General features: G+C 41.1%; 4 protein-coding genes across 4 annotated transcripts; 1 reads left to right on the top strand and 3 right to left on the bottom strand.

Moving 5' to 3' along the window:
- Positions 1-9968: 9968 nt before the first annotated feature.
- SOCS1 (suppressor of cytokine signaling 1) lies at positions 9969-13476 on the bottom strand. Its single transcript, XM_059484609.1, has 2 exons — positions 13303-13476; positions 9969-11425 (listed from the first exon to the last, which is right to left on the bottom strand). Exon 2 carries the CDS (start codon positions 11349-11351, stop codon positions 10728-10730), a length of 624 nt encoding a protein of 207 aa, XP_059340592.1. The 5' UTR covers positions 11352-11425; positions 13303-13476; the 3' UTR covers positions 9969-10727.
- Positions 13477-13962: 486 nt separating this feature from the next.
- RMI2 (RecQ mediated genome instability 2) lies at positions 13963-39830 on the top strand. Its single transcript, XM_059484674.1, is given in 4 exon segments — positions 13963-13975; positions 38407-38584; positions 38586-38875; positions 39427-39830. Coding segments are annotated over 4 exon segments (630 nt in total). The 3' UTR covers positions 39576-39830.
- A 3610-nt stretch (positions 39831-43440) lies between these two features.
- Positions 43441-118031, bottom strand: LOC132081141 (uncharacterized). The gene is made up of 69 exons (XM_059484673.1): positions 117878-118031; positions 115838-115888; positions 115035-115195; positions 113997-114067; positions 111840-112005; positions 111138-111275; positions 110187-110376; positions 109044-109171; positions 103930-104033; positions 102272-102437; positions 101860-102042; positions 101012-101164; positions 99581-99725; positions 97976-98140; positions 97121-97239; positions 95803-96084; positions 94635-94790; positions 94007-94191; positions 93053-93235; positions 92827-92918; positions 92477-92646; positions 92033-92192; positions 90892-90971; positions 90167-90347; positions 88936-89091; positions 87599-87732; positions 87331-87489; positions 86580-86760; positions 85907-86118; positions 85186-85374; positions 84168-84238; positions 82651-82813; positions 82453-82539; positions 81325-81444; positions 80580-80797; positions 78731-78924; positions 77306-77608; positions 76412-76641; positions 75251-75412; positions 74297-74611; positions 73354-73710; positions 72016-72366; positions 71410-71541; positions 70590-70739; positions 70006-70122; positions 69774-69894; positions 68257-68352; positions 67074-67240; positions 64281-64418; positions 63459-63621; positions 62662-62783; positions 61150-61290; positions 60584-60697; positions 60066-60194; positions 59521-59611; positions 57806-57825; positions 56569-56734; positions 55077-55261; positions 54427-54519; positions 53952-54156; positions 52936-53123; positions 52164-52261; positions 51588-51772; positions 50332-50534; positions 49720-49909; positions 48984-49093; positions 46995-47114; positions 46483-46622; positions 43441-43513 (listed from the first exon to the last, which is right to left on the bottom strand). The coding sequence occupies exons 1-69, from the start codon at positions 118029-118031 to the stop codon at positions 43441-43443; spliced, it is 10842 nt and encodes a 3613-aa protein (XP_059340656.1).
- A 1062-nt stretch (positions 118032-119093) lies between these two features.
- Positions 119094-126274, bottom strand: LITAF (lipopolysaccharide induced TNF factor). Its single transcript, XM_059484438.1, has 4 exons — positions 126133-126274; positions 122579-122758; positions 122035-122191; positions 119094-121726 (listed from the first exon to the last, which is right to left on the bottom strand). The coding sequence occupies exons 2-4, from the start codon at positions 122754-122756 to the stop codon at positions 121618-121620; spliced, it is 444 nt and encodes a 147-aa protein (XP_059340421.1). The 5' UTR covers positions 122757-122758; positions 126133-126274; the 3' UTR covers positions 119094-121617.
- Positions 126275-144179: the final 17905 nt, after the last annotated feature.

Genomic DNA, 144179 nt, shown 5'->3' with positions numbered 1-144179 from the left:
TGTCTTAGGTGTATGGATGAGCTTGGCCTTTCACAGCATTTCACAATCCAGCATGACAGTCCTGATGTAGTAGTTGTATTTGCCAAGATTTTCCCTCAGCAGCCAAATGGATCCAGTGCCAGGAGTGGATTTGGTTTCAGTCCTTGTTGCCTCTCTCAGAGGTGAAGGTCCTGCACTCCACAGGTTTCTGTGGCAGAGGGGAGCACTGCGGCCTCTGAAGGCTGTGCAACAGGGGGGAATCCCTAGGGCATCTCTGGCTGAGCAGAAGAGAGCAGGGGAGGTCTGCAGGCTGGTGCTTCAGTTGTTCTGTGTGCCTGAGAAATCTTGTGATTTAGTCATTGCTCCAGGAATATTTCTGGATTTTATTTTTTTACTGTTAAATTCTTATTCCATCTCCTAAACACACTCCTAAACAGTTTCCAGATGCTTAATTTATTTTCCTGGACTTACTCCTGGGTTATCAGCTCTGTTTCCTAAAGTGTCTGAGCCAAAGGTCGCAAACTGGAGTATTTCCAAAGCAGGACTAGTGCTTGCTAGTCTGAGGTCCAAGTTGATCATATGAGTATATTAATTTCAGTAAAATTAATAAAACTGAACCAGATTTTGAACATTGACTAGTTCATCCTTCTCAGACCTCTTTGTATTGAACTATATAGAGTAGAAAACGTGAATTGATTCATAAAGCAGAAACTGAGTTCAGTGGAAAGATGGTTGTTCCCCTCCCCCCCAGTCCAATAACATTAGAAAGAATTGTTTGATTATGCTCTTTTCCTCCTCAGCCCTTAATTTCCCAGAGAATCATATCTGACCAGCCATTTAGATGGCTGTGACTGTGAGATATGTTCTTTAACTGTGGTGGTGCTGATATAGTTGTTTTACAGTAAATGTGTCATTTATTGTACATCCTGCATGGAATAGGGCATGCTACTGTTTGTTCTGTTTAGATTTTTAAACATTATATCTGTTTAAAATGACATTAATAGCAAAAAGGATTACCACATGCAATTTAGCTGTTAGTAGTTACCAGGAGGAGATAATATTTATGCCAGTTTTTTCATGGCAGGTCAATTATTTTGTTAGCACAGGCAACAGTATATTTGTATTGTGCAAGTCTTCCTAGGAACTGAACTGTGCTGGAGAACAGGAAATCATGGGAAGCCGGATGGACTTGAATTAAAAGGAAAGGATTTGTTTTCCTTGTGTTTGAATGCCAGTGCCTGTTGCACTAGTAATTTACTGTACAATCTTTACTTCTCATTATGCAACTTAACTAAAAGAAAAACCTGCAGAAAATTAAAGTGAGTGACCTGTGCCTACTCTTACATTGAATTTAGTTTCTTTTCTCTTAATTAGTGATGTGGCACCACATGGTCTCCACAGGTCAAGGCTCTAGATTCTCAACAAATTTTCAAGGTGCTAATTTGAAGAACTTTCTAAGCTACTTTTGGCCAGAGCCATCCTAGTACAAATGTACAAATGATCACATAACCCAACAGAACTTGGGTTATGTTTTAGAACTACTGAGACCAACCTATTTTCATAATCTGCCTGCTACTTAAACACTTTATGACTCAGACTGGAGGAGTTTCATAAATACTTTGCTAATGGTTATTTAAAAAGAAGCTTCCTTATGAAGGTGCTTAAAAGGTGTCTCTTCCTTTTCCTTTTTCCCTCTTCAATCAGCACATTATCTTAATTGTACCCTTAATGTGGATTAAGCTTCAATAAAAGGAACTGCATTCATTTCACCTCTAGCACTAGAGGCTGTTAAAACTGACTTGCAGTCAGTTCAAGTTTTAAAAATTTGGACTAACGGTAGCATAAATTGCATGGAAAATAATTGTCTACTGAATAATAAAAGTCATCAATAAAGGCTCAGGCTTTCCCTATTGTCAGTGGAAGCTGAGCAGTTTTGGACTATGCTGGATTACCTAACATGCCTGAATCTTAGAGTTAGAAGCTCTAAATTAGGTGTAGAACTGTTCTGCACCTAGGACTCCATTTTTGTAATGGAGATTAGAGCTGGTGAGAGAACTTGTGAGGACCACCTGGATCCCCTTGCAGCTGTTAGTCCCTGTGCAATTCCTTCAAAACCCAGCTCATAGTTTATCTGGCTCTCTGAAACAGCCTTCCAGAATACTTTTCTCTGGCATGCTACAGTCTTCCCATATTTCACACAGACTTTTTCTTTAGAAAGAAAAGATTTTCTTCCAAAGTTACTTTTCAGCTCAGTTCTGTTCATTTCACTAGAGATTGAGTTAAGCCCCTTTAATTAGATCCTGAAGTCCACTGGCCCTCAGTTAAACCTGGCACTTACTTCAAGCTGGCCCTGCAGTTTGTTTTTTTTTTTTTTTTTGTTCCACCAATGACCAACACTCAAGCTACAACATTCATGGAATTACACATGCACTCATAAATTCACTCAAAGCCTGTTTATACCAGCGTGGAAGGTGTATGTGGGTTGTGTTTAGCCTTTATATACAATTGCCCTTGGGCTTCAGCTGGGCTTATATTCAACATTAACAGATAATAATTGGTGTGCAGCAGTCAGCTCTTCCTCACCATGAATCAGAAGTTCATGTCTGGCAGATAAACTGTAATATTTTAAACTCCAAGGGGTCAGAAGAGATTGTTCTTCCCTGCTAGAAATGTCACTGGCACAACCTATCTATCTGAGCTTCCAGGCCCAATGTATATTTTGGAATGATGTGAAATGTGCTGCATTTTAAAATCACCCTCTTCTTAAACCTATATTGAAATTACAGAGGAAATGAAATATGTAGGAGAGCAAGGGGAAAATAAGATGGCTGAGAGAGGCAGCCCTGGACTGTGTAGTCCTCCCTTGATACTCAGTGTACAGAAATAGCTTTACCTGTACTCTTCACTTGTGTCTTTTAATGCAGATTTGGAAGGAAGCTAGTTCAGGATCAGTGATTGAAATCATCACTGTGTTTACCTTGGCAGTAGGGTTGAGTATGGTCTTGCACACAGTGCATAAATTACACTTATTGGGAAGAAAGATTACCTAGGCTTAATTAGTTCCAAAGCATAATAAAAAGATACACAGTGCAGTTCACAAGGATAATGTCTTCCTTGTTAGACACATTTGCTTTAAAGGCAGGTATAAAATAATACTTGGATAGATGAGAGAATAATCAGCAAGTATTTCTTGATACCCAGCTTGGCCTTTGTACTTCTTTTTACTTCTAGTTCCTAGAGATAAAGGCTTTTCCTAAATTCATTTGTGTATTACAGTAAGACTTCCCGGACTAGAGCATGCACTGATAAGGAAGTGAATGCATGGGGAGGTTTGTATCAAGTGACTTTTATTCTACTATCAAAAAGATGTGAAGTTTGCTGTTGTTTCAGCAGGGCAGCTGTAAAAGGACCAGAAAGAGAATAGGCCTTACTGAACTGAAAAAAAAAGCCAAACCTCTCTTTACAGAGTACGCTATTACTGAGGCACTTGTAGTGCTGTCTAAGGGTCCAAAAAAAAGATTAAAAGGTAGTACACATTCTGTTATGTGCTGTGAAAATCAGACTAAATTATCCCTTTAAAAGCTGGTGCAAGTAAAGCGGTATCATGTATAGAATAATATGCTGACAGAGTTGAAAACGAAACTCAAACTATATAATGCAAGATTCCAAAATCACAGGGCAAGAGAAAATTTCCTTGTTTGGAGTTCAGAGTCCTAAGCCTCATTTCAGTATCACTTCAGCCAAGGACTGGATTTTTCCTATTTTCTTTTCCTGTCCCAAGTACTTGTGTGCCTAACTGGATCATCCTTTGTGCTTTACAGCTTCAGTAGGCCCTGCTGATTCACATTCTTTCTCACTGCTCCTAAAAGAAAAGCTGACCTTTATTTGCATTTAGACTCCACACATAATCCCTCTGACCAGTATGCACATGGCTTCCATTCCTAACATTCAAAGCCAGAGTGGGCTACTCTTTCAATTTTGCATTTTAGACCTTACCATGTGTTCTGTGTTAAGCTGGAGTACTCAGAACTGTGTTGTCCCTGGCACAAAGTTGAAGACATTTAGTCTCACCAGTGCTTGAGACCTTTACAACTGCAACACATAAATTAGGTGAGATGTTCTTATTTAACTCCCAAGGACAAATGACACTGCAGGCTATTGAGAAATCCCTTAACAACATCCCTAAATGGCAATGTGACCTGGACCATGATAGCCATGGCCCTAAAGACAAACAAGGTGGCTGAGGTCACCCACACCACCCTGTGAGGCGCTTACTGTGTCTGACTTCTCAGGCTTTAGAGGAAGATGGAGGAATCACTGTCCCTGTGTGCAAACCCTCACCTCTGAGCATCCTTCTGTACTCTTGTTGCCTCAGTTATCCACTCCAGAAAGGAGTGAAGTGTTCAGTGAGGTGAGGAGTTACAGCAGCACATGCACATCCCAGCTGTTGGGAGTGCACCAGAGCAGTGAGTGCTCCAACACTCTGCATGAGTTTTGGGGTGCTTTAGATAGCTCTGCCCCCTGGGCCAGCAGTGATTTCCCTGCCAGGTCAAACATTTCTCTCAGTGCAGCCTTTTCTCCTTTTCTTTACAGACCAGAAACTCAGAGGAATCACTGTCAGCACAGCTGACAAATAGAACAATATTGATTGTAAATGCCATTGTACACCTAAACCTTTGTAATCAGCTCTTTAGAGAGGAAAACTAGCAAACTCAGGTTGAGCAACAGGTTGATGGTGTGGTTATCACAGCTCAGCCTGACACAGCCTCAGCTTATTCTGTGCAGCAACAGTATTGAGAAAATTTACAGTAGCCAGAAACCTGTATGAAAATCAAAATTACATTGTCAAATGTACTAGCCTGAGAATACTGGAACTGAAATATTTTTTTAAGAAAGGCACCATCTACTTTGCATGTAATTACACAAATATGGTTCATGCTGAACACATACAAGAGGTAACAGGTACGTGATACATTGCAGAGCTTGGGCTACAGGAGTGTACTTGTGCTCAGGACTACTATGCTGTTGTGATGTGAAAAAACTTCTGTTGACTGCCAGTTTTATAGACGTGGACAAGAATTTTCTCCTTTTCCTACAAAACCATAGTATTTTCTGCTTCTTCAAAACCAAAAGACCTGTATTTGCATAAGAGAGTGAATTATACATAACACATTTAGTCTTAGGCCAGGGTGGATTTACCGTTAATCACATCATTGTTGACTGACTGTGAGAGATGAGATAAAGAATATTCTGTGCTTGTAAGGGAAGATCCTATCTCAACCTGAAAAAGGCTCGAGGTTCTGAAAGGTAGTTTCAGTTTATTTTAAACAGAAAGCAGTTGTATATAACACTTGTAAAGCTTTCATGGCTCACTTCATTTTATTTTGTATAGCTGGCCTTGCTGGGAACTAGAGAGAAATGTGAGGAAGGGTTCACAGTGTCCTTTAGGCACCTAGTTGGCAGGTCCTGGCAGTTATGTAACTTTCTGAAAGCTTCTGATTTTAATCTAATTCAGCTGTTTAAATTAGCTGGTGTGAACATCTGAGCTGGTGAGAGCAAATGAGAATGTGTGACAGAAAACAAAATAACTTCTGAAACATTTGTCAAAGCTATTTCTGAGCAGATTGTGTATGTAGAATAGATGCTGGAAGTCTAGCAAAAAGGTTTGTTGTTTTTTATCTGGGCAGAGCTAAGAAAATAGCTACTAACCTTACTTGTTGGGTAGCAGATTTATCTCCCAAATTCATCCTAATGATAATGTTAGAAATAATACCTATCCTACTTCAGTTTCATGAGTCTAGGATATACCAGCTCCACTTCCAGATCTGTCTAGACAGTCTGAACAGTGATGGTACACAGGCAGGTCAAGAAATAGCCAAATGAGACTATTACATTGAGAATTACAAAATCTGTAAGCCTCAGTCAAGTCTATGTTGCAACATTTTGGGGACAATATTTTATCTTCTGTTTTCAGTGCTCAGACTGGGAACCAGAAGTTGTCCGAATCCCTGAGAGGAGACCTAAAATCTCAGCCTGAAAGTTCAATCTGACTCAAATTCCAGTAATAACTAGTTTCTGCTGTAGGGAAGTTGATTTGGGGAAAGTTTGATTTGAAAGGCAGTTTCAGTTTGAAGGGCACAGGGTTGCAAATACTCTGCAGAGCTGCAAGGAACAGAGGTAGGAAATTGCACATAACCTTATGTACACACAGCATCAAAACAGACCATTCTCAGCCTCTGAATTTGTTGAAGGTCTATCAAGTAAGAAATCTTTGTGATGCATCATAGCTCTTGCATTTAATTTTAAAAAGATACTTACTGTTATTTAATAAAACTATCTGCAGAGAAGTCGGTTATTCCCTGGTAATTGATTTTGGTGGACCTAAAATTTTGCTACAGATGTTTGGATGGTATCCTCTGTATCCCTTTAGGAGTGATGACCAGATTTACCATTCTTTTACTTGGCTGGGAGCTACAAAGAATAACTGAAATTAAGACTAACTGAGATTAAAATGACAACAGAAAGGTGATCCTACTTTGCCTTGCTAAAAAGAGAAGAATGAAAGAAACTGGGCAAATGGGGCTTATGGTGCAGCTAGTTATTTGTTTTATTCTGTTTGGCTGATATTCCATCTTCACAGTGTATCTGTACTCCTCTCATAGCTGAAGAATATAGAGAAATTGTTTTGCTATGTAGAATCATCTATCATTCTTGCCTTCAATAGCTAAATCCAAAGCATGTCACTGAGCTGCAGACAGAGGGGAAATACTTCTGGCATGTGGGTAACTCAGCTGTCAGTCAGAAGTTTATATTCTGACTCTGGCTTTTGCAGGTTTGCCCTACTTGAGCAGCGGTTTGTGTGGGAGAAGTTGGGCTTCTCTTTACACTTCCTGCTAGCCCATGTTTCTGTTATTCCATGGTGACACAAGGAGCAAATTAGACTAGGGTGTTGCAAATTTGGCTGCTGTACTGGGAAACAGCTGTGGATGAAAACTACAGAAACAGTGACAGGATCTGAGTTATGCAGAAGTACAACAAGTCAGAGGCAATGAAAATGGCACTTTGTGGCAATTGGGAGAAACTTCCTGGAAACTTAGGGCACAGGCAGTTGTTACACTTGGCACAGAAAGCCATGGAGAGTCCTAAATAACTCCCTGTTACAATGCCTTTGTCTCAAATGAGTGGAATCAATGAATGAATGCATTGCTCACAGCTGTTGGCACTGTGAATGGAGGGTGGCAGGAGAGGCAGGGCCTGAATGCCAGCCCAGCACAACCCCTGGATGTGAGGAGAAGGCTCAGGAGGGGGATGTGCTGTTCCACAGAGGATTCAGTACCAGCAGGGTGAAGAGTTGATGGTTAGATATGGGCAGAGTGTTGCCCTATGGGACACTTTTTTTCTTGTCTGTTGAAAATAGCATCAGTGCTGACTGCAGCTGAACCTCATTTCTTGTAAATGACTTCAATCATAACAGAATTAGTGTGACCACACGGGCCCTGCTTGGCGATCAAGCTCCTCCTCCTGAGCACTCAGTAACTCTCCACGGCTTAAATAAAACAGCTTTGTGAGTTTCTACAAGTCTATTAATTTGCTCGTTAGTGTTTTACAGCTGTTGCATTGTATGTAATTGAACTACTCAGAAAGTAAAACGTGTTTCGGCCTAAAGGGTGAGGAGGCCTCAGTCCTGCAGCCTGTGCAGTCCCAGGAGCAGGGCCCTGCTCAGAGCCCACCCTGCTGCTCTGGGCACACAGCCACGCTGCAAATGGCATTATCTTAAAGCTGTCCTTCCCCACTAACTGTGAATATTGCAGCCTCTTCCAAAGCATGGCTTTGCTGGGCTCCTGAGCATGGCTCGAATTCTCCCATAGTCCTTTAACAGATTGACTGTTTACTTTTCGGCCACAGTCAGAAGGTCAGAGGAAAGAACCGGGTGAGGGGAAGGGGCTGAAATCACCACTCTTCATGTGCTATTTAGCAGGAGGGAGTAAAATCTGTTGCATGTTTCTATTACTTCAGGTGCAGAGTACTGCAAATTCCCTATTTGACCTTGCTACTACTTTATTAAAACTGAGGATGAGAGATTTGACAGCTGAAATTACTACAGAAATCTTCAGGAGATTCCTGCTGTCCTCCTTAGATGTGACACCACCCTTAAATCAGTGTACACAGGTAAGCAGACATTTTAGAGAGCCCTCCACCTGCTCTTATAGAAGGAAAGTCACAGTGATATTGTGAACACACATCCTGTGATTAGGATTTCCTTACTGCATTGGAGCAACCCATATATACCTATTAGAAGGAGGATCTGCCTGGCCACTGTATTGCACGCTGGGGAGAAAGAGAGAAGGAAAGGAAGGGAAAGAAAAATAAGGCAGGTAAAGATAATGTAATTTAAAAATACAAGTCAGCTTTGTTTCCTCTTAAGAAACATTTTATACAACTCTGACCTTCTTGTCCTTATTTAGTTTTGGTTATATATTTTTTTTATCCTGAGTTATCCTATATTTGCATTTCATACTAAAGACAAAATGAAGATATTTAGGCACCTCATGTGGGAAGATATGGCTTATTTCTGCTAAACTTACTCTAAAGCAATAGAAGAGAGAAAGAAAACAGTTTGTTTCTGCCAGGAAGAAAATGAAATTGACTCAATTCTTATGCTTTTCATTCCACACCTCTCAGGGGGAAGCCCCTTGTTCTATATCTAGGTCTAGTTTTGCTTGGTTTTCTCAGAGGTAGCAGAGAACCTTCTAAGTTACTTGGTGCTTGTTCTACCAGTAATGCTGTCATGTGGGCACTCTTCTGTAAAGCAGGGCAAGAGGCATTAGTTCAGAGCCTGAAGGGTTAAAAGATAGTAGTGTGGATCTGGGAAAGAGTATGGGGAAGGGCTAACAATCCCTGCTGACAGCAAACCAGTCTGGCAGCCTTCACCCTACAAAGACTTTTTTTCCAATTTAACAATGCTATTCACATGTAGGCAGAAACTTTGCTCCAGTCTCCTATCTGCTGCACAGCACAGCATTCACTACTTCCCAAATTTATATCCTTGCAGCTGCTGTAGGAAAATGCATCATTTGACAACTAATTCCAGCTTTAGAATTAAGCAGAAATGCTTTCTGTTTTAGGACTGATCCAAAGAACATTTTTAGGGAAGCAACACATCAGAAACTCACATGATACTGCCTGTGTGTTTTTTCCCTTTTTTCATGTCCAGTCCTGACTGAGTGATCCTTAGTCATGTTTGAGGAGGAAACCTATTTATTCCAAAGAAATGTCAATGAAGTAAGAGCTGATTTGGTAAATATTAAACAAATGATTCAGTAAGGATCACTATAGAACATACACTCAGTGTCTCCTAAAAGTGGCTTTATCTTTAAAAGGAATGTGAATTACAGTAGGGGGAGTGACCTTTTATCTCCCAAACTCCAAGAAGATTACTTCATTTACTGCTTGCAGTTCCTGTAAGCCCTGTAGATCTAGGCTGATAGAGGACATTTCTGTGAAAGACTCTGTGCCTTCTTTGAAGTGATTTGGTTCAGCTGACTTTTTCTAAGTCAGCTTTTCATGGATTTCAGGAAATGCTTGGGGGAGAGGAGAATCACTTTCTCATAATGCAGGTGACACTTTGCCAAATCAGGCATTTCAAGTCATTCACAGCTGCAGTTTCTGGGGGCACTGTTTTTGTGTTTCATAAGCAGATGGAAACAGAACAGTTAATGTAGTTTAACTTTCTCTGAATGCAGTTTAGCCACTAGAAATTACAGCTGCAAATGTAGAGGCTTATGTTCTCTGGATTCTGTCATGGAGCAAAGTCATAGATTCTTTTAACATGTCAAATCTCTGCTCTTAAATCAGGAGGAATTTAAGATGAGAAACATCTTTTTTATGTGTAAGGATGCCTGCACCTTTGCCATTTGTGTATGCAAATTTGCAAAGGGAACTAAGCTATCCTTTCCCCAATGCACCACAATGATACAGCATTCACAGACTTTTAAAGTGTGTGAACAGCATTTCTGGACAGTTTTATTTTTCCCCACCGAGGTTCATGGGGTTTGGTTATGTCAGACAGCAACGTCTTCTAGCTCAGGGTTTTGCACCTTTCCATAGAAATAAGGCAAACCAGTGTTGGTGCAGCTTGGTCAGCCAAGGGTTTGATTTACTCTGTCAAAAACTATGCACCACTGCAGTCTTAAGACATTGTCTCTGCTCTCATGGATTTAGGAGAGAGGTGGATTCCTGGCCAGATTTACCCTGAGTATATTTTCTACTTGCTTGCCCTTTTTTGTTGTAGGCTTTTGCAGGCAGGAATCCTCTGCCTGCTGGACCAGCACTAAGACTAATTTGTTAGGGCAAAGAAGCAGCACCATGTGGAGACCTGTCTGCACTTACACACTCAGTTAAGCAGTTAATCCGCCAGCAGGATAGCTGTCAGAGCCTTTAAAACTAAAACCAGAGATGCTATTTTTTTTAAAAACTGTGACAATAAAGTTTATTATGTTAATATCATTAAAAATATTATAAAATAGTAAAATATTCTGCTTGGCAGAAAAATTATGCCAGGGTTTTAAAACCCCAGGTTTGTGCAAACAGTTTTTGTAAACATAAGAAGTCAAGTGTTCAGGTTCCATCACAAAATACAGTAAACTGCTACAAAAATAAGTTTGCTCACTGTCAAACATAATTAAAAACCCAGGAGGATGGATTTTGTTACACATGTCTAATGTGTCTCTATACAGTTAATGCTGCACTTATATCTGAAATGGGAAGGATTTCAGGTAGTCTTTTAAAACAGGATTGAGTGGGATCTGATTTAAGTTCTCTCTTCCAAAAGTCTTCACGATGCTTTTCCGGCAGAGCTCCTGCAGCGGCTGCACCCGGACCTTGCGAAGGGGGGTAACCAGTACCTTCCTCGGGGAGCTTAGGTAATGTTCCAGCAGCTTAAAAAGACAGTCAAAAGTCTCTTTGCTGCCATCCAGGCTGAAACGCCCAGTCTGAAAATTAATCCGGATACTGGTGGGCCCAGTTGCAGTCTTAACACTGATGGCAAAGAAGCAATTCTTTTGTGTGCTGTCCCTGATGAGGAATGTGCCCTCGGGCTCAGACTTCAGCTTCTCGTGGGCAGCACTGACACTCAGAGGCCCCCAGTAGAAGCCACAGGCATCCAGCAGGCTGCTGGCTCGAGTGATGCTGCTGAAATCCGCCTGCGAGCGAAAGGTTCGGAAGTGCGTGTTGCCCTGTGCCTGCACAGCGCCGGGCCGGCCGGGGCCCGGGAAGCCTCGTGCCTGGGAGGGATCCCGTGCCGGAGGGTCAAGAAGCCGTCTTGGGTCTGCTCCAAGTGCATTATCTGCTGACACCTTGCTGTGCGCTACCATCCTACAGCCGAGAGCAGCGGATGCGGTCTTCCATAGCGTCACGGCTACGGCGGGGCGGCCTTCCAGCAGCTACTCTGCAATGCAAGGAGAGACACCATGTGAGATCCATCCCCAGGGACAGGCGGCCGCAATCGCTGAACGACCGCCTCTTCCACTGACACACCTCCCACCCATTATAAAATAATTAAATATACATTTTCCAGTCTACACCAGGCAAGCAACTGCTCTCTGTTGGACAAGATTAGCAGCCTATCACTACGGCAAACTCCAGAGCTCCAAAAATATTTAGCAAGGATCAGTAACAGCTACAGAAGATAGTAAGTTTCCCTGCTATGAGCCCTTTCAGGGCCTAGCAACTCAAAAGACTTCTCAATGAGAAGTCATCTCATGGACACCCTCTCCCATTCTCAAGTTTTTAAAGAAGAAATCAACAAGGTTTACAACTGAATTACCATTTTTTCTGCCTTCCCAACTACAATGTCAGAACTCAGCACACAGTGTTATTTGGCGCATGCACTGTGTGAAAAAGTGAAAGTGGATGAAGGCTGTGTTCCCAGATAACTGGGGAAGAGAGTGAGGTGAGGTTCCATAGTATGACTGAAGTGTAACTTGGAGGGGCAGCCTGTAACACGGTCAATTTACACAGTAATCCTAAAACTTCTTTCCTCTCTCCTGTTAACCTGAGGCTCAGCCATAAAAGGCCATTTCCATTCTCCCAAGTTTCCCTTGGGACAGCAGTGCTACAACCTACTAGCTTATACAAATCAACCTCTGTGAACCCTTAAAGCATTACTCCGCAGTCTCTCTCTCTTTTTTGTATCACATGCACTTTAAGTGGCCCAATCTAAATTGCTTCCTATTGATATATCTTTCAACATGAGGGACTAAATTCATCCCTCGTGTTACTTCAAAGGAATTAGCAGTGCTGCACCAGGAATGAGTTTGGACTGAAATGTCTGCCTCTGACAGTGTGGTTCAATACATCTCCGCTGGCTTCCTTGACCTTACTGGCAAGCATAGATTTCAGGATTTATCCCTATAGTCAGATATAGATCTGCAGCAGCAGCTTGTTGAGAAACATTCTCAGAAATGAATCCCTCAGCCGTCTCACAGTTCAGGGTAACATGCTAATGAGAATTTCTAAGAAAGTATGCCGCTGGATTCCTGTCTGCGCTAATTTAACAACTTAATGTTTATTTTCATTTAAGTCACATTACTTCCTCAAGCACCTACGAGGGTTATAAAATCCTTAAGCTGGTAAGTAACAGGCTGAAAGTATCATTCGGCTTGCTTTGCACAGCAGACGGAAACCGATGCCAGTTTTTTCCAATTACTGAGCCAGGATTATCGCTTAGTATTTTAAGTTAAAAATTCAGTTTTAGGACACCCTGGGGAGACATAAGCACTAAGCCCGCGATCTAAAAATCAAAGGGCTCCCTAGCAGAAGCCGTAGGGAGCCAAGCGAGAGTGCCTTTCCAAAGCGCACAGACAAACAGGGGACACGCCAGTCTTCGGAGCCCGAAAGCCAGGGCAGGGATCTGGGACAAGGGTGCCACGACTGCGGCGGAGCGGAGACTTCCGCGGGCTCCGATCCCGGCCCTGCCCGGCGAGTCCCGGCGGCGGCGCGGCCGAGCGGGCACCGCGGGCCCGGGGCTGCCCCGGCTCTCCCCGCCGGCGCGGGGCCCTGCAACCCCCTGCGTGCTCCCTTTAGTGCTTGTCCCGCTGTTTTACACTCGGCACAACAGGTCTGTGCGAGCACGAGCACTGAGCCAAAAAGGGAGGGGAAAAATGTATTAAAAAAAAAAATAAATAAAGGGCCAAGACTCCCGGGGCCACCGCGCTCTTGGAACATCTGGCAGAACTCCTCCGATAATCTGAGCTGCGGCGCCCGAGCCCTCTCGGCGCACGTCGCTGTTGGCGCGGCCCCCCCGGGGCAGACACCCTCCCTTACCTCGGGGTGCCGCGGGTGGGGGCCGTCCCCGGAGCGCAGCACTCGCTGCCAGTCCCCGTCCCGCTGCTAGTCCTGGTCCTGGCCCCGGGGGCCGGCCGAGCATCCTCCGGCGGGGGCCCTGCCTGGCGCCGCGGCGAGCCGGGGCTGCCGCGGGGCGGGCGGGCGAGCGGCACCTCCAGCGCTCTGTGGCGGCGCATTGGGCCCGGCTTTTTATTTAACGCGGAGCTCCCCTCGGCTCCTCCCCTCCTTCTCGGAAAACACATTGGCCTTCACTTTCGCTTTGCCGGAGCGCCGCCGCCGAGGAACGCCCCGCGGGCTCCCTGCCCCGCCGCTGGGGATGCTCTTCAACCTGTCTTTTTCTATCCGACCACGTCTGAGTTTACTTTTTTTTGCTTTTTTTGCTTTTTTTTTTTTCGGACAGCCCCGTTGGAGCAGGCGGTGGCCGCGGGCAGGGTCGAGAGGTGATGCGGGGGAAATCCGAGCACGGAAGCGCTCTGAGGGCCCAGGGAGGTCGGGGGACATTCGAGGTAGGTGATGGATGAGGCTCTGATGGCAGCTGCCTCAAAACGTGGGGGGAAACGGGAGGAAAAGCAAGCAAGCAACCACTGCGGGGAGGTGTGACGTGAAAATAGCTGCTCTCCTTTGAGCTAACAGGTCAGCATGGACAGAAGAGGTAAGAAGACCTAATGTATAACTTAAAGAGAGGACAAAATATTAGACCAATAATCTCAAAGTGCAAAAAGCATTAAGGAAAGCTTATGATCCTTACACTGAGGAGACTGTAAAGATGCTACACTGGGATTTTGACTTCTTAAAGCAGAATTTCCCTGGGGTTTTCTCCAGAGTAATCAGAATTAAAAGTAGCTTTTCAAATCCCAGCTGTATTTACAACCTTGCCAGCAGCCAGTGCAGGAGACTTGGAATGCTCTCCTGCTCACCCAGGAGATTTGAGACCTCAAATACCACACCAGTGTCTTATGTGCTCCCTTCAGCAGGCTCAGTAAAGTGTGCTTTCTTCTAAAGAGGATGTTTCTTAAATAACCAAGTCTGAAAGGCCAAGAAGTTTCCCTGTAGTTAGCATGATGTTTTGTGACAATGCAAAGGAATTGTCTTTGTCAAGTGATTAAGGGGAGAGGGCCTGGCAATGCCTTGTGAGTTGGGATGAAGTTGAGGGAATGTATTTCTTGCTTTGAGACTAAATATTCTTTTCAAAATCCAGTGTGATCACAGACTTAACTGGATGGCAGTACAGCACCTTAAGTGATGTGCAGCCAGTGTACAATGGGTGAATCTTGATATTCATGATGTTTTAGCCACCAAAGTTTACTGCTTATGTTCTGCAATGCAGGAGAATGGTTGTCATGAATTTGGAGAAGCAGTATGCCATTAATTTTAAGACCTTGCACAGAGACTCACTTTATGCTCAGACTCCTCTCTCAAGTTTTGAGCAACAGAGCTTTAGTCAAGGTTTGGCATAAGCTGCTGGGGCAAGCTCATAGCAAAAGCATGAAGGACTGGTGGAACTGAAACTTCCCCTAGAATTTGAATATGTAGTATTGCCACTCTTTGGCACAGCGTGCTCCATGCAGGAGTAGATTCCATGGCTGGTTTGGATATGGCACTGTTGGTGTTCACAGAGGTAGCACAGCCAGGCCTTGCCCTTAACAGCTTAAAGTCTACTTAGGCAAGACAAAGTCCCCTCCCTCCCCCCAGCACTTCAAAGAAAAGGGTTCTGAAGTGATTAACTCTGTCAAGATAAGGTGAATCAGAACCAAAAGTACAGCTCAGAGCCTCTTAACTCCTCCCCCAGCCCCCGGGGCGCCCAGCGAGCTCCCTCCTGCTGCTGCAGCCTTGTCCTGCCGCCTGTGGCCTTTGGGGCAGAGCCCTTCACAGCTGTAATGCAGCACAGCGGGGAGCGTGTTTCTCACATGAGGCAGAGCTGGCCGAAGGTTGCTGTAGATGTGCCAGGAAAGCTGTTTCACTCTCATGTAATTTTTAATTTTGCAAGATCACATGGGAAAGAAAGATCCTGCAGGTGTACATGCAGTCTGTCTGCCATGGACTGAGTAGTGCAGCTGACAAAGTGTCAGTCCAATAAGTCGTGTTCATTGAGCAGGAATGTGGTAATAATTGTTGCAAAGCTTCAGAGCTTGGCAAGGCTGGAATGGGTAGGTGAACTCCCAGTCACAGAGGAGAGTGATGGAGTGAACCTGCCAGCTTGGACAGCAGAAGCCAAGAGTGTCAGGCTGCTGCTTATGGAGTTTGACACCATCCCACAGTGAGAGTGGTCCGGGGTGCTCCATGAAGTGCCTTAGAAAGGCTTGCCCAGGAGAAATGGGCGTCAGCTGTAGTGTGTGAGGGAGATTTGCACAGTGAGTGAAGTTTCTGTGATAGGAGTTGAGGGTTTAGATGTGAGGGTCCCACAAGTTGAGCTTTCTTGGGAAATCTTCAGTTTTACCCACTCATGCTTTGGTTTTGCAGCTCTCCGTTCCCATCGTTCCGTTTCTATTCCTGCATCCTCTCCCTGGCCTCAGCAGCTGTGCCCCGGGAGCAGCTCCTGGCAGCAGGATCCCGCAGGTCACTGTACCCAGCAGAGGGCACTGCAGAAAGTGGAACGGGCACAGCTGCTGGACAGAGCACTCGGGGAAACAGCTCCAGATAAAGGACTGAAGGTGAAAACCCTGCCACTAGTCCAGGTGATTCTGACCCGTGCTCTGGCAGCTTAAGGAGCACTTGCTGCTTTTTGCAAGGTGAATTAGACTTAGGGTCTATTTGGTAAGTGAAGCCTTCCATGTGAAATGCCTGTGAAACAAATTGTGTTTCTTTCCCTGCTGATGATCTCAGGAAAGAAAAGCAAAATCTGGAGAGAAAATTATTGGGAGACATCACTCCATCTTCCTTCCTCCCTTGTTTCTAGAGAAGGAAAGTAAATGCTTTGGCTCTGAAGGTTCGTATCAGTAAACCTCCAAAAGTTAGGACAAGGAACAAACTCAGCTTTAGTTAAAATTGAAAGTCCTTAGCCCTATTTTGTAAACATTGTTTTGAAAAATGACAGAAAATTCACAGGAATTGCTGGGCACTTGTGCAGCAGGAGCATGGCTTACTGGCTACAAACAAGACAAAGGTGACAGGGAATATCCTTAGAAAGCACTGGGAATAGGGATGCCAGGTAAGGTCTACCAGGAGGCAGTAAGAGAAAAAACGTGGTTCTGAAGATGGTTTTGAAGGTGGGAGAGTACTGTTTCTGTTTGGGATATGTGAGATATTTGCCTGTTGGTTAGTTTTCCAAAGCCCACACTCTTAGCCAGCTAACAGCAGAATAATGCAGGCAGAGCTTCCTCTATTTGTGCTCCAAGCCTTTGCTCACCCTCTGAAACCAGCAGGAGGGATGAGGTTGTGATACCATGTGGGATATTCCCCAGTATAAATTCCATTATGGGGCATTCCACACCCTGCTGAATTCATCCCCACTGCAGGGACTGCAGTCCTCCAGGAAAAAAAAAAAAAAAATCAGAAAACCTGAAAGGCTTAGGAAACCAGCAGGCACTCCCTTTTTCCTAGCTTTTGAGAATAGAAGCAGACACTGATTCTGTTATGAATCTGGATTACAGGCCAATGTGTCTGTAGGACAGCATGTTGTTTAGAGTTTGGTACAGTAAGTGGGTGATCAGTGTGGGAATTAATACAGAATTGCTATTTTCTTGCAGAATCATATTTGACTATTTGTCTTTTGAGGTTAGAGCCTCTCTTGTGCTGATACTGTACATGATAGCTCTTACATGATGTGCTCAGTATCTAAACTGATCAAATCACCATCATCTTTAGAAAAGGGGAACTGAAGCACCAAGAGATTCAGTGATTTGCTTGAAGTCAGAGAGTGAGATAATCTGCAGAAGGGCTAGGAATGGAACATAATTCAGGTCTTCACAGCCCTATACTAGAAACTTAACCACAATACCATCCTTCCTGTTTTAGTGGGTTTTGTTTTCTTCTCCAGAATCTGAATTTTCATTTAAACGAAACCCTTGAAATCGGAATTCTTTGATTTTGCAAGTAAATTAGACACCACACTGTCTGTGAGTCTGCTTTCAAATGCAGTGAAACCAGCAGCACTGAGCCAGGTGTGAACCTGTCACCCACTTGGATGAAGTGTTTGGGTTAGAGTTTGATGCATTTAAACAGGACGTGTCCAAGAGATAACAGCCACTGTGACATTGCCTCACACATTTCCATTCCCATACTGTCCAATCAATAATTTTCTAAGTTAAGAGGTAATAAAATGGGCCTGATGAATTCAGCTCATCTTCTTATCCTTTTAGTCAACCCTTCCAGGTAAAACAGCTACAGATGTGACTCACTTTACACTGGTATTAGTTATCATGCTAGGTATCACTGAAGAACAATGTGTGTCCGGCCAGGCTGCCAGTCACAGCAAATTCATCATTTTACCAAGAACAAAATACATTTTGAGGATGTCACCAATTTGTTATCAAGTCTTGATAAGCATCTATCTAGACAAGGGCAAGCCAGTTGGTACAGCAGTAATTAATTCTGTCTGAACTGGAATTTGTGCTGTTCTGCAGAGAATGTCCAAGTCAGATCCCATCCAGATGGGATGGATGAGAGCAATTAGTGGTTTTGCTTTCTAAAAAGGATGTGCACATGTGTGCTGGCTAGAATGGAGAAGTGTGAGGTTTGGAAGTTAAACAAATTAAGCTTAATTGTGGACTAAGGCTGAGTAACAGCTGAGCCTCTCTGTCCCTTAAGTTCCTTTGAATAGTCCATGTTGTCTGAAATATTTCCCTGTAAGAGATATAAACTGCTATTTTTCAAATAACCAATAAATTACCTGTCTGAGGCTATGAGAAAGGTTTCTTTCTCAGCTGACTATTCTGGAATTGTTTATTTTGAATTGTGTTAATTACTTTTTCAGGTTTCCTTGAGCCCAGACTAAATGGATCCTGTCTGATGTTCAGTGGAAGTTCCTTGTTGATATTAACTAAGTCAAATCAAGATTCACATTAGTCTCATGAATTCAAATGCTGAGCACTTAACCACATGAAAATGTGGTTTGGGCTTTCTGCATTTCAGTAGTTTAGACATCCTTCTTTGTAATTAGTTGAGTGGGGGGAAAAAAAGGGAAAGTCTCAAATTGCTGGTAAAATATTGTGAAAGGGCAGCCTGCTTTGTGATGGTTTTTTTCATCCAAATGACAAATTTGTCTTGCTGGATTGTGTGTGAGTGTGTTTGTATGTGCACACTCCACAACTGATGCAGGAACTTTGGATCCCTAAAAATAATGTAGGTGCTAATTGAAGAGGTAGCAGGGTGCTGTTCAGGGGAACCGCAGCAATAAATACTGGTCTGAAGATGTTAAAGCAAAAGAATATTAAGCTAGTTTAGCTTTCAGATACATGTGCTGGACCACAGAGCTTTCAGTGCTGGCTAAAGGAACACATTTTACTCTTGGGCATAATCAACACATGGAGAGATTTTTATGGTTGGGGTGAGGTAAAGGAAATTATTCAAGTGTTCCCTCATCTTTGGTTCTTAGTCCACAGAAACTGAATAAAATTCATTCTTAATATAGTCAAATGGATCCAAATCTCAGTTCCATTTCTTTGAATGTACAGAAATTCTACAGTCCAAATTAAAAGGAAAAAAGTGGTCTTGTTCTTAAAGAGAATAAGGACTGATGTGGTGCTGTTACAGGAGGCAGAATTAGCACACTGGAAACTGAGAAATGAGAAGCTGATGGCAAAGCAGTGTTTTGCAGCATCTCAGCCAGATCCAGGTGGGCAACTCACTGAGGCACTTTCAGATTATTTGGTTGGATTTTTAAAACTTGAATCCATCAAGCCTGGATGACTAAATCTGAATAAATCACTGTTAATACTCAAGAGAAGAGATCTTCCATGGCAGTATATGCTGGCCTCTGTATTCCTGCTGTGTTTGTAATCTACATTCATTGACGGATATTTTTTATGGTTGCAGTCAAATCCCAGATCATAAACCACCAAACTCTTCTGATGATGGAATACATTTGGTTCTTCAGTATCTAATAACTCCTATACCCAACAAACCGAAACTACTGAATGTGCACCTTTTATTCTACTGTACAGATTGGTCCAATATAGATTTTATTATTGGCTTCTGCTCTTCAAAGTATTGAGGAATTATCCAGATTTCTGTTCCTCCTCTGTCCCTGGAGAAAGGATAAGTTATGATAGGTGGATCAATAATTTTCTTCAGAGTACAAATATTAATTCCTCATTTGCCAAGAAAAGAGAAAGAAAAAACCCCACCATAATTGCTCTTGTGGAAAAAGAATTGGATTTTCTTCTTCAGACATTTTCCCTCTCCAGATTTATTGCAAACCTCAGCCAATTTTATATGTGAACTCAACAAGCTGAGTGCAAAATGGATTAGTTTCACCATGTTCCAGCTCCAGGAAAATTTCTAGGAATCAGGAGAATAAGCTGACAGTTTCTGATGAAAGATAAAAAAAGTCCTTTAAATGTAGAATTTTTGGCATCTGATGTTAAAGAAACATCATCCAACGATATTAATGAAGCATTTTCTAATTTTAGAAATATCTTTATAAGTTATATACAGACCTCACCACTCATACTTTTGGATTAATGAAGAAGAAATATTATGTTATGTAAAATTAGTGTGGCTTAGCATGCAGGCCTTGATGTCCTCTATCAGTAAATTAGATAATTAAGAATATGAAAATGGGAAGAGTGCCCAGCCTGGAGGATTTCCTACAGGAGTTCTGGAGAGACCTTACTGGAGAGGGTTGCTCTTGTAGGGAGGGTTTCTGTCTGTGGTGACTCACTTTTCCAGGGCCACTTTGTCCTCTGAGAGTGCAAGAAGTCCTATTGTCACTTGTGTTAAACTGGAAATGAGTCTGTGCTGTATTTCAATTGCAGATCTATTTCAGGTCACAATAACGTCACAAGAAAATACTGGCAAAATTTCTGATAATGAGTCTGGAGGAAGCCTTACCCTTAATTACATTAATTGAATTGAGCTTGCCAAGATTACCTTCTAAAACTTACTGGACATGTGGGTTGTGACCTGTGCTGCCTGAAACCCCCTGGGATTCTAATACAGCTTTACTGACAGAAAAGCCTTTGGAAAGGTAACTGGAGCTATTCTTATAGGAGAACAGTGTAAATTTGTATTTCTCCTTAGTTCTTTGCTCCAGCTGCCCTGTGCTGCCTCTGTGTTATACCACTGGAGTATGGACTGAGTTACCTCTCAGTTTTTGCAGCAGTACCAACACTGTGTCCGTGACCTTCAGGATTTACTTCTAAACAAAATGTTCTGTATATTGCTGACACTGCAGCCTCATCCAACATAAATTCATACAGCCCTCAGGTAGTTGCTGATTTAGTCCATATCTAAGCTGAAGTTCCATAATTAGATTTCTCTAATCATCAATTTAAAAATTCAGATAAGCTCTGTGATAAGTTGAAAAGAAAAAGCAGATATAATTCTTCTTATGCCAAGTGTTGGGGCCTTTTCCCTCAAGAGCTTTTATAGGCAAATGGATACAATTAAGCACCTACTACAGTACCAGCAAGAAGTACCAATAAATATATGAATGTAAATTTAATGGAAATTTAAATACTGTGCTTTCTCTCATGACTTCCCACATAAACAGGTTTATTATACTCTCTTCCTGAGTCTGTAAGAAAGGTTAAATTACTAACAGGTTAAATTACTACTTTTTGCAGTTAGACCCTTTGTAATGCTCATACAGTGCAGTCCTTACCTTTGGCAAAGGTGGAGCAGTTACAGACCAGGTCCTGCATATCCTGAGAGGTTTGCTGAGCTTCAGAGGCCAGCCAGACACCCAGAATTTCTGGCTACATTAAAAACGCCCCAGTATCTTCCCAAGTCCATGCTCAGAGTCTGTGCTCTGGTCAGGAGGAAATTTCCTCAAGTTTAGATTTTTTTGCTGAAGACTTGGCAGGAGTTTCATCAGAGCCCTTCAGAAGATTTCCTATTCCAGTGGTGAATAAACACAGCAACAATAGGACAGTGGCTGTGTTCTTAGGAAGTGTCTCAGAAATTCTTTTCTTTGTTGTTCAAGGTGAACATTTTGTTCTGTATTTGGTGCTGTTGCATTATTAGGAATGTGATGGATGTGCTGTGGCTATAGGCGAATGCAAATGTGACTTCACATGCAGACTTGACTTCTGCATCCAAAACGCTGCCAGTGGCAGTTGGGCAGAGATCTCCAAGGAGATGTTTTTAGCAACATGGAAAAGCAGGATTGCACAACACAGCAGTCCTGGCCTTAGATCTACTGCTAAAAATAGCTTATTTTTGAAAATATTAAGGACAAAGACATTGAAAGCTCTCTTCTAGATACACTTGGATTACAAATTTTGAGTTAACTTAAAGGACACTGCCTAACTCCTCCAGTTTAATTCTGGCTTTTTATTCCTTGCATATTTTATCCTTCCTTTCTTAGTGTCCCATTTTGCCTAGGGTAGTCATTGATTGACCATTGGGCCAGAGACCAGGGCAGCCCCAGGCAGGGCTGCCAAGCGATCCCTGCACTGGAGGGTTCCAGGTGTCAGGGCTGGAAAAAACAGCTTGGCTGGATCCAAAAAGCCCTCACTTCTTGCATGCTCATGGGCCATACTAAAAATAGCTCACCACTGATAATGGTGCATTGTCTTATTCCAGCAGTAAGTCATAGCATTCCACACTTTTACTTCTCTGTTTCTAGGAAATTCAATAAAAAACTTGGTCCAATACACACACACACATACACATACACAAGAATGCATTTACTCTCAGTGGCTGCATTTACCATCAAACTTGGTAATGTTTCCTGAAATTGGTTTCTGATCCCCCAAAGGGCTGTGGGCTTTTCTTCTTCTTCTTTTTTTTTTTTTTTTTTTTTTTTTTCTTTCTGTATTCTTTTTTCTTTTTTTTCAAAGGTTAATGTCAGGGAAACTGAACGACATACATGAAACTCTAAAATATCAACTGTGTAGATAAATTGTGGCATCAGGGGCATAATGTGTGTGTGACCTGCCTCCAGTTCCATGAATTCCAGTGAATTCCCAGTTTCCCCTAGCGGGTGGCAGGAAGATCTGAGTGTGGCTATTTCCTGTTCATTTTGAACCCTCCGTGGTTGTGATGGTGGGTGAAGAGTAGGAGGGCTGTGATCTGGGGAAGAGGGAAACCCTGGACTGGAGCCTGGGGAGGTAAAACCCATTGGCTGTTAGGGAGTTGCACTCATTGAGTTGTTTCAGGGCATGTGTGAATCCTCTTCATGTGACAGGCCAGCTGCACAAAACGCCAAGAGTGGTACAGCCTGCAGGTTTTGGCAAACATATCATCTCTCATGATTCATGCAGCATCCTTCCTCTGCCTATGATGATCTCTCCTCTGCCTATGATGATCTCTCAAATGTGACCTTCAAAGGCAGGGCTAAAGCTGAATCTGGCTTCAAAAAGTGACCCACAAGCAGAGTTTTGTGCAGCATAAAAAAGAGAAAGTGATCCTGAGTGTCTGAACCTGCCAATGTAGGTTGCCAAAGCAATTTTTGCTGAATGAACTGTATGTTTGTACTGGTTATTTAGAAACAGCTTTAAGAGACTTTCCTCTCTTAATTTCACTCATACCTTAACTTTGAGACACTGACAGTGTCACTGCCAACTTCCCAGAAGTCCTGTGGCTGATTCTAATTTACATAAACTATTCTGCATACTGCCAAATGCAGACAGAAATGGGTAACGTCTTGGGTTTTGTTTCTTCCCTTATCTCCTCCCAGCCCCCTTCTCAGGGCTGGGGAAATATGACAGATGCCTGTGCAGGCAGAAGCAGACCTGGGAGGATCTGTGCATTTTTCTACTCTGGGTTTACCACACTGAGGAGCACTCCATGACTGGAGACAATTCCTCATCACTGGGGATTTAGTAACCATTCCCCTCTGAAAATGGGATTTCAGTGCAGTCATGAGGCTGTGCAGAGAGCCCATCACTCTTCCAGAGAATCATTACCCCATTTCCTCTTCTGTTCTCCTAATTAGGAGTTTGCACTTCAGTAGAGCACATACCACAGCCTTCCTGCCATCCTGTACCCTGGTACACACACCATGGTTACATAGCCAAGATCTGAAAAACTGGGCAATATCAGATTTATATTTGCATATGCAACCTGAAATCTGCCCACTCACACGTGTGCACTGACTGACACAGGGGTGCTGGGGAAATGTGTGATCTCAACTCTCACAAAACTAGGACAGAATTGGCAGGAAACACAAGGAAGGCCCTGTCTCAATTTTAAGGGCTGGAGTTTGCAATTAGATTTTTTTGATACGGTTTCCTATAGATAAGTCTGTGTTCTACAAAGAAGAAACTTTGCTAGCATTCCAGAACAGGTTTTTTTAATACAAACTTACTGGTTTTTTTATTATGTTAATAGCCAAAAAGATAATGTGCTGCACGTGGGAGTGCAGGACTCTCCCAGGTGCTGAATGTGGAAATCACTGAGTCAAGTCAGGATAGGCTGGCAGAACTGAGGGTACCCCTGCTTTTCTGGATCTTGGAACTCCTGCTTTACTTAAAATTAATCACAAGACACCAGAAGTGTTCAAATGTTGAAGAAAAGTGCCTTTGTGCTACTGTATCTGCCTGTGCTCACAAGGCACACACTGCCAGCATGCTGGTTTCTAAACAGAGCTGAGCAATGCAAAGCAGCTGTGCAGGTCAGGGATGACTCAAACAAATCTGAGTCAATGGAGAGGAGGCAGAAGGGGCAGTATTTCTTCCATCTGAAGTGAATGTATTGAAACCTCATGAAAAACCAATGCTAAACATATGAGGCCTTTTGGAAAGTGTCTGTGTGCAATTGCATCCACAACATGCAGAGTGATAAAATCATCTCCTGAGCTGAGTGGAATGGCAGAGCTGAAGGAGGGCTGTAAATAAAGGGTAGGCGGTTTCCTGCTAAAACTCCCCTGCATGTCCAAGAACCCTCTGTGACTCAGCCCTTGCAGTCATTGGGAACTCAGCACAGACACCCTTTCTGGTTGGGTGGTTTTACTTCTCTTTTTGCACCATACCAAGAGGGGCTCCATTCATCCCTGGAGGGATCGAATTGACAAATATGACCCATTACTTTTTATTGTCTTAAGGTAATGATCTCACAGTAGACCCAACAGGACTGTTCAGATTTCTTGGTTAGCAGTGACCCCACCCACACCTGCAAAATGATGTGTCTGCTTGGATCTTTCACGTGAAAGTTCTTAGGACTTGTATTCACATACTTTTACTGGGCTCTTACATGCATCTCTTGATGGCCTAAAAATCAAATTTTTCTTGCTTTCATTTCATGTGCAAGAATATTCAGAAATTACTTTTCTTCTTTTTTTTTAAGAGTATGTGTGTAAATATGCTAAATAGGAGACTGTTGACAATTATATATTTGTTTATAATACATTTTCTAATGTACCTACTGTTCCTTCAAAGAATTAACACGTATGGAAAGATGAACTGAGATGGAAGAATCCCATATTAAGGTAACAGCAGTAGCAATGTCTAGTAGCTTTTAGATCAGCAGCATCAATTCTCACTTTCTCACACAAAATATTCTCGCACTAGAATATTTTATGTCTGAAGCAGTCACATATCATTTTATTCTGTTGGGCTCATGGTTTTGGAACATCCTTTGCCATTGAGACAATGCTTTCCATGATCAATTTGGAATTTGTAGAGACAGTTGCCTTTTCAAAGTTCTGTACACACACAGCTTTAAACTTGGCATTGGGAATTAATAAAACAGGTTTGGGAGATCTGCAGGTTTCCATGAACTGACCTAGAACAAACTATTCTTTTTCCCTGTTTATCCATACAACATTTGTTATGCTGCTTCTTTCTTTACACTTCTGTTTCTACCTTGTCTCTTTTCCTCCACAGTCCTTTATTTTATTTATTGTATTCCCTCTGTGCTAGTTCCAGCTACTCCTTATTGGTTTCCTCCATAATAGTGCTGGAACATTGTCCCATCTAACCTTGCTCTGTGTGAACAAAAACCTGTGGCCCAGGTTTAAAATTTACTCTGCTCCATTTTTTCTGCTTTCCAGCCCAATGTTATCTAAGTGACCCTTTAATTTCTGTTAAATACCTCTTTTAGTTTCAAGATCCAGTCTGCTGGACTTTTGCTTTCTCTCTCTCTGTTATATTAAGTATAGTTTGTACAGGGCTTTATCTTTTATCCTTCTGAGAATTGTCTACTTTCTCCAGAGTTTTCAGTTTGGCATCTGAAGGTTGTCTGTGGTTCCGTGTTAGTGAACTTCCTTTCTGGGAAGTTCAACCTCCTTGTATTCTGACTCAAGTCATTAGCATCAAAGTACATTCTTCTTTTTCTTTCAAATTCCTATAACTGCCCACTTTTCTTCTCTTTTCTCTTCCCCAGTTCCCTCCAGTGCCCCCCACAGCAGTGCTCTGTGGGGCATGGCCTTACCAAAGCTGGCTCTCAGTTGCTTTCCTTCAGCCAAGTGAATGATGGAGGTCTTGGTGTGCTTTGCAAACCTCCCCTCTGAAAAGCAGGAGTCAGGGTTTGCCCAAGTACACATGAGGAGCTGGGGAAGGAACTCAGATTATTGCAGAGGCCAGAGGGAGCTGAGGGGCAGCTGGCACTGGGGACCTGCCAATGGAGAAGTGGAGTGAGGGACACAAAGATCACCGGGTCCAAAGACAGGGGGAGCTGACAGCAGTGGGTGAAGTGCTGGAGATGTGGCATGGATGAGGGACTCAAAGGCAGGAGAGGCTGGGGCTCACCGTCTTTCAGAGCTGGTGCCATCAGCTGGGATTCTGGCTTGGGGACCTAGGACGCAGTGACCTGCCCCATCCCCCTTCCTCCCCATGAACTGCCCTAACCCCTTCTTCTTCTACCAGAAATAGTGTCAGTACATCCTACATCCACTTCCAAATAGGAGGGTTAATAGACAACCTGACCACTCTGATATCCACACTAAATGATAATTTTATTTCACCAGGTGACCAGAACTCTCCTCCTCCTCTTCCTCCCCCACATACTCTCATTTTAAGTATAGTACTTAGGGAAGATTGTGGGGTTACGTGGGTGGCGCCCCACAAGCAGAGTGGGTGCTGAGATCCTGCTTTCTGAGAAGAGCTCACCAGAATGACCAGGGAGGGCAGTGAGTGGGCAGAGCCCAGTCTGGGAGTGCTGCACCTCCCAGCATCCTGCAAGGTGACTGCTGCCTGTGCCTGTGACAGGACAGCCTGTGCCCACATCAGGGGGGAAAGTGCCGCACCTCACTGGTCATGGTGACTCATTTGCACCTTTTGCTACACATGGCACGAATTTCATTTTGAGTTACTCCTGTGCATCATTATTTTCAATATTTCCTTCAACAGAAGCTGGAGCCACAGAGGTGAAATTACATTTACCAGAATCTATTATTAAAACTGACAGCTGGTTCTCATTAGAAGTAAAAGAATCAGGTTTTGAACAGCTCTAAACAGTGCCATTTTCAAGTAGTTGCATTTGGAGTAAGACTGTCCATCAGAAATAATAAAGAGAATGTAATCCCAGGTATTCAAATGCACCTGCCTGTACTGTTCCCCTATTAGAGTTGAAATCAAGCAAGGAAACAGTACTTGGGGGACAAGTCCAATTAATCATGAAAAAGAAGAATTTACCAGATGACTAGCAAGCCTGTTTTAATTTAAAGGGAAATTTGTGTCACTGTTTTGTCTTTTCATGACAGTGTGTGTAACGTAACACTAAGCATTAGCTTCAGATGGGCTTTTGTACAGCCTTGGATTACATCCACAGTTTTGGTCTCATCCATATTGTGAGGCTGCCAATGTCTCTTTGGCCATCCAGATTTATGTCAATTGTTTATGGCCTCAAAATAGCTGTACTGCAAACTCCTGGACTATTCAGAAGACATGCTCTGCCTTCAAATACACACCTTTGTTGTGGCTTGGAAAAGTTTCCACCAGGACTTTACCTTAGTGCCTTCTCTGGTTTTTTCTTGTGCATGTATTGAAGTATTTTACAGGACAGATTTAACAGGAACTTTCACACTGCCAGTCAGGTGTAACTGCAAGGGTTTTCTGCTGAAATAGAAAAGCCACACTGAGAAATAAGGCAAACCAAGATAGCGAGAAAAACACTCACTGGAATTGTGTCTGTTTATATTTAAATCTCTCGTTTGGAGGAAGTTCTGTTTTTACCTATAATACTACACATGTTCCTACAAAAGTCAGTTCAATGTTAGTATTACTCAATTTCTGAAGAAATCATTTGGTTTTGTGTTTAGAAAACTTACTGCCAAGCCCCCTCTGCTGGAGGGAAAAACTGTTTTCATCCCTGCATGCTGAAGACCTCTAAAAGCATTCCAGCTTATTACTGTGCAAGTAATTACAGGCTTAGAGTTCACAAGATCTTTACCACCTTTCTATTATTATTTATCATTATCTGTCATAAGTTATGCTTTAGAGAAGAGTTTGGATGATCACTGCAAATTTGTTCAAATTATTCTACCTGAATGAGTCAGTGTGCTGAAAATTCATCTTCTCAATTGATTCTTTTATCATCCAAGTTATTTTCAGCAGTGTCCACCCTCTTCATCCCCTGCTATATCTCTTATGTATTATTTACATCCTTTGTCAGCAATCATTACACTCTGTTATGGTGAACTCACAACAGCAAACAGGAAAGGTTTGACTGCAAGAAGCCCACGTGGCTTTTCCAAGGCAATTCAAACTGCAGAGATGGGCTTTGTCTTTCTGACTGCTCTGCTCCTCTCACAAGTGTGACAAGAGCAGATCACTGTGTGAAAGACAAGGTGATGTGCTGGTTAAACCACACTTGTCATTTGTGTGTGACAAACCCTTTTACAAGGACCAGCTTTACACTTACAGATCAGGAAACAGGCACAGCAAGGAAAGACAAGCCAATAGCTTCAGCATTGAATGAGGACATGGATTTCAGCCCTGCTCTGAAACACACTGCCTGGTGAATTTGTTCTAGTTAATTAGGCTAAAAGCCAGAAAAGAAGTGTGTCACAACACTGAGCATTGCCCAAGAAAAGTTCGAAGTTTCTGAGGAAAAGTGCTGGACCTGTTTACAGTCCTCTGTGGTGTACATTGAGAGTGCTGAGTTTCTTTGAAAGGAGATCCAAAGCAGCCAGTGTGCCATGCATGCAGCCCACAGTGAGGAACTATTGCCTACAGAGCTGAAGCTTTTCCTCCCTTGAGACTGTTGAAAAATGGGTCTCTGAAGAAAGGCAGTCTTTTAAAAATGGAACAAGCCAAGAGAATATTGCTGGGGCAGCTGATTTGTACTTAGACCTCCTCAGAATGTGGAGAAGTGAGACTTGTGCCCCTGCTTGGCAGAGAGCAGTCAAACTTCAGTTTCTCCCTTTTCTTGCAGTTGTCCTAACAAGTGAGTAGCAGTCTCCTCTCAGGGAGAGGGAATGAGAAGTATTTGTTAAGTATTTAAGAATTTAACATCTAGAGCAGTCACTTGTGGCTGGGAAACACTGGATTCTGGTGACCCCTCTGACAGCTGTTAACTCACTGCACATTAATCAGTTCTTAGACAAGCTACTGAAGTGGTATTTGAAGCTGAGACAGAAGTCAGTGGCTCACCTCTGTTAAATCAAAGCCCCAGCCTGCAGGCCTAAAGGCAAGGCCCATTCTTTCTGTAGGTCAATGGCTCTTGAAAGCCTTTCTGTGAACTAAAGCAAGTTCACAGGAAGACCAGAGAATGTTTCCTTCTATGGGTTTGTGGTGTGAGGTATTTCAATTTAATTTCAAAATAAGCTTGAGAAGCATGTCCTTGAGTCCATGCCAGAGAGGGGTTTGAGCCTGAGTCCCCAAACCGAAGCACCCACATTCCCACAAAAGATCTCACTAGTAAACTGCTGGATAAAATGGAGGAGCTTGAAAAAATGATACCCCTTTAAGAAAATGTCTGTATTGAATGAAGAAGTCTCTGAAGGGATAAGAAATACTTTAAGCCTCTCCTATTAGATTCTGATGGAAAAAATAGTGACAATTGATCCATAAACATCAAACTAGCAACACTGAGGGAAGGAAAACTACTGAATTGGTGTTCTATGTTAAAAAATATTATGTTAAAAATGTAATTGTATTTCAGATGAAAACATGAACTAATTAAAGTTTCCTAGAATATATTCTAAGTACAAGATATGAGGTTAAATGACTATTCAGCCTTAGCTGCAGTAGCCAAATAAATGTTAGAATTAACAACAGGTTTGGACCAGAAAGAAGTAGCCCTGAGTTCTAGGGAAGTTAGAAAACCCAGCCTGTCTTTGGAAACTCATGCCCAACAAGGCAGAGAGTTAAAAACAAGTAGTCTCAGTTCTCCTGTATGCAACATTTTGTGACTATGCAACATTTCCTGGCTGATGAAATGCAGCTGCAGTACCTCCCAGGTGCAAGTCATCTGTTGCTTTATAATTTCAATGCAATAGTTCCCTTTCCTTCTGAATAAGAAGGTTTTATTGCAGGGTCTGTGTACACTCAAGGAAGAAGGGAGGAAGGGAGGTGGGAAAAGGTATCAGGAAGTGCTTCTGTCCCAGGCAGTAGGTGACCAGGGTCAGCTCTGCAACAGCAGGAGCACCATCCTGCTGAGGCATGGACATGCTGAGGTACACTGCAGAGTTTCTGGGTCTGCAGTCTAGGGGTCTCACCCCACCTTCCCAGGACTCTTGTACTTGTATGATCAGAGCTAACCTGCTTCCAGAGGCCAAACCGTGCCCAGCCAAGCTGTAGCACTTAGAACAAGTGCTGGAAAAACAAGCAGAAGTTCCCTCCTGCCACTCAGTGGGATGTAGGACAGGGATTGACCCAGGAGATAATTTCTTTCCTTACAGAGGTCTTTTCATGCAAAGCCTGTTCATTTCTTACCATCTGAAATGCACAGTCTGCCCATTTAGGCAGAGCTGCAACATGAAGATACAACTTGAGAGCTATTGAGCTGAGGCATTACAAATCCAGACATTTATAGGCAATATAAATGTGTGAATGAAAAGCAGCAAATGAAAACCATGATGGAAACTTGTTCTTCAGCATGAGCTTGCAAGAGACAGGTACCAGGAAAGATGAAAGCATTGCTCCTAAGGCATATATCTGCAACTTTTCTGATGAAATAATAAACAAATACGCTCTTTCCTACTCATCTACCAGGAATTTAACCAAACTTCATGTAAGATTACAGACCATAAACTATAATTTGAGGACATTGCAATACATAAAAAATGCTTGGAATTCAAGGACAGAAACTTTTACCACAGTTCATGGCACTCACTCAAGCTCCTTTTATGACTTTACAATTACTCTTTACAAATGTTATCAGTTCACAACACTCCACAGCTGTATGACGGAAATTGCAGAAGTACTGGTCGAGCTTCATTGCTTTACATCTGGGAAATGCAGCCTTTAGAAGGAAATGCAGCCTTTGGAAGGAAATGCATCTATATTTTGTACAGATCAAAAGATAAATGAGAAAGATTCTCCAGTTACTTTCAGTTCTGTTTTCTTTGGCTGGAATTTTTTGTTTCCCTAGACATCATGTGTCCAGCCAGAACCCAGGCTAGTAGAATGACATTTCTAAGAAACAGAAGGGAAAGTTGCCACAAGCAAAAGGGACCTTCACCAAACACTGCCAGTTTTGAGTAAAATGTGGCACTATTTAAATGAACATTCCTGTGATTGTAAACTTCAGAGATTTTCTTTATAAGAACTGTTCCTCTAAGCCTTGATTTTGGAAGTTGCTAGTGATCATTACTCGGGCTGATACCACAGGAGGCCTGAAGTGTGGAGCATTTTTCAGAAGGCACTGTATACCCATCAAAACAGGGAATACACCCCTCAGTCAGAAGAATCAGTGATTGCTACTGAGCAGCACTGGTTTTATGAGCAGTATCTACTGTTATTTAACTGGGCCAGCCAAAGTGTGAACTATCCACATTATATATTCTGAATCTAACCTACATACATGAATGCCTAATTTTTCCAGGCAGGGAAGAGCAGTGGAAGCAGTGGAACTGGAGAGTGATTGGAGCCAGCCCAGTTGCATTTGCAGAATGTCTGCCCAAAGGTATTAATTCCTTCATCAATATGATTAACTGCTGTTCACAAATCTGGATGGACTTAAAAAAGGGGCCTGGAGACTATTTTTGCTATCCCCAGACACTCAAGTATTTCATTTGCCAGAAATGAATGTAAAACTGATTCCATTAAATGGCAGCATGAAAGCAGTAGTGAGCGTGCTTCAGCCTCCTTAGCTCCACTGGTGAGTGCTGGGAGCTCTTGTGGTCTGCAGTGGACTGAAACACCACTGAATTCTCAGCAAAGGAAGACCCAGAGGTACCAGAATGCAAATAAACCAATGGTCTGTGTCAAACAGTAGGGTCAGCTGTTCAAGTCTCCCTCTGCCTTAAAAATCTATGAAAACAACAAAAATGAAAATACCTGACACACATCTTGTGGTTATTAGTAATCACAGTATTATTTTTATAGTAGTCTAGATAGATAACGTATTGGCAAATCAGAGATCTGTAGATAAGAACAAAAACCACGTGCCTTTCACTTTCGCCAATATGATTTCTCATAAATGAGGCTGTAACCGGCAGTGGAGCCCAAGATCTGCCAAGCTTTGCCTTGCAAATCCAAGGTCATGTGTTGCTTTTTTCCGTTCTCAAGTGTCTATTGTCTGAGCTCATCTATTGTCTGTTTGTAGTTGTTCAAATTGCAGCAGAGCTTCAGCTCTTCAAATGCTCCTGTGTAATATTTGAAATTACTTGAATATAAATGCTTGATGTTTGAAACATCAAAACTCCAAAGGTGCAACCAAAAATGTGCACATGGTGTCCTGCCAGCTCTGCACAGACACTCTCTGACATTTGCATGAGTCTGAGGCATCATCTGCACTGAACTGATGTCTCCTGGTTGGCTCTTACAGTATTGACAGTTTCTATTTTGAACAAACAAGCACTGATGGCTTTTGCAGTAGAGTGCACTACTGCAAGTCTGGTTTTGTGGGCTTGTCAGGTTTTGAAAATAAGATGTACTGGGTCTGCATTTATCATTTACTGCTGCTTTTCATGACAAGCTGAAAGCTTGCTAAGTTTTTGGCTTCAATATACTTGGATCCCTGATGAGTCATTTTTTGGGTTGCATTTGAATTTCAAGTCCAAGTTTTGTTGTTTAGTTTGGAAGGCTGCCCTATATAGACCTACATTCAGATACAACCATTGTGTTGCACACTATATGCCATCTTCTAGCCTTCTATAAAAATCAAATATTTTCATATGACTAATCAGTAAGTATTTAAATATATCCAGGTAGATATACAGTTGCCTCACTGCAGACTTCACACAGCCATTAGTTTAGTAGAAAGGTCAGCTTACCTGTATATAAAAAGTTATTTTAATATTTCTCCTTGAAGTAAGTCCTTTTCACAGTTTCTTTCTATGTTCCTCTGGTTTGTTTGTTTCCCTGTTTGGTTCATACCGTGAGGTTCTAAAGTCTCACTGGAGGAGCTGATTAAAATCTTGGAGCACCAGTAGGTGTATTTGCCTTCACAAAAGCTGAGAACTGAGATGCTCATGGAGCAGATGCAAGTGATGGCTGTTCAATAAGAGCAAATGCCAGCAATAAAACTGTGACCTTCATTTCATTAAATTCATATTTGACCTTGCATATTCTGGGCTTAGGGGAAAAGAGATGGGTCTAAATTAGAGAGTTTCAGCATAGTGCTTAACATAAGGTGCTGTACAAACTACAAACTAAAACCTGTGATCAAAATTACTTAAATCAAGAGGTGGAGGCAGTTTGTGACATTTTAATGTCAAATTGTATTTTAAAACATGACATTTCCATATGGCTTATAGAGGTCTTTCTAAAATGAAATGATGAGATGTCTTCCTATTGGTTCATGCAGTCTTGTGTCTTTTGACTTTTTTAATAAATTAAAGAACCCTAAGAATGTGAAAACATACTTCATCAATTATACACTGAGTGTTCTGATTTAGGAAGAACTCTGTGATTTAACATGACGTTTTATATCTTCTTCTAGACCTATTAAGAGATAAGTAGGCCTTGTATATTCATATATAAATGTGACTTCCATCTAAAATTACTGCTATTAACATGCCAACATTTTGTCATTCATTCATTCACTCCTGCCAGTAGTTGGGGAGCAGGCTGCTATTTGTGGAGGCTATGGCAGTAAATGCATTCTACATCCAGGCTTGTAAGCACTTCTGGGTTTGAATCTTGCCTTACAGAATACACATCATATAAGAAACTGGAAACTCAACCTGCTTTAGGTCCCAGTCCACCTATGTACACAAAACCATGTAAGTGCTATTGTTGAGCAGCTTCAAACAAAGTTTCACTGCTGTTGATTTCCTCTTTATATTTTTGCTTTTTCAGTCATTCAGTTGTTTGTTGTGAATCCAGTGTGGTGCTGTAGCTGTGATGTTTTTAGTATAAACAAGATAAAGTTCATAGGGAGAGACAGTATTTTTGACTGGACCTGAGAAAGATCTTGTGTGTATGAAAATTTGACTGTTAGTTAAAAGCGTCTCCCTATTAAGCACCAGAAATTCATTTCATGGATTTTTGAATATTGCCTTGATTATTACAGAATCCTGCCAATGGAATGGCTGTAACTTCTCAGCCTTACTGGCTTCTATGTAGATTTCTATTTGACAACTCAGGCTTTAAGTTTCTGGAAGTAAAATGTCACTCTGCTGCTTGCTGTTCTTTAGAAAAATTATTCTTCTGTCACATTGCTGAATGAACTGGATGCTGACCATGCTAATCAGAGTGTATTTGTGCAAGAGCAGCAGCTGCCAAGGGAAGGCACTGTGATCTGTGTTCCCCTACACTGGTTATAGGGACTCTCCAGTCTTGTTAAACTTTTGCTAAATATCCAATTCTTTTAAAAAGTGAAATTCAGTCAAAAAGGTGAGTGACTGAAGTCTCCTAGCTACTGGCCCAGCTTCAGTCAGGATGAAGACCTAATGCTTTGTATACCATTCATGTTTCCTGTTTAAAGAGTGCTTTTTCTTGTGCAGGAGTTTGAACAAGCCCATCTGGAAGCCAGCTCTGCAGACCATTTCCAGAGCAGCAAACAATACTGGTAAAGTAAAGACTGATTCATTAATTTTTTTCTTTAATCATGTTATATTACTATTCCATAGAACACTGATATATTTAATTTACATGCCAGCATTTATATACCATGGAAAGAAACCAACAGGTGACACCCACTTCTGCAGAACACAACTGCAGTTCTCTAATTATTTCCTTTATGTATTCTCTGTAAATGAAATGAGTCAGCTAAGCAGGACAGCATTGCCCTTTTTACAGCCTGCAGGCCCCATGGCAGGGATGTGTGGTGAGTGACAGGAACTGGTTAAGTCTGCATGCCAGTGGGAGCAGTGAAATAATTTCTCATGCTGAGGCTGCCTGTACAAGCTGAGGTTTCCCCCCACTCTCTGAGGAGATGCTGTTTTTCCTCTCCACACACTGGGTGCAGCTGGCAGCTCCTGGCAGCTACAGGAAGTCTCTTGCCATAATCCACCACAGATTCCACTGAGCTTAAGCTCACATGTGATGCAGAGCATCTATATTAGGTTCTCAAAGAAAAAGAGCACTGGGGATGCCTTGCTAATGCTTTGGTTGATGGTATTTGCCACAAAATTCGGCCACCATATCTTAGAGTGATTCCTCTGTCACTCTAAGTGCAGGTTTTGGCTTGATGAGACCATGGGAGAGGCCAGACTCTTCTTGTTGTTGTAAATAGTAGGGTTCTGATGTCTGTTGCTCACATTTACCTGCCCTGTCCAAGTCACATCTAAAATACCACTTATTCAGAGCCACCTCCTAATTAAAACCTTGGCAGGTTGCACCTAGAGTTCTCCTGTTTCAGCATATGCCTTTGCTGGCTCCAGGTCTTTTGAAATTCCTGGTCAAACACAATTTAGTATCCATCTGCCAGACTGCTCTGCCCCAAAGCACAAATTACAAGCAGCTGATGCTCATGTTAGGAATGTAAATACAACTGACTTCCAACCCACTAATCCATTAATTTCAACTCATTGATTCATTAATTTCAAATCATTAATTAAATTCAGTGATGATGAGATAGTCTAAAAACAAAAAAAACCTTGAAGGATGTTTTTCCAGACTTAGTCAATATGTCCACACTGTATCTTTTATATTCTTGTGTTTGTGTTGTATTGTTCTGTGTGCAATGTAAGAAAATAAGTCTAAATTAGGACAGATCTCTTAAAGGTCAAATATGAATACCAGGGAAAGGAAGACAGTCTCAGAGCCCTCACTTGCAGAGTAATTATTGCAAAGATTGTTTTCACATCTTCCTTCAGTGATGCTGAGCTCCCATGTCCTGCTTCCTTTTTCTGCATGAGGATATGAAAGGCTCAATCATATCATTTGCAGTTTACTCTCTGACTGTGGGCAGGCATTGTTGCTGGAGATGCCACAATGGAGAAGGTGTTGGCCTGCTCCAATGACATCTTCTGAGTTGTGAATCCCCTGAGTTTCTGGGCTGACCAGAGACAAGGGTTTTTTTACAGATCTGTTTTATGGACATTTGTGGGCCATTCAGACATAACCATTATGATCTATGTATTTTTCAGCTCCACACTTTGTGACTTCTCTTGCAGTCAGCTGTGGAGCTCCCAGCTAGATCTATTTCTAAAGCAAATGCATACAAAATACTAAAAATAAAATTAAAAAAGAAAAACAACTTTATGATTACTTGGATTCCAAATCCTAGAAAAAAAAAATTAAAAATTGTTTGAAATCCATTTCGCAACTTCTCAGTACTAGGAAAGAGAAATAAAATTGAAGAACCTGTTCTGTACACATTGGCCAATGGACTGGAAAGAAGGATTTTTAAAAACTCTTTCAGGTAGAATGAAAGGCTGTAAAAGATCAGACTTCCTGGCCAAGGGAAAGAAGTATTTTTCTGCTTCTGTAATAACAGCCTTTTACCAAAATTAGGGAGAGAAGCAGGGAATTGCTTCCATTTTAAGTAGTACTGTCAGTGGCAGCACAAAAAAGTCTGAGCTCAACAGAAAATTTCAAGTTGCTGCTTCTTTGGAAATCTCTTTTCACAGAGATCTGGGGTCAAATTCTTTTCTAAGCTCTCTTGGCACCATACCAACAAAACCCTGCCAGTGTAATTGAGGGAGCCCTGACTCCTGCTCTCATCTGGACTGTGCTGTCTAGGTGTAGTCTGACCTTTCTTCACCCACACTGTGACCATCTCATGTGTGTGTTAGCCTGAGGAATAATGTCCTTGAGGATTGCTTTGAAGTGAGGTGCATATTGTAGTAGCAGACAGGAAATTGATTCCTTCTCTTTTAATCTGTGCAAACCAAAACTCTCGCATTCCGTGCTCTCAAAAATCTGCTCATGTTTAATCCAGTGTAAATTAGAGCCTGCCAGCCACCAACTCTGTGCCTTTTCCAACTGTGTGCTGAGCTTCCTCTGCTGCCCTTAAATCAGAGAATGACACTGTGGGGTCACCTCCAGATCAGTCTGTTGAGGCCTCAGACGTTTTCCCTGCAGCTGCAGAACGTGTCTGTGCTGAGCTGCACCAGGTCTTGGGGAAGAGCTTTGCAGATAATTCAGCATAACTGTGCATTTCACTGAAAGATAAGGATTTTCTGATTTAGGAAAACAAATCCATTTCTTGATGCAGGTTGCCAGTGCTTTTGCCCTTCTCATAACACCGTTTCTTGAAGGCAAATCTTTTAAAAGGGACCTTTTAGTCTCTCCTGAAGATTACACTCTTGTAGGGGTCTTGCCTTGATCTGTAGATTTAATGGCTTAATAAGCATTAGACACTCCTATTATGCAGTAACAAATAGGAATACAATAGTTTTATCAATATTTGGCACAATTAATTTTTTTTTATGTGAAACTAAATATTGATGCTGTCAAGTGACTGCAGCTTAAGGGCATAAATTACAAATATTCTCCTGTGAGCCTTGCTCAAATCGTGCATTCATATACAGTAACCATCTAATGTCTTTCTATTCCTGTAAGCTATATGATTTGATTGCCAGATTACATGGTTCTGTATTGTGCTTAGATGTCAGTGTTTTTATTGTTATTACCAATATTATGTTTTATTCTTACTGTAAGTGGTAACAAAAAATTAACTGCTTCCTTACACTATAAAAAGAATACGGTCCCATTTACAGAATGTCTCCAAACAGAAAATATATTTGGAAAGGAAAAAGCTGAATAAATAATTCACAACATGATGGGTGAGTAGGTAAAAAGGTCTTTTGATGTATTTTGCTACTCAGGAAAAAACAGATTTTTAAAATAAAGTAACTGCCTATTTTAATGGAAAACAAAAGCTCTTCTAAAGAAGAATGATTGCAATCAGTGTATTTTTACCCATTCTGCACTTTTGTAGGTCATAGGACTTGTGAAAGTAATGAACCCATCCCTTTGGTTTTCCTGATTCTTGTCTTTGTTCCATCCTCCTATTTCTTCATTAGCTTATTTCTTGGCTTATTTTCTAAATGAAATGTCAACCCACCCGCCCAAAAGAAACCATAACATTTCAAGAATACCACACTACAGCAAAGTGAACTAGCCTGTCGGTAATATAAACAGACAGTAAATAAATTGGTTAAAGACTTGGAATTCAAGTCTCCCATAATAAAACTGCCCATGGTTTCAGTGCATTATGCTCCGGATTTCCCCAAAGAGCATCCCTGGGAAAATCAGCAAGTGCATTTTTCTGTTTTCTCACGAAACCGGAGCTCCCTCAACTCGCACGTGAACACCGCGGCCCGGTGCCGCTAAGCAGGGGGGGAGCCGGGCTGGCTCCGGGAGGGGCCGGGGGCAGAGCTCAGCGGCACCCTCGGCTCGAACCAGCACCGTGCCCAGCTCACACTGCCTTCTGCACCAAGGGGGCCGCTCCTGAACTGCAACCAGGCAAAATGACGGCCACTCAGGCTCTGGGCTGATCCACGTGAGGGGCGCTGGCTCGGGGGGCTGGCACACGGTGCAGCCGAGGGCGACGGGGCGGGTGAACCGGCGGGGGCACCCCCTGCGCCGTGCACCCTCACACCCTCACAGCCCCGCGCGGCAGCTCCCGTTCCGCGCAGGCCGCTCCGCGGCTGCAGCGCTGCCGCCGCTCAGGGGCGGGGCCGCCCTTGTGCTTCCCGCCCTCAGCGGCTGCGCGCCCTCAGGCGCCCTCAGCATGGCCGGGTCGGCGCCGGACCCGCCGGGCCCGCCGGTGAAGGTGCTGGCGGCGCAGCTGCGGCAGGCGGAGCGCGGCGCGGGCGGCACCTGGGAGCTGCAGCGGGCGGCGGCGGGCCGGGCTCCGCTGGCCCTGCGGGCCGTGTGGATGCAGGGCACCGTGCTCGAGGTGCGGCGCGGCGCCGAAGGCGGCACGGCCCGGCTGCAGGACGGCAGCGGCGCCTTCACCGTGCTGGGCGTGGAGCAGGTGCCGCAGGGCCGGCCGTGCCTCAGCGCAGGTACCGCGGGCCGGGGTCCCCCGCGGGCAGCGGGCCCTGTCCGTGTCCGCTCTAACGCGGTTCGGCTCATCCAGGCCCGGCCGCCGTGCCTGGCCCCCTGCAGGAGGCCCTGAACAAGGAGAGAGATTCTTCTCCTATTTTTCTTTTCGCTATCTTGCTTTCTTTTCCTTCTTTTCCCTTCACCAGAACTGCCAGTTCAAATGGAGAAGTGTTGGTCTGCAGTATTGCAGAAACTGTGGTACAAAATAGGCCCGTTGCTTAAAACTTCGGTCCTCTGACCTATCCTCAGTCCACTCACACAGCAGGATAAATTTGTGGGTTTTTGGCTCTTAACTCTATGTGGAAATGTAGTTGAATGTGCCGTAGAAGTGATTGTACAGATAACAAAGCCTTTTCTGAAATTTAGTTCTAAGCAATCTTCATTCCTTGAGTTTACTTACAAGTATTAGCATCTTCAATTTGCACTGTTTACTTGGCTTTAAGTAATTTGGCTTATGAATTTAAATGGTAATACAAAGGTTAATGAAATGTAATGCTTACTTGTTTTTTAGGGAAGTATGTAATGGTGATGGGTGTGGTGCGGTCCTGCAGTCCGGAGCCCATTCTTCGAGCAATAAAGATGACAGATCTCTCTGAAAACCCCATTCATAAGAATATGTGGAACCTTGAAGTGGAGGATTTGCACAGAGTCATCCCCTAATACTTTTACTTTCTGCCTAAAAGAACTGGAAATTTGTTTTCTTTTGCTTTTTGGTGCAGAACATTGGACTATTCTGTGTAACCACTCCTGGAGTAAACCAGTGAGAAGCTGGGCTCAGTGAAACGTAGGGACCAGCGCTTATCTGATAATAATCACAGTTCATGTCTCCCAGTGTTTTTATACCAACATGTTTGAGCAGTGCCTATTTGATGTTTTGATGAAGATGTCCATGCCATTAAAAAGGCTGTATGTTTGTTTCTGTGTGTTAGCAGCTGTCTGGGGGGGCTCGTGTTGAGGCAGGTGTTTTACAGCAGGGTGTTCATGGCAGCAAGGGCTGCACAGCACTCGTGCTACCAGGGTGAACTCAGTACCTGGCATCAAGGCAAAATGTGTTTCAATCCATTTAGGCTGTGCTTGGAAAGAATTGTTTTCACCTGTGTTTTCTATTTCAGTAATCACCATGTTTTTAACTGCTTGTAAGACAGGTGTCTCTTGGTAACAATTAGCAGTGTCTTGTACTTAAAATACCTCTCTAGTTTCTGAAATACTGAGAGTGGTAATGACCCCTCTGTTTCAGTGAAGTGAAGTTAATGAAAAGATGTGATGCTGGATTCCTTGGAATAGATTCTCCAGGTGCAAGATGTAAATACTTTTTACCTCCAGAAACAAGTGTTCTATCCCTAAGAGCATTTTTCTTTTTGAAGGTTTTTTTTTCCTTCCAGTGTATGCTATTTTTAACTGTTATTTCTAGCATTCTGAGTTGTATTCTATTCTTATAATTCCTTTTCTGAAAAAAATCAAACTATGAAATCGTATCCAGAAACTTAAAAAGTAGAAATGTTACTACTCTTTATTTTCCATCTTGTCTAAAGAGAATTTGGGTCCTGACAAATGCATTGGAGTATCTGTGTGGAATGGTTTTGTGACTGGGGACTGTATTGTGCAGCAATAGAGTTATGTTAATGAGGAATGCATGTTGGAAGAGAAGAGACTCTGATTGAATGCTTTGCAATTTAAGATGAAAATCAAATTGTAGTAATTAATTTTTTTTAATTGGACCAGGTTTTCAAAGCATGTGGAAACTAACTAGCACCCTTTAAAGATTTGAGTTCTTTGCAGGCTAAGGGCTGGATATCAGAGTGCAATTCCAGTCCTGAGTTTGGTGTTTCAAACCAGATCACATCACAGGCAGTTGGATAGTGGAAGTCCTGTGCTCTTGAGATCCTGCTGATGAAGTGCCAAGACATACAAAGATAAAGACTTTTGGTAGTCTGGGTTTATTCCTTGTTTGTAATTCTGGAAAAAATCTGCTTGTGGAGTGCTGTAGCCTTCAGAAATAATTCATGTGACTGCCATATTGGCTGGTGACTAGTTCATATTAAAAATTATTTTCCTAGGAGTTCAAAGCAAAAGACACTTGTAGCCAGGGTGAATGTTGTATTTCTAAACAAAAGGCTGCTGGAGATTGCTTTGACTCCCAGCTCTGTTGTACTTCACCTAGTGAGAGGCTGATGGTGGCTGTTTAAGGCTGGGCTGAAGGGCCTTATTTCTGGGTACTGGGAATTCTCCCTTTTCCTCACCTTGTGTCTCAAATTCTGCAGTTAGAACATGAGTTTGTGATTTTTATTGCTGTTGCACAGCAGAATATGTAACTGAGGAGTTGCAGGATAAGGGGCTTCTGTAGCCCTGTGTTGAGGAGGAGGTCACAGCTGAGCTCTTGTTACATCTGTTTTGGGGTTGGTGTAATATGTTGAAATTCTGTGAACTTTATAGATGGTGGAGTTCTCTCTAAAGGACATGTTGGAGGTGAGTTGTAAGCACTAAAGCTGCACTGGGAAGCACCACTGGAGCTGTGTGCTCTACAGGGACAGCTGGTGTGGGCAGGTGTGCTCAGAGTGCTCTCACAGCAGCACTTAGGGCAGGAATTCCTGGGTGTGCTGTGGTGGGGACACCCATGAGATAGGCAGTGCATGGTATGTGTTTGCCATATAACACAGTTTATATACTGCATGATGCACCTGAGGCATAAACAGTTGCATTACTTCAGTCAAGGTGTTCAATAACGTGCAGTGTTGCCAGTAGTTATCTACTAAAAGTTTAGTCCTGGTAAAGCCAGGGCTACTGCAGAGATAAAAGCCAGTTTTGAAGTACTGAAGCTGGTGGATTGATCTAATAAATGCTTCAGTCAAACCTTTCCAAGGTGATTCTTCTCCAGAGGTTCACATCCATGAGAAATCACAAAGATCTCTCAGTTGGCCCGAGGGCTGTTTGGTGGCGGATGGCAACTGCCGTGCAGGGACACTGCTGTCCCTCCCTCCAGGGACACCTGGAATGGGCTTCCCCACATCCCCCTGTCTCTCTGCTGTTGTGTTTGCTGATAGGAGCTGCCATCTCTCTCTCGCCTCTGTTAGGCAGGAGGGTGATGTGTGGGCTCCATTTTTTAATTTCCCAAGTGTGACATTACTGTGCAGTAAATAAGGCATACTTAAAAAGTCTGGCCTGGATGGTTTTAGTGGTTCATTAAAAGGTTTACGCAGTTCAGTCAAAGAACCCTGTGGCCTGTGACACTGCTGTGTTTGTGGCAGGTATTTGGTGAACAGAGCATTTGCCTTTGCATTAACAGCAGAGTCAGACAGGGAGGAAAGGCACAGCTCCCAGTGCAGAAACATGGATATAATGCTTTATTTATGGCAGCTGTGATTCAGTGCTAATCTCCAATTACGAACATGACCTGGAACATTTCATTTAAGTGTGGGGTCTTTTGGAGTTTTTTTTTTCTTTTTTTTTCCCTCACCCCTGATGGTGGCTCTGTTAGCCCTGCTCAGTTCAGGTGGTGTCTCATACATGCCCTGTGTGCAGGCAGGTGCCCTGGGTCAGCAGGGTGCCCAGCCCAGCCCATGGGGTCAGCAGGGTTTCCACCTGGCCTGTTGCTCTAGGGTTGGACTGGGGCTGGGTCTGGCTCCTGCTGAGCTTCAGGGCTTGAGGTGTGTCCAGGGCCTGTACAAGTTCCTGACTCTTTGAAGAGTATCTAGACAGGAACTGTGCATGTGGAGAACCTAGGAACAGCTCAGAGATACCAAACACTGGACTGAGTGACATGGCTGCAGTTAAAAATGTTTATTGGTGGTTAAATGGCTTCTTTATTATGAGTGATAAGTTATCTGCAGCTTTTAGAGGAGACCTGGTGTCTGCAGCCAGCTCAATGTTGTTGTCTGAAGTTAGGATTTGGTTAAATTCCTGCATTTCTGTATTGCTGACTGAGCTCTTCTCAGTCTTTTCCTCTACTTGCTGATATTTTTCTTTGTTTCTGAAACTGTCACCACAAGACATTTTTCAGAGATGGCTTGGTGTGCTTAGCTGGGGGGTGACGAGACATTCAGTGACTGGGGAGAAAATCATGTGTTTTTTAAAATCAGTAACTGGTATAAATATTCTGTAGCTTCCAGAAATACTTACTACTATTTTGGCTTTTTACAAGGGTGCAGGTATAAAATTATTACAGAGGAATATTTGATTTCTAGCATCTGATGTGTGTGGGAATGCTAAAAATTGCAGGACTTTTTCCTGACTAGTGTAGGAATCATGTTTCCATTTGTATCAAGCTAGAGAGTAAATGTTCAGAAAGCGAGTGCAGCTGCAAGCAGCACACACAAGATAAGAGGCAGCTGCTTGCTTTTTCTGTGAGCCAAACCCAACCAGTGCTAACTCTCTACAGAGGTCAGTGCAACTTTGTTGTTACAAATAATCAATAAAAATGTACTCCAGCGTAAAACTAAGGCAGTCAGATGTTTATTAGCATGATGTCAGAGTACCAAACACCATTATTTCAGTGTTTGCATATTACGCAAACATTGCATTTGCAGCGTTACCTTTCACCAAGGAATAGCTGCATTCCAGGCACTGTGGAGAAAGGTGATGCAATTTTTAAATCAAGTGACCTACAACACAAAAAGGGATTCATCATGTGTGAGACACACAAGAGCAGCAATAACACCCTAAGGTTACTTCATGGGTAGGGTAGATATTGGTCACCTTTTCCCAACACATCAACTGACAAGGGGTTTACAAAGGGAAAATGTGAAACTGGTGCACAGAAACCAAGAAGGCTGTTTCTCATTTAACAGTGTGTATATTAATAAGGAAAAAATCAACCAGCATAAAAATAAGAAAATTGTTAACTGCTTTCCATTATTTACCCATCTTATTTCTATCTTAGCCTTCTTGTGTGTTGGAGCACTTCCCTGGAAAAGATAACTTTCTCCAGAACTGCTGAACGGTGGAGTTTCATTTCTGGAGAAAAAGAAGTCAGCAATCTCTGCTGACTCTAGGCTGTTGATGCTGCTTTTACAAAGTAGTCCACTTGTACTAATCTGAGCTGGAAGAGAGCTTTTCTCAGCTTTTCAGTGTGTTTGTGCTATGGTTCAAGGCTTGTGGAGAGGCAATTTTGCCACCGAATGGGAGAATTTTTTTTAGAGTAACTGATACTTTCTTGTCAGATTTCTTCTGGTTGATTATAGTTTCTTGTCAATATACTGAAATAATTTCTCTTGCCCTCAGGGGTTCTGGGTGGAAATCTTTCCTTTTATACCTTATATACTTCACTATATTCACAGTTAACACTAATGCATTCACACTTCTACTGTTCTCTCCCTGTTCTTGCCTCTAGCTTGTCTGCCTAAAATAACTGTTCTGGTTTGGGTGCTGAAAGGGTTCTTCCATCTTCAGGGCTGCTATCTGCCATTCAGAACTGGCTCGAGCTGAAATGAAGAGATGAACTCCAGGTGAGTGATAAGTACAATCACATGTAATGCAAGTTCTCCTTACAGTGAAATACAAAAAAACATCTCGGAAGGGAAAATAGCATCAGATATATTTATGACATTAAAACACTGTGGGGAAAGTACTCCAGCGTTTTAGATGCGGTTTAATCTTAGATCGCTAAACCGAAATAAAGATGTAAGGTTCTCTCATGTTTGATAAATTCACATTTAGGAGAAAAGGGGCAGCATGATTTCTAAAGTTTATGAGGTCTGAGTAGTTCAGCTGTTTCAGTGGAAGATCCTTGACAAGCATGAATTTCTAGGAAATAGTGCAGAGGTTGTTTCTGCTGACAGCCACTTTCTGTTTTGCTGTCATGACTGTTGCTGGTTATCAGTTACTGTGTGTGAGTAACCCAACCATTACAGACTCTTTCATGTGTCAAACCTAATTCTCCCTTAGTTTGGTCTGTTCAGCTTCCTTCTCTTTAGAGTGTTTACGTGTTTGGAGACTTAACTCATGTCTTTCCTCAACCCTTCCATTTTTTCCCCAGGACTGTTCTCAACTGGTTCACAATTTAAGTAAAACAGGGTGTCCAAAAGTGGATATATGAAATAAGCTAAATAGATAAAAAGTATTTCTTGTCTTCAATGTGTTGATTCATGTGTACATCCCCAATGTATTTTGCTTCTTTATTAGCATGTTCTCATTAACTGAGCTTGTGGTCCACCTTCATTCCAATCCTTTTCCTCAGAAATGGGATAATGCAAACTAGCAGCACTAGCTGACTGCAATCATTCAGCTACCAAGCTATTCTAAAACTTTATTTTCAACTGAATATTCTCTCAACTCAGATTTAACAAAATTTGTCTCAGTATTTCATATTTATATGTTGAAGAGTTTTTGTAACTGCTGGAGCTAAAACCACTTGCTGCCTACAAGCTGCTGCCCAGAAATGCCCTGATCATCCACTCCTTAGGAGCTGAGTGACCTGAACAGCTCAGGCAGATACTGACAGGCAGTGTTGTTTCAGTGTGTGGGAGTGTGATGTGATGCTCTTACAGACACAGTGAGTGTTCTTATTCTACGTTTTTATTTTATGGCAAACAAACCCACCTGCAAATACTACTCCCTTCCTTAATGGGTAAGAAATCAAGTAATAATTGTAGATTTTTCAAGGCATACGACAAATGGGTTTATAGTCACCAAATCAGTCCTTTGAGATAGTAGTGAGTTTACAAATGCAAATAAATAATGCTTCAATACATATATTAATAAACTCCACCCTCTTCTCATTACTAAGCCTTAGCAAAGCATGGAGCATAAAATGAGTAAACCCAAGTGCTTCATTTCAAGCAAAAGCATAATTAGCTGTTCTGCATGATTCTGCCATTTATTTGGTGTAAATGTTTCCATTGCAGTCTTGTAAAAATTCAGTGAGTTACTACTTGGGCAAGAGTATCAATAATGGAACTCCAGTTACCAACACACATGGCTCCAGTCACTTTTGGAATACACAAATTAGCACTATAACTACAGGAGTGGGGAAGGATTGTAATTATAAAAATTTCAAGCAAGTGCTACTGCTCTATTCAGGCTTTTCATCTTCCTTGGCTATATTCCAGGAATCCACTTAACAATGCAGTCTGGATGACAGCTGCATTAAAACACAAGTATTGATAATCTGGATATTCTAGGTTGAAAAGATAGATAAATTTCATTATTAGATACTGAAAAGTACAAAAATAAGTCCCTGAGTATTTTGTATTATTGTTAAAATGAATCCAAATGCATTATTGAGACCAGAAAAAGATGGAAGCAGAAACAGTATCCAAGAGGAGGAGCTCCTGGGGACATCACACAGTATTCTGCAGGTACTTCTGCCTCTGTCACACAGCACATGAGGACAACATTAGAAAGGCAGTAGAGAGAGTGCAGTGGATGGGCTCTGGTGTGCTCGTGAGCGAGCAGCAGGAAGGGGAGGTAGCCAAGAGGCAAGAAGAGCATTTCTGGGAATAGGATCAGTTTTGCTCATGGCCACAGTCAGATTCATTAGTTTTATTTTCTCGTGTGTTCTTGCATCAGAGACATGTAAGTACTGGAGCAATGCAGTCAGAATATTCAGGGTGGTAAAAGAAATGAAACTTACCACTGTGGAGGGATTTCCACAGGGACAAAATTCCTGTTGCACAAATGAACAAAAGCTGCTGCCAAGCTGCAGGCAGCCCCCAGGGCCGGGGAGTCACAGGTGTCCTGTGTGCACATGGTGTAGAACGGCTCGGGCTCCACCTGGCCACAAAGGGAGGGGTTAGGGGGGACCTGCAGGAACACCCAGAGGTTTGGGTTGTGTCCCCTCCCCCCTGCCTGGTTAGGACCATTCATAAACCTTTATTTCCTTCCTAATGGTGAGGAGGTTATTTCTGTTTCCAAATTCTAGATCTGTATCCTAAAGAGCAATGCAGTCACACAATTACTCTGTGGATGTCAAAGAACTCCATTTATATTTATAATGATAAAAACACCTTTTCCGTCTGGATTGCTGTTTCAATTACTTCTAAAGTTCTCTGCAACTAAACTTCTATATCCTTGCAATGGTTATGTGACCTCCTTAGAAGTATGACACATAATTGAGACATTGCTTCTGGCTGAAGTTCTACTTACAACTTTGAAGCAGTTCCTAAGAAGTGAATGTGGTTCTTCAAAGAACACTTTGCAGATGTTTTGCTTAGCTGTAATTGGGCATGGCTTCTCTTTCTTCTGTACAAGACTGCACTTATTTACCTGGGAAAACAGAATTACTGAAGTTGGTGTATTTAGGGTTTTTTTTGCACATCAGGGTAGGATGAGTTCTCCAGATTTCTAGTGTGAGCTGGTTTGAAGGGCAATATGGGCAGTTCAGTACCCTGCTCTAATGTTGATTGTTCATTAATATTGAGAGGCACCTCACAGATTAGATCTTGTTTCCTTTTGCTATTGATTCTGTTATTCACTGTAGGATTTTGGTGTGTAGTTGCTGACACAGCAGGTAGTTGGCTAGTTCTCTTTTGTATAGGTCTGACAGGTCAAAGTTGTGCTTTCACTAGATCTTTCTCATGGAGAAAAGAAAAGCTTCATACCCTTGCTGGATTACTCATAGGTAAAGGTGGCTTTAAAAAAAGAACAATAAAACCACACCACCAAGAAGTTCTTTAAGCAAGTGTAAACTGTAGTTACTTTACTTCCTAAGGAAAATGAACTGGCAGTTTACTCTGTGCCAACCTCATCCTGCAGGAGTCACTCAGTCACTTCCTGTTGTGCAGCCTTGGCCCTGTGATGGTGGAGCTCTGCTGACGTCCTTTGCAGGGTCAGTGCATGACAGAGGCTGTGATAAAGCTCCTGGGAACGAGCTGCAGTCAGAGTTCACAGTGCAGTGTGAGCCCTTCCAATCAACAGTGCAAGTGCAGCCAATCTGCCCTGTGGGCACTCGGGACTGCCCTGCTTCTGTATGACCCTAAGTTTGTTATTTATTGCTTTTAATTGATTCTTTTGTTCAATGTCTCTGGGGAGTTTTGTATTTTTATGAGTATATTAGAAGTGAATATTTATAGCAATAAAAAAAATTGTGCCTATGGTCAGTCAAGTCACATTGGGATCCTGCCCCATTATCATAAACATAGGCTGCAAGCTCATTAACTTTATCTCTGCCACAGCAAGATACTTGAAGCAATTATCTCTTTTACAGTAAAGTACTGACTGAAAATGAGATTTCTGCTCCCAGAACTGAGACATCTGTGAGACAGGTTAAATGGAAGAGTCACAAAATCTTTGTGGTAGTAAGATGCTGGTTCCTTTTCCTTTTGGTAATAGATTCTTAAAATTAGATTTGGAAGGGATTTAGAGCATCCTGTCAACATGACTTGAGAGCATGTTAAGGCTACTTTACTTGGTAGGTTGCACTCACAAATGGTTCTGTACAACTGCACATTTGTGTATTTAGATGATTTGCAACTGATGACAGAATACATGAACTAAGCAGAGCTATAATGGTACTGGTATAAAATTGTTACAACATTTATTTATGGTAGTTATAGGAGTCTTTTTATGCAAGTCAGTAACTGACAGCAGCAGCTAACCTTCCAAAAAGGTCTGAATACTTAGTGGTGTGGGGATGGAGAACAAATTTGCTTTCAAATACTTACTGATTTGTTTCTAAAGTTTTGTTTATTGATGAGATGTAAAGCATGAGAACAAAGAAAATTAAGAGGCTCAATATACCCAGCTAGAACTAACAGCTCTAAAGAAAACTTCAGTGATGAATGTACAGATTTAGCCCAGACCTAGTAGCCCCTGTCCTTGCATTCCAGGAGAAGGTGCTCTAAGGAGGAAAACATCAAAGATACTTAGCTCCAATATCAGTTTCTTCTAAAATCAGCAACAACCACTTCTATGTTTTACCTTACTACCTAGGCCAAAAATATTCAATGCCTATTTATAGGGATTTCTTGAACAGTTTTTAGCAAATATGTGCAACCTTTTCCCTGGCTGGACACAGCAAAACAATGCAGTGTGCTGCTGTTTTCACTGTTGAGCTTTGGTTCATCTGAGGCAGCCCAGCGTCAGACAGTGCCCTCTGGCAGCAGCCCTGCACGCAGGAGCCCCTCAGCTCCTTACCTGCCAGCTCTGGGTGAACTCTTTCACGTTGTCAGTGAAGGAACCATTAGGCACCATCCATTCATTTCCAGCTTCATTGTCATTGGTACCAAAAAGCCCAGCTGAAACACCTGGGAGAAAATTGAAATGGAGTAAAATAGGAATTGTCAGGAGTAGGTGCAGGACTATTACAGCAGCTGTCTCTGGGCTCTGATTATTCTGCCAGCAGGTTCAGCTCTATTGTGGAGGAGCTGCCCAGCCTGCATTGCCATCTTGTGTCTCAGCTGCTCATGGGCTCCTGAGCACATCACAACATCACATCCATTCTCTGCTAATCTGTGGAGGGTGACTTTTACAATAATGTAGGGTACATGGATGCTACAGGAATGCATTCCAAGTATACAAAAAACTGTGAGGTTTTGGGCCTCCCTCTGTAGTTGTCTTGCAGGTCTAGAGCTGCTCTAGAGCAGATTTCAGCCAGGTTTTGGGGCTGCACTGACTGCAGTGCCTCTGATTTCTGTCTGCTTTATAGCATTGAATCAGCAGTAATCCAGAAGATTACTCTTCTCCCTGGAATGGTGCATTCCATGCTCTATTTGGCAATTACTGGGAATGCCTAGGGCCATTTCCAGGGTGTAAGTGAAGAGGGGGAAAAAAAAAGTGAAAGCACAGATGCTGGTACTACCAGTAATACAGATAATTTAGAGAGATAGCAAAATGACTAACAGCTGACAACAGCTGCATGATTGATGCTCACCATGGTGCCACCCAGCCAGAGTGACAGTACAGAGATCATACTGAAAGTCACAAGAGACAGAAACTCCTTTCTGATCAGATACTTCTATTTTGTTGATTCCTTGCCTTGAATTCATGGTACTGTTTTCAGGGGATTGATCCAGGACTTGGCAGTTCTCTTCCATAAGGGAGAAGTTATACATCTTGGATATCTGTTTTAAATGAAAATGAAGTTTCACACCTGTCATAGGGACAGTTCAGTCACAGGCAAGCACAGTGAATTTACAGGTGCAATGAGACAACTTAGCCCAGAATTAAGGGAATAAGAACAGGGCTGTGTTAAACTTCTGAAAGAGCAAAAAAAACAAAGTCTCCCTCTCAGTGCCATTCTCTTAGACCATGTCAGAGGGAAGTTGAAAAGTTTGTGTCATATACAGAGAGCAAAGAGGCAGCCCTTGAGGCAAACTGGTTTTGTTTTGGAGAGGTGTTTTCTTTTTAAGAAGCTGTTACTTTAAAGCCATTGGCTGAGAGTGCTTCTGATCTATATTTTGAGCATTAATATTTTAAAAACTTTTTTTGTCAGCTGAAGAAAATTTTTGCCAAAAATAAAAAATGTTTGACTTTATCTTCCTACCTTTAGTCGTGGGTAGATGGTGATCACAGTCTGATTCATCTCTACATACAGTGATCTGGAGTTCCTAGTTTCCTCATTTAGTATTATAGTGAAAGCACTGTGAACAAAATCCTTGGCAAGAAGAACACTGCACTTTGATGCCAAATCATACATTTTTCCATCAAAAGTCACAAGATGCTTGCTCCCAACTATCATAGCATGATCTGGAGAATGGTATTTCAGAAGAAACATCAGTGAGTTTTCCACAGAGCAGTAAATGCTGCACATAATGCAACACACAGCTTCTTGCTGTCATACTCTTAAAATAATTTCTCAACTTATTATTACAGTGACATTACTACACTTAAATTTTAATTAGTTACAATGTAGTTGCTCTGCAAAAAAAAACTTTTCTCAGAAACAAAACAATGTAATGATTAATTTTTTGTTGTAAATTTACCTGAGTACCATAAAACTCTGATAAACTTGAACTGGGATTCAGAGCTTACCTTGATTTGTCATTGTAGTACTTGACAGTCATATTTATAAACACACACACATTATACATTCTTATGCAGAAAACACAAGAATATTAATTCTCAAAAATTGTCTCTAAAAATGACCCTTCTAAATCAGAGCATCAAACAACTGCAATCCAGGAAACCCTGCTGATAGATGACTCAGATTATTGGGTCACTAGGAGCTGCTTTCACAGCCCTTTGTTGGGTCTCTGTACTGGGAGGAAACCATTAAAAAGGGATTTCTGGAAAAGCCATTCTCTCTAAGGGACAGTTGGGACTGTTGGTGCATTCCTTTAGCATGTAGCAATACTTTTACAGGCAGTACTGTGGATGAAGCTTTGGTAGGGCTGAGCTTGCTCATCCTAGAGGCAGCAGAGCTGAAGTTTCCAAGCCTTTGTGCCAAGGACACAGAGCCAGCAGGTGAGAGTGGCAGTGAACCATAGCATCAGCTCACAAGAGCATATGGATAAGGCGGATAAATACCACCTGCTGTTTCTAGTCTCCAGAGTAGGAGGTGTAGAGTTACAAAATTTGCATGAATATTAAGTAGAACAGTGTTACTGCCTGCCAGCTTTGCCCAGAGTGTTGATCTTCTACATATCATCTTACAAGAGTATATGTAAGGTGATAAGAAAATTATTAATTGGTGACCATCTCTATGTAAACTCCTATCCCAGATACAATTTTTAGAATACAGTACTATAGAGTGGAAATAGACCCAGGTACAAAACAAAGCAGCACTTTGAAAGGGCTTACATTCAAAGGGGCTCTCCATCATCCTTCTTTTGATTCTGTAGTACTCTGCAAGGATGTTGAGATTGTAGAGGTCTTGCAGAGGCCTCATTAGTTTTTCTCCAATGAGGTAAGTGGTAACGTTTGCCAGCTGCAGGGACAGGTCTGCTTTAGGTAGTACTGGCAGCTTTCCTGCCACTGAACAGTTCCTGTAGAATACAAAGGGAACACCCCTTATCTGCTGAACTGATGAAATGCTCTTGTTTTATTATTAGAAATGTTGAAGTGAAATATTCATAAGAACTGTAGTCTGGTTTGAACAACAAAAACAACCCTCCTCTGGCCAGGAGCTGCACTTCCCCTGGTCACCTCAGGCCAGCTATCAGTTACTGATACCCTGCTTGCTGCCCAGTAGCTCCTTTCAAACACAGTGGGTCTGGCAGCCCACAGCAATAAACATTAGGATGTGATGTGACCAAAGCAGAGAGTGGCTGGGTGGCTGTCCAGAACCCTCAGCTGCACACTGACCTGAAGAATAACTATGCACACATCCTTTTAGAGCACTGCCCAGAGCAGGGATCCTGCAAAGCCACCAGTTACCTGGGTGAAAAACTGTACAGGTGCAGCAAGGGCTTCCGGATCTTGCTCACAGCTCTGGAAAACGTGGCCTCTGCCCACCTGAGCACCTGCTGGGTAGCCTGTTGGAGTCACAGATTATAAAAGCAATTTCAGTGTGACTTCAGGGCAGAGTCAGTACTTGCAAATGAGTTTTAAATCAAGAAATGCAAAATACTACTTCAGTGTCTCTTGCATTTGCCTCCTGTCTGACAGCATCTTGTCATGTAGAGGTTAATAATATCCAGAGGACAGACTCTAGTCACAGCACCAATGGACAGAAATATATTCCTCCTAAATAACATGACAAGTGTAGCAATGCTTCACTAAGTTAATGTGCTTCAATAGTTTAGAAAGGACTGGTATCTTTAGTAATATAAATTAGCCTCATGATGTCTCTTTTATGCTTTTCATTTCAACTAGAAGAGCCTAGATATATTTGTACACTTGTTTATTGGAATCACAATTTCTCCTTTCTATGCAAGAAAAGTAAAAGCTACATGAATGACAGAATACTGCTGCTGTGATTTCAACCAGACTTAGTTGAAGACTTTTCCATCTCCTTTAGCTGGAAAAGTACTCTTTCAAAGCAGGACAAATACTGCAAGAACAGTAAATCAGCTGTGCACAAGCTATTATGTGGAAAGACAACTGCACTATTTCCATAAACAAAAATGTGTATGTGCATCCATAGTTCAAAGCTGAGACTTAAATTTGTAGGCCTTGAACTGCAAATGGAGAACAGAGTTATACTAACCATATCCAAGCCTGCTTTCACAACCTTTAATGCCATCTGAATTGGTTTCATTAGCCACACATCTTTTACAATCTTGGGTAAGAAAGCCAGGATTTTCTTCATGTGCTCTTCTGTCTTCTCTTTCCAGACTTCATCCAGTGGCTTCAAGGTTACATCGTAGTAGGCATCTTTCAAAGTTGCTAATGGCTCTGAAGCAAGCACATTAATGAGACAGCCTTAGCTGGTTTGGTACAAATGGCTGTTTGCTTGTTTGGTCCCACCCAGCTTGCAGCAGAAGTGAAGGGGGAGCACAGAAAAGTACAAGAGGCAGCTGTGTCTCCATGGCAGTCAGGCACATTGCACTGCTGTGAACTGAAAGAGCCATTTTGCTCTGACCCTGACCCCTTATAAATACACTGCTGCTCAGCAACAGGACAGTTTGGTCACAACTGATTTCAGTTATGGTATATCAACCAAATTTAACTTTTGAGAGGGAATAGCCTAGAGCTAAGTGAGGTTTTGCCCTTGTGAGAACTGAAGGTTCTCACAGCTAATTCCAGCTGACCACATTTCTCAAAGGTTTCAGTATGGGCCACAGTTCAGCTGAACAGTGAATTAGTGGCTACTGGATAGGCTTGGAAAAAATCAGATCAAGTGAAATCCAATTAGCACAAGCATTAAAAACTCAAGGAGGGATATGAACAGCCCTTTGGGAGGAAAGGCTTGCCAGGGAACTGTTAGCAGAAATATTTCAGCTTAGGAATTAAGGACTCTCTTCTAATCCAATTGAACCCAGCCTCCTGTGAGCAAGAAAGAGCCTCACCACTGATTTCATTAGAAAGGTGCTCACAGAGAGCTTTCTTAGAGCTTATTGCATCAAGGCTCCCACTCTGTACACTAAGAGCCAAGCTCAGCACTTCTTCCTAGATCAAAATAGAAACCTTTGTGTTATTCAGTATGTTTTGTAGTTTACACCGAAGTTTGGTTTGACCTGCACTGACATTGTCCCTCTTCTTGTTTTGCACTTTTTTGCTTACTTTGTAATTCATTCTGCATTTGCTGGACAACATCTTGAATTTTCTCCAGGTAAAGTGGGATCCTGCTTCTCAGAACGTGCCCAATTCCACTTTGCTTCCACACCTGGGTGACAGCCGTGGCCCCGCTGTGCAGGAATCCTGCTGCCCTTTGCAAGGCCATTGAAGGCCAGCCAGCTGCTTCAGACAGGAAACCAACATGCTGCACCTACAGTGGTTCCAAAAAAGAAGCGATTTAAAAACACACAGTGATCTCAAGCAAAGCTTTGACATCACTGCGAGGCAGTTCTGACTCTGCAGGGTTGGTGCAGAGATACATGATACATTAAACGCTTTTTGTCTCTGTGTACAGGTCAGCACAGGAGTAATCACCGAAATGTTTGAGCAAAACAAAACAGCTGCAGGCAATATAATGATGTTTAACTAACACTGCGTGAACACTTCATGGTGTTTTCACAGATCATGTACAGACACTTACTGATCTTCTGAATCTCCACAGGTATCCATCAAACTTCTTTATCTTCTCAGTCAGTGTGGCTTTCAAAAGGCTCCCAATTTCATTAAGCTTGTTCTGTGAGAAGATTGTTAAAACCTTGAATTCCTTACTTAAAATTGCTTGTGCTGGATCCAAATCATTCAAAGTTTGTACTAGTTTAAGGGCCAGCAAACACCCACAGTGGCCTCACATTTCTTAGGGGAAACTACTTCTGCATTATTCAATGCAGACAAGGGAACAGAAAAGACAAATGGTAGAAAGCAAAAAGCCTTCCCCAAGTAGAGAGTATGTGAAACCCTACCCTAATAAAAGTGAAAGTACGTTCAGGATTCTGATCATCAGTTTTGTAACCATCAGGCTGAGCAGTTACTGCTGCTCTCACTTTATTTACTCACCCTCCTCAGAGGATCCACCCGTTAGAAGAGGGTCCTGTATTTTCTATCTCTAGGCATGGCTGAATTTCTTCGTTCTCACCGTGGTAACTTCTCACATCAACGTGAAAATAATTAAAACATTGCATCATTTTGCCTGGTTACTCACCAACTCGCCTGCATGGAAGGTGCTCCATCAAAATAAAAAAATAAAATTCTGAGAAAATCACGCTGCATTTAACAGCCACTCAAGGGTCTCACCTCAGCCTTAAGAACTGGATCCCCACATCCATGGGCCAGAAAACTCAAGCTTCCATTAGCAGCTGCTAGAGTTACTTGTCCCACGTTTTCGTGCCTTTTACCATTGATGCTGAGATAGGTGTTAATGGCAGCCATGTGTTTCCCATCGGAACAAGCACTGACTTCCACTCCTTCTTCCAAATCCCCTTAAGGAATGAAAAAAGAGCCTTCATTTATAGGAACAACATTGACAGACATTGTTTCAAGCCAGCTTTTAATTACTTTGGTGATCAATCAGAGCTTGAGTGTGTTAGGTGTGGAGGAAAAAACAAAACAGAAGAGATAAACAAGAGACAATTAGATCTCTGTCAGGATTTAATCTCTTCTGTGTGGCTTGTTAATGAATTACACAGACAGATTTGCTACTGCAAAGGAAGCACTGGATTAATGTAAATCTAAATCTCTCGGTCATACTGATTTACAAGGCCTTTTTTTCTACTTTAGTCCTCACTTTAGTGTCCTTTGTTGCAGATGTTTCAAAACTGCTCAGCCCTTAAATGAAAGCCTGTCAGTTCCACACACACACGTCTTTTCTACAGAAGCACTGATGAGCATAAACAAGTGGTTGGCAGGGTACACGTAGAATCTGGGTTGAGAGAGCTGAGTTGAGTCATTTCTACAAACTTCTCACTTCAGTGATTCACAAACTAATGGTCCTAATCTCAAAAACATCATAGCACTTACAGGTGAGGACATGAACCTGAGAGAAACTTCCCTGCAGAAGGGTAGAATAGCAAATCCATAAGTGAAACAAGGGCTGGGATTGTCAGCAACATGAGTTTGAGACAACTGGGATACCACAAAATCTATTTGGTTTGCACCCAACTCTAACTGCAGCTGAAATGTGGATGAGCCTCACCTCTTGCAGCTCATTTCACCTCTCTTTACTCATCTAGAATTCAGACATAACTTCAAACAAAGGCCTTTTTTTCCTCTCTGTTGTCTGTCAGAGCTGACTGCTGTGAGACAGTCCCCTGCAGGCAGTGATTGCACACATCCCAGCTCACACATCCCAGCTCACACAGCTGTTCCAGCATGTGGTGCAGTCAGTCCCTGGAGGTGCCCGTCTCATTTCCTTTACTGACTTTGGAATGCAATGATTGTCTTAACGCACAAAACTTTAAGATAATTAAATCAAGAGGAAATTAATCCTGTCTTTTGTTACCATATGTTGCAATAATACAAAAATGTGTCCCAAACTGAACTTTGTAACAAATTTTAAACTTCAGCTCTTCTTTATCTGAAAGACCATAGCTTGAATGAAATGAGTAGCTCAGTGCTGGAGACACGACTTTGTTCCTGTCTCTTCAGAGCAATGCACTGGGAGTTGCAAAATAGCTCCAGATGGAAAGGCCCCAGCAGGATCATCAAGTCCAGCTCCATGGTGTTTGTATTTGCAGGATGACCTAAACCAAAGCCCTGTGGCTGAGAGCATGGTCAGTGAGATACATACCTTGCAGATACCCCATGTAGTACTGAAAACACTCCTTTCCTTTTGAAGCAGCTACTTTTACTTTCTCTTTCTGATCAATAATCCCCTCCACCAGGATTTGGCTCTGGACAGATGAGGAAGCAGCAGTTCCTGTCAGGCCTAGCCAAATATCTTCAAAGGCTCTTAACTGCAGCAGTAAAGGAAAAACATTTATTCAAAGCCACCACACAGAATTAATGATCATTTAGAGATGGTGCTCAAATATCAGTGCTTCCCACAAAAGGATAAGTGGTGAGGGAAATGTTTCCCAATGCTTGTGCACTGTGCAGGAGTTTCACTAAGAGAGGCACAAGCATCAGAGTGATTGGCCCAGGAGCTGAATGATTGGATAGCACAAGACTTGTGGACAAAATTTTAATGGAAGCAATGAAAGAAACATAATGTCCCAGTCAGTTCTCTGTGAAGCTGCTGATTTGTGCCATTTATTCCAAAACACAGAACGAAGCAAGCTGATGCAGAGCAGCTGATACTCATTTAATCTCTCTCCTCTCTAAAGAGAGAGGAATGGAAAAATAATTTAGTATTTGTTACTGATGATTAAATCATCATCATTATTTTGTTAAGGGATGATCTATTGTCTCAGTTAGTGCCTGACTACCTACATTCCTGCTAATGAAGAGTTTGGATGGTGCCAACCCCGTTAGTTTTTTGCCTCGCTCTGTTGTCTCCATCGGTATCTCCACCATTTTAATTTCACAGGAAATTAAAAGCAAATGTGAAATGGGGGAGGGAGAGAAAAACGAAGAGATTTGTCTCAGAATGAGCATCATATGAGCCGTTTTGTGCCTCTTAAAATTGTGCCTCCACCAAAAATACACTTGCTATATTTGTGACAGCTCTACAGAGAACTCATATTGGTGCCTTCCTTTGTCTGTCGGTCACACTGCATGGACGCTGCCTGACTGCTCCTTTAGAGAGCACTACAGAAACCAGGAGTGTTTTCTTGCTTGCTGTTTTACAGTCACTGCCTGCACCTGGTCTCTTTGGGAAATAGATGACAGCAGGCCTTTGAAAACCAAACCCCAGTGGCAGTAAAATAAAATAGAAACTCACTTCAATTTCCAGAGAATAGTTCTTCACATCAGCAGTGCTCTGATTCTTTATGGATATTCCAATCAGCCCCTCATCTCTCCCATGATCAGCAAGGTGGAATCTGCCCTCTGAGTGCAAAATGATGTCATCTTTGTTGAGCTGGTGCTTTCCAGATAAAACAATTACCTATGTATGCACAAAAAAGGTGCTAAAGCTTCCAAATTCTTCCAAACAAATGGACTCTGCTTTGAGTAGTTAGAAGTTGTACAGTGGCAACATTCTGATTAAATTACACCACAAACAGAACTTGTAGTTTCAAAAATCAGCACATCTCCCTGCTCCTCACAGCACTGTCTTCATTACATCTTCAGTTTCTGTGCTCTAACAAAGCATTTCAGTGACTACACCCTAAGACCAGAGGAACAGCTGCAGAGAACTGTATTTTGTTAAAATGTCCAATGTTTTTTGCTCCTACTCTTCTCAACTACTCTAGCCAGACGTTTTGATAAAGCTGGGGATACATGGGAAGTGAGGTGAATACTGTCCTGTTTCTACTGGGATAGAGTTAATTTCTTCTCAACAGCTGGTACAGTTTGGGATTTGGAATGGGAATGGGGTTGGTTACACACTGATGTTTTGGTTTTGCTCAGTTGTTTATCCTTAGTCAAGGAATTTTGTGTGTGTGTGTCCCTCCTGCTGGGCCGGTGAGGAGATGCACAAAAGCCCACCTGGGACAGATGCCCCAACATGGCCAAAGGGATTTTCCACCCCACAGAATATCATGTCCAGTACATAAACTGGGGGGAGTTACCTGGAATGGGCAAACCTGGGTTTGGCAAGGGGGGTCTGACATTGGGCAGAGGGTGATGAGCAATTGTTTTGTGCATCACTTCATTTAGTTTTTTTTCCTTTTCACTACTAGTAGTAACTATTATTATTTTACTTTGTTTTCAATTATTAAACTGTTCTTATCTCAAGATACAAGTTTTACTTTTGATTGTCCTCCCCATTCCACAGGGAGAGGATAGGGATAGAGGGGATTGAATGAGTGGCTGTGGTGCTTAATTTCCAGCTAGGCTTAAACCATGATACCTTTGAAGAGAATGATCCAAAAGTACAGAGGTACCTGCTTTTGGAGTGCCAGGCATATACACCTTTGCATTGTAAACAGGTTCTGTCACACCTTAATAAGTTTTCCTGTTGCCAACAGAGCATGAGCTGCTCTGACACTAAATAAGGAAGGCAAGATGTGTTTCAGCCACTGGGAACTGGAGAGAGATATTTATTGCAGGTTCCAAGTTCTGTGTGAGTGTCTACAAGCAACTCTGAGGACCAGCATGCACCTAAGGAAGATCATGGGTGGCCTTCAGTTTATGTGTGTAATAGAAAAATAAGGTTACATTATGGTTCAAAAATCCATCACTACCAGCAGAGCAATCACAAAAACCAGCAGACGTTTACCCACAGGGGAAGGAAAGCACTTTTACTCCTCTCTAGTCTCCTTTTTGATCACTTATGAGCCTGTTTTGGTATTCTCCAGAAACATAAAATTAAGATACCTCTGAAAGAGGAACAAGAAAGAAAGAACATGGAGGAAGTGAGAGTTTACAACCATAAAAGAACCTATAGAATACACTGTAGTAGCAAACAGAACCTTTCTGCCTCAGTCCATCAAATGACACTGTTTATTTATTTAAGCTACAGAAGTATGGTAAGTCTTCTGAAGAGTTGCAGCTGAGGAAAACTAAGTCTCCAAATGAGTAATAACACTTAAACTGAAATAGGTTCAGTGTGTTTAAGTGAGACTTACATTTGGAAGGTCACAGAACTCAAAGCTTGAATAGTAATCCAGGCAAGAGGTGTAGTTTGTTTCTATTTTACCTAGAATCTTCTGTTTGGCACATGGAGTCAGGAAAATATTTTCCAGAACAGCTTCTAACTGAAACGTATCAGGATACAAGAGTTGATTTCTCTGCAATGAAAGATGACAGCAAGGTCTTAGACACTCCTTGGAACCCACTCATCCCATCCCTGGGCTGGCTTTTGTTATTAAAATTTTGTTATTTGGCTTTTTTTTGTTTTTCAGGATTTTAATGTAACATTTTCAGAACATAAGATTTCCATTTGACAATGTTTTAGTTTATCAGCCTTGTTACCAGTCCCCATCCTACAACTTTTGCAAATTTAGGGCACAGGTGAAGCCTCTAGTTTGGAAGAACCCTTTCTTTCTTAACTATGCTCCATTTAGCTTTCTTCCTGTGTAGAGAAAAATGTAAGAGGTAAAGTGAAATAATATTTCACAAAAAACGGTGCTCTATAGAAGTTTTCTTAAAATCCACTCAACATTACATCTAAAACCAAAATAATTCACTGAGAACAGCTTCCATAAAAATGGTGAGTCAACAGATACAACTGCCTTCTCTTACCTTATATGTGAAGTTGTGTTTGAATTTTTTGTCATCCCAGTTCAGATCTAGGTATTCACTAAACAATGTTGGTCTTTGCTCTAGAGACCCACATGCATGCAGGTGTTCCATGCTTAATATTCTTTGAAGCTGGAAAAGTGGAAAAAATTAACACATATAAGTCATTATTTAAAAAGTGTTCAGTATATCCTTGTAGTAGGTTTCCTGGACAAAAACACACCCTGTGAGAACCCTGGATGGTCTGGACCCATGAAATCCTGCTTCAGGCTCTGCCAGCAAACCTAAGGGGCTGACAGCTCTGTCCTGGGGGAAAGCTGCAGCCCAAGTACAACCATGTCTGGCATCATGAAACAGAATTTTTCACAGCATTTATTTTTCTTCCTCTGAGACACAAAAAGGTTGACTTCAAGGCTTTCATATGGTAACAAGTACAAAAAAAAAAAAAAAAATCATTCTGTGAGGATCAAACACAGAAATTCAGCTACACTCATCCCTTCCAAGGCATGTAAGACTCATACCTGGCCTGCAGAGAGTGTCACACAGCCACCCCAGGCAGTGATGTCCATCTTGGATTTATCCTCCAGCCCCAGCTGGAGGTGAGCAGACTGCCCAGCATTCCCTGAGACCTGCAGCTGAAAGCAGAGAAGGATTTGTCCAGCAGCAAGACCAGAACCAGCAGAATGATCCCCATACAGTGGAGGCAAACATTTTTTTCACAGGGGTATCAAAGGGCTTCTGGTTTGGTTTTATTGTAAGGTTGTGGGGTTTTTGTTTTGTTTTTCTTGTACGTGCAGACTAGAAGTTTGTTCATTGCTTTATGGACAAAAAGTCTCATTTTCATTGCTTGGCAGGTTCCTGGGCACTTCTGGGTTCCTCCCATCCAAAATGAGTCAATACTAAAAGTGCAAGACTGTTGGCTAGGAAACAATGCTGCTGGTTTGGACACAAGGAGATAACAGAACTCAGTGCTCTCTGCATTTTTCAGGATGATTCATGGTTCTGCAGTTCTCAGGGATGAAAGGCACACTCACAGTCAATGCAGTATCACAGCTGTGTGTTTTGCAGCCCAGCCTCATGATCTCACCTGCTGGTTGTACTTTCTGCCCCTTCTTTCTGACAGGGAATGCACCTCCAGTTCCTTCAGAGTGTAATTAAATGGGTGGGCAGCAGTGGCTCTGTAGCTTGTCCGGTGCCTTCCAATCTTCAGAGAAGATGACACTGATATCTGAGCCACATCAACAGAGGGAAAGGAACTTGTGAAATAAAACATCTCTCACATACTGACCTCAAACATGCACCCAGTTAAGATTTCCCTCTACCTTGTCCTCAGATGAATTACAAGCACAGTAAAGTCCTTTCTGAAGAAGTGAGGTAAATTAATGGTAAAATTAGAACAATTTTTGCTGCTTGAATTCAAAGCAGAACTACTCTCTGTATTTTACTAAAATAATGAACAATGCTTAAGTTTGTTGAAGCTTAATTTTGATCTCATCTTTAGGCACTGCAGGCTGCACTGCCACAGAATCATTGGACATAACTTGCAAACGTAAAGCACAAGAAAAAGCATTTGCTTCATCAGGAACTAAATTCTGCTAAGTTATTGAGAGAAAAATATTGTGGTGGGATTTTAATAATTGTGGTAATTTAAGAAGTAGTAAAAAAATACATTCTGTACAACTGCTAAAGTAAATTTTGGAATTTTAACACTTATTAAAGAAAAAAAAATTCTGTGCTCTTTGCAGGCACATTTATGTTTATGTGTGGTAGCATACTTTATACATTGTCTTCTATCTTTCCATTATTCAGAAAATAATGTACTACTCAGCCAAAGTGCTGCATTTCAGATGTACATATAAAGATAGCACAGTTAGCAGCAAGTAAGGAAAGTGTCCCACATTAACATCTGGAAGTCAACCTACCCTAAGTTCTCCAAGTTTTTTTTCACTTATTATATTTTTAAACAATAGTGATGACTTACTTTATGAAAACAGAGACTGGTTTAAACTGTTCCACATTTGTAAGTCTTGCTAATAAGGAGGAGAGTGAAAGAATGAAATACAAAAGAGCTTTGACTGAATCAATAAAGCTGAAAATGCTAAGCAAGGTATGTGTCCTCTTCTGTGTGGGTAAACCCACTATTATACCCATGCAATGAGTTCTTCATCCTTCTCAATCTCAACTAATGCTCACACTTGCTCAATTGTCATAGATTTTATTTCTTTGTCCATAAGCTCCTTTAAGCATGACATTTGTGCTATTCTTCCCACTTACCCTCAGAGGCCTTTACCCAGTGCTTTGAAGCTGATGCATTTCATTACCTTTGGTTAAGCAGCAAGGTGTGGGGTTACTGCAAACAAAAAAATCCTATGGCCTGAAAATACTTCCTACAAGAATATCAGCTACTCAGCTTTCACAGTCAGAACTTTTTATAGATCCAAGAAGGGGGACAGTTTGCCTTATAGTCAAGTTCCCTTGTGCCTCAGTGCCTTTTTTAATTTAAAAAAAAAAAAAACAAAAAAAAAAACCAAAAAACAAGCAAAAACCAAGAAACCCTCTTGATACCCTCCTGACATTTATTTGCTCTGGGCCACTGTACCTTGTCCTTTTCATTCCAAATGACAGTAAGGACATCCTGGTGAGTGCGTGCTGAATGTTTCACATATAAGTTGGCCCATACATGCCGTGGAAAAGGGATGGAGAGGGGATGGAGAAGTTCCACTACAAGGAAAACAAACAAGTAACATTTCCCACCAGGAATCATGACCCTTCCCAGGACATTTTCCCACAGCAGCAGGACATCCCTTGGCTCCCAGGGAAACGTGGTCTCTGCTCACACACACACCCCTACCCAGCAGCCACAAGGAATTCAGTGTGCTGATGTCTGCTCAACATGAGATGTGAGAACAGAACCCTCTCTCTATTTACCAGCAGAACAGGGGTTACCTGCAATAACCAAAAGACTGACAGCTACACCCAGAGCAACTTCAGCAACAACAACCAGGGAAATAATCTGTGTGAAACTGAGATGGCCTTACACTGGAAGAGGAACAGCTCACAACACTCAAACAGGTAAGTGCAGTTATCTTCTCTATTTTCACATTATAAAATCTCAACATAAGGGTTTAACACCTCAAGGTAGCAGCCACTGTGATCAGTGCTCCCTTCAGCACCCAGCACTCAAGTTTTATGTTCCATATTCACAAAGCAGAAAGAGAATTCTGAAGTGGATGTTTCTAACAGCCAGACCCTATAATGAATTTAAAGCAAATCAGACCTTAGAAGCCCTAAACTGAAACCAGGATTGAAACCCTTTGGACATGCATTTTGAAATCAGATTTATGGAGTTTATTTATAGTCTGCTTTGAACACTTGTAAAAGACTTGAGAAACCTACCCTGAATGCCATGGCCTCCAGGCAGCTTTGGGAAGAGTCCAGTGTAAGTGCCTGTTAGCTTTATCTCTCTTCCATCCCACAGGGCAATGTGCCTCAGCAGATGAGTTCTGTTGCCTTTTTGGTAAATTGTCATAAACATAAGTTGCTTTGGAAGAATTTTTATCTAAAAATAAAAGTGGGCAAACATTAAACCCCAAGTTCTCTGAGAAGGTAAAACCTGAGTGTAATTTTGGTACCCCAAAGTCCTGTGGGGTCTGTAGGAATGTGTTTTTAAAGGTCTAGTACAATGATACTCTAAGCCCACTGCTCTCATACAAGCAACTATTCATTTCTACTTGTCTTCATTTCTACAAAAGTTGTCTTTGCATATAATGGAACATACATAAACAATTGAGTATTCCCTTTACAATAGTCTTTGATTATTATTAAGTTTGATTTTCTTTTATCTCACAGAATAAACCATCAAGAGTCCTGCTATTACAAAATAAATCCAGCAGACAGCACAAACAACAATAGGTACTTGTGATGTCTTTTCTTATTTAGAGAAAGAGATGTGTGGTCCCTGCATTACAAAAACTGGTTCGGTTTGTAGCACATTATTTTTCTTATTTCCTATAAATCCTATATGAGTGCTCCATCTATAGGAGCAAACAAATATAAACTCTAACTAATCCACAGTCAAATGTTTGCTCATGCTACTGGAGAAATCAAGGGCAGAACACCTCACACAGCAGGAGCTGCATTTGTCCTTCCCTGCTTGGCAGCCACCCCTGAGTGCCCTCCTGTCACAGCCTGCCTTTGCTAGCAGTGGATGGTACCAACCTGGGCCATGGTCTGTGCCACCTCAATGGCATTGGTGTAGCTGCTTCCAGTCAAAGTTAGCTTTGCTGAAACGTTGAAATCCCTTTTTTCCATCCTGAGGTAGAGTTTGCCTTTTGCTTCACTCATATCATAATTTACCTTTTCAAGTTCCCATTAAATGAAAAAAAAAAATACTGGAATTGTTAACATCTTTAAAAACAGGAACATCCTCAATAATAAAAAAATGTTAGAGATACTAGTACTAGAAATGAAGCAGCTTGACTCCTAACACGTTAGACAAGTCTACTTTACAGTGATGTATGCAATGGATTACTTGCAAATAGTTACCTTAGAAGACAGTTGTGCTGCACAGGGGAAGTACTGTAGAAAGAAGGGATGAGTCTGGAGTGCTTTTATATTCAACTCTTCACTAAAGGGAAGAAATGTTCTCTTGTTCAACAATATTTTACAAAGTCCACTCTTGCCGGCAGCACAAGTTCATCTGAGTTAGCTCCAAGTTTCCACAGCTTTTAGAGTTAAAATGGCAGCACCTGCCACTGAACACTTACCCAGCTCCCAGTTTTTGATACAGTCACACAAAATGAGCTCAATAAAAAATCTGTGTCTGCATCCCAGGGACAGAACGTAGCCCACTGGACCAGAAAACATTTTGCCATACCAAATGCATCAGCTTTTTAAAATTGAGAAAGGTATTTTGGAATCTTACTTTGCAAGCACTGTCATGGTTTATAAACTTAGAATTTACAATGATTAGAGATTTTAACAGAACTTACAAGACTTTTCAGTGCAAAGGTCTTGCGCTAGAAACTTAAGAAATATCTGAAATACCTCAAGGCTAAAAATATCACACCTGTAAACACCCTTAAAAGCCTAGAGTTTTGTGCAGATGCAGCCATATTGACACCAACTTAGAAAATCAAGTCACCATAATTTTACAAGTTTAAACTGTGCCAAAACAATTTAATAAGATAATTTAATAAGATTTAAATATTTATGTCAAGTTAAGTTATATTTTTAAGTACTTGTCTGGTCCAGGCCTAGAGTTTTATGACTTTTTCACTGTCTGCTACTTGGATTCTGTGTGGGCAGGCAGAGACAGGTCCCAAGCTGTGAGGGGAAGAACCTGCCTGCAGTCCTTCAGAAACTCCCTGAGGTTTACAGAGTGTGTGGTGTGACTACTCACTTTACCCAAGTTTTGTTATCCATTTCACCAGTGATTTGGTGATGAATACAGTAACTGTATTCCATGGAAATCAGTGGCCTAATGACATTTTTTAATAGTGCTCAGAATGACCCTTTTACCCTTGCTGGTCTTTTTTTCTACTGATGGAAAAGGAGAAATTTTTGTTTTGTTCATAGGTCAGCCTCAGAGCACCTTCAGTTTCATTTTCAGTCATGACTTCTTGAATTGTCATCTGTGGAGGGGGAAAATAAACAAATCACATGCCATAACTTCTACCAATTTCACCTCAACCGAGCACAATCTTTGACTCACTTAAAACCATCATCCTGACTGAAGTTTATCTCCCAGAAGGCCTTCTGGATGCTTGCTAGATGTAAACCAAGAGCCTCATGAGAGGTTTTCCTTTTTCTTGTGTGTGTTTCCATAGCTACCCATTTGCATTATTGACAAATATTAGTGTTACTTTCCATGTACCCCTATCTGGTTTAAGTCTAAAGCTACTGGTTCTTGTTTATGTCTCCCACAATCTCATGTTTCATCTACCAGAAAGAAATTGTGCCTTTTTTTTTTTTTTTTTTTTTTTTAATAAACAGATCAGGCTCCACCAATGTTTTGCTCCAGGGCATTCCTCCCACAGCTGCTGCATCATCTACAGCCTCATCCTGAAAATGCTAAAGAATTTCTCTAGGAGAGATGAGGGCCATTTCCCACATTTCAATAGCAACTCTGGTATTTACCAAAGTCTGTGGGAACAGTAATTTCTGAAGTCCCCTGGTTATACTCATACCTTATACATGAATAAGGCACCTCAAGAATTACCACCTCAGCTTTTCTTTTTTTTCATTCAAACATTTAGAGGATAAAAGACATTTCACTAAATATTAATGGGGAAGAAGCAGGGAAAATACCTTATACCTTGCAATAAAAGGTTGGCAGTAAATATTCCCTTGAAACACTGATACTTAATGTGCAGGTTTAACATTGATCTAATGTTTATGTTCAGGAAAGTTGACTTTTACTCTTGCATCCTAGCTACATGTCCTGTTTTTTGAAGAAAAGGTGGTGGATCACTTGGAATTGTTTTTCTGTGTACTACCCTTCACAAGGGAAGGGGACATTTCAAGTAATGCTTCTTTCTCCCAAGGGATAAACAGATACAGCCTTTGTTGATCCTATCAAGTAGTTTGGAATATAAATCTACTTCTGTTTATTCAACACTGAAGCATTTTAGGTATTTGTGCTACGAGTGGTTTAACCAAGGCAAGGAGTTCTCTAGGTATGAAGGACAGCTGTTTTCTACCAAAAGTTCTTTCTACTTTTGTGAGCCCTATCAGCTGCAAAGTGACAGTAAATATATGTCTTCCTGAAATGATTAACCCTGGAAATGGGGATTTCAGGTACCTGACCAGGCTCCTTAGAAACAGACCACTAGCTTTGTACTTAAGTTAAATGAGGATTCAGATAAACTGGGCCAAGTCAGCTCTCAGCTGCACTTGTATATAAACCTGGAGTAATTTCACTGAGGCCACTGGAAATGCTCTGGATTAATGGAAATGTAACTCAAGTGACAGCTTTCATCAAAGCACAGCAAAAGTTTTGAGGTGCATTACCTTAAAAGAGAAGGGAAGTCCCAGGTGATGGAGAAGTGATATTGAATGCTTCACCTCTGCCATGAACACAAATATACCAGAGAGTTCAAAGTCTGTGTCAACATCCACAGTCACAGTTATATCTTTCTCATCATACTGGATTTCACAGACAGTCTTGGCTTTGTTTTCTATATGAAGGGACAAAACAGTTCCAATTTGAGCAGCTGATTTTTGAGAAATTTCAGTACTGCCTGCATAAAATCAACCCAGACAGCTTTTAGCTTAATACATTCATCAAGACAAAGTCATCATTCAGGATTACAAGAACTTCAGCCTGTGGTTGGAGGAGGGCAGAATTTTTCTGGATGTCCTTGAACTTTGTCCTTACAAAGTCTTGTAGTAATAACAGAGCTTGCGTACCCACATGCAGTGTTAAGTGGCAAGTTAGTTCCTGTCAGGAATGTGTTTGTGCAGCTAGAGCTGACTAATCCATACAGCCAACTGCATCCCTGGCCTGCAGCAGCCTCTCCCAGGGAAGAGCTCTGAGCTGTTCTGACCTCCAGGGACTCCTCTGCATCCAGCTACAGCAGCTCAACAATGCCCAAAGTGCATGACCTGAAGACCTTTCCCCACTGTCCTACAACTTCTCATTTTTGAAAAGGAAAATACAAGACTGCTAAAATATCAAAGTGAGATAAGAGATGTGAAACCCTGCAAATTCTTTAAGGTAAGACAAAACCCACAGAAATGGTGGGTTTGTGGTGGAAATCACATGGTGACTGTGGCTGTCCTGAGAACAGCCTCTCCCTCCTCTCCTGTTACTTTTTCTGAATGGGCCACTCACACCAGTATTGATTCAGTGCCTGCTAACCTCAGTAATTCCTGCCCTTTGGTGCTCTCACAGTTGTTAGTTTTCTTTAACATGAATAAATTCCCCTGGGGGCACTTAAGGTACCTGATCACAGTGTAAGAGAGATATGCAGATAGGATTTATGCCAGGGCAAGCTCTGAGGGTAGACTGGCTTCATTAACTAATCACAGATGCAGTTTCAGGATGACAAGTTCACTTACAAACAAGATAAAGCCTCTTTTTAGGTACTACCAGCAAATCTTACTCAGTCTGTAGCCTGTTGAAGGACCAGCTGAAACATCCTCATAGAGCTATTGTAGAATAAAAACCCAGTCAGGAATGGCAGGTACCCACCTGATTTCTGTACACTGAAAATCAAGTTGATTGCCTTAGGGTAGCCAGAAGCCTGGAGTACCTCACTGCTGTGCACACTCTGGCAGAACAGATCCACTTGGTGGCCAACATAATGGGAGTTTATTATGTATGTGATTGATGTTTCTCCAGCTGCAATGTGCACATATCTCTCTTGAGTTGTGTTTCTCCCTTGAAAAACCACATCTATCTAAAAATGACATGTAAATATAAGTTCTCAAAACAATATTTATATAGTATTTAGTTTTAAGACAGGAGAAAATGGAAGTGAAAGAAAGTTCTGTCTAGTTTACACTTACGTCAACATCTATCCATTAATAAAATGTCTCTTGGCCTTCCATTAATCATCTTTGACTTTCAAGTATGAAGCTCATTCAACTGAATGAATGTCAAGCCATGCCAGCCTCACTGATCTATGGCAAATTTTCATTAGGTTCTTTTTTATCCCACAAACACAACTTCCTTCTTGTAAAGGATACTTAATATACACCTAGTGACAATATTTACCAGATAGTAGCTACTCCAATACTTCTCTGAAAATAGTACCCAAAGAAACACTTCTTTCAGTATAAAATTCCCATTAAAGAGCACAGGAGCAATACTCCAGTCCCTGGTGCAATGTGCTCAAGCTGTCCTGTAGAGTTACAACATCAACAGTACCCACTCTACTACCACTGACCAGAATGGAAGAATCTCATTCAGAAAGCAGTCAAGGAGAAACTTTCAGTAGTTCAGGTTTTAGGCATCCACAATTTTTAAATATCAGAAAATCTCAGCTTCCATCCTGTGCCTTACAAAATGGTAGTTTTCATTCAAGCTGTGAGCTTGAATTACATCCTTATACAGGACAATAATTATAATTATAATTAAAAACAAACAAAACAACCAAACCCCAAAATCACCTGCAAAGACGATGGGACTCTGGCTTGTAGCAGCCATGGCAAAGAGTGATGGAAATTCCCTGTTATGTTGGTACTTGTTTCCAACTCCTGAATTTGTCCTTCAAGAACTGTTAGGTGAGCACCATAAAGCACTTTCAAACTAAAGCTCCTGGTGACTTTGAGGTTCAAGATAGCCTGTGTGCAACAAAAGTAAATTGTGAAAAGACAGAATTGTAAAAGTTAAAGCTCCTGCTGGTCAGGGTTCTTTCTTTGATTGAGACAGTATAATCTTAAAGATATGTCAAAGATGCATCTTGTATCATTTTATAACACAACACAACATAGTTATAAATGTCCCTTTTATTTTAGAATTCAACCATTTAACATGTATTCTCAATTATGGCCATGCTTTAATGCTATTCAGTTACATGGTTAATAAGTCTTGTGTTTATCAGATTAAAAAATATGCCAGGTAATGGCAATGGTAATAGTAATTTCAGAAGGAAAATACCAATTGGAAAGGACCCAGTGAAATCTCAGCAGTGCTCCCCTCTGCCCTGTGTGTGCAGGGAACACTGCAGCTCTGTCAGACCCACAAATGCAGTGCCCTCCTCTCACCCCACACTGGAGCAATCTCCAGCCCCAGGCCTGTGGAAAGTCCTGGTCCAAACTCTTCTCCCATGAGAACAAACTGAGCTTCTGGACTCCCCTCAAGAACAAAGGGAGCACCTGGACTCCCCTTCACCAAAACAGCAAACGTGTAAAGTCCCATCTACACCCACTGCCCTTTGCCATCTCACTTCCCCAGCTGCTGCCCCCCTCGTGCCATGGCTCCAGGTTCATAACATACCTGCAACTCAATCCTGTCTTTTATTTGCAAAGTCTTCAATGTGTCTATGTTATGAGTAAGTTTGTAGTTAAGAGACACAACATCCAACTTCTGGACAAAGTTCAGTTCTTCTGTAATCTGCTCAGTTCAAGTAAATATGACAAAAGTTAACTGTGGCACATCTCTGACATGGAGACTTCTCTGAATAACCACAATCATTGGACTAATTACACATTAGAATAAAATTATGAAAACTATGAAAATTTTACATTGAACAACTGTCTAATTTTTTTAGAAGTCACAGCTTTGTACTTTAAAAGGGAATATGCTGCACCAAGTGAGATTCTTGATAAGGAAGGTTTGAGATCATTTACAAATGAGAGTCAAGGATCATTGATGATGTCAAATTTGTTGCAAGGAGCAATTGCACAGAAGGACAAAAGGACTGGCTGAAGATACTGCCTTCATTTAATGAAGGTCTTTAGAACTAACCCAGGCCCAGCTAAGTATTGCATTTGGATTGTCTGCAGAAACAATATTTACCAAATCAATTAACTCAGTTCAACTTCTAGTTCAAATAATACTGATATGGAGAAGACACTTACTTGCTTGTTGTTCACACAGAAATTGATAAATCCTTTATAGAAGTCATTGTTTTTTTCTGATATCACATCAAGTAACATCTTCATGGGAATGCCAATGTCAGCAGCTCCTTGGATGTTATGGGTTAGCACTGCATCCAGCTCTTGTCTTTCCTGTTAACATTTCACAGCACAGAGCAAAGCACATGTAGAACCCAAAGATCACTGCAGTACAGAGTTCAAACCAGAAATCTGTCCTACATTTAAGAGGAATTAAACTCCCACTAGCTATGCTGTTTCTCTATGGCACAGAAACATGCAAAATTACCAGTTATGGCAGGAAAGTGAAGCACCTGAGGAAACAGGTACTTGTGTTGCTCTCTGCTCTCTTGCTCTGATGACAAGAGAATCCAAACTTGTAATTGTCAACAGAAAAGCAAGAGATTCACAGCCTTCCCTGTGTTGCTGTCTAACTGAATAAACAAAGAGCAGTGTCTCCATTAATCACTGCCTATTATTTTGCAGGGTAAATCACAGTGATGTAAAGAACAGTAGAATACAAAAAACAAAAAGTAAGAACATCCAACAGTAGAATACAAACAACAAAAATTTACACATAAAGAGCATAACAAGGAAATTATTCAGGAAGTGCCAGAGCCTATATCCTATTATCCTATGCATCAGTTACTGCACATTGAAGGTGCCAGATTTTCAAAGATTTTATTATTTAAATTTTATTCTGGCATTTATTACTTTAGCTTGACTATTTGTTCCAAATAACATAGGTTAGAGTGCATTACTGAGTACTTTGTTCACACTCTCCAACAGCCTGCAGGGTACTCACATCAGTGACTTTTAGTATAAAGAGTCCTCGGAATTTACTTTCATCAACAGTGATCAGTGTCTGTGAGTCTAGGTTCATTTCATCCATCAAAAGATAGCCTGAGCCATCAATTTTCATTGGTGCTCCAAGATCCTGTAAAGGAAAGAACAAACTTTTAAAAATCACCACTTTAGCACTTAACCACAAATACATTATAGCTCTGAAACTTAATTCATAATAGTAACTTTAATCACCTAGCTGTAAATCAAGTATATCAGGCAGCACAGGATATTTCAGAAATCTTGAGAGACAACTTTGAATAATCATAATTTCTGAACAGAAAAACCCTTCAGAGTTCTCAATCATCTTTTAGAAAACACATCAGAGCTAGTACAAGGAAGTCCATTATCTGCAGGTACTGATTAACAGCAAATTTGGTGTATGCCATATGAAAATACAGTAAATGACTGGCTCCAGAAGTAAGACGCAACATTTAAAGAGAATGTTTTTATTATTTCTCTGCTACCTCTTTCAAGTACCTAGATTATTGTCTTTTGACTTTAGCATAGCATTATACTAGCTTAGATGTATAAATTCAACATTAAAGGAGCAAATTCTTTTCCATACCTGAATTGTTTGGCATTTGTTTTCTATAAGCATTTTCCACTGCAGGTTCTTTTCAGGGTCAAAGTCCCCATTCATTTGAAGCTCACAGGCCCCCAGTTTTATTCCAACTCCAATGAGATATTTGAAGTGTTTCCGTGCAGTGATGGACAGCTCATTTTCCCTTGGGATTTCCCTCAGCTGGGGAAGGTCATGCCTGAAATGAATTTCCAGAGCCAGCTTTGGCTTGCACTCTGCTCTCACTTCAAGATGGGCAGTTTTGCCTCCTGTTTCCAGGACAGAGAGCAGCTCTGCCTGGCACTTGTCCTTCTGAATGGATCCTGTGAGCCGGGACTGAGTTGGGAAACGGAGATCCTATCAAGAATTAAACAAAAAATCCTTTGGAATATACAAACACTTTAAGACAAGTGTATATTATATGATACACTATCAGAGACAAAACCTACAATCTCCAAGCTGCCATTTTTCTCCCTCTCAACAAGAAAGATGGTGATTTTTCCTGAATAAGACCTGATGATTTAAGGACTGTCCTGCAGAATTCACACCTTCTCCATCTTTACGAAGTTTTACATTTACAAAAACCATAAAATACATATTTCTTCAGATTGGCAAAGTTTACTAAACATTCTATGTTTCATCCAGACCACACCAATTTCAGTTTTCAAACAAATTAATGTACAAAAAATCATAGCCTAACAGACATTCTTGCACCTGGTTGTAGAAGGTTTGTTTTTTATAATAATTAAACTTCCAGCTTGTCTTGTGCAACATCCCAAATGAAAGGTTTCTTTCCATTCTGTCAAAGGATTTCTACAAACACTCAAAATTCTACTATTTTTAATACTTTAAGGGGTGCTCATTCCCTTCTCACTACAACTTTGCTGTCATTTTTATGTTGCCACTTTGTAGTTGAGGAAGCTATTCAGTTTGAGGATTTGAAAGCAAAATATAAATGCCTATGAACATCTAGGAAAAACCCCTGATTTTGCAATAGTCATTCTTTCCAACGTAGTCAGTGAGGCTAATTGGAAAAACCAAGGAAGTTCTCTTTTGACAGAAGGCTCACAGACCAGGGAATATATTTCTGGCAGAGTTCAGGCTGATCTTGCTGTTCAGCCTTAGAGGGCAGTGTCGGCCTGCAAAGGCAACACTCAGCAAAGGCTGAACTGATCTCAGTCCCAGAGAGCACCTGGAGCAGGATGTGTGACACTGCCTTTGCCTAATGCTGGGACAGGGGTGCCTTTAGAGTGCCTTCCCAGCACTCCAGCAGTGCCATGCTAGCTAAAACCCACAGTGCCTTCATTTGATCCCCAAACTCTCTTTAAAACTTCCCAGAGCTACCTGCAGAAGTTGGCATTCTGTTTCTGTTTCCAGTGTCCAGTCAGCTTTACTCTGAATACAGAGGTCCCCTCTAGCCCTCAGTCTGCATCTGCCAGCCTGCAGCAGGAAAATGCCCTCTGTGGTGGAGTCTGTGGCTGCAGAGAACAGGACTGAGTTTTCAAAAGGCAGCCCCAGCTGGCTGAGCCAGGGAAATGAATGCCTGAGCATCCCTTGGAGTGTGTATTCATGCTGGCAGGAGGTGTCTATCTGCACATCCACTGCTCTGCCATCACACTGCAGCTTCATTAACAAGCCCACGTTGCAGATGTTGTGTTGAAATGAGCCCCCCAAGACTGCAGCACGAGGCAATCCCATCCTCTGCAACAGAAAAGATTACACAATTTAAAACACACAAAGCAAAGCAACTGTCTTCTCATTTGTTCCTAATTCATGAGAAAGCATTTCTTCTTTCTGAAACAATCTGTGTTTGGAAAGGACCATACAAGACAGCTTGATTCAGAGAGAAATCAGAAATTTCTCTGTGAAAAACCTGAAAAAAATCTACATGGGGGGGAGAGGGGAAAGAAGAATAAATCCTCAAATAATCTTTTCATAATTAATGCAGAAGGAAAAAATCTTAACGTCCCCAATTCCACACTGAAAGGACATGCTTTTCACTAGATTTTAGGACAAAAGTTTATTTTAATTAATAAACTATTATTAAGCAACATTTTTATGGCAACACCTACCATTGTATTACTCCAAATTACCACTTCCCCCTGCAAATGCTCTGACTCATTGCTCTGTAAGAACTTTAATGACCAAATTTGGCCTATCCATAAATGTATCAGGAGACAGTTTTCTGTGAGTCAGTGATCTGAAATACACAGAGTGGAAGGGCATGCAGAAAACAACAATCTGGGCTTACCTCTAGACTGACACACTTGTTTCTAAAAGTAAGTACCCATCCTGTCTCATTGCCTGCCAGGCTCACTTCCCCATCAGCTTCCAAAGTGCAAGGCCCAAGGACAATACCAAGGATGCCCTTGTACTTGTCACTTCTCATGGCTGACACCTTCAGTTGGTTCTCTCTGGCAATTCCCAGAGAATGAAGTGAAGGCAAAGAATGCTGGAAGTCGATTTCTAAATGAGGATGGGTGTTACTGGTGGCATAGAGTTGTAGGCAGGCAAATATGTCATGAAAAGAAACGTGTCCAAAGAGGATGACAGTAAAGTTGCTGGTAAATATTGACCCATTCAGTGAAACTCTTGCTGGAGTCTGAAAAATTACAGAAAACTGTGGTCAAGTTTGCTTTCCTGTCAGGTCACATACTGTTTTTAAAAGCTCATAATACTAGAGAGAACTGTTCCCTACACCACTTTGTATTCATCCTACATAATTATAAATGCTGAAACAAACAGCGAGATGGACTCAAATCTTTATTTTGGAGTTCCATAATAGAAACAACAGGAAGAAAACCCAAACCAATTATTAATGAAAATATTTGAAAGTGCACACAAAACTTCCAGGAAGCTCAAATCCATTTCTAAGTGTCTGATACTTTCAGTACTTATTCCCTCCACAGTAGATAAGACACTGTGCTGTTGAGAGCAAAGTTTATAAATGAAGCAAGTACCTCAAAATGATGGAATGCAATTGCACCATTGCAAAGGCCAGAAAGTTGTTTGTTAGCAGATTCTCCACTGCAAGCAACCTGTTGATGTTGTCAACAAAGCACATTCAGAAAATTAAGAAAAGCAGGTAGAACTAAAATTCAAAGGAGCAAGATACAAAGCTGCTTTAAGGATCAAATGGATGAAGGCACCAAAACATAGATTAAAAGTTAGAGTTCTGTTTCAAAAATATAAAGTTTAGTGCACTAAATACATTAAAATAAATGGCAGGATTTCTGCAAACCTCTAGTACATGTGGAACAATGTCCATCAGTCCTCCAACATCATGGTGAAGTGAAAGAGAAATTTCTATAGCAGTGTCAGTGATTTTCTTCTCTATTTCAATCTTGAGCTGCTCTGTCTCCACTGTAGTTGTTATCCCTGCAGCAATCTTTCTGGAGAAATTCTATGCACAGAAGAAAGCAAATCATGGAAAAAAACAACAACTGGGAAAGGCAGAGTGTGTTGCACTGTGCTTAAACATCACAGCCTGTGTCAGGGAGGCAGCACTGGTAAAATAAAAGTGCAAATTCATCAAGGCAGCCTCATTTCAAATAGAGACTGTAGTGTTATGCCAGACCTTCTAAATGCAGTGTATCAATAATTCCTTCTGGCTCCAAAACATACTGAGAGCATTCAGTACCCTGAAGGATTTCAGCCCTCAGGCACAAACAATTAAAGCACTGGAACTATTAAAAAGCAAGGCAAAGGAACTGTTTAGAATTCTTTGCACACCTCTGTGTCTCACCCTACCACAGTGGTTGAAGCCACTCAAATATAAGCATGTGAGTGACTTGAGCTTTGCAATGGATGTCTGAGATAGAAAAGTATTTGAACTCTTCTTTTATGAAAAGATAATCTGGAATACAATAGAGCTGTAACATTCACAGATCTATAGCAGAAATGCAGACACAGAGAAGAGTGGCCAAGCAACACCATACCAGGAGCCATGGTCCATAATGCTTCTGGGGGTAGGAATTTCCAAAGGGAAAGCCATGCTAAACACTGTTCTGATCTTTAGCAACCATCCAAAGGATGACACCAGGACCAGTTAAATTCAGTACCAGAGGCAAGATTTAGGCCTGGTGGTCCCCTTCCCATTTATAAGGGAAAGATAAAATTGGACAAGACATATGTTCATATGCAGCAAAGCATTTCACTTAAATGAGAACTGAATGGAGCATCTCATTTAGTCTAGGTTCAGCTCCAAAAGCTCAGATGACAGGTTCACAGTATGACAAGAAGCCAGACAACACCTTTCTTTCACTCAGTAATTTAGTACATCTCAAAAACAGAGCAGCTTCTAAAATAAAAATTTAGATTGCATAGGAAAAGCCTAGAGTTATTATATATACACAAATGGTCCTGCCAGAAATTAAACTTTCACAGGCAGAACTCTTCTTACCTCATAATAGCCAGCAGCTTCTAAAACAAAAGGGATCCCATGTTCCTTGATCTTTGAGATGTTGTGCTTTAAGCTCACAGACAGCTGGGATGTTGGAGGCTCTGTGGCCACTCTGTGCCCCTCAAACACAGCAACCATCCTTTCACTGCCACTCTGCAGGGCTATGGCAATGGTGTGATTTCCTGTGCCATGCTCACATGTGGCAGTAAGATTGCCATCCAAAGGCAACCCTATTGACAGGGAAGGAAGTAAAATCATTACAGACTACAAAGATGTATTACAGATCAAAAGAAGCCTTCTGTAATTTTTCATAAGAAAACACACACCTTTATATAAAGTGTGATCACTTTACTGATATTTATAGAAGGACATTACCTACCAGGTGAAAATCATATTAAAAAGGGACTGCTAAATTAAAATGTGGCAGGTACTTTGGAAATCAAGAACTTTCCTTCTTTTGATAAAGGATATTTACCAATTGGTATTGTGTCCAACTCCAGTAGTCAGCTGTCAGAAAAATTCAGAAAATATTTATTCTGTCCAAAGGAACCCATGAAAATTACTGATAACTCCAGTTCATGAAAATCCACAGCTTTGCTTAGGAAACCACACTTGGCATAAAACTACACTTGGAGGAACTGGTTAGCTTAGGTGCTGTGCAAGAACACAGATGTACAAGAAAGAAATAATTTACTCTGAAATATTTCAAAACTCTTTGAACTATTTCTGCGTCAATTTAATTTTCTCAACAATATTCAAAAGAATGCTGCTAAGTCTAGAACACATTTTGTTCTGGTAGTGAACAAACACAACTCATCTGTTTCCACTGATCAGAAGTCATTTAGATAAATTCACCTTATTAGAACACGCCATCAAGTCAGATTTTGTTCCTACCTGCATCTTTTAAAAAGTCAACATTATGTGTGAAAGTCCCACTGACTCTGCTGTGCCCATGATCCATGATATTGAAAAAATCTACAGAAAGAGCCTTCTCATCCACCTGGAAGCTAGCTAGCCCCCTTTTCTTCTCTTTACTCAGTTCCAGGTGTCCTTTCAGTCTTGCCTCCCCTGGGATTGCCTGACTGCCATTCTGAACCATGGCAACAGTGAGATTGTGCACAGTGGTATTCCCAAACACATTCCTGTTCCTGACTTGCAGTCCATACAGTCTTTGGTTGACCATCACATTGATGTTACCTGTAACAGACAGAAGTTATTACTGTGGAGAGAGATTCTTGGGACAGAAATAGTCACAGTTTTAGAAATAATGTATAAATTAACCATTACTTTAATACCAGGAGGAAGTAGGAAAATTTCCATTTATTACACTAGATAAATTTGCCTAATCTAGAGAGCAAAGCAGTTCAGTATTGAGGGTTTTTCTACTAGTGAGTGTCTGTGTTTAAAATAAATTACATTATAGTATTTCTGGCAGCTGTTTCTTTTTATTCACCAAGCTTCTTGTGCCCTTAGGCCCTGTACTATACTGCACTCCCTCTGAAGGAAAATTTACAGATGGATTGTGACCTAGTACTTGTGTAATTGCAGGCTAATCAATCCCTCCAGAGCTCTGCAGTGACCTACTCCACCCATGGAGCCATTCAAAGGAGTGGGACTCTCAAGTCAGCCCCCACATTTCAGAAGAGGAAAGAGGCCACCCACTATTTCCTTTAATCCATGAAAACATGAAAAATCCAAACTATGTTAGTTCACTGAAAAATAGTCTCAACCCAATGACCCAGGGTTGATTTTGCATGCTAAGTACTCTGCTCTGCATTATACAGAATCACAGAATGGTTCAGGATAGAGAGACCTTAAAGTCCATCTTGTTCCAACCCCTCTGCCATGGGCAGGGACACCTTCCACTGCCCCAGGTTGTTCAAAGCCCTGTCCAGCCTGGCCTTGAACACTTCCAGGGATGAGGCATCCACAGCTTCTCGGGGCAACTTGTTCCATTGTCTGATCACGCACACAAGAATTTCTTCCTAATATCCAATCTAAACCTGCCTTCTGTGAGTCTGAAGACTTGTCCAAAGTGCTTCTCCAGCTCTCTTGGAGCCCCTTTAGGTACTGGAGGGGCTCTAAGGTCTCCCTGGAGCCTTTTCTTCTCCAGGATGACAACCCCAGCTCTCCCAGCCTGGCTGCAGAGCACAGGGGCTCCAGCCCTCTGATCATCTCTGTGGTACACAGGTACACATTGCTCTTCTGTTGGGGGCCCCAGAGCTGAATACATTGTGCAGCCCAGGAAGGATTCCATTAAAATTAAGCAGTGTCCTTAGATAGCTGCAGGTTAGGACAAAACACAAAGGAACACAGTACCATCATGAATGTTGTTTTTGCACTTGAGTAATCCATCCAGAGAAATGAGATGAGGTATGGCCTTTAATCCAGTAAAAGTGTGTTGGACTCTTCCATTCAGGGACAAAACAAAACCAACTTTCTGCTCCCTGGCTCCCATGAAATCCACGTGAAGCCTATTTTCATTAAGCTTCAAGTCAGAAGACAACAGAAGTCTAAAAAGACAGACATAAAATTGCTAGTAAGATATTTTTATGGTTGATTCAGGATTGTCAAGACATCTCTCCTCACTCAAAGCAGGATCAATGAGAGCAGGGTGCTCAAGAGTGTGTGTGGTCAGGTTTGGAGTATCTCCAAGGATGGAGACTCCACAGACTCTCTGGACACTCATTCCAGTGCTGTGAATCAGGCCATCAGATGCCTTGCAGTCAGCACACACGATTCACCACATGTTTATAAATCCCTCAGTAAAGCTTCACAGATTGGCAGACTAATTTTTCTTTAAATTTCTTGAAAGCTTTTGTTATGGTTCCTAATAAAAGAAAGAGCTGAAGAGACTCTGAGTTGGTAATGAAGTTTCTCTGTCACAATATGAAATACCTCTTTGGTGCTGATTTAAAAGCAGCATTTGAGAACCCAGTTTAAAAAATAATTTTAAGTGTCACCAGCATTTGAGTTTGGTAAATGAACCAACAATATTTCTTTGCATCTTGACCCTGAATTGAATGGTGTTGGAGAAACATGGCACAGCTTTTTAGGGAAACCTGCTGGAGCAACAAAAAGTTCCATTTTCAGTGTTTTAAGTATAAGATTGAGACACAATTTTCACATGGCCTTCAACAAAATACCCACTAAGCTGTCTGACTTTCTAGACTCAAGTATACTACACAAAATACCTAAAAGTGAGGCAATCACTCCAGTTTTCATAGTGTTAGACATCCCTCCTAGAAATTGGAACCCTGTTAAAAGACTCATGACAAGTAAAAATTCAGTGAAAATCCACTCTATGGGAAGAACAAAAACTACACTGTTTGGGGAAGTAAGATTCATTCCATCAGTCAGTAACTGAAGTCTGTACAGATTGTGTCCTTTTAGCTGTTCTCCAGAAACATTTAACAGTTTATTTTTGTTTGTATTCTCCCTGTAAAACAAACCCTAAACAAACTGTCATTCCAAAAATTTTAAGTGCTCTGTTTTCTTTCCTGTGAACTGCAATAAATTGCTCTCTTCTGGCTTACCCTGGTATTTAAACAAATTAATGCCCTTTTGGAAACCCAGAACTGCAAGCATACTACAGAACCACATGAAATACCCTTCTTGGAATATTTTATCTATTTTTAGTATTACTAGTAAATCTAATGTGCTTCATCTAAATTGTAGTAACTTCTGATTTCTTTAACTCTTATTTTCTCATTCTCCTTATCCCATCCAATTAGTAAACACTGGGACCTCAGCAGAAGTTCTAAAATTCTTCATTGCATACTTTTGTATTTGTGAAATTTGAAAAATCAGCTGAAACTTGGAGAGTCAAATTGCTATTTCCCATATCTGCCACCTCAGAGCTTTCTCCAATACTTTAAAAACCTTACAATAAACACTGGGAAGTGCCCTTTTCCACTGGCATAACTTGTACTATCTGTTCACTCAAAGTTCTCTATACAAAGTCCTTCAAAAGCATCTAGAACACATTAACACAACTTATACCAACTTATGCAACACAAGGAGCAAAAGTATTTCAATAATAGGAATAACACATGAACTGGCATTTACTCAGTGGCCTTGCTGCAGTCATAGGAGAGTAATTGCATTTAAATTTGTATCCCAGAACACTCCTCAGTTTCTCAATTAACCAACATTCTGATTTCTCTACCTTGATGGAAATATTTTGCTCATGAGCTGGAACTGTACTGATTCTGGATTTGTCAGGACTGTTTGATGGAGAAAAGCCCTCAGTTCAACAATTCTGGCATTCCTCCTCTTTTCATTGTTCATATTAACCTCCAGCATCAGCATTTCCCTTCCATCGGAATGAAGGTGAAGGGAGCCATTGACATTGTTCTCACCATAACTCTTCAGGGCTGCCTGGGCCTGCACACAGAGAAAAAGGAGAGCAGGACATTAAGGATCTCAGATTATCATTCACAATACTGAAATACCAGTCTGAGCAATGAGACTGCAGACAAGTTGGGAGTGGACAAAAGCAGAGAGGGGAGCAAAGGGGAAAGGAGCTTTTAGTTCTCATCTTTGTTTCTCATAATCTAACTAATTTTATTTGGCAATTAATTAAATTAATAATGCCCAAGTTGAGCCTGTTTTGTCTGTGAAGGTAATGGGTAAGTGATCTCCCTGTCTTTATCCCAACCCTGTCACAACAAAATATGAGCTACATTGAATTTTAAGTACAATTTAATTAGACATTAAGAGTTTTCTGAATTTCAGCCAAAATACAAGCCAACTATTCCAACTCCATGTAGCTATCTAGCCAGAACAAAACCTAACAATCAAAAGTTAACTGTTTCCCTAACAATTTATGCCTCTTCACTGTAGTCATTCAGTGTACAAACTGCAAAAGCTTCAAGTTGAAGCAACAAGACTGTAATGACCAGGGGACTGACCTGTGAAGACATGTTCTTGTTGATGGTGACTTTTACACTCACACCACAGTCCAAGTGCTCCAGTTTAGTCTGCCTGGAGAACAGCTCCCCACTTAGGGCCATTGCTTGTGGAAACTCAAGCTATTTGACAAGGTAGAGTATCAGAACAGAACATTGCATTCCCCCCAATTGCCTTATGTGATTTAATGTCTCAACTTCTAGCACAAAGTGGGTGATGCATATAAGCAAATGTGCATATCAAATTTTACCAGTTATATCCCAAAATACTGAAAAATATATTGAAAGCAGTAAAAAAAGCATGAAAAAAAGGTCAATGTGTGCCTTACAAAGTATTATTGACACAAACAATTTATACATAAGTGAACAGTTATTTGTCAAGGGCCAGGACTTGATTGGATTAGGACATTTACCAGCAACAAACAATTATAATTCTAAAGACTAATACAGTAAAACAGTCAGCAAGACATAAAAAATACCAAAAATTAAACCCACCCAGTACCTGGAATGAGTGTGTCACATCCATGTGTAAAAGATGTCTAAAATCTGCCTCACTGGATTTGTCCTGATACCTCCCTAGAAAACTGAGAACATCTTCCTTATTCACCTTTAAGACAGTCTCAAGCTCATGCTTCACCTGTGTGTTAAGAATGGGAGTAAGAAAAGTGCACTGAATATTAACCCTGTGTATAATGAAAGATCAGAGAAGTCATCCCTACACATCATGAAAAATGAAGCTTTCAAGCTATTACGTTTTGGCTCAGAATGAAAAACAAGAGAATAAGGAAAAATAGCTTAAAAAATACATTTGGTAAGAAAGATGAATAGACACAACTAGATAAGGGTGAGAACCCTGAATCCATCCTATCCCAGTACTTGTTTTATTAATAACATTCATGCATAATAACATTCTAAAAATATTTGAATTATTTTTATCATGGATTACTACACAACATATTATTATACAAAATTAAGGAGGTACCAAGCACATAATGACCCTCTGAACATTTTGGTTGCAACAACTCTGTGGTGAGAAACTAAAGACCTATAGCAAGTGAGGTCTGAAAAGACAAAGTGTAAATAAACAGGTAGTTAATGTCTCCTAACTAATTTAATGGGAAATTTACTCACATTTTGATGACTTAGAGTTAAAATGCACATTTCAACATCTTTGGGAAACATGCTGTAGTTATAAGGATGTGTTAAGCCAGCACAAATCTAAAAAGAAGTTTGAGAGAAAATGCAAGGAACATAAGTCATATGCAGTAAACCACTCATTTACAAGTTGTTTTGGTATATCAGACCAAAGGAAGTTTTTGGATAACTCACATAGGGGTTTTCAGGTTGGTAACCAAGTATGAGAGTCTGAACTGTTTCCTCCACTCCATTTATCAAAACTTTTGTTTCCATGAAATAGTGCTTTTGCTTTTTGTCAACAGTAAATGTCTCCTGCAGAAAGAAGCTCTGCAGAAAAGGCACTTTAAAAGGATGCCTGGAAAAAACCCAAGAAATAAACATAGTGTAAAAGATCTTAATAGACAACTACAAAAAGAAATTATGCAGAGTTCAACTTGAACTCCAAAGTTATCTGTTACCACCAGGGTGTCAGGTACAGAAGCAAAACACATGGGACTGGACATTTAGGAAACTACAGAGCATAATGACAACTTTATACAAACTCCACACACTAGCCTGAATTTTTGATAGAGTTTCCATCCTGGATTTGGTAAATGCATGGGAGAAGGTTCTGCTCTGAAGTTCTGACACGCACAACCAGCACATACACCTTCTACACCTGCATGGCCAAGACTTCAAATAGGGAGTGTCCAAAAGCTCCTGGCAGGTTTGAAAATTTCACCTATCCACATTTTATGCTTTATGTAGAAGCAGTATCTACATGTCAAGAATCCTGTGCAACAGATGTTCAGCACTACACAGCTCTAGGAGTAATTTACTTCAGTGTAATGGTTTATGGACTTTATTAAATATTTCTGCACATTTACTTAGTCAGACCTCTTGGAAGCATGCACAAAGCCTTATAAGCAGACACTGGACTGCCTTTACACATGTTAGAATACCTGGTACAGGTCTTCATTTACATATTTTTCTAATGAAAAGACACCTCCCAGTGTTTTAGTTATCTCTAAGCTGCACAGCACTCCTGTGCACTCCTGTAGATGCTGCTGTGCCTTAAGAAAGCTGAGATGTCCCCAGAAGTGATCCAGATGTCTCTAATCTGAGCACACATTTTTACTAAAACCCTCAGGCTGGGCTTTAGTAATGGATAATGAAGAGAGAAATTTCAGGGACAGCCAACATGTAGGAGAAGTGTACTCATTCTCATCAGAAAATGGAAATATATTCCAAAATCTAAATAAGACCATTTGTTACATGTTCTAAGAGGATACCTCTGGCTTTAGAATGACTATATAATGCCTAAGGACTAGGAAAAAGGCACATGGATGGCAAAGAGAATCAGATCTGGATTTTGGAACTTCTCACCACATACAAGTTTGGACACACCATAAATCCTGCTGTTTTCAGGAAAGGAGGCTATCTGCCTGGCTGAGCTGCCAGCAAACATGTCACAGCACACATGGTCTGTTGCCTGTGACAGATTTGTTCATTGTCATTTCAACAAAGAGGCCAAAACCTAATGGATGCTAAAAATCAACCATGAAGCTGCTGTACTTGAGCAAGTTCAGAGAACCAGATGGGACAAAGAACAGACTCTGTGCATGTGCCACTCTCACTTTGTAAAGCCCAGAACATTTCCTAAGAGCATCAAGATGCACATTAAATATAGGCCAAAACATTCTTAAAAGACAGAGATAAGAGTACTAAACCTGAAATGAAGGGTTGCACGTTTTTGATAGAGCATCTTCTCCTTCCTCAGCTCCTTTATCTGACCTTCACACTGCAGTATAACAGGCTGACTTTTATAATCTCTCCATACAATCTTCACAGAAAAGTTTGTCTTCTTAGGCTGCACTCAGATCATGAGACCAGAACAGGAAAGGACAATTGCATCAGATTTACTGCATTCATATTCAAGAACCTCAATATGGAAACCATGTTGTTCAACAGGATGCAGCAAGGCTGTCACTTCACAGACAAACCATTTCTGCTGCAGTTAAGTCTAGATCTCCATTAATCTCTCAGAGGATTAAAAGTGCCATCAGTAGAAAACTGACTCCAGCAGAAGACAAATGCCCATTAATGTATCACTTGAGTGACACCTACTTGCAATATAGGCAAGCTCTGGTACATAAAAATCCAAACTGGATTTTCAAAGCATGGAAAAAGCATTTTCAAAGCTATGTTTAGAAAAACACTTTTTAAGACTTCCTGCAAGGTGTGAGTGGACCAAAGTAACTGATCAAAGAACCTATTTTGAGGAGAAACTGCTGATTATCCTTCCTGTGCCACAGACATCAAGCAAAGCAAAAATTATTTTAAGACTAGAAGGGATGTAGAGATTAAAATAGCCTATAAACCTGGGTTGTTACCATGCTCACTAGCAGACAAGAGATTCTGATTCTCCAGGACAGCAGAATCTTCTACACCTCTCATACATCTTCCTCAAGTTGAGAGTAACCACATCTCCAGCTCTCTTTCTAGTCATGCTGTCTCTCTTCACCCCCTCCTCCCTGACTGACTGGGCTCTCTAATAGGTGAGAAGTACCCCAGACTATGCCACACAAGTTTTTGTTTTCTTTTTGAACCTAGATTTACACTGCAGCCTGTCAAAACAGACAGAAATAAATGCATTACTGGAAGGGTTTAAATTTCAACACTAGCAATAACATCTTTCAGGAAGAGAGTGCTGAGTCAAAAAAAATTGCTTTTGTTTCTCTTTCTCACCGTTGGCAGATTCTGATAGCTGGCTGTGAAGTTAAATTCCTGTTTTGTACTCTTTATCTTAAAGCAGAGAAGTTTGGCTCGTTCATTATTCTCCAAATGAATCTCATTCTTTACAAGCTGATTCCACAGAGAGACCATTTCACTATAGCTATGCAGAACATTCCTCCCAAGATGATTAACTGTGGATGCCTGAAAAACAAAGACATTAGTCTGGCTGAGCCAGGACAGACAGCATTCCATTGTGCAGCAGCACAGCACAGCACAGAGGTGACAGAATGATCACTTACAAGAACTATTAGAAATGTGTGCCATCTTTTCCATTATCAAAATACCCCAAATTACCATACAGAGTTCAAAGTTTATTTTATCTCCTCCAAACAAGAGAGAGACAAAAAGCTAAATAGTTGATGAACACATTTTTCTCATTCAAGAATGTTTCTCACATTTCTCCATGACTGTGCCTGAGGCAGTAGTGACCTAAGGAGGAAAAGCTGATAAAGGAACATCCTAATCATAAACATAAGTTAAATTGCATAGTGACAGAAGTCTACCACATTGCCTAATGAACAGCAACTATGATTAAATTAGTTTTAAACCTCTGAGCATATCACAGTCTAAAATAAATGAGGAGGAAGCTTAGAAACCACAGAGTCAGGGCACAGTGATAGCACATAGCCCTGTCCCCAAAGCCATACACCCTGCAAAGCACCATGTCACCCACCTGCAGGTATGTGGTAGCTGGTGTGTAAATGTGAACTTTTCCTTCCTTCTCATTGCCTTGATCTTTATAGAATAGTTCCAGTATAAGGTCTTTAATGGAGAGAGCTCTTGCAGCTGTCAGCTGGGATGTCAGTAAATAAGCAGAATGCTGAGGCTGGTGCAGTTTGTGAGCTGTGTACAGGTAGAGCCATGGGGTGTCCATAATGAACCCACCTGCAAGGGACATACATTAAAGCTGACACAAATCTGAGATTTCAGGTTACTTGGATTCTAACTCCACTTCAAGGCTGATAAGATCCAGGGGTTCCAGAATGAAGCTAAAATGCTACTATCAACCTTTTCTCTTGGAATTGCTAAAATCTCTGGGTTGGATATAATGAAATTAATGTCCTTCACTTGTGTAAATGGAACTGCTGGAAGAGGCCAGCCAGGCTGTGGTAGGTTGGAGATTTTGAAAACTCAGCTGGACAAAGCCACAACAGATGTGATCTACTACTAGAAACAGCCCTGACTGGAGCAGGAAGCTGGGCTGGACAATCTCCAGGGTCTCTCTCTTCCAACAAACATCTTTATCATTCTGTTGCACTCACGCAAAACTGCTCAGAAAAACCTGGCAGCAGCTTCCAATGCCTGCTTTTCTAATCACAGACTGGAAATGGTTTGTGGTACTTCACCTTCCCACTTCTTCAGGCCATTTCTGGATGCATCCTTCCACTGCAGCCCAGCCACAAATGGCACATGGTCATTATACTGCACCTCAAAGTTGGTGCTGCTCTGCAAATACACCTGAGAGGTGTGCAAGTGCTGCAGCTGGATTCTATAATTCATCTGTTTTTCCAGGACTTGCATGGTAAACTGGAAAAGAAGTGAAGCAACTTTAAACAAAAACAAGATCCCATTCTCAGGCCTGTGTAAATTACACACACAGAAGCAGGAAGGTCACAGCTTCTGCCTTTGCACATTTGCCATTCACTCTATAGATTTTCATGCATGCTCACCAATAATAGACTGAAGTTTCTTTAATATGCATTTGTTACAACTACAGGAGAGTCAAAAAGAAAAATGCTGTAATATTCTGAGTTGTTATAACCTGAGCCCTCCTTCCACATTGTGTCACCAAAGCAGCTTTCATAAATCTCTACAATAATTTTATATGAGTTAATAATGCAAAAACCTCAGAGCAAATTACAACCCAACTTTTCCAGTATTTGCAAAATTTATCTTCTAGCAAATGTCAGAGATTCAGTGTGTCTGAGCTAAGACCTCACCAAGCTCAAAATTATTAGGTCTGGGTACTTGCCTTATATTATTAGTACACATCATACTTTAAAAAAAAAGATTGTAATAAAAAAATACAAAATTTATTATTAGTCTGTCTGTTAAATATTTGAAGTGAAGGTCTTACTTTTCAACCATCACTATTACCTCCATGAAATAGCTGACTACAGATGAACTGGAACTGTTCTTAAAGGCTTGGCTGATCAGCACTTTCTTCTTGTTGTTTACTTCATCCCAATGTTTCCCATAGTTCACTTCCATCTGGGACGAAATCCAAGATGCAGTCACTTCATGTTTCAGGTGAACCTAAAGAAGAGGGCATTGCCTTTTTGCTGTGATCTCTTGCTCATGTTGAGAGCCCTGAGTACAGGTGCCACAGGGGTGCCCAGCACAGAGTGCCTGGCTCAGCACCCACCTGGTGGCTGTAGGAGGGAGCCTGCACACAGTGAAACTCATGGCCCAGCTCCAGGCTGTAGAAGCCCCGTGCACCCGTCTCCACTTGAACTTTCTGCTGCGTGCTGCACTCGTGGCAAGGGGTTTTTGCCTCTCCTGCTCAAGTTAAAGCACAAAGTTACTTATTCAAGTAAATCAGAATTAATCTTTCAAAATGCCTATAGTATAAATATGGCACTGGCTTCAAGAGTTCTACTTTTCAGAACATCAAAGTGAGATTTGTTTATTTTTACAATTATATCCTTGTTGATTTATCTTATAAATGCACAAACTTCATTACTTAAACAGAATTTTACCTGGTTAAAGTAAAAGAACTACAAACTAATCACAATCAAACTTTGCAGCTTTCTTGGTATCACACAATATCTGATGATTTTCTGTTACCACCTAGCTCCCAACACCATGATATTACATGACATTTCATCTTTAAAAAAAACCAAAAAACTTCCAGTCTTTCTGGACGCTGAGAAGAAAATTACAATACTGAATTTGAAGCTCCAACTAATAACTAGGAATACTTTTTAAAATGAAAAATCCAGTACTTCTGTAAGGAAGTATTTGCTGAATACTTCAGGTGGAATAGCTGTCAAACTAGGTTTAAACTGAAGTGTAACTATGCTCCAAGTATCTAACTGCACAATTACATAGCTACAGCCAGGCATCTTAAGGTAGTGTTTAAATGTCCAGGTATGTTTTCTTTGCTGTTTATAAAATGCTGTGATCAGCATGCCATTTTTTAGCAAAATTATGGGGCCATGTCTGTGTAGGTTTAAGAAAACTTTATTACTCATATTGCTACATACTCTCTGAAGGTGCAACAGAGTTAGCATAAACAATCCCCCTGTAACATTTAGCATGATTAGCTACTACAAGCATTCAATACTTTGATATAACTGCACTGATGTTCACCTGCTTTGTCCCACAAAATTAACACAATTCCTATATTGCAACCAGGGGAGCAAAGCCAGCTGCTTCCTAGAAACCACCCCTCATATTATTGAGTGCATGCATGCAATCATCTGAAAACACAAATTAATTAGGAGCAATTCTCATTGAAAAAGTGATTTTTAATCTAATGATGGATAATGCTTGTGAAAAGCCCATTTAAAAAAAATTGGTTTTATATGCAGACTCAAAGAGTAAAGTATATCCAACTGAAACAGAAACTCATCCCCAAGTTTCAGATCACAGTTTAAAAATTAACTGAAATCTTTCTACTGTGCTCTAACCACAGAGGCAAATCTTGTAGGAAAAATGAGTAATACAGAATACTTTTACTTTCCCTGTTTTTCAGTGTACCTAGGAGTCCATATTTAATCTGCAGACCATGAGACCACAATCCCTCACGCTGCTGGAGAAGAGCAATGGCATGAACTCCAAGAACACCTGGCAGGTGAGTCTCCCCTTCCAACGAGTATTGTCTCTGCTTATCATCATCCTTTTTCTCCAGAAGTCCTATAGAAAGAAGAGAAATGATTATGCAGTGATAGAACTTGAAGTTACTTCATCTAGTTAAAGGAATACTACAGTGGGGAAACCAAAAGGGCATTCAGTCTCTCCACCATTATGAACTCCCTGTGTAGTGAAGAGATAAAAAGACAGAGCTGGATGTTCAGAAAGTGTCTTTCTCCATCTCCACAGACAGCCTGCAGACCACACTTCTCACAACCTGCTTCAAGCTTATTGAAATGCATGCAGCCAAAACTGCTTCTCAAAGGAAATAAATTCAGATAGACAGATCTTTTAATTAACTAAGCCCTAATGTGTGAACATGTGGATGTTCACCTCTAATAAAGTCAGAGCAAGCCTGTGGCTTTGCAGCAGCACAGCTGGTACAGCCAAGTTTTCAGGTGCTGGGAGTTTGAAATCAGACCAGAAATGGCTTGGATACAGTCACTGGCAGTCCGTGTGAAAGCTAAGGATGAAAACTTCACCAAAAGGTCATCCACCAAAAAACAATCTGCCTTCTGCATTTCTTAGTTCTGTTTGAAAGTACTACATAACCCTATGACATTTCAGTCAAAAATGAGAGCTTTAGACATAAATTATTGGTTTATTTCACTGTATTATCTTAATTTTAATGTATTGATGTTATACAAATATTAAGGCTCTCTTTCTGATACTTCCTCTTGTATTTTCCTCTTAGCTTATTTATGAGAAAAAAAGTCTTCAAGATTTTTAGAACAGCAGGTCTTAAGAGACATTCAGCTACAAATATGTGTCTCTGCACTGTTTTGTACTAACAAAAGTGAAAAACAGCTGTTATTTTTTGGCATGTTTTTATCAAGTAATTCCTTTCATCTTATTTCCTCTACCCTTTCCAACAGTAATTCAAAACAGACTTATTTTAAAATTTCTTTTATTCTGAAATATATATATTTGTATTAATTTATGCAGGATAGTAATTTTAAAAAGGAGTCCTTATGGACTTGAAAGAAATTTAAGGAATAAATGTCCAAAACCATGCAACTCTAACAAATAACAGCTGCAGAACTTGCATTTATATGGCAAATACTTACTGTCCTCTAACCTGAAAGAAAGGCAGCATCCTTCAACAAATTATTCAGAGATACTGAAAAAGCTATCTTCTTGCCAAGCTGTTTAGTGATGTTTCCTGACAAAATGATAGGACTGCTTTGCTTTATCAGCTTTACCTCCAGCTGAGTCATGTATCTCTGCTCTCCACTCAGCATCTGCAAATCTGCCATTCCCTAGAACAAACAAATAAATCAAAAAGCAAACCCCAAGCTGCTCAGCAACATAAGTGAAGTTTTAAGAAAGCAATAGTATAGACTTGGGTGTTTCATAAATGAGATGAGAGGAAGAAGAAAATACATGTTTTTCTATATATATAACAATAAACCTTCCACATCCCACAAAGCCTAAAACTTGCCATTGATAAATAATGGAGAGGAAGGATGGATTTGTTTTTCCAGTTACACAGAGGTCACAGTGGTGCAAGATGCTACTTCCTTCAGCTTCTGCTGGTTTTAGGACTGAAATCACTACAAATGTTACAATATCAGGCCAGAAGTTAATAGGGTGTTACTGAAAATATTGGCAGTCTCACAGAGTTTTAGGTTGAAATTTAGCACTGAGGCTATCTCAAAAATATGTAATAAGGAGAACTGGTAATTTCTCTGATGGATTGCTCACAAAACTGTTTTTCAATATGTATATTTTCCCTGCCTTTCTTTTCTGTGCTTTTATGTAAGTATTCATGCTAGAAGGAGACCTCATGAAATGGAAACATACCTTAATGTAATACACATCTCGGTCATCCACTATCAGCTCCAGGTGTCCAACTCGGGAACTTTTAGAGAACTCAAGCCTCCCTTGGAGAAAAAGAAAACTCTTTACATTTTCTTTACTGTTCAGTGATGCTTCTTAAGACTGAACTTGAAATGATAGCTGTTCTTTTTATAAACAATAGATACAGAGAGATTAAAAACATAAACATCAGCTCAAAGAAAAAAAAGTTAGGATCAGAATTTGCAAAGGCATTTTGCAAAGTGTCTTCAGAATAAACCAGTAATTTTGAAAATATATTCTGAGGAGAATAATTGAGAAGAGGTAAAGAAGCTGTCTCCAACAAAACCAGCTTAGTTCTGGAATTGATTTATGCACTTTAGGTCTGTGCTAAAACTTGTAAGTTGTGTTGTGCTGTGGAGACATTTCAGGAGCTCAGAACACTGTGCACACAAAGCTTTGCACAGTGTTGGTAAAGCGTCCTTGCAATCCATTTGGAAATAACCAGGATCAAAAAAAAAAAAAAAAAAAATCGGAGTGGAAAATTTTAAATACATGATATGGATGATATGGTAGAATAAATCAACACAAAACATCACTTGACCAGCACACCAAAGAAGCTGCAATATGTTGTCTATATTATTATCATTAATTGATCAGTTTATATTTCCTCAATGGGTTTTGTAGATTCTGAATTCTATAGTACACTGTGATTAAAATGTTATTTTTTATTATAATGGATGACAATATCATAGTCAGTACTACAGTGATTTAGCAACAACTAAGTTCATCTCCCAACTAACAGAACACAGCAAATTGAAACAGTAAGGCAAGATCAGCATACGTAAAAGATGTTAGAACAATGCACCATATTCTTTAGCCTTCAATTCATCAATCCTGGTAACAGCTTTCTTCTCTAACATGACTTTATGAACCAGGTACTGAACCTCTGTCTGTGCAAAATATAGTCTTAACCAAGATGCAAACCCCATTGGGAATGGCTGCTACCTAAAACAGTAAGCTGACAGTTATTACATAATAATGCAGTTCCAGCATTGTGAAATACGCTGATATTTCTCAGTTAATTGTAATGCAGTTCTCCTAACTGATATTAGCTGATGATCAGGCTCTTAGTTGAAAAACCTACCATCAATCTCAATTTTTTTCTTAGGTTGTATAAACTGGATTCTGAATTTCTTCTGTGGGACACTAAAACTTAGGTCAACACCAATATCTCTTTTCAAGTCTGACTTTGGAGTCCCAAGGAAGAAGTGAAAGACAGCTTCACTAGGGATCCATGAATTCTCCTGAAAGAAAAAAAGGATAATCACATTATTCATTTGGCACACCATTTACAAAACAATCTCTCACACTGAGACAACAGAGTGTTTGTGTGTGCTGTTCAGTAGATAAAAAGAGTATACACCTCCTATCAGCATCAGCAATTTGTGTCCAACATATCTTCCCATATATTGGGAATGGAATGAATAATAACACAGAGTTTGGAATGCAGAGGGTTGGATGTGCAGTACTGAGATCCACCAGAACAGCAAACTGCAGCTAAAGGCAGGGCCCAGCGTGCCAGTGGTACCTGAGCTATGTGGTCATAGGCAGCTTCCACCACGTACTGCTGCAGGCCTCTGTCTTGCTTAGTTAATGTCACAGCCACTCTCAAAGGTCCACTGAGGGGGAAAACCAAACCACTGGCTGGGCCAGGATAGGACAATGCAGAACACAGCTGCCAGCCAATAATCTCAGATACTAGTGGAAGACAACAGTTGAACATTCAATTAGAACAGCAAACAAAGAAAACACAAAAATTAACATTGCACTGTAGAACTTTAGAAATAATATATGAAAAAAGAAACTCTAGTGAATAAAACAATCTGTTATAGATATTTCAGAATGCCTTTCTAAGACAAACATAATAGCTGGACTCACCTTCCTCCCTAGTGCAAGACCTGGTCTCTGTGTGGTCTTGGAAGACATCTATATCCTCTGTCTCATCCACCATTCTGTAGTAGAGTTTAGAGCTACAACCAAGAATTTTGAACAATAACTTAAAATCAATTATGCTTAAGTTACAGCAATATTTAAACAAAATTGTCAGTTATAATCAAGAAAGTTAATAGTTACTGTTTTTGAAGATGCCTGTGCTTAATCTTACCTGAAATCAATTATCTCCATAGATTCTTCTGGAGTGTTCAAGAAAACTTTGAGCTCTTTCCCTTTCTTCACCTGGATCCCCCCATCAAGACTAGTAGATGTCCTAATTCCTGTTAACCACTTTAGGCCAGCTTGTCCCAGAGTCCCCACAATTCCCATTTGGACAGAAAGCTGAACAAATGCACTGTTGAAAGATTCATGTACATGAAATGCAGTTTCTTTTTAAAGCACTTAATTTAAACCTCTTCAATAAATATACAGCATTTAATGCTGTAACACAGTATATTCTGTGATTAAAATCATGAACTAATTTTGTTTCAGGAAATAACTGAAAAGATTGCATCTACACCAACACACACTTTCTAACGAATTATAGTTTTGCTGTGTCTCATAAGGAGGAGATTTGAATGCATGAATATTAAGATAGGGAAAAAATATTTCAGCATGAAATATTAAGATAGGGAAAAAATTAGAATTGAGTATCACAGGGCAAGTTTCTCTCTGTACAGCACTTAGAAAAGTTTAGTAACATATTCAGTATGTACAAAAGATGAAATAGCCAGGTAAGGAAACACAGGGTTGAATCCTCCACTGGTTTGTGCATCCATAACCTGTAAGAGCATTATCTGATCCCAATAAAAATCCCCTTGTCACATGTAAGACATTGCAAAAATCATCTGCATGCAACAATTCAGGAGTCTGATCTAGAGACAGAGAGGAATAGTCAGCTTAGACCAGTACTGGAATAACACAGTGAGAGTTCAAAATCAGACAGGCAGGACAGGAAAGCACTGCTGCCCTTACACCATGGCAACCATTCAGCAACAGAAAGATGATGACTGCTTTTGTTCTTCAGGAATCTCCTAATTAATTAATAGGCACAAAACTTTCACAGCAGGAATTGCTACTTTACATCAGGGACATGTGAAAGGGACACATTTGCAGCATTTAATACCTTGGCTTGATATATCCATTTAGAAAGAAATTGGACTGTTGTTTGAAATCAGCATTCCCTTTGATTTTTATGTTGATTGCTGCTGAGGCATTGACTGCCAGCTGAACAGGAAAGCCTGAAATTGCTGGAAACTGCAGCTCTTCAGTGGCCAAGCTCATCCTTTTATTAAACTGGACCTCCTGCCCCTGTGGTGAACAAAACCCAAACAAAACCCAGAATATTATTTTGGACAATAGAGTTAGCATTCAATAAATTTGTCAGATATAACTTTTGACTGCATCTGTCTATTGTAAAAGTGTTTTTACCTGAGCTGGTCTGGGACACAAAGAAGAAAGCAGCCCAAAGCCTGCCTATGGCCATGGCATGAGTCAGACACCAGTCCTACTCTAGTTAAAAAAAGAATTTGCATTTAAGCATGGATGGATTTGAATGAGAGAAGTAAGAACCATTAAACAGCAGAACAAATCTTGGCCTAATGTACTGAATGCTGTTTAAACCAACTATACACTGGTGTCTTTTAGAGTTCAATTTAGAGAAATAACAAGCAATATTTTGTATCTTTAACATATCTGTCAGAAGGCAGTTTCTCAATATATTTACACTGAAATGGAAAAAAGGGTCCTTTTACCTTCAGAAGTTTGACAGCCAACTCAGCCAGATTTAAGGAATAATGTTTCATTTGTTTTCTTAAATCTTCACAATTTAAGAAGCTAAGTTCATTTCCAAAGATTTTCATGCTTAGCTCACATTTCAACGCCTCCTTTCCTACTGTCCTCTCAGTGAACTGACATGGTAAAAAAAAAGAAATCAAAAGGAAGTGTTTTATAATTTCCTTTCAAACTCACAATAAACAATTCCTCAATGCAGGCTATGCTATTAGTAAAGAAACATTATGCTCCCTTTTACAAGTACTTTGGAGGCCACTTCAGACCCTGGATTAGCAGCTGTTCTTTCCAGCAACACTTCAGCTCCACAGCACACCAGCTGGCTGTCACTATGGACACTGGTCATAATAGGACAGCCAAAGGAGGAGTATTACAATACATACCCATAAATAGATGAAGCTTTGAAAAATACAATCTCAAAACAACATTAGGGATGCCTTGATTGCTAAATCAACTGCTAGAAAGTCAAAATTTTACATTTTCTGTCCTTACGATTCTACCATACCATAGCAACACAATATCATGAGCTTACTCTCTAAGAAGAAACCCTAAGAAGATGAGTCCAAGAAGAGAGATCATTTAAGACAAACTAAATGAATCACAGTTCCTGATTTTTCCAGCTAATACATCAACAACTGAAGTCAATTCTCAGAGCTTCCCTGTTGTGTACATAAAACATAGCTCTCTCCAAAAATGAGTAAATTCACAAAGTGTCAATGTAACATCTGACATCAAACTGGGAAGTCAGATTGCAAACAACAGGACTCAGGAACTCAACATCAAGCAGCTGTTTACAGTGCCACAGCAGTCAATCGACAAAAGGACATCAGCATAAAGGGACCAGAGCTCAAAATAATGAGAGGAAGCCCAAAACACAGGCAACATAATCCCATGGCTGAGTGTCATTGTTTTGAGACAATAAAACAATCTGAAAAAAACCCTAAAGATCTGGCTCTTTGCTGCTCCGTATTTTCTGCAGCTGTTAAGTTCTCTGCAAGTGAGCAGAACAAGTTACATGTGCTTTATGCAAAGGAGTCACAGTAATCCAGAGCATTTGCCCAATGTGTGATGGGGCCCTGTGTTTGACTGGAAAATGTCATTAATTTTTCCAAGATCTACAGATTCAGTTACCTTTTTGACTAATTCATTCATCTTACTGTATTTTCTACCAAGACAGTTTTGGTTTGTTTTTCTCAGCTTTGGCTTGCCAGACTTGCTCACAAGATGATCAGTGGGGCTGTATCGCTTCAAAGTCGGGCTCCTCTGCTTGACCTCTTCTGCTGTCTCCACTGGAGTTTCTGATTTGTGGTTTCCTTCTTTGGTGTTTCCAAAAAAATAGTCACTGAAAGTAGAAGATTTTGGCCCAAACCCCTTCTCTATGAGAGTTTCAGCATTCTCCAATCGTACACCAACCTAGTGAAAAGCATGCAGCAGTGAAAAGCCTAACAGTGACATGTATAGGCCACGGTCAGTTTTAAAGCAGAAAAATCAGATATACAACCAGATATACAACACAAAAGATTTGCAAGGCAAGATCACAGTCTGCAAAGTTTAGCATTCTACCTCCTTCAGCATTCAATACTGGATATTCCAGTATTAAATCTTCCCCAAAAAATTAGATATGTAAAGCTCAGTCCAAAATAAAAATTTTTCCTTCAGGTATTAAGATCCATTTACACCATAATGAGCCAAAAGGGGATACTGCTATTTTGGCATGTTAAAAAAACTGTAAAACATGTTTGGCATGTTAAAAACTGTATTTTGGCTGTAAAACAATAACACATCCTTTTCATGCTCTGAAATAAGATTCTGTTTGTAAGTTTGCTTAAAACAGAATTACTAACATAGATAAATCCAGGGTATGTAGCACTGAAAAAAAAGTTTTGTTCTCTTGCAAGCTTAAACTTGAGATCTGAAGGCTACATTAAATACTTTCTTTTTTTCATGTGCACATTGGTACTTGGCACAGCAGGTAAAGATGATGAGGTTACAGGCATGTCATTGAAATGTGCCAAGCATTGGAAGGTCAATGGCACTGGAACAGTGACTTCAGCTAAGTACAAATGAATCTACCTCTGAATTAAAGCAATGGTGTACCCAAGGCAATCCATTTCCCACTGTACATCAAGAAAAGGAATCTTACCATCCTAAACAGGAGCAGTGTCTCAGGAAGCGCTGACTTTAATGTTTCATTTGAACCAACAAGAGCTGAGTATAAGTCACTTTCCTAGTGCCTGGCACTAGCAGAGTAATAGTGCTTTTATTTTGACTAAGCCCATTACACAAAGGGCTCACCAGTCTGAGACAACTGTGCTACAGCAGTGAAAAGCACATTTTGCTAAAGGAACTGCAATAGGAAAGCAGAAAATGCTTTGTACTTCAATATTCCAAGTGTCACTTGAGAAAGGGGATAAAAAACTCCCACAATTAAAAAAATCCATAAACTTGCCTCCAGGAGATTTATAGCCTGTCCCATGAAGTGAATAGTCAAATTTGTCATGACTGATCGTGGTAGAAAAGATGTAGGAGAAAAGACCACTGATGCTTCCATATTTGCACCTGCACCAGCTGCAACAGAAAATAGATGTCTGTTAGCTGTTCTCATATGTTTTGCAAAATTCATAATTTTTTGGAAACTGTTACTCCACTCAATAAGAAGATGGTGAATGAAACATTGTCAACAGGTGAAAATATTTAACTTTTTAATACAGCAAAGGCATTACTGTAAGTAACTTCCAGTTACTGGAATTCCATATTTACTGGATATTACTGGGTATTATCTCACTAACATCAAAAGGAAAGTATTTATAATGCATAAGATACATAAATGCACTGGAGGAAATGGACAGAAAATCAAAATGTAACTCTGAAAAACAACATCTAGCATTTTCACTGAAAACAAATGAACAGATAGTAAAACAGAAAGGAACTAGTTTGACTCTTTTCTTATACCAAGGACAGCACAAGGATGAGGTGAAGAAAAAACATCCCCATCCCCCGTGGCTGCAAAGGAATTTAACTAAGGAAGGAATTAAAAGTTGATGTTCACAAAAGTAATCTTAAGTGTTCATTGGTTCGTGGTCTCCTCTCTCACAAGAGGCAAAGGTGTATGGTATCTGGTTTGCTGGAAATACATTTCATATGCTCCAGTTAAGGTCAGAGCAGAATCAAGCTTACATTTGCATATTTGGATAATATTAAATTATAAAAATCAAAGTTCTCTGGAATAATATGTAAAGGGTCAGAAAAGCCACGTGGGATGTTAATAATCCCTATGCTACAAAGTATTAAGTTCTAAAACTGCACATACCTGAGTGAAACGTGACATCAGAGTATGAGGAGTATTTCCACATCTCCCAGTCAAAATCTTTGCTAAGGATTTCATCAGGAATAGAATCTCGAAGGTGCTCCTTCAATGGGTCATCTGTCTCCAGGAGCTGAGTGAGATGACTCCAAACAAAGGAGCCCACTAAAATTCAACAAAGAAAAGCATGTGGAAATCAGAGAAAAATCACAGGAGTCTTAAAAACAGATACAGCAATTTTTTAAATATACCTCCATTAATTCTATTTTTTATATACCACCATTAATTCACCATTCCCCTAACCACAACAGAATCCATTCATTCTCAGCATGATTAGAATCAGTCTGATGCACCTACTGCAACAGCACCTTAAATAAAAAAATGCACATACAATTAAACAATTTTGATTAAGAATTAGTATTTCTGCATGACACTGTGGAGTCCCAGCTTGGCCATGTATGTGATGTGTGATGGGGGGCAAATATTTCCCAAATGTTCTGGAGTGTAGTTCCTAAATAGAGGCTTTTTTGCCTCCTGAAGATAAAAGATATTAGGCTCCAGTGCTAGTTCAATGCACAGACACTGAATACTGATGTAACTGCATTTTTCACAACACAACTTCTTTTCAAATTTCATTTTCTGATTGTGGAACTAAAAGCTAACATGTGCCCCATGCCTTCAAAAGCGCTCGTTATTCAAAAGTTTATTATATAAATTATTTAGCTGTTACATCAACAAATGACAAAGAAAATAAATTAAGAATATTCATGAGTACTGCATTAAATTGTTTATTACACACAACATTTTGGATGGACTTGTAGAGCTCCTTCATAAATCAGACAAATTAAATTTTCTACATGGAGTCCCCAGGAGGAGTCACTGAGGGCACACCTTGACAGGATTTTGGAGGTGGATACAATTTCTCTCCATCTGAACTCTGAACAGAGGGGAATGAGTGCCCTCCAAACCACAAGCCACATCAGCAGGTGAACACAATGCTGAGCCTGAACTCACAATCACTGCAGGAGACACTGGTCCGGACACAACATCCTGGGAAACGGATCCCAGCTCCAAGGCAGAGCTGGCCAGGATCCAGACACAGTGCCGACAGAGCCTGCTTTCATCTGCCTGCAAACAATCTTACAGAGACCCTTCTCATGTTTGCTTCTTCTTGACAGATGGAAATGCAAGGGATTAGTCTAGAGGTACCCTTCACTGAATGTGGTGAAACCATTGTAGAAAATCGTAACATTTTTTTCTGCCACTTGATTCTTTCTCAACTTAACAAAATACAATTTGCAGTCATGAATTTGTATTTCTAATGCACTGAGCATCTATGCATCCTTCTCAGGAGCCTTCAGTGAATGAAATGTTGCCAGTAGAAGGAACTAATTCTATGAAAAGTCAGTCCTTACTATTGCTAAACTAACAGTATCACAATTTGAATCTAAAATGTTACAATCATACAAACAATTATTTAGAAACAATCTACAAAGCACTGAGATTAAATAAAAATTGACATAGATTGGTACCATTACACCTGCAAAGTAAATGTCACATTGAAGGATCAATTAGCAACGTGTAAGACTTCAAGGCTTGGCTGACCTTGGCTGGATGTTTCTTTCAGCAAAGTCTTTTGTACTTGTTTAAATAACTCTTCATGTGGACATTTCATTGCTATATAATAAGCAGCAATTCTTATTTCTACATCTTCGCTGGTTGCTTGATACAGCTGAACTAATATAGCATTCTAAGAGAAAAGCACAAAAAGATAAGGACAATTATGATTCCCTCCCCTGGAACACCTTTTCCCACTGAAACCCACTTTCAGGTCTTGGTGGGTTTTTTGTTCTCAAAGAGCTATTGCTACGTTTATACCTTAAATAGCCTTATACCCAACAAAGCCACTTCATGTAACATGAAGTACATGAAGTACATGCATACAAATGTATGTACATATTGTCTATACTACCCTATAGTCCACAAATTTCCTGAACAAATTGTCATTATGACCTTGAATCCTGCACAGACAAATCTATACAGGACTCTGCAACACAGAGCGTTCCCTGCCAGCACAACTGTTAAGGACGGTTTTATCCCACCACATGGGAGATGTGTCTGTTGTACCTCTCACATGCTGCAGCCAATACACAGACAACAATGGCTATGGCATTGTTCACAGGCTATTAAGATCATTACTTTTGGTCTCAATCAAAGAGCAGGCCAGCAACAAATTCATTCTGTTCAATATTTCCCCAGTAGCAACCAAGACAATTCTTGGTAGTTCACAAAAAAAAGCTAAGAAACCAGTGACTGATACTACTAACATTTTTATTAGCATTTAACAGCCCCAGTCCACTCAGTTCATTTGCCAGACAATGATGGGGTACGCAACAACATACAGACTTGATACTTAGAAATGTCTAATGAGCAACACCAAGCTTCATAACTGCAGAACAAGTGAATCACACCAATCCAAGCTGAAATTAAATTTTAAAAAGCCATAGAAAGGTGTTTCTCCAAGTGCAAGTCCATGTGGAGCTTGTTGTTCATCTGCTGGAGCAGGACAGCCCATTTTGCCCAGGCCAGCACTCCTGGCTTTGCCATTCTTCTAAGTAGCAAGGTATTAAAGATGAACAAGTCTTGAACTTTCTTTCATTAAACCACTTAACAAAACGTTCTAACTGTGGCAGTGTATTGCAAATCACAACAAGCTTCTCACATTAATACTTTATGTTTCAGAGATTAAAACAGTGAAACAGACTATGGGCAAAATCAAATCCTATGGGTTCTCAGCCATAATCCTTGCAGACAGAAGGCACCCAACTGCAGTGCCTAATTAAGAAGTCCCAAACACTGGATATCTTACCTCAACTGTAGCAAACTTCATTATAGGTTTGTTCATCTGGGTGGTTCTACCCTCTCCTACAACAGCAGAGGGGCTCTGCTGGAACATGTCTACACTTATTCCTTATCCATTTGTGTGCTCTGTAACTATTCCAACAAGTCCCAAACGTGTGGCAGTAAATCACTCACCCTGAGGGAGCAGGGAATGCGCCGGAAGGCCTGCACAGCGGCGAGGCGGATTTCCATGGGATGGCTCCTGAGGGCAGCGCACGAGCTCAGAGCGGGAGCCAGCGCAGCCGCTGCCAGCCCCGCGTTCCCGATGGCTTTCAGCACCAGCTGCAGCTGGAAATGCAGAGCAAGGTAGGACAGCAAGCTCTCCAAATGCTGGCAGCTGTACATTGAATTTCATGGCACTAGCATTTTCTGTGCAAAAATCTGTTTAAAATGATTACTGGTGATTTGGGGAGTTTACTGCAAGCCCTATTGTACCACCAATATCCTGGCTTTACAGGAAGGACAAGACAAATATGCACCATGTGGCACTTGTAAGTAGAACCTGCCTTAGACCTGGGGGAATACAAAAATATTTTTTAAAAGACTATATTGCAACAGGAAACCAAAAGTCACAAATTTTATGTACTGGAAAGGTTTTTCAAGTACTTTGATATTTTGTCCCTTTTGATCACAGATATTTTGGCATTTTAGTGATTCAACATAGATTTCTGGACACAACAGCTAAATTAAAATTTGTCAACAGATAGGTGTTCTTCATATTGCTCAATGGTAAGAAGTTTGCTTCATCAGGAAAGCCAAGGCTTTTCTTTATTTCCACACACAAGAATACCCATACTGATAGGTTCTACTTGTCAGATTACAAAATTTTATCAGCTCATTCTAGCAAGAAATATTCATTTACTAAGCTTGTATTCATGGCTGTCTGGAAATCCAATGAATGCCATTTTCATCAAACAAGTTCTAGATTGTCAAGGGAACAGAAAAGTTAAGCCCTATATCATGTGCCTCTGTACAACCAATACCTTGCTGAGATGTTCTGGATTTTGCACGGTGCAGTTTCCTCCCAAAAATTTCCCAAGAGTCCTCATCACACTCTGCACAGCAGGTACAACACCACAGGAGCCGTGAGCTGAACAAAACCTATGTACAAGAGCAGTTACTCCCAAGAAGCAGCTCTGGCCTGCTCTAGGTGACTTCAGCAAAGGCTGTAAACAACCATAAAAAGAATGAGATGTTTCAGAAAAGTAATGAGAATTGTGACATACCACAGATTATAAATGTATCAAAATATTTACAAACTCAAATTCAGCCTCAACAAAATTACCTGGACAGGTTTTGTATAAATCTATGAAAAAGACTGTTACTGTAAAACACAAAACTTTGAGCCACCTAGATTAATTACAAATTAAAAAAGAAAGAACAGCATCCACTCACAGCAAGAGATTCAATCATGCCCGAAGTGGGATTAGGAATGAATGCAAATGACCAGAAGAAATGTTCTACTTTGTCTTCCTCAACTTCTCCAGAAGCTATGAGGTCTTTCATTAGGACAACACATGCCTCTGTGGCACAAGATGGGAGAGCATCTATTAATGGTTGCCTGTAACACAAGAAAAAAATACAAAAAAAACCCTAAAATGACCAAAATACTTAAGAATCACATAACAAGTACATTGAGACTGGGCTTCTTTCAAAGTACATAAATGTCCAGTGGCTTAGCAAATTCTAGATTCCACAGAAATCAATATTACCTTCTGGTATAGTGGCCTTACAAAAATATGTTTCAGACAGGATGTGATGGAAGTGCATTGGTGTTTCAATAGTACCTAAGCAGATTTTCAAGAAAATATTCAGTTGTTTTCTCTGAGAATTAAGCCACATCTTATCCTAGGTTTGATTTCTAAAGACTGAGGTACCTTAAAGCACTGACTATTTATTAAGGTGGTTTTTACCTTTCATTTCACCTGTAACCTGAGTAACAAATTAAAACATTAAAACTGAATTGACCAGCTTTTACTTCCTGAGCTTTTTCAGACCTTATCTAAGGGGAAAGCTTACACCAGCATGACAGACAATACATATTTCAGGTCTTAAGAGTAAATATTCTGTAATGCAAATATTCTGTACCTGCCTTTTATACTGATGCAAGGACACTTTTGCATTAACTAGAAAGCAGTTAAACTAGATAGGGTAAAAGCATCCGAGTGGGATCTGCATGGGATTTTCTTTCACTCCTAAATTTAATGACCATGTCCTGAGTAAAATGATTCTTTTTAAAGGTAATATAAAAGAGGCAGAGTAGTTTAATTGCTATCTAATACTGAAGAATATTAGCTTGACTATTTATCAAAGGATGAGAATAAATCTAACCCAAAATAAAATTTGCCCATTGTTCATCAAGTAAAGATATTGTTGTAAACACAAACCTTGGCATTAGATTAATTTCAAACAGGCTCATAACATTTTATACTGAAACCAAGTGAAAGAATTGTTTCATTATTTTCAGTTTTATGAAGGGAGAAAAATGTACTGATTTTAATAATACTGAATTCGTATTCCTGATAATCTCAAACCATTGGATCAGAACTATTCCTGACTGCAGAGGAGTAGGGTCTTGATCTTCAAAGCCACAGTTCTACAACTGACATAAAACTTCCTGAGATTGAGCTGCTACTGAAAGATGCAGCTCCACCACATCCATACTTCCAGCCTAACATCTGTCTCCTCTGCCCCAAGACTACTAAGGCCATTGAAGGTACAGATCCAGGTAAGCTTTTTCATAACAAATGGCTACATAAGCTTAAAAGCAGCAGAACTGATTTCCATCCAAGCCATGAGTCAGATTTCCCATTCACATTGCTTCAGAAACAGGAAATCTGGCTGTGGGAATAGGTAAGTCTATTTTGTACACAGCATTCAATCAGTGAGAAGAAACTCTCATCCCATTGCAGAAAAAAGATCTGCAATACAAATTATTCCTTTAAAATGCTCCAAATTTAAATCCAACACTTGGCACAGATTGAAAACATTTAAATATTTGCAAAATATTTTTTCCTGCATATTTTTGAATGCAATTGCTAAAGAAGACTTACCAATTGTCTCTGCACTTGAATGATGATCTTTGCCATAGTGCCCTTAAGGCCTCAAGGGAAAGGTGTCGAAGCTCAAACACGAGAGTCATGAAAAGGTCTGCAGTCTGTAAGTGCACAACCACAAGTGTAATATTCCTGCTGTGCAGAAACCAGCTTCAGAGAACAGAGCACAAGAGGTTATGCTGGCATTGCCACTGATTTACAATGTAACCCGAGACTGAACTCCCTTTCTGCCCTGTGTCCTTACATTCCTTCCTCATTTGCTTTTCTCTCCAGACTGCAAACGTATATGGAGAAGGGCTTTTGCCTTGGGTGTCAGTCAGTCCCTAAGACAACAGTTCTCAGTGACCACCACACATACCACTGGCATACAAATGAATAATAAACCAAAAGGCAACAGGGTGGTTACAATCCAGAAGAGAAAGCCAATTTTCTCTGAGTTTGTATGGCAAGATCCTGATTTATGACCAGAACTGCTGACAGCTTTGACACAAATGAAAAAATTGTCAAGCTAACTGTATATGAATCTTAGGTTTATGTGAAAGATCATTTAACAGAGATTTGGGCAACACTTAGAAGTTTCACTTAAGAACCCTTGGGCTGTGAGAAATTATTCCATCTTACTGGGGAAAAGCCCAGGCAGAACTGCCCTTACCTCTGCAGGCAGCACAGGACTAGCTGGAAACAGAGGCAGAAGAGCTGTTCTCTCTCACTGAGAGGAATTGCTACATCATACAGCAGCTATTTTACCTGGCATTTTCAATGCTAAATAGCATGTGGATGTATTCCTCTGAGACCTGATCCAAAGTTCAAGAAAGAAGATAGGTCTCATTGCTTGAAAAATTAGCAGAATGTTCAATACAAGATCCTGTATGTTCAAGTTAACCAAACTTTATAATGTGGAAGCTTTAAACACGATCCATGTCAGCTTCACTTCAATGCTTTATTCACCTCAGATGTGAAAGGCTTAGACATAGGACTAAATTTATGGTTCCAAAGAAAACATTTTTCTTTACATAAAAATTATACAAACAAAGTCTAATTTCACTAAGTCACATTTCCAAAGGTTTGGGGACAGACCTACTTTGACTTTCTGACCTTCCTTCCAGGAGCCACTCCCAAAAACAATGAAAACATGGAATAACCCAGTGCCAGCATTCAATTTTAATTTAAGACTGCCAAGCCCTTTTCAGTAACAAGAAGCTGTCTTTCAGTAAGAAGCCTGAGTAACTTCTTACTATTTTGTTTGAGGGAGCAATTTGTCAGATCCAATATAGCTATAGTTTATGTTTTTATTCTTTTGGGATTTATATTATTCTTAGAAATAATATATAATTTAATCAAATTAAAACCTGTTCTTGTATGTGAAGCCCCACCTATGTATTAATTCTGTTAACATTTATAATTCCATACGTAGAATTGAGATAGATCCACATGCATTCCATTCCATTCCATTCCATTCCATTCCATTCCCTCATTACCACTGAGATCTATTTTAAAAAGAGATTCCAAGCCTGGACACTATGGAGCTAGTGAATAATAATAATAATTTTTTAAAAGCGTTTCTAAAGCCTGGGCCCTATGTGCATTTCTCCACAGGCAAATCGACTGGGGGGCAGGGGATCCTCACAGATCTCATCACAAGCAGCTGTGTGTGCAGCTGCTGCCCAGGTGTCCCATCAGCTGGAGCTGCAGCACAGGTTAAGATAAAACTGCCAGACTGATTTACTTTCAGGTGATACAATTTTAGACTGTAAACTGACTTCATTCTGCTTCACACCTGCTGACTAGACAAGCTCTCCTCTAATAACTCCACGCAAATTTTGCAGACAAGCAGCTATTTTTACTCTCTAATAATAAATCTTTAGAATGAACTGTCTGACCAGGTGGGCTGTTGTCATTTTTTAAGGTTGGTTGCACTGAAATTGAGCTGTCATTGTAAATTCCTCCCTTTGTGGTATCATAATAACAAACCACATTCAAATCTCACTCCCATTCCCACCTCTGATAGAAACACAAGAAAGCCTGGCTTTTATTCTACATAGTAGCTAGATTATCCTTCTACCTGCAGACCTGTCATATTTTAAAATTTTAAATTATTTAAAATTATTTAAATTTAAATTATTTATTTTAAAACAATAAACTAGGTAAAAGAAAGCAATTAGAATGCCCTACAGGGAAAAAAACCTAAAAACCAAAACCAAACAAAAATGAAAGATCATGCCCTGAGAACAAACTTTTTTGGGTCAGACTGGGGTCCAGGAGCAAGGCAAAGCAAATCTGACTACTCTTGCATACACAGCCACATTGACCAGAGCTACTGCCCAAGCACCAAATCCCAGCCAGTCACTGGGAATGCAGCCCCAGCAGAAGTGGTGTGACAGGCTTCTCTCCAGCCTCTCTCAAGAGAGGGTCCCTTCTCCCCCTCCCTTTTTCCATTCTTTGTCAGCAGGCAGCTTGTTCACTTAATGGTCCATTAGCTAATCTACATCCACATTGAAATTCAATCTTGTCTCATAATAGCATTAAAAAATTAAACAACAACTTCGCTTCCTTGGAACTGACACCATCTCCACCTCCATTTTCTCATCCCTTCACTGTTTTCCCCAGAGTTGGAGATTTTCCCTTCCATTTATTCTTGGTTTTGTGTCCTGAAAGAAATGCATAATCTTACTTCATTCAGAGCCAAACAATAAAGGGACAAACAAGCTCTACATGCATAACAGTGAAGCTGTCTCCCAAGCAACACTGTGGGCATTCCCATAACTTCTTTCTTGGCCCAAAGGACATTTCATTGGTTGAAATGAGGGATGATAAAGATTCTCTTTGAAATGTCTGGTCACACAGAAAGAACACCCTGAAACAGTGAAAATGGTTGACAACCAATCAAACCCTGTGCTGGGACAGGCACATGATGAATAATTCACTTCTCTTTTAGGCAGTGGCACAGACAGCAGCCACTTGTGCTAATCTTAGTGACTGAAAAAAAACCCCAAAATTTCCCACACATGAAGCCAGTCAGCCTTTCTGGAGGCAGAAGTGACATCCCATTGTTACTGGGAAAAATCATCTCCCATTCTTTCAAAGACATTGAATTAGGAGTGTTCCACAGAAGGTAGGATTTACAGTTTCTCAGGTCTCCTGGAGTAATTTCTTTCTTCAATATTTTCCAGGCAGTATATGACCCTCTAGTCTGTGCCTAAATGCCATTTCATACTGCTGTACAGTGACAATCCCATGGAATTAAGCATCGTCCCTCCCCAAGAGGAAGGTCTGCTCTTATTCTGTATTAGCACCAACCATTATTGTATGGCTCTCTTAGCCCTCCACAGCCCCAGTCTCCACAGCATGCAGCTAAAAGAGATGGCAGACCTGCTTATAACTCAGAGAAAAAAGCTTATCCCTAATATTGCAACATCCAGAAAGGCCACCTGCTGCTTTCTGCTCAGCCCCATGTCCAGGCTTTAGCCAGGCTGTGATACCAGGTCAGCTATGATCACCATTTAACAGGTTGGGAGTAAGGTCTGGGGCTGGAATTTATCACAGCTGATTGCAGGTGATGGCTTCAGCAGCTGTGACTTATCCTGCTCCACCCTGTGCCTTGCCCTGAAGTCTCACACACAAAACATGAACACCTACCTGTGCTCATGAATCACAGGGGACACTAAGAGAAGGATGAACACACCCAGGACATCACTGCAGAGCTGCAATCCAGCACTGCACTTGTCTCCAGCCCTCATAAAGCCTCTCCTCCATCCCTCAGTATCTGTGTCCAGCCCAGGGGAGTGACAGGAAGAGCTTCTGTTCTTTGACATGGGACTTAATCTAAACAAGGAAGGTGAGTGCCTTCCATGCTGGGTATGAAGCCTTCTGTTAACGTCACTTGGACCTATGTGCATTCACAGGGGAGATCTCAGCCTCTCTGCACAGGAAATAACCTTGCTCCAAAGTAAAACAATCTGACCAGAACCTCAGGGACAGGGAATATATCAGCAATGAAATGACTAAACTCATCAGTGGCAAATTCATGGAGGCACCAATGCCCTGTTTAGTGCCTTTCCTATTAGACCATACTTGTTTTCTAATAATATCCAAACCAAAAATTACTTAAAGAGTGTTCTCTTCTGTTTTCACATTTACATTTTTTTCCCTTATTTTTCTCTGTAGGAGCTTTACTACTAACAAGAACCACTCTATTTGAAGGATATGAAGTATGAAATGTCCTCTGTTTGCCCTCAGCTGATCTCAGGTGAACAGTGATTAAGCACCATCATCTGTTGATCCTTCTGTATTGTACACAACAGGTGTTCTTTATAACCTAACAGGTGTTCTTGAAAACCTCTGAATTTCAGAGACAGGGATCTTAATTTCAAACACAGAGACAATTATTGACTGATTCAGCTGCTGCCAGTATCAATATCTAGAATGATTGTCATCATAAAAAAATATTTAAGCCACTGCCTGTTCCACATGACCAGAAGATTCCACCCTTTCTTAGCAGCATTCACCAATGAAAATGGTTCAGGGGGCAGAGATTCCCTCTGGACCCAAGCAGCAGCCCCAGAAAACACCATGGTTGTCAGAGCTCCTCAGAAGCACAAGGAACCTGCCAGCCAAGACCAAGAGGCAAGGGCTTCATGTGCCAACTGTTTTGAGGGCATGAGGCAATATAAGGATGGCAGAACTCCAATAAACATGGAGACAACAGCACTGCCAGGGGTAGTATTACACACCAAAGCTGTGAAAGACATCAAGTATCAAAACTGCCAGTGACAACCCAAACCAGATACTTTATATGCTTTTGTTTTTTCACGGCAAAACAAAAATTTGGGACATTTTCTTTCAGATTAATTTACAATACAGTTCAAAATTATTTTTGCCTAATATTCAGGGGGCTACAGTATGTTTTAACTCCTCGGTGTGATTTACTGCTTATATAAGAAAATGACATTTCAAAGCATTTTCTCTTTTCTAATTCCACATTTAAAAATGTCCAAAACAATGGAAGGCTTCAGTATTTCCAAATTGCTGCTCTCCAGGTCACCTCTTATCTGTGCAGGAGAATTCTCAGCCCACAAAGAGCCTCCCAAGGAAGCAGAGGCTGTACAGCTTACCTCATAACTTGCACTGTGTGCTAAGCAAAGCTTCCACACCAGTTCAGTCACTTCTGCTCCAGTGACCTCCCTCTTAGTTACCTCCCTTTCATAGAGAATGTCAGTCACATACAGATCCTCAGAGCCCCCTGGAATAAGGAACATAAAGGAAAAATCACATCTCTGGTGATTGCTGGCCATTTGCTATCATTAACCCCATATACAAGGGGAAACCTCCTTTCTGAGCCTTTATTTCTCCCTGTATGAATATTACCAGGAGTGCAGTCAGCTTGAATTTAAGAACACAACAAAGACAAGTGTAACCCAAAGAAAGAGTGAGAGAAACAAGACAAAGATACACATGGAAAAAAGCCCTATTTTTCACCCATCCATCTCTTATTATGGCCCTGCTACTTTACATTTGTCATCTTTTCCAACGTCATCAAATCACTAGTCCCACACTTCAACCACCCAAAAGGTGAACAGGAGCTCTAGGTGCAAAGAAAAAGAAATGGCTTGGCTCTGAACCTCTTCCTGAGGAAAAATTCTATCATCTTATATTTGTATAATTACAAACAAAGTGTTCTGGAAATTTGGGGGTTCCTTTAAAAAAAGAACCAAACGATTATTTAGAAACAGACAAAAAATATGTTCCTCAGCATTTAGAGTTCAACTTGGAAATCATTTCTTAGGCAAGCCCCTTGTTGACTTCAGTAAAATAATTTTCCTAAGGAGAAACATATACGGCAAAGAAGGAGCAAAAATTAAAACAGTTCTCAGACATGGCATGTCCCTAGTTCCATTAGGACTTAAATTTATTTAGGCTCCATTTATATAAAAACTAGGAATTGTCCACAGACCTGGGAAGGCTGATGCTCTGCATACAAGGGGACTAGGTATGTAAAGTAGATAAAGGGGAGCTAGCCATTACAGACCATCACTGTTGGAAACCTACCCAGTTTTGGAGATCCACACAGTTTTGTTATGGTAGGCCCAAGCCCCAAAGAAGGGACAGCTTAGGCAGCCTGTAAAAACATCCACATTAAAGCAGTTTATTCCATTAAAGGTGAAAATCATGGGTGCAAAGAGTTCTCACAGGCAAGACAAAGTCACAATATTTTTCTAGGAAATGAATTTACTTTACTTTAGCAGAAGCACAGTTACCTTTACTGTAGAGTGTCTCTGTTTCCACGTGCATGAGTGTGAGCACAGACCGTGTCAGTGTCTCTGCCCCGCTGCCCTGCTGAGGGAACAGCCTCACGCGCTCGGACTCGCTGCATTTGGCCTCCTCCAGGACCCCATCCCTGATGCTCTGGACACATTCCAGCTGGGAGGACACAATCTGCTGTTCAGACTGAGAAAAACAGATACTTCAGGAAGATTCTTGATGACCTGTGTCAGTCTACCCAATCCTTCCTCTCCCAACTTCACAGAGGATTCCAGTTCTGATATAGTGAGAAGTCTCTTGTCCACATCTCTAACAGTGCCCAGCCTGTGGAGGTTAATGCACTCCTAATTTTAGCCTAGTTTTTCAACACTGAAAAAAACTGCTATTAACTGCCAGGATCAAATGGTGTCAATTCATTTCAATTCACAAAGCCTCAAAGTTCATCAGATATTTTTGGTCAGCAAAGTAGAAAAAAGCAAAAGTCTGGTAAATTATGAATAGCTACTACAATCCAAGAAACAGGTGATATTCACCTAATAAAAACAGCACAAGATACAAACATTGGTTGTATTTTCTGTCAACAGTGGAAAGTTGCAAGTCTGGCATTTAGAAAATCTATCTTTCCAAAGTTTTCTACAAATAGTAACTTTCTTTTTCTAATTTATTTTTTCTTACATCTCTCGATTCCCCCCTTCCACAGACTATTTTCATTTTACCTCTGTAAAGTATTTTAATGAGAGTTTAATCCAGGTGCCTAACAGCCTCTTGCATTTATACTGTAACATCCATCAACTACAATGCAAATTTTCATTGAAACAAATTCTGTGAATAACAGACATTACAGGGAAAATAATATTCACCATTTCTTTGCTAAGAACCCAAGTTTGGGCAGACACTCTCTTCAAATGAGTCAAAAGCAAGAGTCAGTGTCATTCTCCAAAACTTACTGACACATGAGGAAGAACAACAGACTGCACAGAAGTCAAACCAGAAGAGCGATGGGAGCAGAGGTTTAAGTCCCTTGTCTTTACAAGAATGAGGCCCTTTTGCTGATACCTGGTTGGGCAGATTCCCAGGACATCCACCTAGTAACAAACACACACTGTTGAGTCACACACACACACATAAAATACAAGGAGATAGTGTAGGTTATTGCAATTAGTTTTAATAGTTACCTTTTTTGTAATAAAAACAGAGATCTAAATTCTCCATTGCAGAAGACCAGTTTTGCCACAAAAGCTATGAAAAGGCAAATAATTTTAAAGACCTTGGTCAAGTTTATAGTAGCCAGGCTCTGTTGGTTTGCTTAATTTCACTGCGTTATTCTGAATCAGGTAATTGACATCAGACATATGCTTTTCCATTTAAAACGTTGTGGGCATGCAGGGAAGCATTAATTCAGAAGAGCATCACTAGGCAGAGTAACTTCAATTACATATGGGTGTGCCAAGCCCTACTGCAGAACATCTCTGTAAGCACTGACACGCAGCAGTAGCCTGAGATAATTTTAGAACATTCACAAGAAGCAATCAGATAACTGCCACTGTCTGCTGAGCCAAGTGACAAAACCCTTTATTTATTTACAAGTGGAGTAGACTTAACATGTACAAGAGCTAGGAGTCACCTCAGAGCAGGACAGACAGACTCACCTCCTCAACAACAGCACCAGCAGAGAATTCTGGCTCTGTCTGCAGCACACTGAGCATGCCTCGCTTGATGTTCAGTGCCCAGGTCTCTTCACCCCTCACAGGACAGAGCTTCAGAACTTTCCCATCACGGAAAGAAAAATGAAGAGGATGCTGTTCTAGTATTTCCCTGTGATAAAAAAGTTTATCATTTCTTGCTTCAAAGAGTGCAAGTCAATTTATGACATTAGACTCAGATTTTCCTCAACAGAGCTGTTCCTCTACAATGCATCTGTCTCACTCTGTATCTCTATTCTTTACAGCAAGCTTCTATTCTTCATAAACTCAGCCTAACCCAAGGAGTCCTTAAAAAAACCCTGTGGAACCCAAAAACCAAATCTGCTCAAAATAATTACAGTATCCTCAACATAACTGCAACACTTAATAAAAACAGTCCTGGCAAATTATTTACAAGTAAATGTACTTAATGGCAATGATTTTTGTTTAATTAAGAGAGAAATTCCATTTTATTATTCAGGGTGCCTTTGGTAGGCATGTCTGAATTGCAAAGTAACTGCACCACACCTCTTCAGCTGTGATGCACACAAGAACAATTGCTTCCCAATTAACCCATATCTTCCTGCTTTGCTAGGTGTGAATACTCAGGCTCTATCCCAAACTTATTCCCCAATCTCTGCTGTTAGTACACTTCCTAATGGCTTTTACTATCCCAGATTGAGAGTACAGTGTTTTCTACCTTTCCAAGGGATCACTTTTAAACATTGATTTTCAGTCCTAATGTAACATACTTTAATCATATATTTTCCCTCTAAATGGGGAAAAACAAACCATCCAAAGGAAGAATTTTATTGTAGCCCAATGGTCAGCTCCTATACAGGGAGCTAGACAGGTCACCTGCACATTAACTGGGACACTAACTATTCATCTAGTCAATCAGTCACAAAGTAAGAGACAAAACTTTAATATACAACATCTGGATAGAGTCCTTCCAGAAGAGACTGGGCATATGAGATAAAGGTTTCTGAACTCCCAGGCAACTGAGTCTGTTTTTGCTACTATCTGTGGAAATTACATGCATGTTCAGAGGACAAGCTAGACTACTGTATATTCAAAATAGGCTGAGGCAAATGCTAATAAGGCTCACTTGTCTGAATAATTATTCTGAATAGCCAAGCTTCACTGAATGCTTTCTTTGCTACCTCTCTTTTTTGGCTTCTCTGCAAACAATACACAACTGTTCTTACTGCTATGAAAATCTTGCAAATAACTTGACAGAAGATGTGCCTGTACACTCATTTGAACTCTGGTACCAGTGCCCATAGAGAGAACACAAAGTTCTTCCTGATGAATATAAAAAGCAATGCATTTACCCCAAGCTTGCTCTTTTTGACCCTTTGAATTGAGTCAATTACCTCAGCTCTCAGTGTTGTTTAAAGGCTGAGAATCCAAGTGGCAGGACAAAGAGGAAGATTACAAGACTGAGCTTCATCAGACAACAGAACTGCTTTTTTTTTGATGAGACAAGAAGCATCAGCTCTCTGGGAAAATGCCAGACTTCCACAGTTTGAGATCTTTTTGTATAGCCATCTATACTAGAGACTATACCTTGGCAAGTCAATGAGAAACATTGACATATGTTATGAATGAGCTACTAAACCCAAAAACAGAAAAGGAAGAAAATCTCATTGGACAAATAAATGAAATATAAATACCTTGGAAGAAAAAAACACAAAGCTTTGCTTTATGAGAATCTTTTAAACCAAGAACTTCTGAAATGTACTGCAACACTCTAGAGTCTGTAGAAGTAACATCTGCAGCTCTGAGAGCTGTGATCCACACATGCTGCTAGAGGTCTGGTGATTTGTACTCAAAATAATTTGAAGTGTCCACTATCCAAAAGGTTTTACATACAAAGGGATGAAAGTTATGCTGAGGAAAAACCTGTTTGGACCAAATGTCTGTCATTCTCTCATTTTTGCTTATGGTGCTCATATCTGGATCCTCATCTAAAAAAACAACTAAGCAAAACAAAACAAAACAAAGAAAACCCCTAAAACTAAGCAGAGTACAAAGCAGAGTGAGCAGTGTCCAGTCAAGCTGCTGCTAAGCCATATAGTTTCAAAAAAACCCCAAAAACAGACCAATTAGAAGGTTTTCTACCTTAGACTCTCCATTTCCATCAGAGACTCCTCTCTGGATGCAAAACTTTTCTTAATCTGTACATCTTTCACCTAGGAGCAAAGATTAAAGGCAATATATTTCATTGTCAAGAGGAACTTGTGGATTTATCACATCATGATATCCACACCAAACATCACAGAATATGAACAAAGGTTCAGTCTTGCAACAGAACTGCATTAGCCCTATCTTCAGTAGCATATCTGAGGCAGTTTCCAGAAAGTTCTTCTGTGAAGAAGTTTCATTCACTATTAAACCCATTTTACACAGCACTATTATATCCCTTTTACCATCAAATCACTAACCAGTTAATTTTTATCCATGTACTAGGAGAGGTATAAATCTGCTCTTCTTTGTTGACCTCATGGGTGTGTATTTAGTAGACATATGTCTACTAAAGCAAAACCAGTGAATTATCCCCTCTGTTAACCTGAAGGAAAGCCCAGGCAGCTGAGGAGTTGATTATCCTTGCTGCCCCTGAAGTTCTCCACCTGGCCTGCCACAGGGCTAACCCTAGGAGAAGCTCTGCAGTTTGAAACTCCCTGCTGCTCCTGTCACTGAGACAGATCTCCTGTTGGGATGAATGGAGTGGTACAAGATTGACTTTTACACTGGGCTAGGAATGGCACCAATCCAGCACATCATACAAGTTCCCCAAGTTCTCTTTAAAATGCTTGCTATTTTAAAATTATTCCTACAGATATCAAAGTGCTTTAAAGTAAAACAAGTTCCTTTCAAGGACTGGCTTCACCTCCAGTTCTGTACTTCATAACACAAAACCATGAAACTGTTGTGTCACTTAGAAAAGAAAACAATTATTGCCTTTTAAAACTGGCAAATACCTAATTTCAAGTTGTGGTGCATCAAAGAAATACTGCAACTCTAATTATGAGATCCAGAATCAAACTGGCTTTCAATTACAAGAAAAACAAATGTTTGAAATGTAGTAATAATCCCTAAGAAAAATAAGATTCCACATCAGCTCCTCTCAATCACTCAAACAATTATGACAATACTTACTTTCAAAACCATCTGGCAATTCCCCAATACTTCAATGATCACTGTGCTCTCCAGAGAGATGCCACTGCTTTTGTAACTATTTCCCTGCAGGAATGTGTTGGTGACTGCTGAGTACCTGTAGCTGTATCTAGCTCTTTTGGGGAAGTATGATGCACTGTGTCCTAGGAAATAAACAAAAAAATAGGGAGTGTTCTTAAGCCTATTAAACTTCCCCTTCTCTCTTTTTTTTTTTCTTTTTTTTTTTCTATCTTTTAATCTTTCAGCCATGGAAATCAGCTAAGTAAAGGGATGGATATTTAGATTGTTCCCACTTGGACTTTCAATTGAAAGAACTGGATTTCTGAGAACACCCTGTGTGCCAGCCATAGCTCCTGTAGGGAGGGTGAAAAGACTTCCCCTCTCCCAAGCACATAACCTCACAATTTCCTTCAAGGCAAGAAGTTAATTTCCAAGGGCAGAGCAGAAATGTAATGCATTTACAGCACGATCCTCTTTCAGCACCTTTCAGAGAGCAGCAAAGCAGGACCTCCACCACAGCAGGATGAAATAGATTCTGCTTTTTGTGCTCATGGCTGGGCTTAGTTCCACACTGGTTTAGTCCTTTCCTCAGCTCTAATGCTTAGGAGTTTTTCAGAGTTCACAGAATGCAAACTTCAGGCAGGTGTGGACCCAGTAAATCTTGGTGGAACTTCTCTGCTACTTCCATGAATGCTGATCACTCAGAGATAAGTATCATTCTTCTCAGAACACAATATCCCTGTGCAAGTTTTCAAATTCCTCTTTTCTTATCTTGTTTTACTCACCTGCACATTCTGTAAAACAGGAAGCTCCATAACTTAACCTCTCTGAGGATCCTGCAATGACAGGTAACAGAACAGAGAAGTGCTGCAAATTTGTGTGCAGCTCAGCACAGACCTGCTGCTTCTGAACTTCAGTGAAATTACTGAAACCAAAGCATGGTCCTCAAAACAAATAAATAAATCCATGAGAGTTTTTCTGTCAAGTATACAGACTGACACAATCTCACTATTTCTGCTGTTTTCCCCAGAATGCTGGGGGAAGATGCACTATTTAATGCATCCTTTCCAAGGAGGGTGCTCTCCCACCTGCCCAGTACCACCCAAAGAGCTCAGCAGGCAAACTGCTACATTACACTAAAAACCCAGACAAAGCTGCTACAAGAATTACTACAAACCTACAAGCTGTAACATAATCCTCTGAAGTTTTGCCAGTGAGAACATTTCTTACTAGAAGTATTCTGCATTGAGAGATCAATCTTAGCAGAGGAAAAATTTCTTCTACTTACTCCCTGAAGCTCCAGCCACAACAGCACAGAGGAAAATGATGGCGAGCAACCCTGTGGCCATCGAAATCACCTCCTCAGAGCAGAAGTTAACAAAAACACATCAGTTCTGCTCTCAAAGGCACCTCTGAGCAAGGCACTGAAAGAAAATTTCCTTCACAAAGCAGGAGCTCACTATTTCAACTCCCCTCTTCCTGCCAGAGGAGGGGCTCTGGTAGGGGCAGCCGGCAGAGGGGAGGGGGAGGTTGTGGTAAGGAGGAGAGACGGACACATGACCCCTGATCCCATCCCCAACAGCATTTCAGCCTTTTTGTAAAAGAAGAGAAAGAGAAGTTAATCTATTAGAAATCCCACAAAACTACAAGGAAAAAAAATTAGGTATATGGCATCATAACGGAGTAAATGCTCAGAACAATCCCATGCAGTGAGTTTAAACTAAATTAACAAATGTAAAAGCCACCCTAGCAATCAGTCCTTGACAATCAACCAAAAAAGCACACAGGATGAAAGCCTTTGGGAGTAAAGGGAAGGGGTTTCCATTGGGAGCAAGCAAGTTCATGGGAAGCAGCTCATCCCACCAAAGTCCCAATCCTCAAATGGGTGAAACTGTGTGTGAATAACACACAAAACCACTGAACCACCATCCTTCTGGTACCAATCAGGTTTGTAGAACACATCAGACATAGGCCTTCCAGGCAGACCCCTCTTCCTGGGCCAGGGCTCTTCCCACACTGCCCATGCACTCTGAGCCCATGTACCCCTGAGCCATGGCCACAACTCAGCTGTGCCTGTGTGCCAGCACCTCCTAAGGGAAGCCTGTGGGCAGGCAAACATTGGTTTCCTGCTGCTGCAAACCCTCCAGTCTAGGCTGAGCTACTGCTCACTGCAAACCAGGGCAGTTTTTATTGAAACATCTAAATACAGAATTAAGTGCCTGAATAGCAGCTAGGTACTAAATGCACACTGAAGTCAAACCTTTAAGATAAAATACCACGTAAGTGTCCTGTGCACTTGACTCAGGTGACATCTCTCATGTAGTGATTGGCAAGTGCAGGATGGAGCCCAAGAGTCGACATCTTGTAAGCATTTTTTCCTACCTAACACAGGTGAGCTTTTCCTAAAAAATCAAAACACCACCCCCAAAACAGGCAGAAGAAGAACTTCCTGAAGAGAAATTTCCAGCACATTGCTGTCCTAGATAATATTAAAAAATGGAAGAAAATCTGACACATGTGCTGCAAACACACTTGTTTAATGACACACTAGAGACCCACTCTGACTGTAAGTCTCAGAAAAGTATTCATCCATTTTAATGGATACGGTACTCAAGTTTGGAAAATGAATTTAATAAAAACTACTATCTGTCACACAACAGGTAAGCCTGTCCGTGGACACCAGAGAATTGTTCACCATTATTGCCAAGAAAGCCTGAACTTTTACAAACTGGCAAAGTCCGCAAAGGCCCCACAAATAATATTAAATTAATATTATCGTAACACTGATAGGAGGGAAGAGCCCTTGGCCAGGGTCCCACACCCACCTGCGCTCGCCGCACCTCCGCCTTCCTGCGCTCGCAGTCCTCCCATGGCCGGGAGCTCCGCCTGGTTACGGCCCCGAACGGAGGTCCCGGAGCCCTCACAGCGCCGGGCACCGCCGGCAGCCCGCGGCCGGGGTGCCCTCACAGCGCCGGGCATGTCCCGGAGCCCCCCTTCACAGCGCCGGGCATGTCCCGGAGCCCCCCTCACAGCGCCGGGCATGTACCGGAGCCCCCCTTCACAGCGCTGGGCACGTCCCAGAGCCCCCTTCACAGCACAGGGCACGGCCCGGAGCCCCCCTCACAGGGCCGGGCACCGCCGGCAGCCTGCTGCCGGGATCCCCCACAGTACCGGGCACCGCCTGGAGCCCGCGGCCGGAGTCCCTCACAGCGCCGCGCACGTCCCGGAGCCCCCTCACAGCACCGGGCACGTCCCGGAGCCCGCGGCCGGGGACCCCTCACAGCTCCGGGCATGTCCCGGAGCCCTCCTCACAGCGCCGGCCACCGCCCGGGGCAGCAGCACGAACACCCCCCACCTATGGGGAAAACGCTGCGAAGGCGCTGCGAGGCACCAACACTTTCCAGAGCGTTTTCCCAGCCGAAGTTAAGAGATGGAGGGGCCACCTGTCCGCCCCAGGACTCTGGCAGCGGCCGCTCCCCGGCGGGCCGGCCCCAAACTCGGCCTCCGAGCACCGAGGAGCCCGGGGCACAGCCGGGGCGAGGGCGGGCAGAGGGAAAGAGTCCGGGATGGCTGCGGGGAAACGGGTGATGGGCTGCACCTCCAGTCCGGTGTCCAGTTCCGGGCCTCTCGCTACAAAGACACTGAGCTGCTGCGGCGTGACCAGAGACGTGCAGCGGAGCTCCTCATCAAAACTGATGAGCAACAGCTGAGGGAGCTGGGGGGCCTGAGGAAAGGAGTCTCAGGAGGGACCTTTCCTTCTCAGCTTGCAATCTCAGCATTGCAAGTGAAAGTTTTACCCAAAAGTTTTAATTGAAAAAATATTTCTAGGGCCCGGGTTGCAGGAAAACAACACATTTTCAGTGTGGCTCTGTGTGGGACAGTTGGCCTGCAAAGGCAGACCGTGCCATTTATCAGAGACTTGGCCCAGGTGAGACTCTGAAAAATTTCTCCCTGTAATTACATTTCTTCTTTTAACATTTCACCAATCCATGTGTTTGGAAACATTCCAAATATTATAATTTTTCAATTACAAGCACTAGATAGAAAGACAAAGCTTTTATTTTAAATAGAGTCAGTTTTAAAAATAAACAGTAATTTCAACATAATCAAACACAAAGTGCTTTCACACAAAGCAAGTTATATCCTGCATTTGTTTGTCCAAGGTAGGTTTAACAAAGCAGGTTACTTTGGCACAGTCTGTAGATTATTCCATACACAAGAGAACAAACACACTTTGCATGTAAGGAAACACAACTACAGAAGGGCAGCAGAAAGCCTTGCAGAATGCTGAATTGGAAGCAAGAGCTGCCAACATTGTGTGTCCTATGCAATCCATACAAGGAACTTAAAGAGAATCAATGGACTGTTCACATAAATCTTTTTTTTTTGGTGTTTTGCATTCTGGTGCCACCACCTCAGATTTTCTAATCATCACTTTAAAGAGACAAGGGGAGCTAAGGTAATAACAATTGGAAGACTTACCAAATGAATATATAGCAGGATTATCCAGACCAGACTGACAAGGTACTAAAAGAATTTAAAATCCTTCGTACCATGCAAGCAAATCCCAATTTTGGAAACACTGCGAGCTTCATTTCTTCTGTCTTGCTCTGACAATAAACTGACAAGAAGCACATTTTCTGTGACACCCAGTAAGGCACAGGACTTGCTCGTGTCACCAGAACAGAAAATTCAATGCAGCATCACCCAAGCCCTTCAGGAACAAAGAGTGCACTATGGGGGTGCACCAGGAGACAAAAGCACTTGTTGGTACCACATCAGAGGCATGGAAAGCTACAAAACCATCAGCTTTTTATCTCCATCATCCTCTTGCCAGTGAGTAGCTCCGGATGTACATTCTTATGGCATAAGGAGACCAGAAACCTTTTCCAAATACACAAGGAAGCTCTTAAATCACTTGCAGACGGGCTCACAAGCAGCATCAGTTTACAAAACCTAATTAAGACAAGGTCTAGAGATTGTACATGATCTACAAAATTACTGGATTTCAAACATAAAGTGTTGAAAGACTTTTGAAAAACTAATTTACACCAAATATATACAGAAGGCACATTTGGCAAGAAGAGTAAATGCAGTATTTTTATTTGTATTTATTTTAGCTTTTTACTTTTACAGGTATTACTACAGTGTTACCAACACAGCCTTGTTTAAACACCTGTCTGCCTTTTCTGGACAGGTATCATTGAGGCTGGACATTAGGAAGAAGATTTTTCCAGAAAAGGTGATCAGATGTTGGAATGGGCTGCCCAGGGAGATGGTGGAGTCACTGTCCCTGGAGGTATTTCAGAGAAGATTGTGTGTGGTATTCAGCACCACAGTCTGGTTGATAAGGTGGCATTAGGACACAGGTTGGATATAAGGATCTCAAAGGCCTTTTCTAACCCAGCTGATTTTGTGATTTGGATTCTGTAATATGCATCAAAATGTTGTTTGATCCAGTTGCTTATGACACAGAAATTACTTCAACCTTCAGAGCCTCATTCCCAAATTTTTTGTGATTATCATCTTAAATAAGCATATCCAGCTTAAGTTTCTAAAAACAGAACTCAATTTTTATTTAATTTAGAAAAATCACAGAAACTCCTTAACACACATTTTACCTTCGTGATAAGGAAACAATAATTAATGAGCAGATCAACAACTAAAAGCCTGGATGTTTTATTTATGTGTTTTAGGTGGAATTTGAGCCTTAAGATAAGGCTGAGGTTTGTTTATGGTCAATCAGCTGACTTACATAAATGTACAAGGAAGTTTTCCAATGCTATAACCAAGGCTCTCTGGGCATTTCCACTGGCATGAAGAAGACTTTCAATCAGCAGCAAGAAAGCCTCCAGCCTAAAAAAACCACTGAACAAATTTCTATATGAACATCTTTACTTCAGATTAGAGACATGACTAGACTTGAAACTGGCAAGGAAATTCAGACACCAGATTCATTCACTATTTTTGCACAACCACCTGCATTGTCCATTTGGAAAAGCTACCTCCAAGAAGGAAGAAGCTTTCAGGTTTGGTTCTCTTCAAACTACAAAAGTTTTAAAATGAATTCTAGTGGTCATGAAAAGATGACAACACAGGATTTCTTTTTTCAAAGAGGAGCACCTATCTCTGAGGCAACTCCCTGCAAGTTTGTAAGCAGTGCTGCTGCCAAAGCATGAGCCTAAATAGTTCTCCATACATGTCCTCCTCTTGTTCTGTGCTGAGACTTTACAGTCTCAATGCAAGCACAATGTGCATCATGCCTGAGACAAGATTAACTGAAGAACATCACCAACTTGTTCTGTGTTAAGCAAAAAGGGAAACACTCCATTGCTCTCCATCGGTGCTGGACTGAGTGGCCCATACAGACTAGGTATGCTTTTCACAGACCTAAGTGAGACTCCTCCTCTCAAGCAATTGTGTATTCAAACCATCTAGCAATAAACATTACTTTTTATTTGTTTCCAGTGACAGGATGCACAGAAAAATGGAAAGTCTCCATAAAGCTTCAGAGAGGGCTTGTAGAGGTGCTAAACAACTTCATCAATCAATGTATAAACACTGGCTATAAACGTTTGTAAGAGCCAACAAGAGCACTACATTTTGGACAGGTGTGATCCACATCCTTTAGGGCATCAATGCAGAAGGGAATTAAGCAGCAGCCTGCTATACACCTGCAAAGGCAAAAAAAGAGAAAAACACTGCTTTACCACTTTTTATACACACAGGAAGGTAAAATGTATTTTGTTCAAAAGCAATCAGTAAAACTGGTGCCATAAGCTTTGGGAAGAACACACATGGCTATGGAGTCCATAACTGAAATGTTCCAGAACTGCTTTGAGGTCCAGTAGGACACAGATGCAGATGTAGGCTAATTGAAGGCTCAGGTCCCACACAGAGAAAGAAAAGCTGAGAGCTCTGTTTAGCTCTATGTTAGAGCTAAAAAAAGTCAAGGTAAAAGTGCAAATTGGAGTTGACTTACCCCAGCAGGCAGAGGCCACCACATGACAGCCAGGTCAAAGCTCCAGAGTCATACGAGAGACGTGTTACTATCACCTGGTTACAGGAAGGGCAGACCATCTGAACTGGGCGGTCATAGAACATTACTGGCTGCTGCACGTACACCGTCTGAACAGTAACTGAGCAGAGAAATGGCTGGTTACTCCATGAGGAACAGGAAAAAAGAGTTGCAATCAACTTCCTCTAAACCAGGTACAACTGAAATATTCAGGGCTCAGAACAATGAAATACACAATGACAGAAATAACCATGGCATTTCCTAATGCAGAAATACACTGTCTTAAAAATAAAGCTGCACTAAAAACTGCAGAAAGCCAAATGATGTTACTGATATCACTGCACACTGAGGGATTCACAAGAAAAGATTAATCTTACTCTCTTCAAAAGTATTTTTGGCAGGTGTTGAACACCTGCAAACCACAATTTTTCATCTTCTAACAACACCTATTATACAACCACTTTGACACCACCTTGACATAAGGTACAGAAGAGTTCTGGAGGCTTACTGGGGTTACTTGCTGGTGGAGGCTGTCCCATGTGTGGGGGAAGGTTCGTTCCCTTCCCATCTGGCGTCCGTCCAGGGCCAGGGACGGGATAGGGGTGAGGATAGTTCACATTGATTCCTACAGCTTCCTCATAAGAAGGTGGTGCAGAGGGGACAGGTTTGGCACTTGCAGCAGACATGTCTAAAACATCAAAGAGAAAAAATCATAACAGAAGGTATTATTTATTAATGGCAATTGACAAATAATTAGGCTCGTATCAACAGCAAGAAGATAACTAAATTAAAAGGAACTTTTACCAGCATAAAATTAATTGGCTGGTATTTGTTTCTGATAGTATTAAATGTTAATCTTGATCTCATGGCATCAATGCTGACCAAGCATCTCCCTTTCCCCCTTCCTCCTAAGGACCATCAGACAGCTCTCCAAGAGTCACACTCCATTCTGCTGCTGCACACATGATCCCTCTGTACATATGCATGTCTTTTCACTCAGTACTGTCTGGGAAAGCAAGCTGTATTTGGAATATTAATTCTACGGTGCTATGAAAGTTATATAGGAGCTCCAATTACCCACAGCACTACTGTGAATAAAATAAGGGAAATTGCACTGATGCAATCTGCAGGTTCAAAAGACAACATGGCCAAGAAAAAGAATTTTGGGTGTGTCTGTTTAGGACTGGTATCACTCCATCCACACAAAGCTTGGGTGAGACCCAGCACACAAGTCCCCAACAATGACACAAGCCCTTCCACTCTCCCAGAGCATGGAAAAGTCCCTGGAATACTGGTGATTACCTTCCTCACAAAATACAGCTTTCATCAGGATTTCAGTGAAGTCTATAAACACTTCCATAAAGAACTTGTCACAGGTTTGTTCACTCTTCCAGGCTACACAGGACTAATCAGCTGCACTGGAGGCATGGGGATACACCAGCAAACACCAATGTTTATAAATTTCAGGAGTCCCACAGTCTTCCCAGCAGATTTAGCAGAAATGTGGAAAGGTGTATTACAAAGGGAATTGTGTACTCAGTCAAGTGTAGGTTTTATAGTAACCCTGTGGCCAGGAGGGGTACAGAAGAATAGACATGCCTACAGGTGCTGGAGCAGTAATTGTGATAAGCCTGGGACAAACATTGCTCCTTCCCACTTTTCTCATACTCACACTGCAGCTTTGGCAGAATGAAGAGGAAACACGACAGCAGTCCAAGATGTTGAAACTCAGTAAGTTTTTGTAGCAACAAGTATTTCACAGCTATACCCTTAAAAAACACTGATCTTCTGATTTCTTTAGAAAAGAGAAGTTTTCTCCTTGTGACTAAACTACAGAGCTGAATCACAATCTATTGGCCCCACTTGGTGTTCTGGTGTTGGCTGGGGGTGTACAGGAAGCCAGGAGGGGACACTGCCAGAACAGCTGACCAAAGGGATATTCCAGACCATAGAGCATCACACTCAGCCATAAAACTAGGAAGGTTTTTGGGAGAGAAATACTACTCAGGGACTGGCTGGGCAATGGTTGGTTGCTGGTGAGCAATTGCTCTCATTTGCTTCCCTGGCTGGATTGTATTCCCTCTGTTAGCTTCCTCTTCATTACAGCTATTAAATTATTACTTTTCTTATTATTTTATTTCAATGTAACAGTTCTTAACCCATGAGTTTTCTCACAGCCATCCAGTTTCTTCAGGGGTGCAGTGAGTGAGCACCTGTGTGGTGCTCAGTTGCCAGGTGGGGTTAAACACACAGCTACTTCAGCCGCTCAGCTCTGCTGCACTGACAAGCAAGTTGTAAGACATTGAGTGACACCTTTTCACAGATTTCAAAGTTATATAACTTCCAGCATGAACACTTCAAGTCTTGATATTTACTTATTTTAAATTACATTGCATGATCATTTCTTACCACCAAATGGTTTTGAACAATCATTTCAGTTTAAAAGAGATCACGGCGCTTTTTCTGCACTTTCACTTTTTTTTTCTATTTCTGTAGGCAAACATGAACAGGTTTCAGGTCCTCACAGCACTTTGTGGAATCCCTTTTTTTTTTTTTAAAGTTTCAAATCTGTAGCACAAACAACATGTAAAAAGTACTACAGTGAATGGTAAAAAACTAAAACCATGTATGAATTCCTTGAAGTTATCTATCTAAACAAAAATTCCTAATAAACATCAAGATGACATTGGGACTACAAAAAAGCCTCTTCAAATTACTGAATATTGTAGATGTAACCACAACTTCAGCTTTTCAATTTCATTTTTCTAATGTCCTTTCTGCTTTAAATGTCAGCTCTGAAGAGATATTTGAACCATCACTTCATACAGTCAGTGCAAATATGCAAGTGTGTTTCACACTCCAGGTCTTGAAAATTAGGCTGGGGACAAGAGAAAAAGAAGATAATAGCCCACCTCTCTCCTTGGTTTGTAAAAAACCAACCAACCAAAAACCCCTCTAGTAAAGAGCTGCTTACAATTACAGCTATCCTAACCTAGTCTGGCCAAACAAATCTGTTGATGCCCTTCCCTTAATCTCTTGCTAAAATTTGGCACAATTTAATCCTTAAATAAACAATTCCTATGCAGTCCTCTTCACTAGAAATCCCAAGCTGCCCTCTAACAACAGGGGTGGTTTTGAGGGTTCCCTGCACATCAACGTCTAAGACAGCAACTGGTCAGCAACACCGAGAATGAAATACAGGTTGAAGCTTTTAACAAGCCAGCAGGATATACAGGTTTATCAGAGCACTGGGAGTTATGCAGTGCAAAGCCCTAACACAGCACCTTCTTGGACCACCAACTTTGTCTGAACTCTGGACAACTTCCAAGTTTATCAACCTGCTGAGAAATACTATCTCAAAGTTGTTTAAATTTCCCAGGCATTTGTGAGAGAATAAAATCCAGTAATCACAACAAAAAAAACCCTCTGACATATTATTTCAGGAAGAACCAACGGCACTGTGGTCACATTGAATTCTAGACTGGCGAAGTATAGTAGTAAAAGTAGAAATAAAAGTAAAAGAAGAAGCACGGTGTGTTCCGCCGGCAGGAGCGATTTCAGAGGCCAGAGTATTACTTTTATCAAGTAGTCAAGTTTTGGAATAATCCTGTGAGTGGCTTCATCCTGTGAGTAACCCCCTCCCCGGGGCAGGGAGGGCCGCTCCGAGAGGAGCTGCTGCCGCGCGGATCCCGAGAGCATTCCCTAAGGAAAGGGCCACTTTCCGCCTGCCACACTCGGGAAAGCGAAACTCCGGCCTCGCTCGGCCCCCGCCCACGGCCTCTCCCGGACGGAACCGGGACCGGGACTGCGCCGCTCGGGACACCGCTGGCCCGCGAAGCCCCAAGCTGCCCTCGGTGCCCCGGGTGCTCCCGCGGGGCGGGACCAGCCTCAGAGCCGCGGCTTCTCCCCCTCCCCGCAGCCGGGCCGGAGCACCGGAGCACTGGGAGCGGCCCGGGGAGGGCAGCGTTCGGGCCCGGGAGCGGCCCCGGCGGAGCAGCAAAGCCCCCCCGGCGCCCCGCTCTGCCCTGCCCGCCGCACCGCCAGGCTCCGGGCAGCCCTTACCGTGCACAGCCGTGCCCGCCAGCCCTCCTGGCCTCTCCGCTCGTCTCCGCTCGCCCGGGCGCGGCCACCGTCAGCAGGGCTTGGCTTGTCCCGTCCCGTCCCGTCCCGTCCCGTCCCCACCCGCGTTTCCTCCTCCCCTTCCCCCTAGAGCAGGCGCCGCGGGCGTTGCTCGGGAGGGCGCTCCGCTGGTCCCGGCCGGGCCCTGCGCGGGAGCCGCTTCGGCCCCTTCCCCCGAGCCATCGGCTCCCGGAGCGGCGTGTCTGGGCAGGACGGGAAGGGAACGGGGAAAGCCTGTGCAAGTACAGGCACTCCTGGCGCGTTTTGCAGTCACGGCCATCGGGAACTCCGCGACTTTCGCCAAGAGCTCCCTCACATTAAACCAGTAATCTTCAACTGCCCCATCAGCAGCGCAGCCAAGCACCACGTTCTGTAACACTGCAAGGAAATCACTACTTCTACAGTGGCCTTTACCTTACCAGATCAGATATTTCAGACAACATACAAGAACATATAAAATGATCAACAAAACTTTCAAGTTCAAGATTCAGTGATTTTAGGTAGTGCCTTTACAAGCAATTGAATTGGATTCAGTCTTTGGAAAACGCAAGAGTATGTCAGTCCTTCCTCTATCCAGCTGCAGGATAACACAAAACTAAATTATGGCCAGATCCCTAAACGGGCTTCAAAAGGGACTGCTTCACATGCTGGTTTGTGTGAATCTACCTTAGACTGAAAGGTCTTGATAACTAACCCCTGCGGGTTATCAGCAGGGACAGTTCATAAGGCCTTTTGGCTGAAAACATCTAAAATCCGTCCAAGTCCTAGTTTTGTATTTAAGTATCTTCTTGAACCTTGCCCTAAGGAACACACTTAAAACTTCAAATCCATCCTGGAGCAAGGAGTCAGGTTTTATAGGATGAAGGAAGTTTACCCAAAGTGATGATAAACCCAACAGGAAGCTCTGCAGTCACAGTAATCTATTGATTCACCTGCAAGTATGGGCACTTGGGGATGTCATCAGAGGCTGCGAGTATTGAGGGCATGAATGCTCCAGTCCCCCTGATTTAGGGAGAGGAGTGTGGAGTGTGATTTAGCAGTACTGAGATTAGAACTAGACTTAGAGGTGAATAAATTTACTCCATTATCAAGAAATCACATAATATATTCTTTTTCTCAGGAGCAAAACCTGAGTAATTTGGTCTTTGTTGGCCTGGATTAACTAAAGTTGGAATAATTGTTCTCTTACTAACTAAACCCCCTTCCCCAGGAGGCTATGAGCAGCTTAGGAGCCACAAAAGAGATAAGCAATGACTGAACACATCTCCCAGGGTGAAATAAGGCATGGCCTTCAACTGAAAGCCTTCTTACTCCAGCTGCCAATGCTCTCTCATGTGTTGTGTTTTGCATCTAGTCTAGGCTGGCCCACGCTCCTCCTTGGGGACCCCAGGTCCTTTTTGCCCTACTACTGTTTCCCCCAAATGTCCAAGTAGGCAGTTGGCATCCATTTACTGGTGAGTGTATTTCCTCTCACTGTCCAGCCTCCTTCTCACCCTGCTCACCATCTGCTAATTCTGTCCTTTTGCTGGATGGCACTGGGTGAAAGAAGCATCAGCTTTAGCCAGCCTGTGGCTGACCAGGCCACCACAGCACTTGGGAGTGTGTGGACAATTACACAGAAGTCACAATTAATGGAATGTTGTGTAGTGCTCAGTGGAACAAATCGGCCCAACACAGGCAATTGGCTCTGTGGCCACCTAAAGTAACAAACTGTATCACTTTCCTGGGGAATATGTATATCCTTGCTAATAAATACTTGTACCACCTTGAGCCAAGTGTGCACCTTAGGCACAGTTATCCTGTCCATCAGGTACCAAAAGTAAAGCCCTGCCTCTTAATACTACATTGGTGTTAAGGAGTTTTATTCCTGATTCTCAGTGACAAGCTTGTGGAAAACTGGCAGGTTTGCTATGGAGAATTGATGAGGCTGCTTGGGCAAGGATGAACTGAGGCACTTGCTTATATTACGCCTGACTTGAGGGAGGCTTAAGCCCTTCATGGTGTCTGGGCTAAAGTGTAGAGCTCCCAGCCCAGTGCCTCAGTGAAGCAGAGAGTGTACTCACACATGGTATGGAGACAGGGCCTCAGCCCCCTTATCCACACACAGCAGGCTGTATTAGCAGTAGAAATCCGGTCCTGTGAGGAGATGTGTGGCCAGCAGGTCAAGGAAGGGGATTCTGTCTCTCTGCTCCACTCTCATGAAACTCCACCTGCAGGGCTGCAGACAGGTCTGTGGCCCCCAGCAGAACAAGGGCGTGGAGCTGCTGAAGCAAATCCAGAGGTGGCCATGAAGATGTGCCAAGGGCTGCAGCACCTCTGCTGTAGAGACAGGCTGGGAGAGCTGGAGATGTTCAGTCTAGAGAAGGCTTCAGACTGACCTTACTGCTCCTTTCAGTACTTGAAGGGGCCCTATAAGAAAATTTGAGACAAACTTTAGCAGGGCCTGTTGCAACAGGAAAAGATATTATGATTTTAACTGGAAGGAGGGGTCAGTTTAGATTAGATATTAAAAAGGGAGACTTTTATAATGTGGGTGGTAAACCATTGTCACAGTTTGCCCAGAGAGGTGGTGGATGCCCCTGGAAACATTCAAAGCCAGGTTGGACAGGGCTCGGAGCAACGTGGTCTACTGAAAGATGTTTCTGCTCATTACAGGGGCCTTGGACTTTAAATTATATTTAAAGGTCCCTTCCAACCCACACTGTTCTATGATTCTGTGATGGTAATATGCAGTTGTAAAATGTTGATGGGAATGAAGATGATCAGGCAAAGGTTGGATGACCTTTACTGCTGCCTGAGCTGAGTGGAGGAGGAAGCATTACTGAAGTATCATGTCTCTGTTCTGCTTTTGATTCAACCATTAATCCTCACTCAGCCTGACCAAAGGTAACTGAAATCCTCATTATCCCTCATTTAGCTATGAAACATCCACCAGCATGCAACTGAGAAAGTGCCTTCCTCCCCGCTATCTAAGATGGAAGCAACAGGTAACCAATTATATTTGACTACAGTCTCACCTTAATTATCTGAAAGTATAAAATTGGTATTTGGAATCCTCCATGTAGAGGATGAGAATATGAATCCATTTCATAGACAAGTGAATGGTTTTGCTCCTCTCTCCTCCCCAAAGGAGAGATGCCTCTTTAGTAAGTTTCGTGTTTCTGTGTCAGACCATACATGGGTGAAACTAAGCTTAAATAACTGTGAAGTGTAATGAAAAACTGAATTTTTAATTTACCATTGGCTGGTGCTAATGCACTAACAGCATTTATGAACAGCAATTCCAAATCTGTATTCCTGTTGCTTCAATAAGTAGCACTATTTGTGAATCTGTGCTTGTGGATGTTCTTAATAAACACAACCAGACCAGAGTGCCAAATTGATAATAAACAGAAATTAAGGCCAGCTGCATTCAGCCCCTCTCATCTCCAGCACAGGTGGGGTTATTTTGTGCCAGATTTCTTAGTCTAATGGAACAGAGCTACAGCCCAGCAACCAACATGGGTGAGGCCCAGGAAGCCCACAGAGCTCCCCCAGAGCTGCTGCCTGCACGTTGGCACCCACAGAAATTCCCTTCCTGCAGCACACTGGGTGACTGGGGGCGCCACAGCCAGTGCCAGCTCAAGGCATGCATGAGGAAATGTGGCTAGAAACTGATATACAGCTTTTTATCTCACCCCCACCCCTGCTTCCCCATGAGCTGTGTACCTGAAGATTGTAAATATAACTCATTTTAAAAAAATCATGCATAAAAAGGCCCTGTAGCAGTTTCAGAAGCCTGACACACAAATGCAGCAGGATGTAACCACGAGAGCTCTGCTCCATCCCAGTCCCGTGGCACGGTGTGATCAGCAGCCACACCTGCTCTGCTGTGTTCACTGTTCAGCTTCTCTCTGCTGTACTGAGTCATCACCAGGACTGCTAACAGCACCGTGGAAATGTACAAAGCATACAGTGGATGTTTTGTCATCACACTGATTGCACACACGCTATTGCAGAACACCAGCAGATGTCAGTTTAACCCCAAAAATAATTGCATGCTGGATTTACTAGCCTTTGCTTTTACAGCAGTAGGCTTCTGTAAATGAAGCTAATTGAAGTTTAAAAGTTGATGTACATTTAAAAGCCTGCTAGCCATATTTTACATACTATAATATGGTCTCAATAACATATAAAATAAGTAAACCTTCATCTCACCTTTAATTTCTCCTGCCTGGAAATCACAGGACTTGCACACATACAAATAAATCTTTTTTATGTGTGTATGTCATTTTGCATATACTGATTTGTTGAAGTTAGATAATTTCTATGACTTTTGATCATTTCAGCAATACTAGATACTTATGGAGTTGTACCAGAATGCAGTTTCAGAGCAATAATCCATGTACAAAGAGAGATTTAAAGAGAAGCAAGGCAGATATATTAAGTCAAATAATCTGAAAGTTTGTTTTTTCCTTCACTGCTGCAATGGCTGATTCAAGTTGCTAAGCAAACAGAACAAAAACTCCAACACAATTTCAACAGTTAGTACAATGATACAAGTGTTGAAGTTCACATGAGAAACCTCAAAGATGACAACAGGATCTCACACTTCAGTGTCATTTATCACATTAAACAGAAGCAGTATATCTAATCTAAAACTGCAGATGATTCCCCAGGACTGCAATTGATTGACAGAATTGTGAAATTCATCCAAACCTGAATATTAGTATTTTGCTGTCCTTCTAGTACTGCTTCCTTCTTAATTACCAACTCCTGTAGTGTTTTTTGGCCATCATAACAACTGATATCAGCTGCCAGACTGCAAAACACAGTACAACAAAATATTTAAGCATGTAAATCATATTATCTCCCTTAGAGAGTGAAACAGAAGTGTGGTGTCAAAAGAGGTAATGATAGATTTCTTTTTCTCAGAACACTTGGCACTTCATGTAAAGGATTATGAGGAGAATAACCACTCACTGCCAGTAATGGTTCTCCTAGTATGAACTAAAAAGAAATTATTATGATAGAAAAGCTTCACCTTTAAAAACAGCAGGTCTGTCTTGATTAAATTATCCATTATTTGATGGATTATCTATTAATGCCATGACAAAATAAAGAGGAAAATTATGATTCTCCAACTATTTACCCTTCAAATTCATCTTCCTACTCCCTTGACAGGGTACAGGAATGATGTGATTTAAAAATAAAGCTGCCTGATTGTTTTTCCTGTAGACAGAACTGAAACATGCTTTCCACTGCTCTGATGTCATTGCTGAATGAAGTGTTGAAAAAATCCTTTCTTCTTACCCTTCCTCCAGAATAATGCCTGACCTGCTGTTTGGCCAAGCTGTGGTATAAGATTGGCATAAATCAGCCTTGCCAGCTCTTGTATCTGACACTGAAATCACTGATCTAAATCTTACAGTGAAGCTTCCTGCTATTTTGCTTGAGGCAGCAGCCAGACATGTTTTCATGAAGTGCTTTGATCCAACTCTATGGATCTAAAGTGAGTAAGGAGTGATACAGTATTCTCTTGTGCTTAATTCTGATAGAATATTCACACAGCTGTCATCTGGAATCCAGGATTATTGTGATCTAGTTGGGATATAGGCAAGAAATACAGAAATATGTATAAAGATTGAGATCATATTACTAAAATTTCATAGTTATCCAATAAGGCTTTCCTTCAGGCCTCAAATACCCCCTTCCCTTAAAGTCTGTTTCTAGCATCCCTCACACATTATGTGCAAAGCTAGATGTCTGTAAGCATTTATTTTTTTGTGCTTCTCTCACTTTATGAGTTATCGATACTGATTTATGTATTGGGGTGTAATTTCTAGGTTTTTTTACTTAGGGTCTATGATTTAAGGATAGCTTTGATATCATGTTTAGCATTTCAGTTGCCCACCTCTGCAGGACTGCCTTCATTGAAGCCACTTCAGTGAATCTCTCAATTCTCAGCTTGGAAGGGCTCAGTTCCTGTTTCAGAAGCTCACACATTAGATGTTGTATCTTGTCACTTGATTGTCTGTAGGAAGCAGCAAGCCTGGAAGCTTATCATCATCTGGGCACAAATGTCACAGCTACAGAGCTCAAACAACAACAGCAGTGTGAGCACTGACAGCCATTTACCAAACATGACTAATCTTGGTGAAATGCAATCTCGGCAGCCATTGCTACACAGTAAGCAAACACTTCTCCAAATTTGCTGCGCAGCCTTGAGCGGCTTGTTACACTGGATGCCAAATGTTTGGGACACTCCTTGTTTGAAATGAAACCTTTGTCTTTTCGGACCGATCCTTTGTGATAAACAAAGCAATCAGTAAACAACTGAACGTGCTTACAAAGACTTGGAATAAAGATAAGTGAACTAGAAAGCCTCAGGTAGGCTGGTGAGAGCTGGCTGATCTGCTGGGTGCAGAGATTCTGCAAGTCTTGATTGTATGCACAGCTCCTCTTGAATTTGCCCTGCAGCAAAATCATGTGGTCTGTGGCACAATCACAACAGAATCTACAGTAACTAAAAATAAACTGCTGCTCTGCAAATTTATGGCTCAATTTTGTCCAGCTTATAAATAACTGTCCAGCACTGGTCAGCAAACACAGTTCCTTATGATTATCACATTGTCCACAGCCTCATTAATTGTCATTACAGCCAGCTCTTTTAGAACCTTCACACACTTGCAACACGTGTGTTTAGTCCCAGGTGATAGTTTAGTAAGTCATCAGTTCTCTGAGCAGCTGTGTTACCCTCATTTGTATTCCTGACCCAGCTGCTTTGCCACTTCCTTGGTAGCTTTCAGCAGCCCAGAGTTGCCTCCCAAATCCATTGTCAGGAGCTGCCACCTCTGTGGCACTAATTCTGTTACACCTGGGTGCTGGGAGGGCTTGGGAATCAGCCACCTTCCCAGCACCTGTGCAGGAGCAGCTCACTACTGAATTCAGAAATCTGCCCTAAAGCCAGGAATGGCTCTGGCCACCTGCAGGGCAGACACAGCTACCAGCACAATGAACCTTAATGTTTCTTTAATCAGATGGGACTGACAATAGTGACAGTCCATCCACTAACTTTTATTAATTTAATCAAATTTGAATTACAGTCTTTTTGATTTTAAATAAAAAATTGAGTCCAAGTTAGATTTTAAGTCAGACCAACAGCTGAAGCTCTTTCTTGTTAGAACTGTACTTTCAATCTAACAGCAAAAACATCATATTTGTAACAATTTTTTTCAACTTTTGCATACTTGTTTTTTGGGAACATTTACTACAAATTTTAGAAAAACAGGCAGTGGGCTGTCTCCAAAGGACTTTTACAAAAGGGAAATTATCTAATTCAGCAAGCACAATATTTTGACAAATAGTGGGGATTAGAGCCCTCCCCATAAAATGAATCCTTATTGCATTTGGAAAGGATTTTTTACTCACTAAAGAATGATGTAAGAGTTGTCACTTGCATTCTACCAAGAAAGTATCAAGCTAGTATAGGTCAATAAAGAATATAGGTATCTTAATTTCAAATAATATTTTCACAAGTTATTTATGTCTGTAATAAGAGGAATATTTTTGCTTTCAGATTTGAAGCAAGGGAATTTCTAAAATTATGTTCTCCTTACTGTTGGCATGCAGCAATTATGCTGCTTTGACAGATTTCTCGGAATTACTTCTGACTGGTTCTCAGATAAACATTTTAGGTTATTGACTTGAACTTACTTAAATAGAAAACTGCAGAGAATTTTACATTTGATAGTTTTAACAAGTTGAGCAGAGGAAATCAAGCATCCTCAAAAGTAAGGGAACCAAGCAAACTCAAGTAACTTCAACTGAAAAATAAGTCCCCAAGAAGAAAGATTGTTTGCACTGAGCTACAAATATCACATACACAAAATATTATGGTCTTTAAATATTCATCTCAAGGATTCAGAGTGTGGCTTGTCCACAAGATGGCAGGCACTGTATCCAGAAGGTGCAGACACAGAAATGTGCTTTGTAACATCAGTGGGGCAAAAAACCTTCATGGTAATTAGCCGCCTTAATTTCTTTGTCCTTCTAGGCAAGCACAGAAGAAAACATGTCTGTTATCATTTTCTTGGTTTGTTTATATAATCCAAAAATCTGCTTGCTTGAGATAAGCAGATTTCCGTTCAGATGGAAAACAGAAAATGCCTGTCATCCAGGGGAACTCCTTTTTCTCTTTGAGATTTCAGGTGGCTGGAGCCAGGTTAAGTCATACATAAGAGGCAAAGGCATTGCAGGGAGAAATATTACAAACTTACCAAACATCTGGTTTTTACCAGCCTACTGCCTAGGAGAAGCAGGAAGAGTGGAAAGGGCTGAGAGTTTAAAGGACTGACCAAACCTGAAAAAGTCAGAGGGAAGGCAACAGTGCTTCATAGGAAGATAAAATTAATGACAGTCCAGAAGAAACTATTGAATGTTCAGCTATTGCTGATTAGTTCAGACACTGGGTTTGGATACCCAAAGGAAAGACACAAATGTCAGCTGCAAGAGCAGCCTAGAAGAGCAATGTTAAATCAGTGTGAAATCAGCATCTAATTTCCCCATGCAGAGGAATCTGACAACTTTTTAATTAAATGTCAGCCTGTCGATATTTTTCAGATCAGTTATGAATGTCAAATATACCCAATAAAATGGAATTACAGTAGGCAAATTGGTTAAACTCCTGCTGACACATTTAATTTTTATTCTCAGTGCCCTACAATGAGCATTCTAAAAATTTAAAGCTTATCTTTTTATTATAGTAATGAATCAATTTTCAGGTTCTGAATGCAAGGCATCGACCAAAATATTGCATTTGTTCCAGTTCAAACTCTATGTGGAGGCTAGAATTTGTTTATTTGAGGCTAGAATTCAACAGCAGACACTCAAGCTGCAGTATCATCCTTCTGGAATTGAGGCTGTGTGTTCAACCATACATTATTATTCTGGGGACCGCTGACCTGAAAAAAAGGGTCAGACCTGCTTGTCTTTGCTTCAGTACAAGCACACTGGATGCTTTTAGCTGTGATTATCTGAAGCACTTATGAAATCTCAATGAAACTCAAAAAACTCCAACTTTCTTCAGCAAGAGCTGCACTGAATTCCCAATTACACAGGGAAAGGTGGATGGGTGATAACAACCCTGCCAGGATTGTAAATGACAATGCTGCAGTTGCAATTCTGCTCTTTCAGCAGCTGTGCAAAAGCAAACTGGGAAATAGATCCAGGTTTTTCAGGCTCACAAAAAAAAAACAAAAACAAAAGGCACCAGAAAAGGGCAAAAGTTCATTTCATAACAGAAACTTGCAGTTATTTCTGCATTTGAAATGAACTTCCAAAAGAAAGACAAACAAAATACTACCTACAGACAGCAAAGATTTATTAGGACAGACAGTATTTCATTGGATTCCTGCAACTATTTCTTTACTACACACATTACTCTTAAAATCAATTTCTCTGACCTTTCCAAGTTGAATGGGATCTATGTTTTCAAAACATTGTTCTCTTCCATATCATCCATGCTCCTTTTTAATCTTTTAAACTTTTACAAATAGATTAATTCCAGATGTTTCAAGCTATTCCCTCTATGTGAACTTGGTTATGTTTTCCTTCTTTCCATCTGCATCAGGATGGCAGAACTACCATCACCCTCTTTCCCTTTAGCTCCTTTATTAATCAGTATAATAACTATTAATAATTGGAGTGTGGCAAGAAAAGTGAACCTAATTCCACTTCAGTGCTTTCACTATCCATGAGATATTATTCCTACTCCTGACAAGATCTTTCATCAACTCCAGCTTCTTGAGTCATCTTTCTCTTCCACCTTGTGCTTCCATGCCATCCCAGCCCTGGAAGCACAGCAGCTCTTCCCTGGCTGGCTGTGGGAGAGCTGTGGGACCACAGGAGGGACAGCCCCTGGCCCTGCAGCCTTGTTCTGCTTCATCTCACAGCACCAATCTTCTTTTTCCATTTCACAGGGCCTGCCTGGAGCTACACAAGGTACTGCTGTTTCTTCAAACCATTAAATGCGTGTTCTGAAGGGAATTTATGCTTTCAAGGATCCCTGCTGTCAACAGGATTTTCACAGGTTGCAAGCTAAAGAACCTGTTAGCAGAAAATTACTGTGTGGCTCCTGCACAGTAATTACTCTGACAGCTCCCCAGTCTTCTCTCAAAGTGACACTAAATACACCAAAGTTCAAGACCTGCTTTAAGACCATGAAATAATATATATATAAAGTAAACACACAAAGGCATTCAAGATTGCCAGTAATACAGAATGTTATCCTCCAAAGTGGTTGAAGCTCATCAGATGCTTCTGAGTAATTCAGCATGCTGCTTGACCATATCTAAACTCAGTGCTAATTTATAGCCTTGCTTTTCTCTTGATTAGCATTTAACTGAACATTAATTCAGTGATTAACCTCCAGCAGATAAAAAATAAATAGTTTGAAAGGGAATGTAACATAGTCACAAGTAGGCTTTACCATGGTAGTGCCCAGTTGTTTACCAAGGGCATTCAATCTCAGTTTATTAATCTTTTATTTAGAGTCTCCCAAAACCACATAAAAATATCTTCCTCCTTCTTTCACTTTAGAAATCTGTAGGGTAGTCTGGACACCACACCCACAGACACAGCAATTTGGAGAATCTCCATTGCAAAGAGATACTAAAAATACACATTGTCATAAACTGAACTGTTGTAAAAAAAAAAAATTGCTAATGTTTTGAACCTTAAAATTATTATGGAAGTACCACATAACAGGAGTAGATGAAAGAGAAATCACCAGTTAAAATGAAGCTGAAAAAAGATGCTCATGAAAAAAAGCAAGTTTTACTCAAGGAGATACAAGAAAGGGTTAAGAAACGTAGGGGTGAAAAATACTTAAGTTTACTTCCCAATTTAGGAAAGAATTTGTGTATCACACACTGATGGATGTTTACCAATACCATGCCCCAGTGAACAAAGTGGATGAAGCCCATGTATCAAAAGTAATGGAAGTAACATTTCATCACAGATCTTAATATCAGCAAGCTTTACACTCCAGTGGTGAGTCCTCAAACAAATGACTGCAGGAGGTGTATTTTGAGTCACAAGAACACAGCATTCTGTGGGACTTTGCTTGTACTGCCACAAAGAGCAGCTGGATAAAACCACCTTGGATTCTGAAAGGATGCAATATAAATGCTTTTTTTCACAGCCACCTTGCCAGCATCACTAACAACTCTGCTTCTCACCTGCAGCCCCAGTGTGAATGTGCCACTCACCCAGCAGCCCAAGCTGCAGCCAAACCCTGGACTCTGTCCAGCCAGCCCAGGACACACTCTGAGCTCCCCCAGAGCTGCTGGCCTGGGCAGCTCTTCAGAGGGGATGACATAATGGCCTGCAGCTGAAAGGATCCTTTTGAAACAAGCTGCTTTTCCAGAGCTGGGTACAGCCTATTTACTCGGCTTCAGCTCATCTGGAAGAGATGATACAAATGTTCCCACTCTCCCATGAATTGCTTGAGTTATTGCAGTCCTGGACGTGACAAAAAAAATGGACTGTGTCATTTTAAGTGTTAGGATTGCATATGTTACAATATGTGCTTTTTAATCACAGAAAGAAGTAGGTAGAGAATTTAGGAGTTGAAAGCAGATATCTTTATTAATTTCCTTTCTAGGGCATGTAATTCCCCATCAAACATGCTCAGATAATGCCTTGCAGCCAGCAGCACCACAACATACTGAGCTCTGCTGAGCTTACATGCAAGGGGAGAACTGGGTAGTTTGTATCTAGGACATAATTGCTTAGCAATGTTTTAAATAACATTTAAACCCTTCCATAATGTGAAAACTAGGCTTAATGTATTAAAAGCCTCTTTACAATTAAAAATTCCAGAGAGCCACAGTCTCTTTGAAATTTAACAAAACACTGGCAAATATCTTTCCTCTGAATACCTTATAGTGGGTATGTTAAATTTCAGACCCTGCATTGCTTTCCTCCCACAGGAGACAACATTGGATTGAATGAGCTGTGCTAGCAAATCTCAGGGCAGAAATCTCCAGGATCTCAAGGAGTGTTGAAGAGTCAGCCCTACAGCAGGGCTATCAGATCCTGTCCTTTGTCCCTACCTCACTGAAAGCAGCACACCATGAGGGATCTCTGCTGCCATCAGTAGGGACAAAAATGTATGCTGGATATGTATTAGCCTAGAAAAGCAACATCTGCTACTAGGTTTGCTTGGTATTAGGAAGACTTGACAAAATTTTTAAAAAGAACTTCAAAGCCCTGAAGAGTTGTCTCTTTTCATACCCATAGCATTCAGCTGATACTGTCAAATGCAAAAACCAGAAAGAACACTACAGAAACATCTCATAAACCTCTCTGTTATGTTTCATACAACTAGGCTGGATGTATACAGGTTGTATACCTTACCCTTTCCAGATGTTTAGCCATAAAATGAACATTTTCATATGCATTTTCTGAACACAGGAGTTAGAGAATACTAACACTCCATGAAATAGCCCAACAAAACATTTGAAAGCAGAAGGAAGAGCTACACTTCCAAACCCAGTATCCCAAGGCTAAATAGCTAAAATAACCTCTTCTAATAACCTATCCTCTCTACTAAATGCTTGGTGACCATAGGGAATTGCTGGCATAGCATTTTTAGTGATGCTCTAATAAAAACAGATGATGGCACTACAGCTTGGACAGTAGATAAATGAAATCAATTTAAGTCTTACGGATTTTTTTTTAATGATCAGATTATTTGTATAAACCACGTCACAGTTATAGACTGCAAACATTTTTGATTCTGCCCAAAATAGCTAGGCAGCATGGCATATGATGAAATCACAAGGCTGCATTACTGGCTGGGTGCACTTTTTAGATTAGAGAAATTACTTAAGCTTTTCATCAAAAGGTTGAAGCTTTTCTGACGTCAGTCCCCATTCACACAACCACCACCACTGCATAGACAGATTGAGTTCTGCTGTGAGTGCATGCACTTGTACAAAAGCACCAGTACTTACTTATCTACTAACAGAACCCACGGTAATGGCAGGCTCTGCTTCCCCTTCTCAGGCAGTTCAGTACCTGTTCAGTCAGAACTCACTGTGCATTCCCCTCCCACAGCAATCAGTGCTGACAGTACAGAACTTGCTGCAGTGCTCACACTGCACCAACACTTGGACCTCAGGCAACGATCCAGCATGCAGGGAAAATGGTAGTGACTCTTGATTTGACATGAACCTTAAACACTGGCTTATTTGTGGGAGCCTCTCTCTTTGCTACAGTTATCTTATGTGTTAATAGCTGCAGAAGCCATGGCAAATCAGGTCATTGGCTGAAACAGGTTTAGACCCCCTGTTCATCCCACCTAATTTCAGGCATCTAAGGCATCTGAACTGTTAATACAATCACCCAAACTACACAGAACAGGTGCCCAGAGACAGCATCCGTTAGCAAGTGCTCAGCTTTGTAATTTATTTCCTTTAACAAACTCTGTTGTTCTGTGTTTTGTTTAATAAAGGAGGGAAGCCACACTTTTCCTCAGCAGTTCCATTCTTTGCAGTCACAACTTAGTGCATTAATTAATGATTGGCAGGTGTGAAAAGCACTTGAAGTCTGTGCTCCAACAAAACACAGGTGCCCTGAAGAGAGCACAGCCAGCCTTATGCTCAGAGCACAGTTTGCTTCAGGGAAAAACCAGAGTGTGTTTGCAAAGAAACACAGTAAGACAGATGACACTGCCAGTTTCAGTCCTGCCAGACTGTAGAGATGACTTAACCATGGGTCTTGTGTTGTGATTTGGCACTTCTTTAGCACCTCCTCATCCTAGAAGAAGAGCAATGTGATTTAAAAACGAGTGGTGTTGAATGTGCTGGGCTGGGTGAGATTGCATTCTGGTGTACCTTCAGTTCTGAGGCCTCACTCACACAGGAAAGCCACAGAGTCTGAACTGCAGTTTTAATTAAAACAAAATGAATCATATCCAATCTAGTTAAATCAGTGGAAATCACTTCAAGGATGCTAATTTAATTTCTACAGATTGTCTCATTGCAGCTCAGCTACTGCAGATACTCATGGTTAAACATTAAAAGCTGCTTCAGACTCTTAAAATTTTTATTTCAGTATGATTTGAGTAATTTCAAAATTCTATTTATTCTAAGCTATAGATATCAATACACCTTCTGGTACTTGAAATGCTCAAAAATTACAAGCTGAACAAGTGTAAACAGCTTATTCCTTGTAATAACTAAAATCATAACTGGTGTTTTTTCATTAAAAGATCTTCCAGTTTTTCTGACAACACTGGCTTAAACACATCTAGTGAAGCTCTGTAACTTGACTCACACACATTCAGTGTTTCAATTTACTGTGAAAGCGGAACTTTGCACCTGTAAGTATGGATAACATGAGTACAGACTCATGTACAGCATAATTGCAGAAAATACCTGTTAAAATAGAAGGTATTGCAGAAATGGACACAGTTAACAGGAAATTAAAATCTATATATAGATCACATAGCCGTACCTGCAACTTGAACTGTGGGGATAAATCTCCTCTCTTTCTCTCTCTCAATGATATAAATTCAGCTTGCTAGTTTTCACCATGGTTTTGGTTCTTACTTGATTCTGATTTTGTTTCTTCCTATTAATTTCAAACTCAGTGAACTGGCTACAACAGAGACTAAAAGGGGCAGTGCCTTCTTCCTTGTACCAGTGCCTAATGGTCATAGCAGATTGTGTCAGGATTCTTTTCTCTCTTCATCCCTTCATTTTGGGAATGAAGAGAAAGATTGTGCCTGATTGCATCAATGTGCAATGATAGCTCTCCTAATGCTGACAGTTTTACTGCAGATTTCCCTCTGCAAGGATTTAAAGACTAAAGGAATACCCAAAAGACTTTCCTTCCCATGTGCAGGACTCATGCAAGGCAGGAGCTGCCTGCCCCCACCAGAGGCAGGAATTGTTGGGGAATGAGGGCCAATAATTCCTCAGCCTGTCCTGGAGATCTGCGTGGATTGAGGAAGAGAATGAATGTTTGTACCATAAGAATCTTCTGCCACTAACAATACCTCACCCAACTGCAGTCTTCTTAGCTTTCATCAGGAAAAAGTGCTACACAGAAGCCAACAAAGCATTTCCCCAACTGTAACTGCAGTATATATATAGTTATATATACAGAGAATAGATATAGTTATATATACAGAGAATGTGTGCTTTTAGAAAAGATGGCAAAAAAGAAGTACGGCAGCAAGTCTGACTACAGGAGTGGGAGTATGTGGGTAGGGATGACATCACACAGAGGTGTAAAACAGGCCTAAAACCATAACATGGAATAATTCAAAATCAAAGGAATTCAACAGTAACATACTAGAGAGGATTATCAATTGGGAAGTGAGCAAATTGTGCCTTTTTCCAGAATGTGCACAGGATTTTCACAGGAGGATTGTGCACATTCCTTAAGGCTCAAAGAATTTCACCCCAGAATTGGTAGGAAGTGTGGCATCCTTTATGTGATGTCAGGGACACACTCTCTGGGAATTGAAGAAAATGTATAAATATAACTCATTTCTCCTTAAGGGAAATGAGTTAAGGGAGTTGCCATTCAGCAACTCTTGCATCATATCTGCAGCACTTAATTTCCTTAAGCCCTTTGGATTCTCTGGCAGAAAGAGGGCAGCACCGTAATGTTGGAGATCTAGAAGAAATTAGATCACTTTCAAAAACACTTCAGTGAGAGGTTTAAGCTCTTGTATTTAATATCCAAAATATTAAAATGGGAGAAAAAAAAGATACTACCAAATCCATAATGTACTGGGTTTGCTCCCTATCTGGCAATTTATATCTTCTGTTGAGCCATAATGAGATGTGATGTTAAATGATAAGCTTCATTCATGCTGCCAAGATTCTAATGAGCTGCATTCCCAGCTTTCTGAATGAGGAACAAGATTCCTTTGCCATAGAAAATGCTGGGGAGTGGAGAGGCAGCAGCCACATGGCAGCAGTGGCAGAAGGACTGCATGGACTGCAGCGCTGCCCAGGGAATGGGGAAAGCAGTGGCAGAGGGACATTGTTCCCCTCACAAAAGAGGCTGTTATAATGCCAGAAGTCTCACAAGTGAGGATTGGACATCCCTGCACCACACACACAGTGCTCCATTCATTCCTCTGGAAGGAATCAACTACTCTCACCCAAACACAAAACAAAGATTGGATTCCCCACAAGAAAAGCTCAGTGTATGTCAAAATCTACATCACTGCACTGGGATAACAAGCCTTGAAGTATCAAAAGGCACATACATTTTATTCTGCTGATGATTTGCAGAAACATTTCACTTCCTACATGAAATGCTAAACAGGACTTTGCTCCCACCCACCCACCCACCCACCCACATTCATAAACACTGTTATGTTGTGCTACCTAAACTCCACAGAAAACTGGCCATATGCAACAGGAAAAGAGAGGATGTACCAATTTATGGTAAAATCTTTTCTTTGTAGAGGTCTTCTTCAACTGTATAGAAGATGGCTAGAAGAAGAAGACTTGAATAACATCCCTAGAAATTACAAATGAAGGTGGTCTCCTCTTACTGGTATTTATACATAGACTGTGCCTTCATTCCATGTTCCATAAAACTGAGCATGGCGGATTTAGATCTGTGGGGATTCTTACAGAAGAGTTTGATTCCAGGTGTGTCATGAGTTCTCTGGAGAAGCCTAATGTGCAGCCTGAACAAATAAAAGCAATGACTGCACTAGACATTGGCTAAGATATTCTGTCTGCCTCTGGTTTTCACACCTTGGCTGGGTAGTTCTGAATGTAAAAACAGCTTTATAAAAAACAGGCAAGGAATTTATGGAACAGTGTTGTACATTAACTCAGAATTCCTTACAGCTTTCAAACAGGGACTGTTCCCTAATTCTGCTGGGCAGAAAGAAAACATGCTGGAAATAAACTGTGGACATTTTGTAATATCACTACAGAGAATGGAAGAGAGGCAGCAATACCTATTGCTATATCTACCCCAGAAAGCAAGAGATGCCCATCAGTGGGAATGAGTTCACATCTTCCTTTTTTTCCTGACTAGGAACAATAGATCCCCTAGGAATTATTTTAAGGATGGACATGTCTGGTTTAAAAAAAATTTCTTTACAACAGCACTTATGCAAAGAAACAAATTAACTCATATCAGCATTAAATTGTAGGTTTTGGTAGTATTGTAACCCCTGCTGGAAAATCTGCATTGTGCAGTTCAGTTGGTAATCAGATCTTTAGTTTAATAAAATTGTTTCCATTTAAGGTTAATCACATTTGCAATTTGCTGCTGCCAGAGTTTCTAATTGCTGTTAGTTAGGGTTTTCAGGACACTGGGGAACTGCACATTCAGTTCTTGATCTGATCCTATTTTGTGCTCCATCATACAATGGATTGCTCAAATAATTATTTTTAAATAATTCCTTGACTATTCACCTGTGTCACAAGCTATAGGAAGACTGTATGTCCTTTGAATACAGATGCAAGACCAAGAACTCTATTTAGCTGCAAAAACATTTATGGGAAGTGAATTTCAAAGCAATTGCAGCATGCTGACAATCTGTGTGCAATTATTTAAATCACTGAAGTACCACCACAAGATGCTCAATTAAGCATTAGTGTCTAAATGTAGAGATTGTGATTGAAAAATTGGAGAAATAGCTTGGAGCTCTTTCAAAATTGCAGAAATTTTGAATATCTACAAAATCATAAAAGTAAATAAATAAACATAAGTTCTGTGCAAGAAAGTCACTATGCTGGGAATAGATTTCTCAAAAAATTGTGTTTGGAGCTCCACAAAACTGCAGCATGAGTTTTCCCCTTACACAAGAACTGTGTGATGAATAGAACAAACACAGCTCTCTCCTGATAAGGGTACTTTTGAATTCAGAAGTATTTATTGCATCTTGTGCTTGAAAGTGTATGACAAAAGCAGAAATCAGCCATGGAATGCTGCTGAGGGTTTGTTCAAAATACCAAATT

The sequence above is a fragment of the Ammospiza nelsoni genome, chromosome 17, assembly GCF_027579445.1.
Source record: "Ammospiza nelsoni isolate bAmmNel1 chromosome 17, bAmmNel1.pri, whole genome shotgun sequence".
NCBI lineage: Eukaryota > Metazoa > Chordata > Aves > Passeriformes > Passerellidae > Ammospiza > Ammospiza nelsoni.
The sequence above is the reverse complement of the archived record's forward strand: the minus strand, read 5'-3'. Positions and strand labels throughout refer to the sequence as shown.

Excerpts from the sequence above, each read along its gene's own strand:
- SOCS1 (XM_059484609.1), bottom strand. The coding sequence starts at position 11,351 with ATGGTAGCGCACAGCAAGGTGTCAGCAGATAATGCACTTGGAGCAGAC.
- LOC132081141 (XM_059484673.1), bottom strand. The coding sequence starts at position 118,031 with ATGCCCGGCGCTGTGAGGGCACCCCGGCCGCGGGCTGCCGGCGGTGCC. Across the intron at positions 89,092-90,166 it reads GGATGCTGCCTTTCTTTCAG|GACTTCTGGAGAAAAAGGAT; the intron begins GTTAGAGGACAG and ends TTCTTTCTATAG. Across the intron at positions 86,761-87,330 it reads TAGTCAGCTATTTCATGGAG|TTTACCATGCAAGTCCTGGA; the intron begins GTAATAGTGATG and ends CTTCTTTTCCAG.
- LITAF (XM_059484438.1), bottom strand. The coding sequence starts at position 122,756 with ATGTCTGCTGCAAGTGCCAAACCTGTCCCCTCTGCACCACCTTCTTAT. Across the intron at positions 122,192-122,578 it reads TCCACCAGCAAGTAACCCCA|TTACTGTTCAGACGGTGTAC; the intron begins GTAAGCCTCCAG and ends TTCTCTGCTCAG. Across the intron at positions 121,727-122,034 it reads GGTGGCCTCTGCCTGCTGGG|GTGTATAGCAGGCTGCTGCT; the intron begins GTAAGTCAACTC and ends TTGCCTTTGCAG.